The 144,179-nt window shown below is 35.9% G+C and overlaps 7 protein-coding genes, 1 long non-coding RNA gene and 2 pseudogenes across 18 annotated transcripts; 4 read left to right on the top strand and 6 right to left on the bottom strand.

Annotated features, from left to right (window-relative positions):
- Positions 1 to 13,584: 13,584 nt before the first annotated feature.
- Positions 13,585 to 25,682, bottom strand: LOC122294919 (disease resistance protein RPV1-like). Of its 6 annotated transcripts, XR_006237795.1 has the most exons (8): positions 24,844 to 25,681; positions 23,455 to 24,562; positions 23,082 to 23,372; positions 22,493 to 22,969; positions 21,387 to 22,319; positions 14,404 to 14,642; positions 14,265 to 14,309; positions 13,585 to 13,910 (listed from the first exon to the last, which is right to left on the bottom strand). XR_006237795.1 is itself a non-coding variant. In XM_043103912.1 (7 exons), exons 1-6 carry the CDS (start codon positions 25,368 to 25,370, stop codon positions 19,416 to 19,418), a joined length of 3,402 nt encoding a protein of 1,133 aa, XP_042959846.1. In that variant the 5' UTR covers positions 25,371 to 25,681; the 3' UTR covers positions 14,509 to 14,642; position 19,415. The 6 variants fall into 6 exon arrangements, 4 of the variants coding, with proteins under 4 accessions (XP_042959844.1, XP_042959846.1, XP_042959845.1 ...); XM_043103912.1 differs by lacking the exons at positions 13,585 to 13,910; positions 14,265 to 14,309 and adding an exon at positions 19,415 to 19,481 and having other exon boundaries at positions 14,509 to 14,642; XR_006237794.1 differs by lacking the exons at positions 13,585 to 13,910; positions 14,265 to 14,309 and adding an exon at positions 19,415 to 19,481 and having other exon boundaries at positions 14,567 to 14,642; positions 20,971 to 22,319.
- A 22,567-nt stretch (positions 25,683 to 48,249) lies between these two features.
- Positions 48,250 to 50,394, bottom strand: LOC122293834 (annotated as a pseudogene).
- Positions 50,395 to 52,859: 2,465 nt separating this feature from the next.
- Positions 52,860 to 58,655, bottom strand: LOC122293833 (disease resistance protein Roq1-like). Its single transcript, XM_043102285.1, has 8 exons — positions 57,775 to 58,655; positions 56,388 to 57,486; positions 56,015 to 56,305; positions 55,681 to 55,893; positions 55,344 to 55,556; positions 55,007 to 55,219; positions 53,179 to 53,233; positions 52,860 to 52,933 (listed from the first exon to the last, which is right to left on the bottom strand). The coding sequence occupies exons 1-8, from the start codon at positions 58,407 to 58,409 to the stop codon at positions 52,860 to 52,862; spliced, it is 2,793 nt and encodes a 930-aa protein (XP_042958219.1). The 5' UTR covers positions 58,410 to 58,655.
- Positions 58,656 to 63,490: 4,835 nt separating this feature from the next.
- Positions 63,491 to 67,333, top strand: LOC122294498. Of its 2 annotated transcripts, none has more exons than XR_006237661.1 (3): positions 63,491 to 63,886; positions 66,103 to 66,313; positions 66,755 to 66,962. It is a non-coding gene; the product is annotated as an uncharacterized LOC122294498 (long non-coding RNA). The 2 variants fall into 2 exon arrangements; XR_006237660.1 differs by lacking the exon at positions 66,755 to 66,962 and adding an exon at positions 66,971 to 67,333 and having other exon boundaries at positions 63,492 to 63,886.
- LOC122294496 (protein EMSY-LIKE 3-like) lies at positions 67,085 to 75,190 on the bottom strand. Of its 3 annotated transcripts, none has more exons than XM_043103278.1 (10): positions 74,863 to 75,190; positions 73,912 to 74,117; positions 73,730 to 73,839; positions 73,409 to 73,646; positions 73,109 to 73,294; positions 72,964 to 73,032; positions 69,112 to 69,354; positions 68,121 to 68,189; positions 67,978 to 68,041; positions 67,085 to 67,486 (listed from the first exon to the last, which is right to left on the bottom strand). In XM_043103278.1, the coding sequence occupies exons 1-10, from the start codon at positions 74,888 to 74,890 to the stop codon at positions 67,410 to 67,412; spliced, it is 1,290 nt and encodes a 429-aa protein (XP_042959212.1). In that variant the 5' UTR covers positions 74,891 to 75,190; the 3' UTR covers positions 67,085 to 67,409. The 3 variants fall into 3 exon arrangements, with proteins under 3 accessions (XP_042959212.1, XP_042959211.1, XP_042959213.1); XM_043103277.1 differs by having other exon boundaries at positions 73,109 to 73,303; positions 74,863 to 75,189; XM_043103279.1 differs by having other exon boundaries at positions 67,085 to 67,456; positions 73,109 to 73,303; positions 74,863 to 75,187.
- Positions 75,191 to 76,015: 825 nt separating this feature from the next.
- On the top strand, positions 76,016 to 82,753 carry LOC122294573 (protein adenylyltransferase SelO-like). Of its 2 annotated transcripts, none has more exons than XM_043103441.1 (8): positions 76,016 to 76,496; positions 76,859 to 76,968; positions 77,416 to 77,472; positions 77,567 to 77,866; positions 78,315 to 78,562; positions 79,667 to 79,973; positions 80,060 to 80,333; positions 82,212 to 82,400. In XM_043103441.1, the coding sequence occupies exons 1-8, from the start codon at positions 76,092 to 76,094 to the stop codon at positions 82,254 to 82,256; spliced, it is 1,746 nt and encodes a 581-aa protein (XP_042959375.1). In that variant the 5' UTR covers positions 76,016 to 76,091; the 3' UTR covers positions 82,257 to 82,400. The 2 variants fall into 2 exon arrangements, with proteins under 2 accessions (XP_042959375.1, XP_042959374.1); XM_043103440.1 differs by having other exon boundaries at positions 76,021 to 76,496; positions 82,231 to 82,753.
- An 11,286-nt stretch (positions 82,754 to 94,039) lies between these two features.
- On the top strand, positions 94,040 to 96,475 carry LOC122293832 (annotated as a pseudogene).
- A 2,018-nt stretch (positions 96,476 to 98,493) lies between these two features.
- LOC122295010 lies at positions 98,494 to 105,034 on the bottom strand. 2 transcript variants are annotated; one of them, XM_043104017.1, is made up of 9 exons: positions 104,752 to 105,034; positions 104,272 to 104,638; positions 101,574 to 101,694; positions 101,241 to 101,491; positions 100,935 to 101,141; positions 100,696 to 100,788; positions 100,491 to 100,595; positions 100,004 to 100,408; positions 98,494 to 99,283 (listed from the first exon to the last, which is right to left on the bottom strand). In XM_043104017.1, the coding sequence occupies exons 2-9, from the start codon at positions 104,617 to 104,619 to the stop codon at positions 99,266 to 99,268; spliced, it is 1,548 nt and encodes a 515-aa protein (XP_042959951.1). In that variant the 5' UTR covers positions 104,620 to 104,638; positions 104,752 to 105,034; the 3' UTR covers positions 98,494 to 99,265. The 2 variants fall into 2 exon arrangements, with proteins under 2 accessions (XP_042959951.1, XP_042959950.1); XM_043104016.1 differs by having other exon boundaries at positions 101,574 to 101,715; positions 104,752 to 105,033.
- A 20,420-nt stretch (positions 105,035 to 125,454) lies between these two features.
- LOC122293348 (G-type lectin S-receptor-like serine/threonine-protein kinase LECRK3) lies at positions 125,455 to 128,329 on the top strand. The gene has a single exon (XM_043101902.1). The coding sequence runs from the start codon at positions 125,714 to 125,716 to the stop codon at positions 128,126 to 128,128; it is 2,415 nt and encodes an 804-aa protein (XP_042957836.1). The 5' UTR covers positions 125,455 to 125,713; the 3' UTR covers positions 128,129 to 128,329.
- A 2,384-nt stretch (positions 128,330 to 130,713) lies between these two features.
- On the bottom strand, positions 130,714 to 131,304 carry LOC122293831 (uncharacterized mitochondrial protein AtMg00810-like). Its single transcript, XM_043102284.1, has one exon. The coding sequence runs from the start codon at positions 131,302 to 131,304 to the stop codon at positions 130,714 to 130,716; it is 591 nt and encodes a 196-aa protein (XP_042958218.1).
- Positions 131,305 to 144,179: the final 12,875 nt, after the last annotated feature.

Below are 144,179 nucleotides of genomic sequence, written 5' to 3'. Positions count from 1 at the left end.
AGGATGTACCCAAAATTGCTTTCAGGTCGAGATATGGGCATTATGAATTTAAGGTGATGCCGTTTGGGTTAGCCAATGCCCCTGCTGCTTTTATGGATTTAATGAATCGGGTATTTCGACCTTATTTGGATTCTTTTGTGATAGTATTCATTGATGATATTCTGATTTATTCCCGAGATGTTGAAGAGCATGTTTATCATCTTCGTCTAGTTCTTGGGAAATTAAGAGAACACCAGTTGTATGCCAAGCTCAGCAAGTGTGAATTCTGCTTGGAGGAAGTCAGATTTCTTGGGCATGCGATTTCCCGAGACGGGGTGGCTGTTGATCCTAGTAAGGTGGAAGCCATTTTGTCATGGCAGCGTCCAACGACAGTGTGTGAGATCCGGAGTTTCTTGGGACTTGCCGGATATTACCGAAGATTTGTGGAGGGATTTTCTCGCCTATTCGGACCTCTCACAGCTTTGACTAGAAAGAATGCAGAATTTAATTGGTCTGACAAGTGTGAGAGAAGCTTCCAAGAATTGAAGAACAGGTTGACAACTGCACCAGTGTTGGCGCTTCCAAAATCGCACAAGCCATTTGTAGTTTTCAGCGATGCGTCTAAATTTGGATTGGGTTGTGTCCTTATGCAGGAGGGACAGGTTGTTGCTTATGCATCCCGTCAACTAAAGGATCATGAGAAGAATTATCCGACGCACGATTTGGAATTGGCTGCGATTGTTTTTGCTCTTAAGATCTGGCGGCACTTTTTGTATGGGGAAGCTTGCGAAGTATACACTGATCACAAGAGCTTGAAGCACTTGTTTTCCCAGAAGAATCTGAACATGAGGCAGAGGCGATGGCTAGAGCTAATCAGTGACTACCAGTGCGAGATCAAGTATCATCCGGGGAAGGCAAATATAGTTGCTGATGCTTTGAGTCAAAAATTGCACTTAAAAGTTGAAGCCGAGTCATCAGAATTGGATTCTTTACTTTGCGGGATGAGAAGACTCCTTATTGAAAGTTCACAACAAGAGGAAATATTATCTTCAGTTCTTGATATTCGAATAACTGATTTTGAGGAATTGAAGACTCTTCAAAGGAAGGATCCGGAGCTGTTGGATATCAGAAAAAGAGTCAGAAAATCTCGAGAGCCGTTGCACTATAGTATGGATAAAGATGGAATTCTTCGGTTCCGAGATCGTAGAGTGGTCCCCAAAGATTCAGAATTCAAGGAGCGGATCATGGCAGAAGCTCATGCGGCCCCTTATTCAGTTCATCCTGGCAGTACGAAGATGTATTGGGACTTGAAGAAAAATTATTGGTGGGATGGAATGAAGAAGGATATTGCCTTGTATATCGAAAGATGCCACACATGTCGTCAAGTCAAGGACGAGTATCAAAGACCCGCTGGTATGCTCCAACCCCTCCCTATTCCTGAGTGGAAGTGGGACGACATCACGATGGATTTTGTAGTGGGCTTACCAAGGACCCCTAGTGGGAAGAACTCGGTTTGGGTGATTGTTGACCGGTTAATGAAGAGTGCTCATTTCTTGCCTGTTAATAACACTGATTCCTTGGGTAAGTTGACTCGATTGTACGTGAAAGAGTCGGATCGGGACCCAAGGTTCACATCTCAGTTTTGGAAGAGTTTGCAGGCAGTATTGAGTACTAAGTTGAAGTTCAGTACTGCATATCACCCTCAGACGGACAGCCAATCAGAGCGCACCATTCAGACCCTTGAAGATATGTTGCGAGCATGTGTCATGGAATTTCAAGGGAGTTGGGAAAATCACTTGCCGCTCATAGAATTTGCTTATAATAACAGCTTTCATGCGACCATCCAGATGGCTCCTTATGAAGCTCTTTATGGGAGGAAGTGCAGATCGCCTTTGTGTTGGGATGAAGTCGGGGAGAGTAAGATAATTGGGCCCGAAATAATTCAAGAGATGCAAAGCCAAGTTCGGATTATCAGGGATAAAATGGCGGCAGCTCAGAGTCGTCAGAAAAGCTACGCTAATACCAGGAGGAGAGAGTTATCTTTTGAAAAAGGTGATTGGGTTTATCTCAAAGTCTCTCCCATGAAAGGAGTTAAGCGTTTTGGTAAAAAGAGGAAACTGGATCCGAGGTATGTCGGCCCTTTTCAGATTTTGGAGAAGGTAGGGTCTGTCGCCTATAGAGTTGCTTTGCCAGAATATTTTGGGGATATTCATGATATCTTCCATGTATCATCCTTGAAGAAGAGTTTTGGTCAACAAGAGCCGCGCTTTGTCGACCCAGAATGTATTCAGTTGCAACTGGACCTTACTTATGAGGTTGTTCCTTCACAGATCATGGATTGGAAAGAGCAACAGTTGAGATCCAAGACGATACCTCTGGTAAAGGTGGCATGGGGGGATCCGTTAGCTCAAGATTTCTCTTGGGAGAGAGTAGCTGACATGAGGGAGCAATACCCCTACTTGTTTGAGTAAATGAAGGTACGTTTCTTGATCTTGGTCTCGGTGGAATTATGTGAATTGCTTCAAGATGGTGTTTGATCTTGCAAATTTCGAGGACGAAATTTGTTTTTAAGGGGGGGAGGATGTGATACCCCTTTTTACGTGTATTTTCACTGAAGGAGCTTTTTAATTTAATTAATATAGTAGTTCCTTTATTTTAAATTATTGTATTTTAAATTGGTTTTACTTTATCTGATGTGGTGTTTAATTTATTTTAGTCGTTTTATGTTTTTAAATATCGTTTTCATCGGGTCAGTTTTTGGACTCCGAAAGTGAGGATTGGATCTTATTTTCTTTCTCCCTCTTTTCTTTTCTTTTTCTTTTTTTTCTTTTTCTTCTTTTTCCTTTTCTTCTTTTCCTTCTTTCTTTCTTTTCTTCTTCTCTTTCCTTCTTCCCAGCGTACGCCCAGCCCTCTCTCCTCTCCCCTTCGCCGTTCAGCCCAGCCACCCCGACCCATCGCCGTCCAGCCGACGTGGCAGACACAGCCACCACCATTCGATCCCTCTCTGGCTGGCGCACCACCCCACCAAAAATCACCTCCATCCGAGCCGCCGATCACCACCTAGAGCACATCTAAGCCGCACAGCTTTTTATCGTTTCCGGGGCCGTCGCTCCACCTCCGGCCACCACCTCTTCACAACTTCTTCCTCTACCTCTTGCCGTCCTAACCCACCCAATTCTGGCCCCGATCCGTTGCCGGAGCAGCTCCCACGAGCTCAACTCCGATTTGGCCTTTTTTCGCTTCCACCGCCGTTTCCACCGCCACCCACGGCCAAAGCTCACTTCCTTTAGCTTCATAAACATCCCTAGGCCATTCCCTATCAATTTCGTGTCTTGGTTTGTCCCCGTTCGAAAGTGGGTAATTTACTACCCACAGCCACAGTGTAAAATACACTGTTACGTTGCTTTTTCTCCGCCGTTTGCAACTTCGTAAGCTTTCAAAAATACCTTATAGCGCTGTAAGTATTTTCCAAACTCTACTTTTAGATTTAAATATATTATGCTCTTACAATAATTATTTGACTGTTGGTTGGTTGATTCCGGACCGAGTCCGAGGAGTTTAGGGGTCGGATGGATTGAGGACGGAGTTGCTTGGTTTGTTGTTTTGTGATTGGTTGGTGGTTTTGTGCCTTGAGGTTGCATTTACATGGTGCATGCACATGCATTTTATTAAATTGAGAAAATCCTGTTTTATTGGCGTAAATGGATTTTTGGGTGCGTGTGTATCACAACCCCAATGCCGAGATGGGGTATTATCTCGGTGGAGCTCCTCTGTTCACTCGGGAGCGTAATATACTAAGTGATGTCCCCTGAGTTGTTGTTGGGCGACAACGGGAGCAGGCGGGATGGTAATGCTCTCATACCGACTCCGTGGCCCTTTGTTGGCGAGGGCTAGAGGATGCTTGGCTACGAATGCGCGGGGCGCGGAACTGGGCATTGCTCGTTTACGTGTCACACGCGTGGTCGTTACCTGCGGTGTGGCACAGGAGCCAGGGTGTGCAGATGACCCCTAGGGGAGGTCATGGTGCATTCGGATTAATTGGTTATTGGATTGAGTTGGAATTGGGCCAAATGAGACTTTTGGCATGAGTTGGAAAGTAATGCGTTTTGGGGCCAAATGGGATTTTTTGGCGTGCGTGGAAAAATATGGTTTTATGGGTCATGTGCATTTGCATTCGTTTATGCATATTGTTTGAGTTTTAATATGCTTTTATCTAGTGGTGTTTGGATCTTACTTACCTGCGGCATCATTTTTGGTACCATAGATTTTGGTGCAGAGATCGAGGAGGAGAATGAGGCTGAGCCCGAGGATGCAGCTCCGCCGAAGTTTTGAGTTGGAATTATGCCATGTTGTTGGATTTGAAACTATATTTATAGTTTGTAATATTTTATTATGTATGATTTGAACGGCTTTGTATTAAACAATAAAAAAATTCTGGTACTTAGTTATATGACTTTGCTATCCACTGCGTGTTTCTTCGTGCACATTTGTTGCTTATACACACATTTGGCACTTGGCGATAGGGTGGTGACCCGTGATATCACCATCCGGACGTCTCGATTTCCCCGTGTCCGTACGTGGGGATTTGGGGGCATCACATTTCTGACCGTTGCCACTGACGACGTCTTCTCGCCACCGTCTTCTCTTCGACGCCGGTCAGTTTCTCTCTCTCTCTCTCTATCTCTCTCTCTCTCTCTCTCTCACAGATTTGGGAGCTAATTTCTCTGTCACCGACGACCATTTCTCTCCCTTTTCTCTTTGATTTTCTTTCCGTTGGCTACCAAAAACTCTTGAGAGCAACATTTCCTTCGCACAAAAGCAAGCCACTCCAAATTTGGGACAGATTTATTTTATTGTGATTGTAATCAAGGGATTTTCAATTTTAGGGTTCATAATCAAGGGATTTTAGGGGTGAACCTATAGATATACAATAATATTGGTTTGTATTCTCTCAAGTGAATTTTAAGAGAGTTGTTTACTGATGTTTGGGTCATTTTCATATGGCATATTTAGCTGTTTGTTTAGAAGAATCACTTGTAAAAATGTTTAATATAGATTTGTTTCTGAAACTCTCGGGTCATCATCTTCGAGCTGATTTTGTGTGTATGATATGTTCTCCTAGTCATCTGTTAAGTTATTTTCTGATTACCTTTTTTTAGCTCTAGCACAAATATGAAAGTTATGGCTGACAATCAATGGTTAGGATCCTCTTGATTTAGGGTCTTCGACTTCAGTTTTAAGAAGATTATTCAGGTGTCGTGGGCCTGTGGCTTCTAATTTTAGGTTATTCCCATCTAACTAATTTTCCCTGCTTTTGAAGCTAAATGGAAATTTTGTGTTATTCCGACATTATCCTTTGAGCAACTAAAGCTAGTGCCTCTGTTTTTATGGTTTTTTTTAAAGTAATTTTCAGTTGTACATTAGTCAATGGTGCTTTTGTTATAGCTGGTATTGAATAGAGAGCTTGTTTGAAATGCCCTGACATATGATTGAGGAAGCTTGGGTTTTGGACTTGTTTGTGGAATTATGAAAAATGTATGTAGGGAATGACCTACCTGATCCTACATTTGAGCAATCAGAGAACATTCTATTATATATATATATATATATATATATATATTTATGCTGGCTGATCTATTTGTATGAATATGTTTTTATGTGGATTTTGGAGCTCTATTGTCAACAACTTAATGATTAGGTGGAAATAATTCTCACTTGTCATTAATGGCATTCAAATTTTGTGGATCACTTCCTGGCCCTTCCCCCTGCATACAAATTTCAGTCCAGCAATATGAGCAATGTCTCAAGTATGACAAAGTATGGTAAAGTTAACTGCAAGTACTGAAATTCTTTTTGTGGAGTACCCTGCCACTCTCTGTCATGTGAATTTAAACAGGCTGTTGTGTTTCATAGCACAAGAGCATAGGTAGGGCCTTTCTTACTCTCTCTCTCTTTTGACTTTCTATTACCTATGATGCTTGTCATAATTTATTTTAATTCTCTCAAGACATGTTTTATTCACGTAACATCTAAGATAAAAGTTATATTGTAACTGATATTTTAGGTTTCTGTGTTTTTGTACAGCTCTGGCTCATATGATGAGACTGATAGAATAATTGGGAAGACGAAGTAGATTTCTCATGTTCCTATCCATCTCAGTATCTATTCTCCAAATTGTGTGTTACTAATTTTAGTTTTGTTGTCAACTTTTTTGCCTTCTTGTTATTTGGGTTAATTTGTTATGATGTCCATGGAGTGCTACTATCAAACTTTGTGTATTTTGTTTGTGCTTTGTGGGAAGTTATGTTATTATGTTGTAATAATGACCAACCAAATAACTAGAACATATTATATTAGATCTAGCTGCAACAACTGGAAAGACCACTATGGAGAGCTCAAGGGAATTGGCAAAATCTTAGGGAATTGTTTGTAATATTTGTAGACAATGGTCTCCTTTAACGTCTGTTTTATTCTTCGATTTAATTCAATTATTTTTTTATATACAAAAAGAAGTATTTTTTAAATTTACGTAATTTGATATAGTATGTTAAAAGATTTGATGCATCATTTTTTATATGCAAAGAATTATTTCGTCGACAATACATGAGGCATGCTAAGAAAGCATGACTGATCTCGTTGGGATGTTGTTTTACCTTGTCAATAATCAACTTTCACCTTGAGTCGACGCATTTGACTCATTAATTTGACCGAGGTAGGCCGTTTAGATTTGGTCATATGGTTAGAATTAATTATATATCATCAAGCATAAACAATATAGCTACAGCTTGTTGATCATAATTTTTAATTAAATAATCTCCTGACAGTACTTCAATTTGCGAATAATAATTAGTGGTGAGACTAAGATTTTCTACCTGCAAGGAAAAATAGGGAAAAAATAAACAGAAAGACAAAGGAGATCATTCTCATTTAAACTCGTTTGTTGGAACACTTATAGGCACACTTATATATATATTGTCTCACAATATTTATAGATGATAGCAGAGAGCGTGTGATCCAAGCACCCGGCCCCTTACCTAAATTATAAGATATTTCGGTGATTTTTTTATTTTATATCTTAAAGTAGACCTTTGACCGCATTTCCAACTACTCAAACAGTAGTTTTCAAACATGAATCCTTATTTCCTTACCCTATATGCATGTTTGGCCTAATATTAGTGGAAGTACTGTACAAAAATCTCGTTCGTCTCTTTTCATGATTCTGTCTTTAAGTACTGTACAATTTATTGAGTTGATCATCACCATTATTCCTAGCTCAACAAAAATTAATTTCTTTTTCTCTATCTTTCTACGTACGTACGTACATATACAACCATGTTTATATATACAACCATGTTCATATAATCCTCTTGACACCTCTATTTTTCTCATTTATATCATGTCTCGTGTGAGTGCAGCGAATGCCTGAACGAAATAAATTTAATAAAGAAAAGTAACAAAATAATTATACAGCTGGACGAAAGTCATTTGTGCAACTAATGGAGATGAGGGTAAGTCTCCATTTTGGTTGAAAGATACCTTAAGATTTCCTATATATATTCAGTCTAAGTTGAATGTAATTTGCTTGTATTTGAAGTCTGGGAATGATGAAACTGTGGTCAATTTCTTTAAAGAAGTGAGGTGGTCAAAAAAGAATGACAAATTTGTAACTCCCATGATGGAAGAGCAATATGCGAGTATTAAATAAAATCAAGTGATTTTTAGAAAAAAATCGTCAAATAATTTTTAATTCTATAAGTACATATTATGAGCACTAATATGTGTGATTTTCTAATTGTTGATAGGATAAGATGGCTGCAAATATGTCTAAGTTGGAGCCTGAGAAGCGGACTAAGGAAGCTGCAATGACAATTTTCAAGGAAGTTTTAGGTCAAAGGTCAGGGTATGTAAGGGGGCTCGGCGAGATGGTTATTCCTGAGTCATCTAGACAAGCAACTGATGCCTGAATAGCAGAATTAACTGAACGTGCAGAAAGGCATGAGAAAGAGGCTGCAGATTATAAGAGACAGCTTGATGATTTACGAGAGAATGTCAAGTTACTACAAGCTAAGCACGACAAGTTTATAGAGAAATATGAGTCAGAGAGGCAGACTTAGGGAGAAACAAGTTGAGTACAATAAGTTTGAGTACTATAAATGTGAGTTTGCGACTTCTATAAAGCTTGGTGAGTTTATCATATTTAGATTTTTTTTTTAAATCTTTTAAGCATGATTTGATTATTGCATGGTCTATCAATGTTTTAAAGGGATCTCTGCTGGATCATATTTGATTGATGTTTCTCATTTGTAGTTTGTGGTCATGGTCGTGGAGCTGCTAGATTTTCCTGTACATGTGGGTCGTTTTTCAGCTCGGGACGAGAAGGAATTCATTAAACAAATTCATGAAAGGGCTGCTCAAGCCAAAGAAAATCTTTGCCAGCTTATGGTCTAGCAAAGGGGGAAATTGTGACATCAGCAAACTTTAATAGTAGTGCTTATCGTTAAATAAATTTGTAATTTCGTGAGTTCTTTTGAGTTATTTTCTTTTCTTAATGACATCAGTAAACTTTAACAATAGTGTTAATCGTTTATAAATTTTATAAACTTAAAAAAATGAAGTGCATATAGATTTTAGATAAGTAATTTTTGGACTTTATCTTGTTGAGAAATTTATTGTTGGACCAAAAAAATTTTTGTTACTGGAAATGAAAATTCTAGAGTATTTTTGAGAAAAATAAATATTTTATTTGCTATGAAGAAGGAAAAGAAGCTCATTTAATTTGAATGGACAAAAATCAATATAATTAAGGAAGAAAAAGAAGAGAAGATATTTAAAATTAAAAAATTTTTTAAAAAAAGTTGCCAGAAGTATTTACGGTGAAATAATGACTTTTGGCGACTAAATGTCACAAGAAATTGTGAAAATATTTCTGTCACTCCTTACCTAGTCGGAAAAATTTTTTCTTGGCTCAAAATTAGTGGCGAATTTCGGGCAACAATTTTTAGCCGGCAAAACCTATTTGCGGCGAAAAAAGTCTATTTGCGGCGAAAAACTAGTCGCCGCAAATAACCTTATTTGTTGTAGTGATATTTCTTCTTGCATGATCATAGAAAGAAATTCTTTTTGTAAGGAAGCTAGATCACGAGCAGTAGTATATTTTTCTCAAGAAATAAAACTGCTTCCTTCAAATAGACAATTACAAACTCTATCATAAATTATTTCGGCTAGCGTTGTCTTTCCTATGCCACCCATCCCATGAATTCCTATGAAGCGAACACCATTAGATTCCATATCCAATAACTTCATGATTGCCTCTACATGGGAGTCTATTGCAACAAGTTTATTGTAATCACGACGTGAGAATCTAGATCACAACTCATGAGATATACTACCACTGATTTTTTGTATAAATGTTGATTCGTACCTGTATATTCATAGGACGGTTAATATTGACGAGACCTAGATTGACAAGGGTGAAAAAAGAAAAAAAATAGTCAAGAAAAACGCTTTAGCTGATAATTAGCATTGTTTATTGGAGAAAGCAAAACACTTTAATTCATACTTCAGTATTTTCCATCTTGCCACACTCAAGCTGTCAGAGCAGATCACAATGTAAACATTTTAAAAATTATAAATGTCATAATTTAAGTAAATAGATAAATGTTAATTGCCTAATTGCTCGTTGTTAGTGGAAGAAGAAAATTGGACTAAGTTACTGTTTCAATATTTGTAATAATGAAATGAGATAAAATCAGATGAGATGAGAGCAATATTTATTATATCCAAACGGGAAGTAAAATGTTACTTGTCGTCTATGTGCTGTCCGGCGATACTGCAGACATTTCTCAAAGCATTTCTCCCCATTTTTATCTTCTTGTTGTCAATCTTGGTATCTTTTTCATGTGCAGCGAAAGGTTGTGCAAAAGATCCTTCCTGATTTGTCACGTCATCAGGATTCACATGATAAAAAACATGAACAATTGTGAGCTTATTTTTCTCGCATTCAACGATCTCAGCAACTTCACAAATACTTTGTTTGGAAGAAGCATAATTCGTTGAAATAATAAGTACGTTTCGTTGGAAATAGTGATCATTTTTATTGTAAAAAATACTCGTTTTTCTTGCAGTGAGACGAGAATGCCTTTCCATTTTAAATCAACATATAGATGATCTGCAAAACTCTTCGAGTGTCTTCGCCATAGAGACTAAGGAAAACATCATGTTTCCATCAAGGCGTCGAGGAAGAGGTTATGATTTTTTCATCTTCTTCTTGCCGACAAGATGATTTGTCTCTTTTGGATCTTTTCTTAGTATCTTCGGAAGTAGATGAAGAGGGCTTTTGAGAAGCTAGCCATGGAGAAGGAGTACTAGTACTAGTCGACCTGAGATGGGAAGTTCCAGTAGATGGAGCATTGACAACTTTCGGTTATGGAATGTATTGATTACAAGCGCGTATGTACGTACTTTCTGGGGTGGCTTAGACCCACTTTTAGAACTTTTTGACTAAAACACAAATTAATAACATTATCATAGAAGTTTATCAATCTTAAAGAATATTATATATACATAGCATAATCATGATACAGTCTACGTTGATAAAATGGAGCTATGACCAAATTTGCAGCTTCACTTCTCCTTAACGGGCTTGTTTGGAAAAAGTTCAGTTTAAAATTTTCATCTCATCTCATCCTATTACATCTCCAAATATCACTCAAATATAAATACTTTCAAACTAATTATTATAATTTTTTCAAACTAATCATCACAACTTTTCCAAACTTTCAAACAAAAAATAAAAAACAATTCAACTTTTTCAAATCTCCAAATAAAAATAATATTAAAAAACTATATTCTAACAATATTTTATTTTATAATATTTTTTATTAAACTTTTTCTCACTCATTTCTCTAAACCCTATAAAACATTAACTCAAATTATCTCACTATTATTCACAAACTATCTTACTACTATTCATAAAATTATCATCTCATCTCACTCTCCAAACTTGTCCTAATCATGACTTCAACCAACTTTATTTACCTTCGTTTTGGACCTGTCTATGTCTGATCTCATTTGTTTTCTCAATCATTCTTATCTCATCTAATCATTACTATTTTTTCAAATTCACATATAATATAAAATGAACAATTCTATTTTTTCAAATCTCAAAACGAAAATAATATTAAAAAAATATATTCTAACAATATTATATTCAACTTTCAACTTTTATCTCAACTCATCTCATCTCATCTATTGACACTTTTTAAACCTACATTTTAAATAATACAGTTTTTTTTTTAATTAAGTCTCTAATTATCTATTTAAAATATTATCACAGATATTTCAAGTACGTGAACAATATATAATTACATATTTTAATAACATATTTGTTAAAGAAACGTTACATATATAACAATTTTTTAAGTTAAAATGTTAACAAAAATTCACTTGTCAATTGCTTGATTTATTTATTAAAAATGTTGTTTAGATTGAGAAAGCTTTTTAAACTTGTTTTTATCAAAATTTGAAAAAGTGGGGAACTTATTAAGGCTACGATTGTATTATGAGATAAGTTGAGTTGATTTATGGATAGTAATATTTTGTGGGTGAGATGAATTTAACTTTTTTAGGTTAAGATGAGTTTAACTTTTTAGGTTGAAATAAATGAAATAGGTTGAGATGAGTTTAATGTTAGGTTTGGAAGTTTAATGTTAGATTGAGAAAGCTTTTTAAACTTGTTTTTATCAAAATTTGAAAAAGTGGGGAACTTATTAAGGCTACGATTGTATTATGAGATAAGTTAAGTTTATTTATGAATAGTAATATTTTGTGGGTGAGATGGATTTAACTTTTTTAGGTTGAGATGAGTTTAACTTTTTAGGTTGAAATAAATGAAATAGGTTGAGATGAGTTTAATGTTAGATTTGGAAGTTTAATGTTAGATTGAGAAAGCTTTTTAAACTTGTTTTTATCAAAATTTGAAAAAGTGGGGAACTTATTAAGGCTACGATTGTATTCTGAGATAAATTGAGTTGATTTATGAATAGTAATATTTTGTGGGTGAGATGGATTTAACTTTTATAGGTTAAGATGAGTTTAACTTTTTATGTTGAAATAAATGAAATAGGTTGAGATGAGTTTAATGTTAGGTTTGGAAGTATTTTCAAATTCATATTTCCACATAAAATATAATAAATAATTCAAATTTTTCAAATCTCAATTCAACTTTTTCAAATTTCAAAATAATAATAATATTAATAAATAATATTATCATCTTAACATCCAAACCTAACCTAACTTTTTTATGAAAAGTTGAAAAAGTAATAAATTTTATTAATAATTAATTTGAAATAAGTTGAGATGAATTTAACAACCAAACACAACTAAAACTTATTTTTAGGAAGAATATTTTGCTGGGACCAATATATACTCATGTCATGATAATTGATGAAATTGAAATTGGGTTTTCCACACATTAGGCTCGACCAGGAAAGCCTAGCCCAAAAGAAGCTGGGATTGGCTCAACCTTCACCAACTCGATATATAATAATAAAAAAGATGATGATAGATTTACTACCATTTACTACTCTATAGTATATTTGAAATTTTTATTTTATGATTATTTTCATTTAAGTAATTTTTTAACATTCTTAATCATTAAGAAAAAATTTTAAAAAAATACAACTTTACTAATAGTCACTTTTTTAACTATTAAATAAAAAAAATAAAAGAAATAGTAAAAGAGTGGTAGGAGGATAGTAAGACTATCTTTATTCAATAGGAAAAAACCATAAAGCCTAAATCCATATAATAGGTATTAACGCCGTGTTATTAAAAATTAGTTCTTACATAAAATAATTTTGGTAGCATTAACACTACAATAAATAAATGTTTTTCTCATGAGGGACTATGCATGAGAAACTAATCGATACTTCAATAAATACCTGTTTTAGTAGCATTAACACTACAATAGATACTTCTGTGAGAAAAAATCTTTACTCACCAATTTTAGTCGTGAGAGTCTCGTGGAATAAAATTGGTAAATTATGTCCCTTTTTCCACCAAAAGCCTAAGTCGAAAACCAACTTTTCTGGTTACTCTTAACAATGGAGAAAGGCTTATGAGCTCGCCGCAAATAAGCATGATTTTGGATTTCCTCGCGAGAAATAATACATTTTGCCATAAATAGTGCTAGTGGTTTATAATTTAACTAATGAACATTTTTTGTAAAAATAACTAGTTTCCCAACCAAACTCGGCCGTTCGTAAAGGTGAGGGAGGTACCTTTTCCCACAAGCCTACCCCATCGGTATATAGTCCATTTCCATGAACAATACCTACAGGAAATAGTTCTATTTCTAGAACAAATTACCTATTTTCTCACCGCATCATCCCGTCAAGAAAAGTTTTTTCACAAAAAATGTTTATAGAAAATACCTGTTTTTTAAACTTTTCCCATGAATTGTTAACATCAGTAATTGTCAATTATCCTTGTATTGAATTAATAAACAACTGTACAGTAGAAGCATGTCCGAAATAATTAGAAGTTTTCCCTGTTAGGCCATTTCTTGTGTCCAAAACACGGAAAAAAATGCATGTGAAAACCATGGGAAAAAACTCACATGATCCATATATATATATAACAGAATTTATATAACATAGAATTAGTTTCATTCCACTAGGTTAACCAGTCAAGCAAAGCCATGGAAATACATCAATGTTTGCAAAGTAGGAACTATAGGAAGGAAGCCTACATGCATACTATATTGTTCATAACATATATTTGAGCCTAACTACATGTATACATATTTTTGGCACTAGACACACATAACTTAAAACAACAATTCCATGCTGTTGAGACAAGCTCCAATCCATCTCCCATAAAACTCACCACATAGGCCTCTTCATCCACACATATTAGGGGCTGATAAGTACCTGAAAAAAATATTATAAACTGTATTAGCCAATAATGAGCATTTCTTACCAACTAGGACACTACAACAAATCAATCAAAGGCTAATACCCATAGAGAATCTATGACATTATCATGGCTTTATAAATCTGCCCCAAATCCAACTGGTGATTTCATACACCTTACTCAAGTTTGTCATAACATCCCACCTGTTTAAGACCCCCCAGGATACATTTAATTATAAAAGCCGATAGGTTTGTTGTGAGCATTGCGATGTGTTTTCCAAAGATGCTTAGGAGCCATTGAACAAGATTAATGGAAATCATGAAATCACTCTAGTTATATGCATTGTACCGATCGGCCAGATACGTTATTACCATTTCACGATGGTTGTCTTTTGTCCAATCTAACACAATGTCGGCCTGCAAATTCAACATATTGTCCATATTACTTGTCATTAAATGAAACGAGAACTTCATAAACTTCATCATAAATGCAAATGTAATAAACCCCTACTTTAACACGATCAATGAGCTTTTGTTTCTCCTCCTCAGTTATGACACTCCAGCTTGCATGCCTCATTTTGGTATACACTTTAACAATCCACGTCACTCGACCAGTAAAAATGGAGGCATTCTTGCATGATAGACCTTTATGCCCATCCTTGATAGCCAAAGGAATCTTACCCAGCTTCTGGAGGTGTTCAAATTGTGTGCTTCTCGCTGGCCCTTGGCCCCGTTTCTTAATGGATGGAACTATATAACAAAAAACAAGGCAAACCATTATAATTGCTCACAATAACAGGAGTATATGTTTCAAGCATAATCATATTTTCATGGAGAAAATTAATGTATAACATTTATTTTAATAGCTGTCAATATTTGCCTCTCCAGCATGTTCTACATCCATGGACTCTTGTAGGCCCACGTCTTCTACTGCTTGAGTCAAATCATTTGAAAGTGGGTCCTCCTCGTCTCGTAAATTCTTTCTCGGGGGCCCTTGTGCATCTAAGCCTTTACATGCAAATGATGGTGCTCTAGTGTCCACCTCATCCCTTCCTTCCTCCCTTTACAGATTGCCACATCCTTGTCTTTACTAGAATTACTTCTACTTTTGAACATGCATCCCACAAAATAAGAAAAAAAAAAAAGATTTATCTAACATCTAAATTTACATGAGTGCTATCTGACAATGCCTACTACCAATTCTCCACCAACAATTTCTTCTATATATACCTAGATGTTTTCTTCTTTCATTGTTATACAAACTTAATAAAACATGCAAACTCAAGTTACCATAACTCCATCATGACCAAAATAGAGTCACTATGACACATTTCACAAAAATACCAAATCAGATTTGAGTATGTGTAAAACCAATCAAAAATAGATGTTGAAAAGTTAGAGAAAAGTTACCTAAACAAACCTTTAATGGGAGATAAATACTTGGTCATGTTTGTGTGCTGCATGAGAGCTCAAAGTGGGGTAATACCAGTGACAAAATTTGGTTTTGTCACTCATCACAAGACTTATCACATGGCAAGTACAAAATAGCTTTAAAATAGAGTTGACATCTCATCACATTACATAATCGGAAAACCATGTGAAGGCTTAACCCTCATTGGATAAAAAATTTCTATTCCCTAGGTTACCCAGACTTACCAAGAATTTAGGACCATTTTATACTAATTCTTTGGGTATAAAATAACTCCCAAACTTATAAAATCTAGGAAATCCACACAAGAATAGCATCACTAAAACCATACAGAAATTCAACTAGCATGTGAGACAAATGTTTTTTTTTATAAAGCCATAGATATGAATTAAAAATATGTCATCTAGGAGGGTTGCGTGAGGGGCCTCCTATGTACAGAAATGAGGGAATCATGACATCAAGATGATGATAACACAGGTCATGCACTCCAATGACGAGTGTTAAGTGTGTGTACATGCAAAAAGTGTACAACAAAAGTCACAGCAGATAATTAAAAGTTAATCAACTAAGTACTAGAATTTTAAATACATATTTTCCAAAATAAAAATGCCTTCAAAAGTTATACAGTAATCCGATAAAAATATAATACAACCCAAAATACATAGCGAAAGTGGGAAACAAATCCCAAAACACGAAAAGCGACCTCAGGTAACTCCTCGTGTAGAGCCAATCTCTCAAGCTCAACGACCTTATCTGTATCAAAATTTACAATTCTATAAAACGAAACTATAAGGTAGGAATAGCATGTGAAATTGTGAATTTTAGTAAGTAACCAACCAAACAACCCACGAGATAAAAATACATTAATGTAACCAACATATATACGTGCACATGCTGAAATATGCATGAGACCCAAAATCATTGTTTCCCCAAATGAATATTTTTTCAACACACGCCAAAATTCTCATTTGGCCCAAAACCATTCCATTGAAATAAACCCCCATTTTTCTAGAAAATGGCCTGAGTATAAAACCACAATTTTCCTAGAAAATTGTCCACATATCTATTTATTAAGAACCTGCCATTTTCCCAAAAAATGACCCATTAGCCAAAATCTCATATGCACTATGATCTCCCCTAGGAACCATCCGCACACCCTAACTCTCTTCGTCACACCATGGGTAACGACCATGCGTGTAACTTCGTAATGAGCGATACTTAGCTTTGCACCCAGCATGTTCGTGATCAAGCATCCTCTAACCCCCGCCACTAGAGAGGCCACGAAGTCGGCATGAGAGCATTACCATCTGGTTCGATCTCGTTGTCGCCCAACTACAACCCAAGGGACGTCACTTAGTATATTACACTCTCGAATGACCAGAGGAGCTCCACCGAGATAATGTCTCGTATCGGCTTGGGGTTGTGATACGCACACCCCCATAAATCCTTTCTCAATATGAAAACCTATTTTTCATTTATAACACATAAAAATGCATGAACATAATGATGAATTTCATGAGACCAAACACAACATACAAACACACAACATAAACCAATTCCACAAATAGTCTCATCCTCCTATCCGACCCAACCTCCATACTCCTCAATCGGACACAATGCCTAGCATAACTAACTAGACTATAGATAATTTGTTAGTGTAAAAATATATTTAAATCTCAATAATTTCTTTAAAAAATTACTTACAGTGATGAAATAAAATTTTAGAGGATTAAAGATGGTGCTAACGGTGTCGGTGCAATACAGAACAATATTTTCGAATCAAGGCCGTCGGCCTCAAAAATGGCAAATTTCGAATGGGAACAAAAGAGGGCTTGGGCTGGCCATGGACGAGCTAAGGGAGGTTGGAAAAGCTAAAGGTGGTGGTTGGTGGCCATGGGTGGTGGCGTGAGCTTCGGTTGAAGGCCAAAAGAGACAAATCAGAGTGGGAGATAGGGAGGCTTCGAGGGGGACGGATCAAGGCTGAGGATGGGTGAGTTAGGTAGCTGGTGGTGAGGTGAAGAGATGGGGGTGAACGGAGGAGCCACGAAGGCACTTGAACTTAAGGAAACCGCGGCATTAAAGCAGGGCATGGGGAAGAATGGCAGCGCGGTTGGGGCTGGAAATGGAGGGGGTTGGTCGCCGACATGAGGGGAAGAGGATGGGCTGGGAAGTGAGGAAGAACAGCGGCGCACGGCTGGGCTGGGGGAGGAAGAGGAAGAGACTAAAGCACGAGGGAGAGAAGGGGAGGATGGGTAGCGTGCGGGAAGGGAGCAGGGGAGGAAAAAGAAAGAAGAAAAAGAGAAAAGGAAAAAAAGAAAAAGGGGAAAAATAAAAATGAAGGAAAAGAAATGAGGTCCAGTCTTTTCAACTTAGTGTCTCAAAACTGATTCAACGAAAAAGATTTCAAAACGGCTATTTAAATAAAATAATTTAAACGTAATGACTAAGTAAAATAAAATAATAAAACCCAACAATAAACTAATTTAAAATAAAGAGCATTTTAAATAATGAACAATAATTAATAACAATAAAATACATCGAATTAAATTTTACAATTAGAAATCGTAAATTAATATTACGTAAATCATCTAAAATTTATAACAAGGAATCCCATAATCTTAATAAATAAAATAATTATTTAATTAACATACACGTAAATACGGAATATGACACAATCTATTTTCGATATGCATCCAAACCTTATCCATCTAATTAGGTCAATGAGATTGGGTGTGCAATGATTCGCCAATTTTAAAAAAATAATATTAGTCTCCTAGTTGAAATCAAGTTTTGACTTAGAAAATCGCTTCTCTAATATAAACCGATTATTACTAATATCATCTTATAGTTTTTCTTATAAGGGGATAATCGTACTTTTTTCATCATTTTGAATTATTGATGGAAATCCAAACACTCAAAAACTTTATTTCGTTTTTTAGTATTTTTGTCTAAAACATGATCATGTTTTGAACTTTGGATATATATTTGTTGAATTCACATACTGTGATTTAAGTAGTGTTCTCTAATATTTGTAGGATGTCTTTTGATGATAACAAAGCAAACCAACTGTTTCTTGCTTGTGTCAAAGTCATTGTATGTATTTTAATTTTCAGGCTGAATTAGAACTTCTTTGAGATGTTGGTTATAGCCACCTTTATCAGATTTGTATTCCATTTTTTCCCTAGTCTATTTTATTAAAAAAAATATCAATGTAATAAAATTATTCTTTAGAAAACAACACATATATGATATAAGGAAACCTTTACTGCCCCTGCATGTTCCAGTAGGATACCATAGATTGATTCTGGTGGGCATAAGTGGGGGATTTGAAAGTACAACGGTAAACTTTTTAATTTTCTTCATGTTGACAAGGACTTTGGCTTAGTATGTAGAATTACTCTTGGTTAAGAGAGATTTTGAGCCTCGTTCTTTGACTTTATTTATTTTTTAAGTTGCATTGTTTACTGGAATTTGATAAATTAGTTATGCAAATTTAAAAAAAAAAAAAATTGAAATATGTTTTGCATTGAGGTTTGTGGGTACGGAGAGGTGAAAAGTTCATTGAACATAATTTGTTTTAGGGTAGATTTACTTTTTGTTTTGGATTAAAACTGCTAATGTTAGTCCCTATACAGGTTGTCTTTAGACTAGTTAAAACAGTGTTAGGTGATAATAAAGCCACCGATATAGAAATGAATAAGGTATTTGGATTTGAAAGGAAGGTCTGAAATGGGATAATTGTTCTACTTCGATTATGGTTTTGAAAGACGGGAGAATTAAGTAGGAAAATTACATTGAGTAATTCTGCTGATCTGCAATAGATTAATGGAAATAAAATTTTCAAGGACATCTGTTGACTCCTTAGTTGAGCACCAAATGTTTAACTTCTTTCAGTGTAATTGTTGCAAGACAATTCTATATGATGGTCTTCACATCCTACCCAAGAGCACCATATGAAATCATAAGAAACTGATATACAAGTGAAGCTCCTCTTGCATTAATTATGTATGAGTAAGATTTTAACTACAAGCATATAGAGTCAATGACCACAACCATGACCAATCAAAACTTCATCTAAGTTAATGGAACTTGCCTCATATCCACACAAGCTGCAAATGACTCCAATAAATTAACTCCTCATGGAACAACAGAATTTTCATCTGCATAACCAATAAGGATGTTTTGGTCAAAGTAAATCTAGTCAAGTACAACAATACTTTTTTTTTATAGGTAGTCAGTCAAGTACAACAATACTGGAATGGAACGAGCCTAAACGATTTGTATGCTACAATCAATAGCACGTAGTTTAGTAATTAGGCTCTTCTTCGTATATCTCTTATGTACTCGGGCTTTGCCGATTTACGTGGATCAATAAAATTTCTTTTACCTATCAAAAAAAAAAGTACAACAATACTAACACCAACATAGTAATATTAACGACAATGATGGTGATGATGATGCTTATGATGTTTAAGATTATACATCAAACTTCATCTCTAATTGGATCAAGGGGAGGGCAGTCACAATATACACACACACTTCACTACTAGTAGTGTAGGCATCAAGTCTCATCACTCCTATAATATATATTATTTATGAAATGAAATGAAATTGCATCTATAATGTATATTATTTATACTTATAAACAATAAAGTGTATAATACACACACATACGCATGTATACACGCATAGTCATCACTGTATGTATTACCTCACTGTTTTCGCCACTGCAAATATGAATAACCCACGTAAAGTTTAGTCAGTTATTAGGTAGTTGAGAGTTTATTAAGGTAACTCTATGTTTGTTCACTAAGAAAATGAGATCAACTTAATTTTACTTCCATTATTACACATTTTGGAAGCACATAACAGCACATAAAAACAGCATTTTACAGAGTCTTTGATTCAGTTTCACATGCCGATTTTCTACTCTAGGCAAAAGTTAACACAAAATATATTAAAACATAATGATTTCATGAAATCAGACTAGTTCTCAACGGCCAAACAGAGCATACTAACAGGGGAAAATAATACAATACATTTCTTTTATGAGAAAAATATATATATACATAACACAATTACCATTTTCAAAGTTCAAAAAAGAATTTTGACATATAAACAGGCCATAATAGATTAGCCACGCATACACAATCATAATCTAAACTTGAGTTTACTTTCATTGGACTTCAATACTCAATTAGATGTTCGCCTATGTTAAATCAAGTATGGTGTTGTTGTTTAAAGAACACAGAATACATGTAAGCCGAAGATAACTCGATTGAAGTGAAGGTAAATGGAAATGATTGTATTGGAAGAATGAAGTAGGTGCCTCATGTTTTGGATTTAGAACTTAAGACCATTTTCCACACATATAAGCAAGCATAAGGGCATGATGTGAGTTCATAAATCACCATCTGAGCATACATGGAAGAGAAAATTTAACAATACACAAGAATGAACTAACAATATTAATATGTGCACCCACCCACACAACTGCTTTGAAGAATACATGGTAATGCTTTTTCTAGTCCAAGATAACTGATTATTTAAATGAGGACACCTATACTAAGGAAATTGCATTGAGTGAATGTTAAATCTATCCTCCAATTAATCTATATACATACACCTTACTTTACGGAAATTTCTTACCTGTCATTCGTATGATAGCAGAAGCAAGATTGTCTCATTTCCTTTCTTTCTTTCCAGTGAAACGTATATTCATGAATGAAATATGGATTTAAATCATCTACAGATCCCGAACGGTCTAAAGGAACAAAGCCATGAAAGGACTCTACATTAGCACCATCATCTGGACATACTAAATGCACCCCGCATTCTTTCACTTCTATTATTTCAACAAAATCTCCCCTAGAAATCTCAAATGAAATCTTAATGAGCCTCCTCCGTATATCCAAAAACGGAAAAAACTGAAAAATTGCTGGTATATACGTCCATAATCCAATTGGCTTAGAGTATAAACAGCGAGGATTACTCATTGATGAATAGCATTGAAAACATTCAAACCAAGATTCTTCTTGTCGCTTAAAGAGTAATTTAAGACCCACCGTTGAAATTGAAGTAGCTTCATCATGGGGAAAGAATTTATCATAATCACAAACAGCAAAGAAAGCACACCCCATCTCCGGATTCGCAATACCATCCAAATCTATCGTTGTAGAGGAGCCACTACTTTTATACCGGACCCACTCCGGGATATTGAATCCCAACAACCACCCACCTTTAGTTATTTTTCTGTAATTTGATATATCTTCTGAACTTTTCCCAAGGGCTTCGTCAGTCAGGATGTATGAAGTGAGATGTTGACCCCATTGGCATAGCTTTATCTTGTCCTCTCTCACTTGGCCAATATTGAGATCTGCCCGTATCATTTCCTCTTTCTTTCTAATTTTAGAAATATATCGACGGTGGAAATCTGAATTTGAATCTGAAACTGAAGATCCCGAACGGCCAAAAGGAGCAATGCTATTAAAGAACTCTGAATTAGCACCATCATCTGGACATACTAAATGCACCCCACATTCTTTCACTTCTACTAATCCATGAATTACTCTGCTATACATCTCAAATGAGATGATCCAATTGAGCCTCCTCCTCCGTATATCTAAAAACCGCAAAAACTGCAAAGCTGCCGGTATATACAGCCAGAATCCAATTGGCTTAATTAAACAATCGTCCCAGATAGGAGTCATTACATAGTAGTCAAAAGAATATCTCTCCCAAAATTCTCCTTCACCCGTCTCAAACCATAAATCAAGCGTCACTTGTGAAAAATTATCAATCTGTTCCTTGAATAACGAAGAAATTGAAGTATCTTCATCAAGGGGAATGAATTGATCAGAATCACAAACAACAAAGAAAGCGAACCCCATCTTCGGATTCGTAATACCATCCAAATTTATCATTACACGGGAGCTATTACTTTTAAACCGGACCCACTCCGGGATATTGAATCCCAACGACCACCCACTTATCATCATCTGTAAAAACAACACCCAAAAAGAGATGTTAATTGCAACAAAAATTAAGCAATTGCAAGGCAATGATTAGTTTCTCTATTTATGAAATGAAACCCTTTTTTATTAAAGCATTTCTCTCACATGTTTTGTTTGTTTCTAAAGAAGAGAATGAGAGATCAGACACAATGACTTACTGCATCACCATATAATTTCCCAACAAATCCACCTGCCATGTCTAAAATTTTTTCTCCTTTGCTGTCAAAATCAATGCACACTACTTCTACCGAAGATTCTCCTTCCATCTGATATTCTATAAGTGATCCGATATCATAGGTGGGATCTCTCATCAACTTGTGTCCTTCAAGATTAAAGAAACGGATACTCTTGGGGAGTAGATTGACGGATGGTATTTGTGTTATTGCAGTTTTGCATGCCCAAACACTTGTTAGGCATTCCAACTTACTAAGGTCTGGCAGCTTCTCAAGGCTTGAACATTTGTTAAGTCCCAATTTTTTTAATCGTTTAAGCACTTTGATGGAATGATGGACCTCACACAAGCTTCTACAACCTTCCAGATTTATCATCTCAAGATTTGGGGCTTCTGTCAAATCTGGTGTTTCAATCAAGTTCTCAGAATAACTCAGATCTAATTCCTTCAAATTCTCTAAAACCTGTAATAAACAAGCATGGTTAATTGGATCAAAATATGAATATATTAACTTATTTGGAAAAGGAATGGGTATTATTAAGAAGAATACATATTTATACAAGTGAAAAACTTACAATCGACCCCTTCCATAGTTGTTTGATGCGGCTGTCACACATCCTTAGTACAGTAAGATTTTTTGGTTGGAAACTACTAGGCCAAGATTTCAAATGACATCCAGACCACTCTAGGAATTGCAACTCATTGGTTGGCATGTATTTTAAAGGTTTTCCAAGCCATTTTATAGTTCGAGAATGATGGAATATAAAAAATCTCAATTTTCTCATTTTTGACAATGCTTCAGCGTTGAGTCTCTGTTTCATTTCAGGACAAAAATCCACGACTATGCTTTTAATTGCATCAGTTCCCTAGTAAACAAGAACAAGAAGTTAGCAAGAATTAGGATGAAAATATACCTTTTTATATTAATATCTACACTAATCAACTTACAGTATCATTCTTCAGTACTTGATAGAGATCCTCCAAACGAAACAGTCTACTACGTAGTCCTGGTTCTTGAGGGCATTCACGGCGAACTATTTCCTGGCCCATTTCTTTTAGCAAATCATGCATGGACAACCATCCATATTCTGATTTGCTTATGAGGGACTTCTCAACGAGAACATCAATGTCGATGCGATAATGACCAAAACTTTCTAACATCTCATAAAATTTGTAATTCACCCTATGCTGTCCTTGGAACAAACACACCATGTCCAAAAATAACTCTTTTTGCAATTCCTGCAGCCCATCAAAACTTATTCGAAGTACATCCATAATTTTTGGATCAGGAATTGCTTTTAGCTTATCTTTCTCACTTTTCCATGCATCTAGTTTTCTCTCATGTAACAAGGAACCCAAAACTTTAAGAGCTAAAGGAAGGCCTTGAGCATAATTTACAAAATCCATAGATAGTTCCTTGTAATCCTCCATTGGATGGGTTTTCTTGAAGGCTGAGAAACTAAAGAGTTGCAAAGCTTTTGCTGTTTCAAGCTGCTCAACCTTATAGATATGATTCACTTCATGTGTTCTCAATGGATGAATATCTCTACATGTTATGATCACCCTACTCCCTGGACCAAACCATTTCCGATCCCCTGCTAATGCCATTAGTTGCTCGTCACTATCCACATCATCAAGGACAATAAAAACCTTTTTATTCTGCATTATCTTCTTTATCATCCTAATTCCCTGGTGATGATCCCATACATGTATTTCTTCTTGCATGATCGTAGAAAGAAGTTCTTTTTGTAAAGAAGCTATATCACGAGCAGTAGTAGATTTTTCTCTAACACAAGAAATAAAGCTGCTTCCTTCAAATCGACAATTAGAAGAAACTCTATCATAAATTATTTCGGCCAGCGTTGTCTTACCAATGCCACCCATCCCATGAATTCCTACAAAGCGAACATCATCCGATTCCATATCCAATAACTCCATCATTTTGCCTGCCTGGGAGTCTATTGCAAATAGTTTTTCATAATCATGACGCGAGAAACTAGAATTCAACTCACGAGATAAATGTGTACTGATTTTTTGTATAATTGTTGATTCGTACCTATAAATTGATAGAACAATTAATATTGACAAGACCTGAATCGATACAAACCAGGAAAAAAAAAGGCTAGCTTTAGCTGATAATTAGCATTGTTTATTAGACAAAGCGAAACACTTTAATCCATACTTCAATATTTTGTCTCTTGCAACACTTGAGCTGTCAGACCAGATCACAATGTAAACATTTTAAAAATTATAAATGTTGTAATTTAAGTAGATATATAGATGTTAATTGCTTGCTAGCTATCAATGGAAGAAGATCAAAAGAGGGCTAAATGTAACCTGTCGTGTATGTGCCATCCGGCGATACTACCGGCTTTTCTCAAAGCATTTTTCCACATATCCGTATCTTTCCTGTCTATCTGGGGATCTTTTTCATATGCAGTGAATGCTTTTGCAAAAGACCCACTCTGATTTCTCACATCAGAGGGATCCACATGATAGAAAATAGGAATAACTTTGAGCTTTTTCTTTTCCTCACATTCAACTATCTCAGCAAGTTCCATGAGACACCATTTGGAAAAAGCGTATTTTGCCGAAAAAATGACGATCGCGTATTGTGATTCTTGAATTGCTTTCAGAAGCGCTTGAGAAATGTATTCTCCTCGCTTGAGTGCATCATCATCCCTAAAGACGAGAATGCCTTTCCGTTTTAAATCAGCATGTAGATGATCCGTAAAACCCTTGCGAGTGTCTTTGCCATAGAAACTAAGGAAAACTTCATATTTCCATCGAGACGGATATGAATCATCTCTTTTTCTTTTCTTACTAACTTCAGAAGTAGATGAAGAGGGTCTTTGACTGGCCATGAATGCAATTCGAGAGATTTAGAAGCTTAAATGTGGAAAGGAATATTGGTAATTTGCGGGCTTAGACAATGAGAATAACACTGAAGATATGATCATGAGGTAATCTGTATGTATATTGATGGGGGTGGTGGGAGCAGCTCACAGGCGATGGCAGGGAGGAGAGGAAAATAAATGAAAATGAAAAACAGAGAAGAGAGAGGATAAAAAATGAAAATGAAAGAATGAGAGAAGGATAGGTCGTGCGGCCCAGGGAAGGGGGAGGGGAAAAGAAGATAGGAACTAGGGTTGTCTTTCAATATGGTGGGGTTTAGCCCTCTGGGCCCAGCCTTCATGTTGCCGAAGACTTCTCTTTTGATCTTATAAATAAATAAACTTAAAAAATATGTATGAATTTATTAATTTTACTATAGTTTTTTCTTTTCCTTTTTAAATAAATACCAAATGTTCATAAAAATCTGATAAAATAAAATCTTAACAAAATAAATCTTAATATTGTACAATATTTTATTTACTTATGTTTTAAGTTATTTATATATTCTTTTTTCCTTTTGATTTAATGATTTCTTTAAATATATAATTTCGAAATGTAAATATTTTTTTATTGTTGGATAAAATTAATCCTTTAATAATAATTAATTGAAACGTTATATTTTTAAAATTGAAATGTTATATTCTTATTCTATAACTACGTAATGTACAACATACATAACCGATTTTAACTATTAAAAGTAATAATAATAGGAGAGGTAGTATAATTAAAAATTTTCAGAATGAGTTTTTTTACATTGATAAAATTTTACCTATATTTAACTAAGATACTTTAGACTATATATTTCTTTTACTATCAATTTATTTTCCATCACATTGATATTTATTTTTCAGACATTCATTTTTTTGTTATACTTAATAATTATTTTAGGTAAATGCTATATAATAATTATATTTTCATAGGAGCATATGAAAATGTAAATGTTAATTATAATATATTTGTATTTTTCAATGTGCATGGCAACACGTGCACCTCTTACTAGTAATATTAAATATAGCCAAACAATCAAAATAAAAATTAGATATGAAAGTGTCATAATCAAATTAAAGTTACTTACTCTTTATAAACATTTGACTCAATAATTTTTTTGTAAACTTAAAGACATTGTTATACTAAATATTATTCTTTCGTCACCTTCTTATATATAAAGTAACAAAATATATTACTTAGACAAAATATCTAAAATAGTACATATAACGCATAAAATATATATAATAAAAAAATATATGTAATAATATATGTAAGAGTGTGTTTGTGTATATATATATATATATTACGAGTTTTGAGATGAGTCCAAAACGATTCGAGTCGAGTTTATATGAATATTGTTCACGAGTTTAAACCTAGTCGAATCGAGATTATACGAGTTTAGAAAATTTAATATTCGAATTAATATTAGTGATCACGAACAATACATTTATCAAATGAACCAAATCCGAATCGAATTCATATAAGTCGAGCTCAAACTGCTTACGAATATTTCTATTCATTTGTAGTTCTAATAATAGACGCTAGCCATGGAGTACTGGTAGTACTGGTCGACCTGAGATGGAAAGTTCCAGGTAGACAATAGTAGTAGTACTAGTAGATAGCATCAACTTTCAGTTTATTAGGGCCCTGTTTAGGGGAACCCGAACCCATCACCGGCCCTTATAATTTGAAATCGAATTTGGACAATGTTAAACGTTGTAACAGTGGGGTATAATAAATGTGGAGGGGGGGGGGGGGGAATCTTTTGATTTGATTAAAAAAATCCCCTTTTTTTCAAATCCAACTCGAGTATATATGGATTATGTTAGTGGTACGAGGACTATAACTATTAGGTTTGGCCATTAAAAATTTTTATTTTGAATTTAAAATTCTCATCATTTTAATTTTTTAAATTTTCATATAAAATATAATAAATAATTTAATTTTTTCTTAATTTTTTTAAATTTTAAAATAATAATATAATATTTTAATATTTTATCTTAAAATTCAAAATTCTTATATCAAAATTACTTACCAAACCAGACCTACAGTAGAAGAATTAATTCCTTTGAATGATACGGCCAGAAGACTTTATCAACTCTCCTTAGTCGTCCTTACAGTTCATTAATTAAAACGCGTACATACAGAGGGCGGGCCTACGAAAGCATACGAAGGTTCTGCGCAACTTTTCTCATCTTGTGTTTAGTAGGATAATGATAAAAATATAAATTAATTTGATAAAGTTGTTGACTGACTTAACTATCTTTCTTAGAGGTTGATCGAAAAAATTCATTTGATTATATAGTTATTGTAAATTATTAGCTACTTGATTTATTTTTTATTTTTTATTTATTTTGTTTCTAATTTTTCTAACCAACAAATATTTAGTGTTGCAGAGAATAAAAAAGATGAAGTACTCAAATTTTAGATAGAGAAATACTTTAGCACAAATAAATTACATAAAAATAATTTCATAAATTGATATGATTTCATATGGTTCATCAGAATGTAAAATTATTTTTATTATAAAATAGATTAAACAGATCAGATAAAATTATATTAGTTTATAAAATTATTTTTATATAATCTATTTATAATTATAATAGTCATCTCTTTTAGATATACACAAATTTAATTAAGAATACAAAAAGCTTTGCCTCAATAAAGCAAGAGATTATTATGCCCTTCTATCATTGCTTGCTTAAAATTAGCGATAGGAATTGAAACGTCATGCATCGACATAGCACGCGGTGTACTCAAAAGTCGACGTTGATCAGCTTTCTCCTTTCGCAGTCATCAACATTAATAATCCTCCAAACCTGCCCTTAGTCATGATCTAGAGGAAGTTCAAAATAAAACGCGTGGAATAATTAATTCCTTTGAATTACACGGCCAGAAGACTTTGTCAACTCTCCTTAATTGTCCTTACAATTCATTAATTAAAACGCATACGTACAGAGGGCGGGCCTACGAAGGCATACGAAGGTTATGCGCAATTTCTATTATCTTGTACTTAGCGATAGGAATTGAAACATCATGCATCGACATAGGTTGCGGTCTACTCAAAAGTCGGTGTTGGTCAGCTTTCTCCTAATTTCGTAGTCATCAACATTAATAATGCATTCAAAAAGAAATAAATTTAAAACGCGTGGGGCAATGAATTTGCAAACCAAGATTCTAGGTAGCTTCGCTTCTCCTTCTCAAGGAGGGTATATGATGATAGTTTTATTTCTCGATTATTACTATTTTACTATTCTACAGTATATTCAAAATTTTTATTTTTTCTATTATTTTCTATTAAGTATTTTTTTAACATCATTACTCATTAAGAAAAAATTAAAAAAATATATTTTTTCATTAATAATTACTTTTTTGACCATTAAATAAATAAAATCAAAAAATTAAATTAAAAAATATATAAAAAGTACCAGTACCGGTCAACCTGAGTGGAAAGTTCAAAGGAGATGCATACTGCAGCATCAACAATCGGGTATGGAATGATTACTTACAACTTACAAGCGCATATGTACGTAATTTCCAGGGTGGCTTCCAGCCACTTCAGAACATTTTAATTAAAACACAAATAATCATGTACACCGAGCGTGTTGGAGAATCAAATGACTTAACTCTGACTTAACTCATTTAAATAGTGAGATGAGATAATTTTATATGAGTTAAATAAAAAATTATTCTTTATAATTATTATTATTTTAATATCGATTTAAAAATATTAAATTATTTATGATATTTTATATGGAAGTTTAGACAAATTATCCAACCGAGCCTTTAAAGTTAACACAAAGTCATTTGAGTTTTTGTTTTCTAAGTATTTTTTAATATTCTTAAATAATTATTATCATACACGTTTATGTATCTTACAGAATATTAATATATGAGTGTTACTATACTTTAATTTGTTCACTCTAGTGTAAATTGTACTTTTTTTTTTTCTTTTTTTTTTCAAATATTTTTTAAACATTTTTTTTTTAAAAATACCAATATATTCATAGTACTCACTTAAAAAAAAATCAATATATGATGGTTAAAATGAAGGGACAAATTGAGAATTGTTGTAAAATAACATTGTTGTAAAATAAATTGTATGACCACCTTGAGCTAGCCGTCAAATGCATAGTACATAGTACTAGCATAGTGAGTTGGCCGACATATGTACAGTGCATAGTACCAGCATAGTACTAGCATAGTGAGCTAGCATAGTCCCCTTTGTACGCCTATATATATCGTTGAATCTTTTAAGGAATTCATAAGTTTGATAACAGATCAATAAGAGAATCTCCTCTCTCGCTCTCTCTCAATCTTGAAACTCTCTTTTTCATTAAATTCATAACACGTTATCAGCACGAGACTCTCCGTTCTCTCTCTCTTGCTCCCTCTTCTCTCTCTCGCCGACTCTGAAATCCACGCTGCCAAAGCTTTCGGTTCTTCTGGTTTGCTACCAAGAGCTCTAGGACGTTCAAGAAGGATCTCCTCGGTCGAACCTATAGTGAGGCGGCTACCAACGTTCTCGTGCACAGCATCGCCGAACGATTACGGAGGGAGAGAATCGCCGAGATTTTATACTCTTATGTTTTCGATTTTTGCTTATTATCACATGATCTGTAAAGCGATAATATTATCACTAACTTCATTCAATTTTCTGTCTTTTAATTACAAGCGAAACGATCCAACAAGCTGAACGATCCAACGATCCAACAGCCGAGAGAGACGCAGGTTTCCGTGTGAGCTTCATGCAAGATCTGCGCGGCAACCGAACAGAGTATCAGGATGGATCTAATGGGTCATGACCTGGAAGACTTCCCTTATGAGGAAAGAGTTGTAGAGCTCCTCCAACGATGGAGGCAAGAAGCACAGAAGGGTGTACAAGCACGCTGAGGAAAAGCTAATTTTTTTTTATCTCTAATTTTTTTTCTTTTAATCTGCAGAAGATATGAGGAAGAAAAAATCTACACAACCTCCCAACACCCCAACATCCCACCCTTTTTCAATTTTTTAATATTTTTTTAATATTTTTTTTTGAATTTATTCTTTTTAAATTAATTTAATTATTTTATTTATTATTTATATATTAAATATTTAATAAAAAATAAAATAATAAAAATTAAAAAAAGGATGGGGTGTTGGGGTGTTGGGTGGTTGTGTAGCAAAACCCTATGAGGAACTCGAAACAGGGACTTGCACAAGAACGATCTTCGATTGGCAGAGCAGCTGCGAAAGCCGATCGTGAAAGAGCAAGAGATCGATCACCTGATGAGAACAAGAATCTGCAGTTTAATCTCAAACTCTGCTTCTCTGACAAACTTCTATATCTGGACGGGGTCCTTTCGTTCGAGCTAGACAGAAAAACTCTGCTGCTCTACCCACTGGATCCTTCCTTATCAGTTTACCACGAAAATTCATATATTAATTAACTTCGGTTTAAAGATTTTACGTACGGTAAAGAAAGATCATGATTATCTATGATGTATTTTTTTTCAAATCTGACAATAGACCTGCAGGCATTGTACAACTTGCAAGGGTGGGACCCTTACTATTTCGGCTTTATGCAACAAAGTCAGCAAAGAGGGCGTTTGTGGATTTTAAATTATCAATTGAGCTATGCCATGCTAATGAACAAGGTTCTGTTGATTTTAAAATGCAAATGGCTAGCTTTCTGATAAGCACAGATCATAAAGCATGAAATTACCAGTTCCAGTACGCATCATTGATATTTGTTTCGTCCATTCGAGATCCAGAGGCTTGTCAATCATGGCTGTGAATGGTAGGTGAGTGGGAACTGTGAAAGGATGTGAAAGAAAATGGAAGAAAAGTCCGCTTTAATATCACGAAAGTTATGATGATATTGAAGATAGTAGTCTTCTATTTTAAGTAAATTTTTTTAATATATTATTTGAAATCTCTAAGATACAAATTTTATTTGTTCTTTTATACTTGTTATAAATTATTGATGATATGATTTATCTGAGAATGGAAATGGAGCATCCCTGAAGGATCGCCCTAAATCAATAATTTTATTGAGTATTTCATATGAGTAATACTTGTACCAAAAGCTCATTATGATTTATGTACCTGAAATTGCATAATTGAAATTGTGGAAAGAATATATATTTGAATGAACGTTTCGAATGTGCTCCTGAAGTAGCAATATCGAGTATGCTCCTGAAGTAGCAATATGAAATGCAAACGTTCACAATATATTTTAAATTTGTATCAGGTCTTTCAGTGACTGAGCAAAATAATGAGCTTTTGATAAGAATCATTAGTCACGTCTTACTAGATCTACATCATTCCCTGAAGTGAATGATAATGAATTTATATCATTCTATTCCCTGAAGTGAAAAGAATGATGCGTTTCATTCAAAGAAACTAAGAGATTGGACGTGATAATGAATATCTTTTTGGGCCAGAAGCTCGTATTGGAAAAGCTGTAAGCTTTCTCTTTGAGATGATATTATACAAATTATTGAATCAAATATTATGATGCATCAAAAGGTGATATGATTCAAACTATTTGTATCTTTTAATGGTTATCTTAATCATCCAAAATCAATTACGATAAGTCGAATGATTTTCATATGGACGTCCATAAAAGAACCAGAAGATTCTTTTACTATAAAGTTTTACCACCAGAAGTGGAAAGAAAAATTTGCTTGAAGCAAATAAGATGAAATTATTCGACGTTATTTTGATTATCATATGTGAACCAGAAGTTCAGATGATAATTAAATTTTGGATGCGATAAGATAAAAAGTTCTCATATTCTAGCTGCTAAAATCTCAGCGATGATTGAAGTCCCTGTAGGACAATTAAGAAATTCAACAGTCTAAAGACATGTTTAAAGGCATGTGAGACGTATTGATACAAAAGATAGAGCATCTCAAAAGAGAAAAGCACAAATAATTTGGTGCTCCTGAAGAGGCCATACCCACAAAACAAGCAATAAAGTCCATCCAAATTTTCTGTATAAAATTCTCCTATATAAACTCTTGAAGAGTATAAATCTCCTAAAGAGTGCCTCCTGAAGAGGTTTTTCATGAAAATGTCTTCCCTTGAAGAGGGACAGGTACCTGAAAATAACGAGATCTCGATACATTTCATGAATAATGGAGAAATTATGGATAGAAATAAAATCGTTGTCGACAACGTATTTCCATATGAGATGACAATTGACATTACCAGAAGTAATGATGAAAGTGAATCAAGAATCGTCGAAGAATACGACGTAAAATATTGGCCAAATTTGAAAGAAACAATTCTTGCAGAATTGATTCACTAGTAAAATATGATGCATCGGGACTTATAGTCCAAACACCTAAAGAGATGATGCTTGTTGAATGTCAGTGGGTATTTATAGAAAAGAAATAAAAGTGTGATATATAAATCACGAGTCAGTTTCTCAATTCCTGCAGAATTGATATCACTAAGTAAAATGTGATAAATATGGATTTAAAGTCCAAACACCTAAAGATGTGATTTTTGTTAAATATCAGTGGATATTTATATACATGATATAAAAAGCCTGAAACTTTTAAATGAAAATGTGATATAGAAATCACAAGTTAGTTTCTTGAAGAAACAATATTGATATGCTTTTAAAGTGGTTGAAATCATATTGAGATTTTTATTAGCTTGAAAGTTACCGAGAGTTTGGATATGCATGATTAACTGCATATTTATATGGATCATTGGATCATGATATATATATGAAAATCCCTGAAGGATAGAAAATGTCTGAAGCTTCTAATATGAATACATTTGGAAATATGTATTCTATCAAGTTTCAAAGATCCTTATATGATCTAAAACAATTCAAACGCAAATGGAAACAAGCTATTATTGCAGTTTATATATATGATTTAAATGTCATTGAGGCTCCAGAAGAGCTCATGAAAACTGCACATATTTGAAATATAAATCTGAAACCCTTGCGACTTCAAGGGGAACAAGTTATTATTGCAGTTTATATATATGATTTAAATGTCATTGAGGCTCCAGAAGAGCTCATGAAAACTGCACATATTTGAAATATAAATCTGAAACCCTTACGGCTTCAAGGGGAAGATGGATGATATTATTAGTTCTGAAATACCATCTTTTGAATACAATTAGTATTTCAGATTCATATTATGGGTTTAATATGAAGTGTGCATTATTAAAGAAGAAATAAAAATGCGTACACAGAAATCTACCAGAAGATAGAAACACAAATATGAATATTTGTGAAATATTATTTTATTATCTTGAAGTAAGAATTACAGAAATTTGAGGCACTTTGCCTCATTCTTCAAACGCTCTTGTTCTTCAAGAATCTGCATGGCATCCCTATCTAAAGGGGTGGGCAATCGAAAAGAAGATTTAAGCAAAGATTTTAAATTCCTATTCTCTTGCTTTATTGATTCTATCTTCATGTTGGACTCCAGCAGAAGTCGCTGAAGTATAGCAATATTCTCGTGGAGATTGTCAACTCCACAAGTTCTGAATTGCAGTCGCTGAGAAAATGCGACAATGGATGATGAGTATCGGGTACCGAGACTCACAAGCTCATAGATAGCTTCATTATCTGACCTATGAGTCAGATCATTATATTGCATGATAGCACCTGTGGTAGAAGCAGGTACAGCTGATGAACGAGGTGCAGAGTACCCATATGCTGGCCACGAGAAGATCACTGAGCCATTGTAGGATAAGAATGCAGAAGGAGATTGCAGAGTAAAAATGCAGTATGATTACAGAAAATTGAAGAAGATGGGATGCGAATGAAGATGAGTTGAATATCTCTTTTATAGAGAAAATTATGATACAACATCTCTCGTGAAGCAAGAGAAAAGAGACGAAATATAACTTCATAACTCTGCGGCACCTGACAGCTGCGGCGCCTGACAGCACGCCTGACACCTACAGAGGAGTTGAAAATTCGCGGTGCTTGTCTGATCTTAAAAGGCTGGCCACCATTTTTATTAAAAAATGAGGTTAGCAGTTTAATGTTGATGAATTCTCCACTAACTGTGTTATTTACAAGAACTCCAGAAGAGCACAACTCCAAAAGAGTAGTGATGAGCAGAAAGATCCAGTTGTGATTATTTTATCAACATGGTTCAAGTCCACAATTAGTTGGATATGCAGATGCATGTTATCTTTCAGATCCACACAGAGGCAAGTCGAGAATGCATTTGGCTAAGATCAATGATCCAACATATTCAAGAAAAGTGTGGTCTTCCAGTGATTAATGATAGTCCAACAACTACAACTGCAACATTTAAGAAAATTGTGCAGAACATTGGAATGCGGAGATTTGAAGACCTTTTATCATGCACTTTTCAGGGGGAGTAATGTCTTGAAGACTTATGCTGATTGTACTCTTTTTCCTTCGCTAAGGTTTTATCTCACTGGGTTTTCCTTTGCAAGGTTTTAATGAGGCAATCTTAAAGCATTTTACGGTACACATGAATATTGTACTCTTTTTCCTTCGCCATTGGTTTTTTTCCCACATGGTTTTTCCTTGGCAAGGTTTTAACGAGGCATATTCATTATATGTGGTCATCCAAAGGGGGAGTGTTGTAAAATAACATTGTTGTAAAATAAATTGTATGACCACCTTGAGCTAGCCGTCAAATGCATAATGCATAGTGCTAGCATAGTGAGTTAGCCGACATATGCACAATGCATAGTGCTAGCATAATACTAGCATAGTGAGCTAGCATAGTCCCCTTTGTACGCCTATATATATCGTTGAATCCTTTAAGGAATTCATAAGTTTGATAACAGATCAATAAGAGAATCTCCTCTCTCGCTCTCTCTCAATCTTGAAACTCTCTTTTTCATTGAATTCATAACAAGAATGCATATAATATTATTCTTAATATATATACAGTGTGTCCGTCTTCCAAGAAAATCATATAGGCATAATCACGTCATTTCATCCGCACATTCTAATTGATAATGAAAGAATTTATCATCAAACAACAATAAAAGAAAATATCTTCCAAACGGTGCCGTTCCATTAGCTCTTCCTCTCTCACGACATATCTTGATGTCCCTTACTTATTGAAAGCTTTAGATATTCCCGGATCCCCCTCCACGTGTATTCTGAACCCATAACCAAAATTGCTGATTCCATCCAATTTCACACGGGAAGTCAAAACGTAATCTGGGCTCTAGAGTCCACCAAAGTTAAACCCGCGATGAATCGAGCTCCACACGAGCCTTGAGGCTCTGCAGTGTGCACACCAGGAGAGGAAATATTGGTGGTTCTCGTTCACCCATGCTCAATCTTGGGTGGCTGTCAGGGCCTCTTGAAAAAAGTATCAGCTGGGCTGGGAGAGAAAGGTTACAAGGCCGTGACCTTTGACATGAGAGCCGCTGGGAGGTTAAAGTGGGAGGCCTTCTCTCACTGGGCTATCCAAAATCGAGATTGTTGTTCATGTCTTCAAGTGGGTCTGTGAGAATCTGTCTGTCGACAGGATTTAACGAGTGGGCTCTTCTGCAGGTATGATTTTTTTTTTTTTTTAAACAACATCACATTTCATTAAAATCAAGTCCTTACAATAGATTGTTTATCAAGCCAAACAGCTTGAGAAGCAAAAGAAGGACAATCAGCCCATAAAACCAAATCTGAAAAATTACAAGCAATTCTTGCCCAAAGATGAGTCACAGAATTCTCTTGCCTGCTAACATGCAGAAATTTCACCTCTTGGAAGCCCTACATTAATCTTTTAATATCCTCAATTATGAAAGCAAAGTCTGTTAAAATAATCTCATCTAAATTCAATATGTTCACAAGAAAGAGGCAATCTGTTTCCACCATCAGTTTTTGAATACCCCAACGAGAATAGAGTTGTAGACCCCTTAATACCGCAATGGCTTCAATAAATTCTAGAGAGGAGACCTCATTTTCAGATTTACTACAAGCAACAAGCACATCCCCGTGATTGTCCCTCACCACAACTCCAACACTAGCTTTCTGAAGATTAAAAAAGTTAGCGCCATCCACATTCATCTTAATATAACCTAGGGATGGAGAGGACCAACTTAAGACATTATGCATTGCCTGTCTAGGGCCCTCAAAAATCTGTACTTGTCTAAAATTAGAAATCATAGACAAAGCTCTATCAATCACATGACTAACACAAAGTGCATAATTTTTCATAAATAAAGTGGTTTCTTCTATACCACACTCCCCAAGCCATAGTAATAAAAGTAAGAAGACTTCCCCTCCCCCTTGTGCTTTAACCAATAATGCTAAATCCCAAAAAGACATATCAGGAGGTAAAGATTTCAGTACAGGCACATATTGTAAGCAAATACTTTGGATAGCTGAACAAAAGAATAAAGCATGAGTTGCATCTTCATTGGGCTTCTTACAAAAGACACAACAATCTGCCACATCTATACCTTTCTTGACCAGGTTATTAAAAGTAGGCAAATATTCATTACAAGCCCTCCAACCGAACACCTTCAATTTATGAGGGATTTTCAAATGCCAAAACTCCCTCCAGAAAGAGGAAATCTGAGAGGCACGAGACCTCTCACCTGCTAGTTGAGTTTTGACACTTTGAAGCTGCTTATATCCACTCCGCACAGTATAAAGCCCACTTTTTTCAGACATCCAATACCAAGAATCCGGTTGGGACACTAACACTTGCAATTTCAGAATTTGATTTACTAATTTTGGATTGAAGAGAGCTCTCAAAGCATCAATATTCCACCAGCCAATATCCATATCAATTAGAGTATTAACAGTTTGATGCAAAGAAGAGACACTAGGCATAGCTACTTGAAGTGCCTCCCTTTGAATACCCGGAATCCAAGGATCATGAAACACCCTTACCTTTTCCCCATTACCAACTCACCACATACATCCAGCTTTCAATAAGCCCATTGAGTTGAAAATACCTCTCCATACATAAGAGGAGTTAAAACCAATTCATTTTTTTTTTTAAATTTTATATATTGATTTTTATAATATATTATACATCAGCTTATCTATTTTTTTATATCATTTAAATATTATATTTTATAATATAATTTATTCATTTTCAATATTTTCTCTAACTATTAATAATATCCTTCTATCTTTTAATATTTATAATATCTCCTCATATTTATTTATCTTTCTCCTGACTTCTCTTTCTCCCAAAACCAGAAATCGCAAAAAAAATATTTTTTGTTCGGTGAGCAGTTTCTTTTTAATTCTTGTTGATATCCCCCTGGCAGGTTTGAAATGTAGACACCATCTTGGTTAGTGAAAGGGAAACAACTACAAGATGCTGCAAAATGCAAATATCCAGTGTGAATCTTCCCAAATTGCATCTATGGGGGGCATTTTTCTTGCTGAAATTGTAGAAAAAATCTGAAACTCAACCAAAATCACCTTGAAATCCGTAGCCAATCCACCAAAATCACCATCACCCACTTTGTTTTCAACCAAAGCAAATCCCATCCTCATCTTTGACTCCAAAACCCACCAACACAGCCCCACCAAAACCAGTTTCATCACCATTTCCAGCAATCCCTCAACTTCACAAACTCTCATTTTGCACCTCATAAGATGAACTTTGGATGCAGAGTAAAGATTACCAAGAGGGCCAAAACCCACTCAGAAGAGGAAGAGCAATGGGGACTTGCAAATTTGAAATGGATGATGGGATTCTTGAACTGAAATTTGAAGCAAATTGAATGCAAACTGTGATTGCTGGATTCAATGATAACTGAGGAAGGGAAGATGACGCCAAACACACGGAGGGGCTTTTGTGAAATAAAATGAACCATGGATGCAAAGGCCAAAAGACAGAAATTAATTAAAAAAATGTTTACATTCATGTACAGTGTCACGCTACGTGGTAACACTATCCCAAATTGAAAAATAGAGATGAAGTAGAGAATCAGTTGGAGGTGCATTTTAAGCTAAATTCTTCAAATTTTACATATAGATGGATTTTACGTAATCGATTGGGAGTGCTCTAAGGAGGTACCTGAAAATTAAATAATATGCACATGTCGATTCCGGTCGATTAAGTTGGGGCATGTCGGTTCAGGATTTTAAAGTTTAAGATCCTCAAAGTTTAAGCTCTCTAAATAGTCGCTAAAGTCAGTGCATTGAGTTCACTCAATCAGAAACGCTTAGGACCGGTCGGGCTGTAAATGAGTGAAAAACAGCCCTCCATTCATGTAGTGCCACGTAGGAAAAAGCAGGCTATAGACAAATGGGGTCAACCACAGGGAATCATTGTATTCATCACATGTAATCCGTCTGTCACTGCCTTCTCTCGGACGCCCCATGTCGCATAGCCCTCTCCCGGACGCCCTCCCTTCTCGCATAGCCCTTCTCAGTCGAACACAAAGTTAATCTCGCTCAGCACCTTCCCAGTCTGAAGGCGACGACGAGGCCGACGGACGCCTCAATTATCATGGACATCTAACCAATAAGTTAGCCAATATTTCAAAAGAATGTGTTCCGGTTTCCCCTTCTCCATGTATACGTGTTGAAACCAAAAGAATAGGAAAGAAAAACACCAATATCAGATTTTGTGTTCCATTACAATCTATTCTCTAAATCCATTGCAACAAAGATCAATAGATAAATAAATGAGGACAGATTTATTCGAAATCGCTTTAAAACCTTAACTTCGTGGAGAAATTGTCGATCGCCGATTTGAGGGCTTGGAGAAATCTCAGCCCGAAATAGCGAGCCACGGCTGGGAGAAATCGGAGAGGCTTAGCTTGGTGTAGAGATGCACGTTATTGGATAAAACACTACAGCTTGGTGTGAGAAAATCCAGCTTCGTCGAGAAATCGAGCCACGGCCGGGCCGACGTGAGCTTGGGTGGAGAAATCGAGCCACGGCCGACGTGAGGTTGGTGGAGAACTCGAGCCACGGCCGACGTGCGATTGGTGGAGAAAACACGACCCACGGATAAAATCGAGCTTGATGGAGGAATCGATTTACAGCCCGACATGATCTGGAATGTTAGGGCTTGAGGAGAGAAGACGCCTCCCGTTTCGTGTTTCTGATTTCAAGTGCATTAAATTATACTCACATGTAATGCAGGTCTACATCCGTCTCGGTGGAAGGCTTACGTGTTGGGTTTTTATTGGCTGGCTGCTTTTCACTCATTTACAGTCCGACCGGTCCTAAGGTTATCCCTCACTCAATTAATAACGACATCTCTCCTTTTTATTTCCTCTTTTTTTTCAATATTACAAGTATATAGACGATGGAAATCTGATAGTTAATATGCAATGCATCCTATAAGTGCAACTAGTAGAATGCACTATCCACAGTGACTTAAGTTTGAAAAAATAAAACTTATGCCAGAATAATTAAAAACATCACAATTCATTAATAACCATCATGAATTCAAAGAAAATAGTAGCAGAATCTTAGTAAAGCTAATTCTCATAAAAAGTCTCTAAAGCTAGATCAACTACTTTATGCATTCTAGAGCATGAAGGGTTGGTGCTATAAACATTAAGAAGAGATCCAGTCTTTTATCGAGGTCTGACTCCTACTTAATTAGTTGGATCCACCTGTCCATCCAATCCATCTAGTCCATCTGCATCGAGTCCGAACACAACTTCTATCATTCCAAGACAGTGGGTCCGCATGGGGTGAGATTTACTTGAAATATTAGTAAGTCAAACAACCAACGTGCATAAAGATAAATTATGCATGAAGAATGATAAATATGCGATACATGGAATGCAGAAAAAGAATTAGTGTATGTTTCCTATCTAGATTCTTCAACATTTTCAGAAAAACTGAAACACATTCACTGTCAAAAATATCATAATGTTTCATCATTATTAGCAATTTATACTTAATCGTAACATTATAACATGTGGTATTATCATAGTTTCCCATATGCACTATGAGTACCTACTGGTGACTATAGTACAACTCATGTTCAAACTATTTTGTCTGCAGACTTGTTCTCAATGCATTGGTAACATAACATAACATTATAACATGTACACTCACCAGCCTTAAGTTTTATAAAATTTGACTTCATTCTAGCGTTCTTTAAAAAGAACTCATTCGAAGCTCATTGGCTGTTCTTCGTCAATCCCAAGGTTACTACTCATTTTTAAACGCACTAGAGTGGATAAAGGAGTTCCATTAGGATAATTTCTCATCCTAACCTTTGGAGTTATGACAAAAATTATTTTTCATGCTATGTTTGAAAAATGTAGTTCATCAAATGTCCATGTGTAGCAAACTTTCGTGCGAAAATAACATTTATATGCAATATGTTAAAAATGGTGAAAATATTACATGTCATGTATTTATGTATTCAATGTATCATATAACATGATATTTTATGCTCAAAATGACAATTATGACATAAATATGACATTTATCAATGAATAATAAATAACTTATCAAGGTAGTTATAGGTCAACTTACAAACTTTCTGAGTTTGAAATATCGTAGTAGCTGAAATCAAATTCATGCTAAGTTAGGATTTATGCTACTATGGGAATATTTTCATAATCAAAAGGCTTCAAAAATGGGTATTTGCAAAAATAACCCTAAACTCTAAAAAATTGCCACTAATGCCCTAAATTTTTCACTATTTGTAAACAAATCTCAAATTTAACCAAATTTCATGGATCTCATATTTTTCATATTCTAAAACCATCTATACCCTTAAAATTTTAAATTCAAAGTGGAATTATCTCAAACACACCCAACTCGTGGCATGCACCTAGTTGACGCTTAAGTATGTTTTCAACTATTGATCCATACAAATGTATGCTTATGCAGCTTTCGTTAATTACAAATAATCATTATAGTCCTTAATGACATGATAAAAGCAAATTCTTGGGTGAGCAAGTTCATTCCAACACTTAATCATGGCTAAAAACCTTAATCCTCTTTAATCATCAATTAATCAGGCATGATGCTCTTAACCTAAATCACAAAGGCATGCTTTCATAATTCATCCAAAATATGTATTTTCATTCTTATGCCAATCACAAGGCTTTCTAAATGCTCATTGATCAACCCTAGGTGATGTAAATAAAAACTTCATGCCTCAATCATAAATTAATTAAAAACCATGCATGCTTGATGATCAACAGAAGGTATAATTAAAACCTATCATGCATGCTTCTAATCTCAAAATAAAACCTTCAATGATCATTCTAAGACATTAATAAATCATATAAAAATATGATAAGGCATGCCATAGTCAAAATTTTCACTTAAAATGATTCAAACACTTAATCCATTCTTAATTAACCTGGTTTTGAATCAAACATGGTAACCTTTTCTAAATTCAACTATAATTCATTCCAACACTTGAAAACAAAGCTTGAAATGTAAAATAAGATCTAGGTTAAGAAAAATTACAATCTTTGTGGCCCACTTAAGCTTCCAACACAAGAAAACAAAAAACACTCAAACAGTCACACCTTTCAGTTTCTCTCTAAACTTAGGAGAAAGAAGGCTCTCAATTCTCAAGAGGAGCTTGGAGATAAGGTATGGAGGAAATGAGGGAGTGGAGGGGATGTTTTTTAGGCAGAAATGGGGGAAGGGACGTTGGCCTAAGCTTAAGGGGATTGAGTGAAGTGGGCAGTGATGCAAGGAGGTGAGATTTTAGCTTGCATGCATCATCTTGTGTCACTTGTGCAAAGTGAATAGTACCATAAAACCACCATGATTTCATCAAGTAACGTGCTACAATGACACCAAGGGTGCTATTCAGGTCTTGATGCAGAAGGAAGAAGAAAAAAGAAAAGGAAAAAAAAAAAAAAACCCAAGCATGTAGCTGACAAGTTCAAGGGTGGCACCTTTGGACAGTTTTGATAATGTCCTTGACTCATCCTCTTATCCTCTCTTCATGGCTGATTTGTGTAGGTCATGAGTCACTCTTGGAAGGGTTTTCAGGTGAGGAAATGGTGCTTGATTGGCTGCCATGTGATCCTGAAGTGGCAGCTCAAAAGAAATGGGTGAAGGGAAGTGGGTTGCCGAGTGAGGGTGGCTTGATGCCATCTGCTTGGTGCCTTCTTTGTGTGGGAAAAACTGGTCAAATGCTCATGATGACCATGAGCGTGTCTTAGGGATTGGGTGGTGATGGAGGTGGTGGCTCAGCTATGGGCAGAAGTGGGGCTGAAATTAACTGACTTGGTTTCCATCCAACTAGTGCTTAGGGTGCAATCGGTTTGGGGTTTTGATTTGGTTCTTGAAACCAATTTAATATAAATCTTGGTCTGGTTCTAATGGGATCATATGAGGTAATTACAGATCATAGTTCCCTTGAGAAAAAGGCACAAAAAGATTGGGCTAGGGGTAATTCAGTCCATTGCACACAAACACACACATGAGTGCCGATTTTTGTAGTTTTTGGGTTTTGCTATGTCATTACTCTTAATAACATGTATGGAGGTTTATCTAGGGTTCTAATATGATCTAACAATGATGTAATTGAATAATGAAATAAGAAAATTTCATATCAGAAAGGCTAAAAAGATTAATAAAGAAAATTAAGCTCCAAAATATGGTTTAAATCACTAATCATGGGTAAATTGATTATTAGTCTTAACCCAATTTCAAAACCTAATTTGAGTCCTAATAATCACTTAGGATATAATATGGTTTGAGAAAACCCATGGTATAGTGTATTGGGCTTCAATTGAATAGTGAATAGAAGCAAAACCAGGCTTATGGACTTTGGGTTTGAGTGGATGGGAGGCCTTGTTCTCAGATTTTTAAGAGATTATGAGAGGCCTCAAGATCCACAAAGATGGGGCTTGAAAGGCTTACCTCAACATAATTGGGCCATGGGTCAATCCTAAACCAAGTTAGGCCAAAAAGGCATTATGCCTTCCTCATACTTGGGCCAATCCTTGCCAAGGCTATTGTACCAAGACTTGTATTGTTGTGAGGCTTGGTTTAAGGCTTCTAAGTCTTGACCTATTAACATTATAAAGTTCTAAGGGCCGTAATAGAATTACTAATGGGCTTACTTCTCTTAGCCTTCATGCTTAATAATTAATGACACTAAGTACCATAGTTTAAATAAATTTAACCATCTTCAATGAAATAAATAAATAAATAAAATAAAATAAAATAATAATATAGTAACAATAATTAAATATTTAAAGCCACAATCATAAGCTTAAGCTAAGGACATTTAAAGATTAATCCTAATGGTTAATTAGGCAAGGTGTTACATCCTCTCTTCCTTAAAACAAGATTTCGTCCTTGAAATTGGGGTAATAGTAAAAAGTAAGACCTACATCAAACAAAAGCTAAGTGTGACTTACCACTATGCTAGAGCTCAAGGCTTGATGGGGGTTTCTCATTGCCATCCTCTTAAATCTCGTCTTGAGTGTGATAATAAAACTCATTCTCCTCTGAATCGTAGAAAGTGTTAACTCTCTCCTCATGGAACCTCCACTGTCTAAACTCCTCGCTCTCAAGCTAGGGATCTCCCTCCTCACGGATACAAATGTGTCTCAAAGAAGAGTAAAAAAGATCTGATGTGTTGAGGGGAATAGGGTTAGGATATAGTGGCTACTGCTTGACTTGACGCTGCCTGGCTAGAGTCATGCTGATATAGCATTTGAGAGAGTCAATCTAATATGGCGTCTAAGCCATCTGGTCCTATCTCTCCCATCCATCGAATAGGTTCATAAGGCTGGCTCTCCTCATATGGCAGTGCTCTCCTCATATGGATGTTACCTCTCCCATCATGGTTGAGGATGTCAGTCTTATGGTACTTCAACCTCTCTTGTTGAGTCCAAGGTCTAGTCGTCTCCATCACTGCTCGGCTCTCAGTCTCTGAAGTCAACTGGGGGTCATATAAGTCTGACAGACGATCCTACCATTACTGGCCATGGTGCTACTAAAAACGATGAGAAAGTATGCGGGTCTGATGTCAAATAATTTACAAGCCAAACAAATAAGGGTATTTGTTTCTCATATCTACTTCCTTTTCCCACATAACCTCTTCAATATTGTGATTCCGCCATAAAACCTTAACTAATGGAATTTTTGGATCTCGTAGTTCCTTATCCTTCCAGTCTATAATCTAAATTGGGATTTCCTCTTAGGTCAAGTTGAGTTGTAGTAAAATATCCTTTGTGGCTACAACTACCAGTGTCTGTCCCTCGAAGCTCTTCTATAGGGATGATATGTGGAATATGTTGTGAATTTCTTGGAATATGTTGTGAATTTCTTGGAATTCAATGGGAAGATCTAGTCTATAGGCGACTGCTCCTACCCTTTCCAATATCTTATAGGGTCCCACGTATCTCATACTTAACTTCACCTTCTTCCTGAACCGAAAAACTCATTCCATGGGCGACACTTTGAGGTAGACCCAATCGCCAACTTTGAACTCGAAGTTCCTCCTTCGATGTTCGGCATATCTCTTTTGTCTGTCTTGGACAACAATCATCCTTGTCCTTATTATTTGGATTTGATCATTCATCTCTTGAAGAATCTCTATACCGTAAATTTTTCCTTCTCCTACTTCATCCCAATATAGGGGAGACCTGCGTTTCCTTTCGTATAAAGCTTCATAAGGCGCTATCTGAATGGTGGCCCGAAAGCTATTATTGTATGCAAACTCAATTAATGGCAAAAGTTTCTCCCAACCATCATTTTCTTGCAAGACACATGCCCTTAGCATGTCTTCTAAAGCCTGAATCGTTCTCTCAGTTTGTCCATCAGTCTGAGGGTGATAGGCACTATTGAGTCTCAACTTGGTGCCCAAAACATCTTGAAGGCCTTGCCCAAAACGAGAGGTAAAACGTGTATCTCTATCTGATAAGGTCATTTTTGGAACTTCGTGTAGTCATACCATTTCTAAAACAAACAACTGAGTTAACTTCTCCATAGGGTCGGTATTTTTCACCAGCAAAAAGTGAGCACTTTTTTGTTAGGTGATCGATCAGGACCCAAATAGAGTTGTTTCCTCTTGAAGTTTTTGGTAGTTTGACTACAAATTCCATGGATATGTCTTCCCATTTCCATTATGGAATTGGAAGTAGTTGTAATTCACCAATAGGACTCTTGTATTCTACCTTTACTACTTTGTAGACAGCGCACTTATTAACATATTCTGCCACATCCTTCTTCAAGCTTTCCCACCCAAAAATGTTGCTTTAGATCCCAATATATCCTAGTATAATGTCGATAGTTGGTTGAAGATGATCAAGTCGGCTTCCATCAATCTCTCTCCCAGGGTTAATGGTCAATTTTTCTATACATAGGTATAGGTGATCATGCTTCTATCAGGAATTGACACTACTAAAGCTTAAGGTAATGTCTGAGTTGGCAGGTTACACGTGCGTGCAAACTTAGAGGACACAAAAGACCTCATAGCGTTGGAGTCAAACAAAGTGCAAGCCGTGTATTCGTATAACATGATTTTACCTAAGGTGTAATAAACTACTAAGTACTAAGTAGCTAAAGCTAATTTCTAAAGAGGGATATTTAAGGAAAAATACCAATGATGATTTTTGTCTCCTCATCTTTGGTTTTCTCCTCGCTTATCTCTCTAGGGGTGATGGTGTACACACGAGCTTGGACAAGCAGCCTCTGATTGGGTTGGTTGTTAGGAGCATTTCTTCCACCTTGTGCATTTTGAGGGCCCTCCTGAATCATGTTTCCTGACAAACCGTATCGGAAACATACTCCTAAGCCTACCCGACATTCTTCATCGTGATTCTTTCCACACTTTTTAAGAGTAGCAGGTGGAGCGCCCTTGCAGGCTCCTTGTATAATCCTTCTCTTGGTATTATTTCCTCCTACAGAGAAGGAAGAAGTCCTCATTCGCTCAAGGTTAATCTGGGCTGCCACACTTCATTTTATCGCTTCTGTTATTGCAGCCACAGTAACCAACTCCTAGAAGTTGTTGATGTGGAACCCAGCCATGTAACTCTAAATTCAAGGTTGTAGGCCTCCTTAGAACTTATGGGCTTGCATCTTTTTAGTGGTGATGATCAAATGTGGAGCGAACCTTCCCAACTCTATGCGTTTCGCCGCTTATTGCTTGACTGAGAGATTACCTTGTATCAGAGTGGCAAGCTCTTGAGCTTTCTAGGTCTTCATTGACTTGGGGAAGAATCAGTTTTCAAAATCTATCTGGAACCTATCCTAGGTCAAATCAACAAATACACGTCGCAGCAACACAAAGAGCTTCCAATATTTGGATTACAACCAATGCATAATCAAAGGGCAGGTACCAATATCTATGAAGAAATTGTAGCCCAGCAATCACCCGCTTCTACATAGTACACAGCAGATTTCAGAATGGCACTTGAAGACATAGCAACCTGAAGACATCTTATCATATTGGTTGGTTCTTGTGTTGGCTTGAGAAATCAAAATGAATCGACATTCATTCATTGACAATGGAACTTGGGGTTTACCCTCTGTGGAAATTTTTTTGAAGGAATGCACAATAAAAGGTCTATCTTAAAAATATATTTAGAATCTAGCAGCTATAAGATCATCTGTCCCATTTTGCTTCCTTCTCAATTGATCGACGTCATGCAACAGCCTCACACGGTCGAGCAAATCACACATAAAAATGATAAGAAAGAGCTCAATGAAAACCATAAACTGAGAGACAAAGCTCAAACTTTTTTTTTCCCTTTCTTTGAACAAGAAATTCGATAAAAGTTTGATTAAATTGGTAATATTATAGAAAAACTCATGGAGTTGTATCGTTTAGAATCATGGAGTATTTCACTAAGTTGGATACTGTTACATCAATAAAGCATGACGTTTTTCATGAATTTGGTTTTCACGAGATAGTGAGAATCGCGTGGTAAACAACAAAATATGTTCGAGAACCCTTCTCCAAGTGTCTTCGTGTGTGTGTGTGTCTGTGTTATGTATCCATGGAAATTATACAAGTCATAAATAGGCATGCAATGCCAGCATTATAAAACAGATATGCCAACGTTTTCATTTCCGGGGGCCACAATTGGTTCTGATTACATATTCAACATCATATACTTAAACGCAATATAAAAGAAGAATAAGAATTAGAAATATACAACAAAAAAATATAGTAGCATTTGAACTCATTTAGGGGTGGGATTTGGCATGGTGGTAATAGGGAAAGGAGGCAATCGGAGAACATGCAGCTTCCTCTGTCTCCATTGGGTCTGATCTGAGTATCTACCAAAAAATTAAAATTAAAATCAATGAGAAGTTATCCATATATAAATTCCTCCATCTCCATCTGGTCTGATCCGAACTACTTAGGATATTGCTATAGTTGTTCCTGCTGGTGTTGGTCAGGGACAAAGCCAGGATTATAATTTTGGAGGGTCTAAATAATATTTGTAGGCTAGAATAAATATTTCTGTTGAAGATTTTTAGGAACACCATTAACAAGTTCAAAATTTCATTCTTCCAATAATTTTCAAAATTTAGTATAGACTTGTCATATGTTGCAATTGAAAGAAAGATGAGTCTATACTTTGGAAAGGAGTTATGTGTGAATTAATAAGAGAAATATAAGCGAAGAATAAACTAAGTTTTGAGTTTTCTAAATAATGTATAACAGTAAATTATATTAAAATATTTTAAGTAGTACATGAATTACGTACGTACATACTGTGTATGCACCAACCATTGATTTTTTTCTTAAATATATTTCATTTAGTTAATTATAGATTTTAAAAGAGATCTAATATATTATCAAATAAATATAGCTTAATAAATTGCTTGTTAATAAGACTAATTCCTTAGGTAAAGCTTGGAACCAAATGAAGCTAATTTCCGCCATCAATCAATTATTTTTGGACAATTATATATCTTTTATTGCTGATCATCGTCTGCTCGGCCCAACAAACACATTGCTAATGACACTATGTAAACTATGCAACTCTCCTATTAATACTATTAAAAAATAAAGGAATAGATACTCCCAAAAATCCTGTAATGAAGCCAAGCACCGTGCTAATATGAAGCAATCGAAATCCAAGTCCATCTTTGTCCTTTTGAATGTCGTTGTTGTTACTAATAATAGAGGCACCCTCATGGGGAAGAGGGGCACCACAAAGTTGAGGATTGCCTTCATATGCAGAGGCGTCAAAGCTCTGGAGTTGAGTGCCTAAAGGTATAGCTCCATGGAGATTATTGTTTGCAACACTAAACTGATGCAAGAAATGCAACCTTGATAGCGATGCTGGTATTTCGCCAAACAATTGGTTTCCAGATAGATCAAGTCTTTCTAAGTTTGTAAGCTCTGATATTTGGTCTGGAATGTTGCCTATGAAGTTGTTATGGCTAAAATTCAATCCATGAAGCTGCTTCAATCGACCGATCTCAATGGGAATGTTGCCACTAAGATTGTTGTTTGCAACGGATATCCATGGTCCCAAGTTGGAGAGGGAACTGAACTCAAGAAAGGTACCATTCACTGTGGCAAAAATGGATAAAATCAAAGAACTATCGTCTATGGGAGCCTGGTCTGATACTAACGTTGGCAATGCACAAATTTCTTTTGGGAATTCACCTGAAATCAGATTATCAGATAAGTTTAAACGAAAGAGCCTCGGAAGAGTCGACAACCAACCAGGAATTGAGCCTGTGATACGATTGAAGCTTAGACCCAAGACTCGTAAGTTCTTAAGCTTAGATAGCCATGTGGGTATTTGACCAGTCAACTTACAATGAGTAAGACCCAAATATTCGAGACTTTTGAATCCATCGAAACCAACTATGCTGTCATCTGTTGGAATGGCCTCGTTCAGAAAATTTCCAGTAAGGAGGAGTACGTTGAGAGTCTTGCAATGTGCCAGAATCTTGACTGCTCCTGTGATGTTGGTTAATGTGTTGTAACTGAGTGAAAGGAAAACTAAGAACTTCAATTGAACAATCTCTGGTCGAATTTGTCCTCCGAGTTTGTTACTAGCAAGTTGGATTGCTCTTAGGAACTTGCATGAAAAAAGGCTCACTGGCAAAGTGCCAGTAAACTCATTTTTCCAAAGGTCGAGTATAGTAAGTTGATGAAGAGTAGAAAAGTTTAGGGTGGAGATATCTCCACCAAAGAAATTGTGGCGTAAATTCAAGGTCACGAGATTTGTGCAATTCATTAGAGATGGCGGCAGAGCACCCGTTAAGAAGTTTGTATAGAGGAGTAGATGCTTCAATTTGGAGAGCTTTCCCATATCCATTGGTAGCTTTCCACTCAATTCATTGTCATATAACTCAAGGTTGATGAGTTTGGTAAGGTTCACAATGCTATTGCTGATGGATCCTGAAATGTTATTAGAAGGTAAGGAGATTTCTTCTAATTCTGATGCACCGTAGAGATCTTATGGAAGAAATCCTGAGTGAAAGTTAAAACCTGCTCTGAAAACCTCTAGTCTGGAACATTCCTCTAGTCCCTTGGGAATTTCTCCATTATGATTATTGGAAGAAAAATCAAGGAGTCGGACAAAGGGGGAGTTGATGCAAAGAGAGGAAGGAATAGGACCTGTGAAACTATTGTGGCTGACATTGAGCTTGGTCAAATTCCAAGCTTGTTGGAGGAGCCAAGATTGGATCAACCCATTGAAGTCATTGCTAGAAAGGTCAACTATTTGAATCGAGGAAGGCAACCCATTTGATGAACCATTCGATGCAAACTGGAGTGATATATCTCCATTTAGTTGGTTGTAGCTCAAATCAAGGACCTCAAGTTGATTTAAGGATGAAAAGATTCCAGTTGGGAGGGGACCTGAAAATGAATTGTGAGAGAGGTTGAAATGAGAGAGACGTGTGAGGTTTCCAAGAAGGGGAGACAGTCTCCCTCTGAGACCTTTAAAAGGTAACCAAATATGGGTGACTCGAGCTGAATGATCACAAGAAATACCTTCCCAATGACAGCAATCAAGGGAATTAGACCAATTTAAACGTGGAGATGATGTATCGAAGGGTAAGGACAAGAGACAGTCGCGGTCTATCTGGTTGCATGCATGATTAATACAGAAAATGCCAGTGAGAAACAAGTTGAAGAGGAGATCACGAGCAGCCATGGATTAATTGGTTCCTGTTTGATTTGTCACAACGAGAAGAAAGCCTGGTTCTTTTTAGCCTTTTCGTCGACCAAATTAAGGATTTATATAAAGAACAAAGTCCAAGAAGGAAGCATAGAAAAATGAATTTGGTCATGTGCATCTCTTTGTAACTACTCAGAAATTGGAAGTATCTCTACCCTAAAGTTCTGCTAGCTGGAGAAGTTGACTACGAATATAAACAAAGTCATTGAAGAAAGGATAGAAAAATGAATTACGTGATCATGTGCATGCTTTGCTCTCTCTCTCTCTCTCTCTCTCTCTCTCTCTCTCTCTCTCTCTCTCTCTCTCTCTCTCTCTCTCTCTCTCTCTCTCTCTCTCTCTCTCATATATAAATAGATCTTTGTCCTTATCTTTCATCGTCTTTCATATGACTTCATTAATAAATAAGTGGCTGATGAACAAGACTTCTGTGCAGAACGTCTTGTGAACGTTGTTCAATTTTTAGCGGATTTTCTATTGTGTTTAGTACGAACTTGAACCTTTACTTTAAACATGCTTACTTGTACAAGTTTCCTTAAATCAATTTCACCCCACCAACTCAGAACAAATTGGCATGTAAAGGTTTAAGGCAAGATTGTCTACGGAATACAATGAAGCCCAGAGAAGATTTTTCGTAATTTGCAGATTGCGTTATGCCTTAATAAAATCATATATATTGGAATACCAAGATTTTCACATTCTAGAAAATCTTAGGGGTGGCAAATCTTGTTTTCAAATTGTCTCAAGTCATAAACATTCGGCTATATAAATAAACTTGAACCCGATCCGTTAAACTAAATGTGTCAGACTTTCAAACCATAATCCAACTCATTTAGATAACGGGTCATGTTGTGTTACTCTTATTTTGACCTGTTTAATAATTAATTAGAAATAGGTCAACATGATATGATTCAATATTTAAACCGTTTAATGTAATTTGGTTGAACTAACAAACATAAACTATTTGACCTTATTAACATAATTTCATATAAAAGTTAAAATCAATATTTATTAGCAACCACGATATCTTAAAAAAATACGGCCACCTACTAACAAAAATATATCTATTTTGCAAATTTAACATATAATAAAAATAATATTACAAACTTTACACTAATAAATATGAGTATAAGTCTAAAATTACAATCTCAAGAATAAAACATAACCATACTAAAAAATACCAATACTATTACAACTCAACAATAAGAAAATTGTAATTTTGAAATAGTCCAACTCGTTTTGATCTAGATCCATTAACATTAAATCTAAACTTGTTAATTTTATATCATGTTCATCACGTTGGATTCACAGGTCGTGTCACATATTGTCACTTCTAGTATCTCAAGACCACTAATACAGAACATGCATGATAACAATGGAAGCACAACACTTCAAAGAAAGAAAAATGTATATTTATTTCCGATTGGGCATGTCCTTATCAGACATCGAAGCACCATTTCAAGCAAGATAGGGGACTTTTGAAAAACAGTCGAAGCACCATTTCAAATTTCAATCAAGATAGGAGACTTGAAAATTGTTAATGACCATTGGACAGTTTCAGGCAGTATACGTCCGTTACTAAACGTATTGATGATATAAATCGTCGGATCGTATAGGCAAATAACGGTCATTCAATATTGACACTTAGATTGGTCTTATTTCTCGTTGCATCGGGCGAGCTTATTGCACGGAATGAGTTAGTGACACGATTCGTTGGTCGCCCGATGTTAATGTGCGGGCAAGCCAATTGCTCACCATGCATGTCTGCTGCACGTATGCAAGATATATTGCTCGCCCGTATGTTGTTTTGAGTGCTCACCAGAAACTTTGCCCACGCGGTTGAGGCGAGCTAATTCATTGCACAAGAGCCTGATATTTTTCTGGCAATTTCACCTACTCTGCTTTCTTTTCTTTTCTTTTTTTCCTTTTTTTTAATATATATATATATATATATTTAACGTGGAAGTTTTCCAAAGGAAGATTAAACAATATTAAAATCGCATGTTTCAATTAAATAAACTCACTGAATATTAGAGAGTCACAGAAATAATTCCAAGTTCCAGAGTCTGTTTCAAACGAGCCCCTAAGATACGTATCTGAATAAATATTTTATGGTAGTGATTGTGGACGGGAAAGATAACGTATGGATCATTCCAATGAAATCTTTAACACAATTTATTCTTAAAAAAATTGCACAATGAGCTAATCCTACAAGGGTGAAAGCTGAGGGAGGTTAGACCACATAGATAATTATATATATAAAAAAGTTTTTGGAGATCATTTCATTACTTATTTTCAAGGTCGTCACAAATATATAAAAGTAGGCTAAATATGACTTTGTTGGATCAACATGACTTTGTCCGAGTCTGTTGTGTCCATTGTTTTCAGACTAAATACATCTCAACAAGTGTGGACTACACTTTTCCATCGGTTTGCCTCACAATCTATATCCTGAGTGTCTCGTTTAAAGAGATAACTTCAATGTCACTCTTAAGGTAGTAAATCTTGCTCTGAATATCTACAAGGAGATGTCCGGATGATGACAACAGGGGTCACCACCCTAACGCCAAGTGCCAAGTGTGTATAAGCAACAAGTATACAAAAGAAAACACGCAGCGGATAAACAGAGTCATATAACTAAGTACCAGGATTTTTCTTGGTTTAATACAAAGCCGTTCAAAACGTACATAATAAAATATTACAAACCACAAATATAGTTTCAAATCCAACAACATGGCATAAACTCCAACTCAATACTCCGGCGGAGCCGCCTCCTCGGGCTCAGCCTCCTCCTCCTTCTCGATCTCTGCATCAAAATCTACGGTACAAAAAATGGTGCCGCAGGTAAGTAAGATCCAAAAGCCACTAGATAAAAGCATATTAAAACTCAAACAATATGCATAAAGGAATGCAAATGCACATGACTCGTAAACCACATTTTTCCACGCACGCCAAAAATCCCATTTGGCTCCAAAAACATATTACTTTCCAACTCACGCCAAAAGTCTCATTTGGCCCAAATCCAACTCATATCAATAACCAATTAATCTGAATGCACCACGACCTCCCCTAGAGGTCATCCGCACACCCTGACTCTTGTGCCACACCGCAGGTAACGACCACGTGTGTGACACCTAAACGAGCGATGTCCAGTTCCGCGCCCCGCGCGTTCGTAGCCAAGCATCCTCTAGCCCTCGCCAGCGAAGGGCCACGGAGTCGGTACGAGAGCATTACCATCCCGCCCGCTTCCGTTGTCGCCCAGTGACAACTCAGGGGACGTCACTTAGTATATTACGCTCCCAAGTGACCAGATGAGCTCTACCGAGATAATACCTCATCCCGGCTTGGGGTCGTGATACACACGCACCCGAAAATCCATTTACGCAAATAAAACAGGATTTTCTCAATTTAAATAAAATGCACATGTATGCTCCATGTAATGCACGCCTCAAGGCACAAATAACCAACCAATCACAAATCAACAAACCAAGCAACTCCGTCCTCAATCCATCCGACCCCTGAACTCCTCGAACTCAGTCCGGAATCAACCAACCAATCCAATAAATAATTATTGTAAGAGCAAAATATATTTAAATCTAAAAGTAGAGTTTGGAAAATACTTACAGCGCTATAAGGTATTTTTTGAAGGATCACGACCTTGCAAACGGCGGAGAAAAAGTAACGTAATAGTGTATTTTACACTGTGGCCGTGGGTAGTAAATTACCCACTTTCGTACGGGGACAAACCAAGACACGAAATTGATAGAGAATGACCTAAAGATGTTTATGAAGCTAAAGGAAGTGAGCTTTGGCCGTGGGTGACGGTGGAAACGGCGGTGGAAGTGCAAAAAGGGGCTGATCGGAGTTGAGCTCGTGGGAGCTGTTCCGACAACGGATCGGGGCCAAAAATGGGTGGGTTAGGACGGCAAGAGGTAGGGAAAGAAGTGGTGAAGAGGTAGTGGCCAGAGGTGGAGCGACGGCACCGGAAACGGCAAAAATCCGTGCGACTTAGATGGGCTGTAGGGGGTGATCGGCGGCACGGATGGGGCTGGAAATTGGTGGGGTGGTGCGCCGGCCGGAGGGGAGTCGGACGGTGGTGGCTGTGTCGGCCACGTCGGCCGGCGGCGGTGGTTCTGGGCGGGGGGTGCTGGACGGCATTGGTGAGAAAGAGAGAGGGGTCGGGCGTGCCGGAAGAGAATGAAGAAGAAGAAGAAAAAAAAGAAAGATGAAGAAAAGAAGAAAAGGAAAAAGAAAAAGGAAAAAAGGGAAAAAAGGAAAAAAGAGAAAAGAAAAGATGGAGAAAGAAAATGAGGTCCAATCCTCACCTCCGGAAACCAAAAACTGATCCGACGAAAACGATTTTAAAACCATAAAACGACTAAAATAAATTAAACACCACATCAAATAAAATAAAACCAATTTAAAATATAATAATTTAAAATAAAAGAACTAATATATTAATTAAATTAAAAAACTCCTTCAGTGAAAATACACGTAAAAACGGGATATCACAATATTAACTTATTTGGAAAAGATATGAAGGGGGATTAGTAATAAGATCAATACGTATTTATACGAGTGAAAAACTTACCACCAACGTCCCCGTCCATATTTGCTTGATTCCAGTGCCAATCATCATTATTTTTTGTATTTGTTTGAGCACTTTGATGGATGGGTGGACCTCACACAAGTTTGTACAACCTGTAAGGTATATTTCCTCAAGATTTTGGGCTCCTGTCAAATCTGGTGTTTCGATCAAGTTCTTACAATAACTCAGTTCTAAGATCTTCAAATTGTGTAAAACCTGTTATAAACAGACAAGTAGTTATAAATTAGATCCAAATATGCATATATTAACTTATTTGGAAAAGATGTGAAGGGGGATTATTAAGAAGATTAATACGTATTTATATGAGTGAAAAACTTACCACCAACGTTCCCTTCCATAGTTGTTTGATTCCAATGCCAACCATTATTATTGTTTGTATTTGTTTGAGCACTTTGATGGATGGGTGGACCTCACACAAGCTTGTACAACCTGTAAAGTTTATTCCCTCTAGATTTTGAGCTCCTGTCAGATCTGGTATTTCAATCAAGTTCTTACAATAACTCAGATCTAAGATCTTCAAATTTTGTAAAACCTGTTTTAAACAAACAAGTAGTTATAAATTACATCAAAATATGAATATATTAACTTATTTGGAAAATATATGAATGGGGATTATTATGAAGATCAATACGTATTTATACGAGTGAAAAACTTACCACCAACGTCCCCTTCCATAGCTGTTTGATTCCGGTACCAGACATTCTTAAATCTTCTAATCGTTTGAGCTCATTGATGGATGGGTGGACCTCACACAAACTTCTACAATTTTTGAAGTATATTATCTCAAGATTTGGGGCTCCACTCAAATCTGGTGTTTCAATCAAGTTCTCAGAATCACTCAGATCTAATTCCTTCAAATTGTCTAAATCTTGTTATAAACAAACAAATAGTTGTAAATTAGATCAAAATATGAATATATTAAGTTATTTGGAAAATATATGAAGGGGCATTATTAAGAAGAATACGTATTTATAGAAGTGAAAAACTTACCATTGACCCCTTCCATAATTGTTTGATCTGGCTATTATACATCCTTAGTACAGTAAGATTTTTTGGTTGGAAATTGCTCGGCCATGATTTCAAATGATATCCAAACCACTCTATGAATCGCAACTCATTGGTTTGCATGTATTTTAAAGGTTTTCCATGCCATTTTATAGATGGAGACTGATGGAATTTAAAAAATCTCAATTTTCTCATTCTTGACAATGCTTTGGCATTGAGTCTCTGTTTCATTTCAAGACAAGAATACACAGCTATGCCTTTAATTGCATCAATTCCCTGGTAACCAAGAACAACAAGTTAGCAAGAATTAGGATGAAAATATACCTTTTTATATTAATATCTACACTAATCAACTTACAGCATCATTCTTCAATACTTGATAGAGATCCTCCAAAAGAAACATTCTACTACGTTTTCCTGGTTCTTGAGGGCATTCACGCTGAACTATTTCCTGGCCCATTTCTTTTAGCAAATCATGCATGGACAACAATCCGTATTCTGATTTGCTTAAGAGGGACTTCTCAATGAGAACGTCAACATCAATGCGATAATGACCAAAACTTTCTGCCATGTCATCATAAAATTTGTTATCCACCTTATGTTGTCCTCGGAACAAACACGCCAGATCCAGAAATAACTCTTTTTGCAATTCCTGCAGCCCATCAAAACTTATTTGAAGTACATCCATAATTTTTGGATCAGGAATTGCTTTTAGTTTATCTTTCTCACTTTTCCATGCATCTATTTTTCTCCCAAATAACAAGGAACCCAAAACTTTAAGAGCCAAAGGAAGGCCTTGAGCATAATTTACAAAATCCATAGATAGATCCATGTAATCCTCTATTGGATGGGTTTCCTTGAAGGCTGACAAACTAAAGAGTTGCAAAGCTTCTTCTATTTCAAGCTGCTCAACCTTATAGATAGGATTCACTTCATATGTTCTCAATAGATGACTATCTCTGCATGTTATGATCACCCGACTCCCTGGACCAAACCATTTCCGATCCCCTGCTAATGCCGTTAGTTGGTCGTCACTATCCACATCATCGAGGACAATAAAAACCTTTTTATTACGCAACATCTTCTTTCTCATCCGATCTCCGTGCTTTTGATCCCATATTTGTATTTCTTCTTCTATGCTCATAGAAAGAAGTTGTTTTTGTAAAGAAGCTAGACCACGATCTTTAGATTCTTCTCTAATACAAGAAATAGAGCTTCTTCTTTCAAATCGACAATTAGAAACTCTATCATAAATTATTCTAGACATGTTTCTCTTACCCATGCCGCCGATCCCAAAAATTCCTATAATGCGAACATCATCCGATTCCCTATACAATAACTCTATCATTCTGTGGGAGTCTATTGCAACAAGTTTATCGTAATCATGACGTGAGAATCTAGAATTCAACTCATGAGACATACGTCTACCGATTTCTTGTATAATTGTTGATTCGTACCTATAAATTGATAGAACAATTAATATTGACGAGACTTGAAACGATACGAACCAAAAAAAAATAAAAAAGGCTAGCTTTAGCTTATAATTAGCATTGTTTATTAGAGAAAGCGAAATACTTTAATTCATACTTCAATATTTTGCCTCTTGCAACGACACTCGAGCTGTCAGACCAAATAATAATGTAAACATTTTAAAAATTATAAATGTTATAATTTAAGTACATATACATATGTTAATTGCTTGCTAGCTATCGATGGAAGAAGATTGAAAGAGGGCTAAATGTTACCTGTCCCCCTTTATGTGCTCTCCGGCAAGATTACCGACTTTTATGCAAGCATTTCTCCACGTATCAATCTCTTTGATGTCTACCTTGGGATCTTTTTCATGTGCGGCAAAAGCTTCATTAAAAGTCCCTCTTTGATTTCTTACATCTGAAGGATCCACATGGTAGAAAATAGGAATAATTGTGAGATTCTTCTTTTCCTCCCATTCAACAATCTCAGCAAGTTCCCTAAGGCACCATTTGGAAGAAGCATAATTTGTTGAAAAAATGACTATGGCATATTGGGATTCTTGAATTGCTTGCGAAAGCTGTTGAGAAATGCATTTTCCTCGCTTGACTTCATCATCCCTAAAGACGAGAATACCTTTCCGTTTTAAATCAACATATAGATGATCCGTAAAGCTCATGCGAGTGTCTTTGCCATAGAAACTAAGGAAAACTTCATATTTCCATCTAGGCGTCGACTTCGAGGAAGAAGTTGGGGAAGAGGTTATGATTTTTTCATGCTCTTCCGAACAAGATGAATTGCCTCTTTTTCTCTTCTTAGTATGTTCGGAAGTAGATGAACAAGATGAATTGTCTCTTTTTCTCTTCTTAGTATGTTCGGAAGAAGATGAAGAGGGTGTTTGAGTAGCCATGAATGCAAATGCGAGAGATTTAGAAGCTTAATTGTGGAAGGAAATATTGGTAATTGCGGGCTTAGACAATGAGAAGAACAATGAGGATAGCCATGTATGGAGTACTAGTAGTAGTGGTCAACCTGAGATGGAAAGTTCAAGGTAGACAGCATCAACCTTCGGTTTGTGTAGTCAAAAGGTTATTGAAATGGGAAGAAGTGGAAGTGCACATGCAGAACCTTTTTTTTTGCTTTTTAATCTGGCGTGATTTGCGGTTGGAGTAAAGATGCCAAAAGGAGTCGGAGATGATGAGTATATACTTTGTTAAGAGAACTGCTACACAGCACCACCACACCTAACACATTATTATTTTTAAAGTGTAAAATAAAAGAGAGTAAAATAATAAATTCACATTTTTTAATAGTATAAAAAAGTTTAAAGTTGTTGCGTATATTTTCTGTTTTTTTAATAAAATAAAATAAAAAATAAAAAAATCATATATGATATGTAAAGTAGAGATGATGAGTATATATTTTTTTAATTATATAGTTGCAACAAACAATTGGCAAAGTTATATTTTATTGAAGGATACGCCAAGATGCGAGCTGGAAAAAGATATTTGTAATTAAGAAACAATGAAAAGCGTACGCATGCCTGCCTATTAATTGACTCCCTTATCGTAGATCACGAATGATTACATATTTTATTAGGTGGAAGGTTCGGCGAAGCTCCTCTTCCTCCCACTTTGGTTACTTTTCTGACTAAAGCACAAATTATCATTATCATTGTCGTTTATTAATATTAAATAATATATACGAGAAACGACGTCCATGATAATTATAAGAATTTTTTATTTTAAATAAAAGTTTAAAATATTATATTATAACATTATTATTATTTTAAAATTTGAAAATATTAAATGGAGATTTAAAAAAATTGAATTATTTATTATATTTTATATAAAAATTTAAAAAAGTTATAATAATAAGATGAGAATTTTTTGTTTGATATGAAAATTTTGAGTTACCAAGCTGTCTTGTTTAAATTTGAAAAACGTTTCATCTCAATTTATCTTATCTTATTATTATAATTTTTAAAAAATTTGTACACAAAATATAATAAACAATTCAATTTTTTCAAATTCTATCGTAATAATATTAAAAATAATATTATAATATTATTTTATTTAACTTTCAACTTTTATTTAAAATCATCTTATCTTATTATCCCTTTGTCCCTATACAGAGCCCGACTGGTCATCGATTTCATTATATAGAGGCTAGGGACAATGATATAGGAACAATGACGGATGGGGTTTGTATTAGTGTATTTTTTTTTTTAAATATTTAAATATATTTAAAAATGTGGAAAAAAATTGAAAAAAAAAATTAGACTAGGTGGCACGACCAACAGTAAGACCTGGGCAGCACAATAGCCCTGTCCTTTCTCATATATATTATTTAATTTTTATAAACGTCTATGAAAATGATAATTTGTGTTTTAGTCCGAAAGTAACCAAAGTGGAAGGAAGCAGAGATTCCCAGAACCTTCTTCGTGATAACAGTGCCAAAAAAATAAGTCCATACTAATCTATATATTAATATTGATTTATTTATATTCAAAATTTAAATTAATATTATTTTTAATAAAATATGTTTTTTGACCAATCACATTAGATTGGTGCATATATTAGTGCGCAATTATGCTTGCAACTAGATTTTTCATTATGTAATCATTCATGATCTACGATATTCTTTTTTTTTAATATGGCGTGATTAGCTATTGGAAGACTTCCAAGTCTACTCGCAGAATTATATGTAGAAAAATTATATTTGCAATGCTTATTTAGAGATTGCATATAGATGTCTTTATTAAATGATAAAAAAATATTATTATAAGAGAGATATTTTCGTAATTTTTTAAAAATTTTAAAGATAAAATTTTTTAAACATGCATTACAATTCCCATTTAAAGAATATACGTAACATTACTCTTATATATATTATCTCTCTTTTCCAAAAGCATGCCATTATATTGGATATGGGAGTCAATTACCTAGGCAAGCATGCATCCTTGGCGTATGCTTCGATAAAATATAATTCTTCGATAAAATATAATTATGCCAATTGTTTGTTGCAACTATATAATTAAGAAAAATTTTATTTATTATTTCTATATTATATATCGCACATAACGAATAGACATATAAATATAAATGAAAAAGCAAGACAAGACAAATAACTATATATCTTTAAAATTAGGTAAAACTACTCTGTCAAATTATTTTTATATAATTTATTTCTAATTATAGTAGTTTTTTTTTTAAATATACACAAATTTAATTAAGAATACAAAAACTTTGCCCCGCAAAGCAAGAGATTATTATGACCTTCTATCATTGATTGCTTATAAATATTAGCGATAGGAATTGAAACATCATGCATCGACATAGCACGCGGTCTACTCAAAAGTCGACGTTGGTCAGCTTTTTCAGTCATCAACATTAATAATGCATGCAAAAATAGAGAAATTTAAAACGCGTGGGGCCAATAAATTTGCAGTGCACACCAAGGTTCTATGTAGCTTCGCTTCTCCGTAATCATACTTGACTTAATAAAAAACCTCAAAGTCCGAATCCATACTTTTTGAATGACACGGTCAAAAGACTTTGTTAACTCTTCTTAGTCGTGCTTATAATTCATTAAAACGCGTATGTACATAGGGCGGGCCTACGAAGGTTCTGCGCAATTTCTCTCGTCCTCTACTTTGGTAAAAATGTAAATTAATTTAATAAAACTGTTTACTTGACTTGGCTACATTTTCTAAAGGATGATCGAAGAAATTCATTTGATTATATAGTGATTGTAAATTAGTAGCTACTCAATTTGTTTATTTTTCTTTTATTTCTAATTTTTCTAACCAACAAATATTTAGTGTTGCGGAGAATGAAGAAGATGAAGTACTCAAATTTTAGATAGAGAAATACTTTAGCATAAATGAATTACATAAAAATAATCTCACAAACTGATATGATTTTGTATAGTTCATCAGATTGTAAAGTTATTTTTATTGTAAAATAAATATAACAGATCAGATGAAACTACATTAATTTATAAAATTATTTTTATATAATGTATTTGTGACTATAACAGTGATCTCTTTTAGATATACACAAATTTAATTAAGAATACAAAAACTTTGCCTCAGTAAAGCAAGAGATTATGCCCTTCTATCATTGCTTGCTTAAAATTGGCGATAGGAATTGAGACATCATGCAACGACATAGCACGCGGTCTACTCAAAAGTCGACGTTGGTCAGCTTTCTCCTTTCGTAGTCATCAACATTAATAATGAATGCAAAAGGAAAGAGATTTAAAACGTGCACGTAGGGCCAATGAATTTGCACGCCAACGCCAAGGTTCTACGTAGCTTCGCTTCTCCTTCGAGGATAATGAGAGTCTTATTATAAAATCATTTTTTTACTATTTTATAATGTATTTAAAATTTTTATTTTTTTTATTATTTTCTTTTAAGTACTTTTTTAACATCATTAATCATTAAAGAAATTTTAAAAAATATACATTTTCACTAATAAGCACTTATTTAACCATTAAATAAATAATAATAATAATAATAATAAAAGTAATACTAGTACTGGTTAACCTGAGTGTAAAGTTCAAAGGAGATGCAGCATCAACTATCGGGTATGGAATGCATTGCTTACAAGCCCGTATTTACGTAATTTTCAGGGTGGCTTCCACCCACTTTAGAACATTTTAAATAGGGTAATGCTAGGGATTCAGCTGGGGATCCGTTCAAGCATCCCGCTCATTTTTTATTTTTAATTTTTTTACATAAAGATTAAGAAAATATTGTTTAATTATATTGTGAATTTTATTCATTTTTTTAAAATATTTAAAAGTGTTAAAAAATTATATGAAAAAAAAAATTCTTTTAAATATTTTTTTCAAATCATTTTTTAATATGTACTATTAAATATTTTTAAAAATTGAAAAAAAAAATTATAATATTATTAAACAATATTTTCTTAATCATTACATAAAAAAAACTAAAAAAAAAATGGAGTGAGACAAATGAATGGGATCCCCCCGCATGATCCCCTATCATTTCCCTTTTAACTAAAACACAAATAATCATGTACACTGTTAGACTCGACGAGCGTGTTGGACAATCAAATGACTAAACTCTGACTTAACTCGTTTGGACAGTGAGATGAGATAAAATGTGATGAGATAATTTTATATGAGTTAAATAAAATATTATTTTTTAAAATTATTATTAATTTAATATCAATTTAAAAATATTACATTGTTTATGATATTTTATATGGGAGTTTAGACAAATTATCCAACCGAGCCTTAAAGTTAACACGAAGTCATTTGAGTTTTTTTTTTCTAAGTATTTTTTAATATTCTTAAATAATTATTATCATACACGTTTATCAATCTTACAGAATATTAATATATGAGTGTTGTTATACTTCCTTAATTTGTTCACTCTAGTGTAAATTCTACTTTTCTCTTTTTCTTTTTATTTTTTATTTTTTATTTTTATTTCAAATATTTTTTAAAAATAAAAAATACCAATATATTCATAGTACTCACTTAAAAATAAATAAATATATGAATAGTTAAAATGAAGGGACAAATTGAGAATGCATATAATATTATTCTTAATATATATACAGAGTGTGTCCTTCTTTCAAGAAGATCATATAAGGATAATCACGTCATTTTATCTGCACATTCTAATTGATAATAAAAGAACTTCCTCATCAAACAACAATAAAAGAAAATATCTTCCAAACGGTGCCATTCCATTAGCTCTTCCTCTCTCACGACATATCTTGATGGAGTTTTGCTACATACAAACAAAATCATATATTAATCTGCGTACTAATACTGATTTTTTCATATGTAAAATTTAAATTAATATTATTTTTAATAAAAATTACTTTTTAACCAATCATATTAAATTAATATATAAATTAACACATAACTATACTTACAACTAGATTTTAAACGTCCCTTACTTATTGAAAGCTTTAGATATTCCCCGATCCCCCTCCACGTGTATTCTGAATCCATAACCAAAATTGCTGATTCCATCCAATTTCACACGGGAAGTCAAAACGTAATCTGGGCTCTAGAGTCCACCAAAGTTAAACCCGCGATGAATCGAGCTCCACACGAGCCTTGAGGCTCTGCAGTGTGCACACCAGGAGAGAAAATATTGGTGGTTCTCGTTCACCCATGCTCAATCTTGGGTGGTTGTCAGGGCCTCTTGAAAAAAGTATCTGCTGGGCTGGGAGAGAAAGGTTACAAGGCCGTGACCCTTGACATGAGAGCCGCTGGGATGTTAAAGTGGGAGGCCTTCTCTCACTGGGTTATACAAAATCGAGATTGTTGTACATGTCTTCAAGTGGGTCTGTGAGAATCTGTCTGTCGACAGGATTTAACGAGTGGGCTCTTCTGCAGGTATGATTTTTCTTTTGCTTGTTTTGCAACAAATTTCAGAGATCGACTTTTTTCTTTTCCCTTCTTGTTTTGCAGTAAATAGATTGTTCCTTTTGTTTGTTTGATGGATTACTTTACAGATCTATGGAATGAACATTCGATTTTAAAAGCTTTCTTGCTTTATATTGTAATTTAATAAAACCACGTTTAATTTACTTATCCAGAAAAATGCACCCTTCGTGAAAAATGATTGTTTTTAATGGGTCTTTTATACTTTGTTCGGTCATTTATAAGAATTATAGTTTTCTTATTGTTTAGTACAATACTGAACGTGCAGATTTAGTAGTAGATGGTATCTCGTTGACGGGAAATTCGGTTGATAAGCGTATGGAAGTTTTTAATCCAAAATGTAGATGGCAAACTATTAATCTAATGAAAATGTTTTGATTATTAATAGTTATACCAGTGTGTAACTAGAACCCAACAAAGGACTGGTTCGGGAAGCGAGATGAGAGGAGAATTTTGTAAATAGTAGTAAGATAGTTTGTGAATGGTATTGAAAAAGTTTAGAGTTTAGTATTTTTTAGGTTTTGAGAAAAGATAGAGAAAAAATTGAATAAAAAATATTATAAAGTTAAAATATTGTAAAAATATAGTTTTATAATATCATTTTTGTTTGGGAATTTGAAAAAGTTGATTTTTTTAAAATCTTTTATTTAAAAGTTTGAAAAAGTTGTAGTGATTAATTTAAAAATTTTATATTTGAATTATTTTTTAAAATAATATATGATGACATGAAAATGAGATCAGATGAGAATTTTATGTCTCATTTGAAGCCTCAAACCTGCCCAAAGAGACCGTGTATGTGAGTAAGATTGTAAGTCCATCTGATGAGTGATAATCTTGGGTGCTAGTTTTTTCTAAACGTCGGCTTGTCTATATGGTTACTTTTATTTATTTTTTTTATGACTAAAGCATTTCTCAAATTATTAATGGGCGACATTATATTTTGTTTAGGGACTGGTTTATGTTCTGGTAAGACACTTTTCAGATTACGGGCTGGCACGTGCTTAATAATTGATTATAAATTTGTGTGATTAAGCATGGGAGTCCTGAGTTCTTTTTGGACCTTTACCGTTTCGCTTTTGATATGAAAGCTCCAACCTTTTACTGGTATTTATCTTCCAGCAATTCCTGGAGTCTGTCTAATGTATATGTGAATCACATAGGTTATTTCACATGGGATATCTAAAAAGGTGTTGGGGATAAGTTGAAGTAGGTGGATGAATACATGTCTTTCTGGATTTGTTTGGTTACACAGATGAGATGAGATAAGATAAAAATTGAAAGTTGAATAAAATATTGTTAGAATATAATTTTTTAATATTGTTTTTGTTTTGTGATTTGAAAAAGTTGAATTGTTTATCGTATTTTGTGTGAGAATTTGGTAAAGTTGTAATGATTAGATAAAATGAATGAGATGAGTTGAATTGGTTTGTGTTATATTATTGGGTGGAAGGCAATTTTATTGATTGAACAGATTTCACTACTTTTGGTACTTGTATTAAAGTTCAGAAAGCATTAAATTACCATAAGATTTTAATAGGCATGATTTCATCTGTCAAACAGAAGTCTTGCTCTTGTAATTAGGTGTTCACTGTTGTATACTTTCTTAGTATTTGGGCTATGCCTATTTACTAGTTTCAAGAAAATTTTTTATTACTCATAAAAAAAAGTAAAATAAAATAAAAAAAGAAGAAGTCTTGCTCTTGCTGGCCTTGGTAGTTCTTACTTGCTACTTCATTATCATGTTTCTTTGCACCTAATCTGGAGTGTTGTATTTCTCTTTAATAAATTTATGGCCTAAATACACTTTTCACCCTGAAATTTCTAGGTGTTTTACACTTCACATTCCAAACTACGAAAACCAACTTGTTGGACCTACCGACTATTGCTGACTATCAAATGGCATCCTCTATTAAGATCCAAATGTCAATATTGTCCTTCAGAACTTATTTTTCATTATCGTAATGATCAAATTTGGATGTATAGTGATATTAGTCAGTCCCCAATAGTTTGAAGGTGTAATATGTTCAATTTGGTATCTTGGGATGCAGAGTCTAAAACAAGTGGTAGCTTAGGGGTAATAGCACATTAACCTGAATTTATTTGTTGGTTAATGTTAGATGCTCCAGTTTGACAATGCGCAACTCTCATTCTTCTTTTTTCTGTCACAGGTACTCCAATTGCCGGTAAGGCGGGGGGTAGCGGGTCTCTACTACTTGGCCTGTCCGTGCTGCAAGGGTCTAGGCGAGAAAATCTGCCCTTCAACCTGGGCGCGTTCGGGTGGACTCAGTACTATTGTTTGGCTCAATGACGTTGGACATCAATATTGTCTATAGACGATGGGATAGCTTTGTTACACAGATTCACAGCATCTTTCATGAGGTAATGTCTCTTTCCTCTCGTGTTTTATCTTTGCAATTTTTGGTATCGTATTTGGATTTTGGGATTGTGTAGTGTGAAAATTTGGGTCAAAATCTGTGTTTTCTGTGTGGTGTAATGTCTTTTGCGTTCACGGGCAAGAACTGCCCCTGCATGCCTTCCCCATAGGGCAGGTGATTGTGAATCCATTGGGTGCGAGGGCACTATTGAAACCATATCCCTGTTTGGGATGGGGTGAGGGACGTGAGGTGGGATCTGCTCGAATAGGGCAGGAATCACCTCTAATTGCAGGATTTGATCAGATTGAACAAGTTCTGGGCTGTGACTCTACGGTATCCTTTTAGCATGATCGCCTCAATCCTTATCGACACAACTCCAGCCTATGTTCCCCAAAAGCTGTCTTTCTTATGGGAACTCTGAATGGCTTTTATTGGTGTGAAGCAGATGAACAAGCTGAGTTATGCTGCCAGACGGGTTGAAACTTGAAACACATTTGATGGAAGGGCTAAGCCACTGCTTATGATGCACAAATGGATCATCTTATCCTTGAATTTGCTTCTTCGTTGTAGCTATATTACCAGTTCACGGGGTTCTGATTGGGGTTTTGTCCCTGCATTGTGTGCATATGCATCCTGATCTTTCACCTTTGTTCATTTGCAGGATCAGATTGTTCTTTTGGATTCTCTGTGCCATCACGGTAAAAAAAACTGGCCAGCTGTCCAAAGAACTTGGCTTGTTAACCAAGTATTACAGCCCAATAATGTGAGAGAGAGAGAGAGAGAGAGAGCATGCATTATCAAAATAATATTTACATGGTCAAGTCATCTTACACAAGCATTTTCCCAGCTAAGTTAAACTAACAAAATAACCAAGCCTAATTTTCTAACCAACAGACCACAAGCCAAGCATAAAACTTGGTGATTTTTACATTACACGGCATGCTACATGTATATACATACATAGGTGTTGAAGTAAACTGTATGTCATGGCCTTATTCTTGTGCATCGTAGATGCGACTCTACCCACTCTATCCAATTTTATCCCCATTAGGACTTTCAACTACACTACTCTCACCAGTTGCATCATGTTGCGGTTTTCCTCATCCTTTTTCTGTCGACTGCCCCTGCAAGAAACGATGTTCTCCATCTGCTTGGAAGCCAAAGGAGAACGTAAAAGCTATTGTTTCCATCATTAATACAACTATTAAAAGCTTTTCTTCCTTCCCAGCAGGAGGGAATAACACTATAATTGATGAATGCCAATTCTACGGGTTTATCGGCCTAGAGATGTATGCGCCTATAAGCTAAAAATAGCAACAGGATCTTTTACCACCTCAAAATTCAAAACATTAGAAAACCAACATGAACTCCAAATGTTTGGATTGTGACGAATTTTAAATGGTTTTCTATTTAAGTGATTGAAACAAGGAGCTCCCTAACCTATGGAATCAATGACAAATTCAGACATAGGATAGCAATGGACTCAAACTTGGTCCCATTTTCTTAGACAAGTGCTGGTGAATTAAAGGGCTGAAAATTAATTAACAAATCACACAAGCAGAACCGTTGAATCTGAATATACAAAAACTAAAACAAATTGATACAAAAGAAGCCAAAACTACTTTATTTAACACCATCTAACAGGGTTATTTGTCAATTAGTGATTACCGCTTTCACCGTCAGATGCATCTTCAAGCCTTTCAATTGCATCCACAAGGGCTTGCTCGTGCTCCTGCGATTCAAAGGACATATCACAATTGTTGTAATGAAAGAACATGCAAGATAAGCTGCAGAAGATGCATGGTTCTTACTTTCAGCACTGCTTTAGCTTTCTCTATCTCCAAGGGATCGGGTTGATTAACACCAAAAACTTTTTCTACCTGTTAATTTTCACCCAAATGTCACAAATTAGGGAAACGCAAGTCACCATACTGACAGTTTCTTCTAGGGGTGTGCAACCAAACCGGATCTCTTTCCAATCCGGAATCCGGATATCCAGGTGAATCCGGGTGGTTATTTGTCCAGATTGGACCTAGGCGGGTAATATAAAACTAGATCCAATTAAGTAACCTGTTATTTGTAACAGGTCTTATCTAAAAAATATACAAAAAATAATTTAACCTTTTCAAATCTCAAAACAAAAATAATATTCTAATAACATTTTAAATTTACAATATTTTTATTCATTTTTTTTTTTATCTCTCCTCTCTGAAAACTCTATAAAACATATTACCTCAAATCATTTATTTTTTTATCTCTCCTCTCTGAAAACTCTATAAAACATATTACCTCAAATCATTTATTACCATTTACAAATTATCTCATCTCATTTTAACAAGTTAAGTTATGTAGTATGCATGCATTGTGTGTGTTGATGCATTATTATTCATTTTGTATAAAAAAAACAAAAACATAAAGGCCTATAAAAAAAAGCATTTTCAATTGTTAAAAAGATTTTTTAATATATTATAAAACCTTTTAAAAAGTGTTTAAAATAATTTTTTAAAAGAATCGAGGTATTAAACATGATATCCGAATTAAAATAATAATATAAAAACATTTTTAAAAGTTTTATATAGTCTTTTAAAAAAAAACATAAAAAAGTAATAAACTCGGATATCCGATTACAACCAGGATATCTAGGTTTACATCCGGTTATTGCTAGGAATTTTTCAGGGTTTATTCGGGCAGATTACCGCCCGGTTTTTAAAACCCGGATCCAGTTATGGCCAGATATCTGGATCTGGATCCAGAGTTACACCCCTAGTTTCTTCTAATAATCAAATGCCTTAATTATCATACCTCCTTGATAAGTGTATCCGTGTGAACTATTTCAATTTCACCCATTGCCTTCTTCCCAATTCCATTCTGTGATAAGGGAAAGTGGTTTTGGGACCGGCCCTTTGATCCTCTACCTCTGCCTGCACCGGAAACTGCACTACCACGTGGAATTGATTTCTTTAGGCCCCGGCCTGGTCCAGGATGGCCACTCTTACTTGAAACTCCAGGATTATCACCTTCCCACCTGATATCTCCAGGGGATATCTAGCAATTGAGAGTTAATAGTTATAAGCAAGGATGATATCAGTTTCAATGTAACCGCAGTATTATTTCACCGTAAGTAAGAGATTAATAAAAGTTACAGAGGTGCCGAAAAAACTGACAGGTTCAAATGATAGATTATCACAAGAGATGCAGAACAGAATAAAGGACAAACAAAAAGACAAATCATAAACAACTGCAGGATTAGCCAAAGGGCGTCAGGTAATTTTATTCCTGTCAAAATTTATTAACCAATAATTTTTTTTTTTTTGATAGGTAAGAGAAAATATTATTGATATGAATGAAAAAGGCATGAGCCATGTACACCGGAAGTGTACAGAAAAACACCTAAATACATTCTAGTTATGCTGAATCAAAGACAAAAAATCATGAGCATTATCCCCATTTAGTACAATAGCCGAAAACCAAGACAATAGAGTATGCAGAAAAAAAATTCTTCAGCTCCACTCTTGTTCGTTCCTTATCCTCAAAACACCGGGCATTCCTTTCTAACCAAAGACACCACATGATACATAACGGAATCATCTTCCACGCCGCAGCCACCTGATGACAACCTTGCAACTTCCTCCAGCAACCCAACAGGTCCACAATCCTCAGGGGCATCACCCAAGGAACATCAATCCTTCGAAAGATCTCATCCCACAACCCCCTAGCTACCTCACAATGCAATAGCAGGTGATCCACAGATTCACCATTCTCTTTGCACATATAGCACCAATCTACCATGACACAATCCCTCTTCCTCAAATTATCCGTAGTCAAGATCTTCCCAAGAGCAGCACTCCATATGAAAAAGGCAACTTTGGAAGGCACCCGGGACCTCCATATATTTTTCCAGGGAAACGGAATATGGTCCTGTGTTGTCAAGATATTGTAATACGCCTTAACCGTGCATTTCTTATTATTAACCCTCCACTTCACTCTGTCCCCCTGTGTCGTTGGCAAACCCTTAGAATATAGCAGGCTGAGAAGATCTGATACATAAGGTAGTTCCCAATCATGAAAGTTCCTATTAAAAAGAATAAAGAATATTCCATTGATGTGAGCCATGCGAAAAGAAACGCATATCCGCCACTGAAGCCTCCCTATTAGCTGCAATACTATAAAGGGCCAGAAACGCCCTTTTCAACGCCTGGTCTCCGCACCATACATCTCGCCAAAAACTGATACGGTTGCAATCACCTGCTACAAAACAAATATTTTGTTCAAAACATGGCCACCCTTTCCTTATATACTTCCATAAACCCACACCATACCCCCCTCTCACCTCATTCGAACACCATCCACCCCAAGCCGCTCCATATTTAACATCGATAATTGTCTTCCACAAAGCACCCCCTTCCGATTGATATCTCCACAACCATTTCCCCAATAAAGCTTTATTAAAAGTTCTCAAGTCACACACTCCCAACCCCCCCTGCTCGACTGGGGCACATACTGTCTTCCATTTAACCAAATGGAATTTCTTCTCCTCCCCTAAACCCCCCCAAAGGAACGCCTTAAAAAGTTTCTCAATCCTATTCACCACCCCTACAGGCATAGGAAACAGGGAAAGATAATAAGTGGGCAGATTAGAAAGGGTACTCTTAATGAGAGTGAGACGACCACCTTTCGATAAATACATCCGTTTCCACCCAGCCAACCTTTTCTCGATCTTCTCCACTACCCCATCCCAAATAGCTCTAGCCTTGAATGTTGCGCCCAATGGTAGGCCCAGATATGTCATCGGCAAAGCAGACACCTTACAATCCAAAAAGCTTGCTAAGCTGGGGGTATTAGAAACCGCCCCCACTGGAACCATCTCAGACTTCCCAAGATTCACCTTGAGACCCGATACTGCTTCAAAACAACGTAGCAATGCTCGTATGGTTTGAATCTGACCAATATCCGCATCACAGAAAAGAAGAGTATCATCTGCGAATAAAAGATGTGAAATGACAATAGAGTCACCCGTGCTATTGCCCACCTGATAACCCGATAAGAGACTACCCTCCACAGCCGCCTTTACCATCTGACTAAGGGCCTCCATGACTATAGCAAACAGCAGCGGAGATAATGGATCTCCTTGTCGCAAACCCCGAGAACTATTGAAGAACCCAACAGGTGATCCATTAACAAGCACTGAGAACCTTGCAGAAGAAATACAATGACTCATCCACGAAATCCACCTCTCACCAAATCCACACCTCCGTAGCAAATATAATAAGAAATCCCAGTTCACATGATCATACGCCTTTTCCATGTCTAATTTACAAAGAATACCTGGAACTCCCTCCCTCAACCTGTGATCTAAGCACTCATTAGCAATGAGCACTGAGTCCAGAATTTGTCTCCCACGAATAAAAGCATTTTGTGGCTTGGAGATAATCTGTTCCATCACAGGGCTTAACCTGTTGGCCAGCACTTTCGAAATTATTTTGTATATTCCACTAACCAGACTTATAGGACGAAAATCCTCAATGATCGATGCCCCTTGCTTCTTAGGAATGAGCGCAATAAAAGTTGCATTAAGAGATCTTTCAAACTTTTGAAAAGAATGAAATTCACTGAAGACCTGCATAACATCACCTTTCACTATGTCCCAGCAAGATTGAAAGAAACCCATAGAGAAGCCATCTGGACCAGGTGCTTTATCCTTCGCCATCCCAGAAATGACCTTGTACACCTCCTCTTCATCAAAAGGTCTCTCCATCACATACACACTCTGGGTGTCAATAGACTCAAACCGCAGTCCATCCAGCTTCGGCCTCCATACTACTGATTCGGTAAGTAGGGACTCATAAAAATGCACAATATGATTCTCTATCTCAGTCTTCGAAGATATTACCTCGGTACCTGAATGAAGAGCCTCAATGGCATTACTCCGTCGATGAGAGTTTGCCACTTTATGAAAAAATTTCGTGCACCTATCCCCTTCTTTCAACCAGAGTGCTCTAACCAATAAATTACCTATAGAGCAGCCTAGAACAGGTCAAAGATCCCTTTAGGGAGTGAATTGAAACAATGAGAGTGGCCCTTTAAAAAGATAGGAGAATCAACCGATAAGGACTAGAATACATTCCAAACATGATAACGTTCAAACCCAATTGTCTTCTGGCCCTTTTAAGACCCTTCCACACACATCAATTGTCCAAAACTTGAAGCAATAATCTTTCAAAATGCATCATAAATAGATGATTAATTGTGTTGCAACCAGGCGGGATGTTAAGTGATGAATGCCTCCCATAAATTGCATTAGAAGATTTTCAGAGTCGTCATTCTCAAGTCTTTCATATGTTAAGTGAAAAATACCCCATACTCATCATAGATTGTACCTTAGTTGACACTAAAGGCCTCATACTTTGATAGTAATAAATAAAGTAACTGAACCTACAAACACTACAGCTTAGCTTCGTAATGTTTGTGAACAGAATAAGAACAAGATGCACTACGTAATTGACACAAGATAATAAATAAAGATAATCATCAGTATTCAACAATTTTCAAAATTCAACACATCTATGATGCATATTGCACGGTAAAAAATCAATGAATAAATATATACTGTGTTGAAAATTGATGGAAACTCTATGAACATGGCAATGCATTTACCTCTTTGAGATTGACCCACTCCCAAGTTTCATCTGCAGTATTCATATCATACACCAGAGCATGTCGGCCCTATAAAACAATTGGAAAGTAGTAAGTGTAACAAAGACCCATTAATTGTTTAAATGTGGTCAACAGTACAACACACCTCAACACGATTGCAATCAGTTATAACTGCCTCATAAAAGTGGTTGTCTTCGGGCCACCTTGTCCATACTTTTCTACCAATCAATGGATCATAGGTTGCAGTCTCAGTAGGTCCATTTCTCTCAAGGGCACCTGAAGAACCACGATTACCAACCTGGGCTCTTCCTGTAAGACCAGTAGAAGGATACTGCATGGACTTCATTGAAGATGCAGCATGCAATGTTCCCCATCAAAACAAACTAGAGGACAGTGAAAAAAGAGCAAAAAAGAAAAAAATAGAGAACACTGAAAACTATCTTACTGATTTTGGCTTCTTATTCCTTGCTCCTGGAGGAGGACCTCGTCTCAAGGCCGATAAAGATGGTTGCACAGATTGATGCATTGCAGGAGATGGCCCACCGAGGGACAAGGGAGCTGCAGATTGTGATGTTTTTGGTTTCTTGCGTGATGCTGAAACCGTAGGACTAGGTGTGGGATCGTGAACAGGCTGAGTAGCATTGAGCATGCCAGGTTGGAGCCCTCTTGCCTTCCTCCATTCCCTACAGAACAATTCATTACACTTCCGTTAAAAAGCAGACCTCAGTACAAGCTAATGAGTAGCATATGACCAGCATATTCAGACCTTATCTTCCGGATTATGTCATCAGCATTAACTTGGGATAGAAGCTCTCTGTGTTCCTCATCTGATACTCTGAGCTCCTTTCTAAGTTCCGTAATCAAACTTTCCTTGTCCTAAATGATAGATAATACAAAAACTTTCAGACGCCCACCATTACAATGTTGACTAAATAAATAAATATATACCCAAGTGATTGCATCAGATTGAGCTTTGAAGGCCCGAAGGACTGAAGAATATGCTTCTTGTTCAATGTGGTGGATCAGGGTTTCCATATCAGCATGCATCCTAGGTAAAGGAGCAGAACCACCAACTGCAGATCTTCCATTTCCAGCAGCGTGGCCTGCTCTTTGAAATCTATTTTGACGTGGAGGAGGAAGGTCATCATCTGTTCCTGCAGTTGTTTCAGATAAAGACCGTTCATTAGATGAGCAAGTTTCTGGGACATGGCCACTAAATATTATCAAAATTTACAATAGGAAAGAGAAGATATCCTTCCATTGGGTTACGTATGAAAAAATTTCAGAAGACTGGCGCATAATTTGGCATCTGATGCACCAACAGAAAACAATAACAACAATAATAAGGCCACTTCTTGTTTCTGTACATAAGGTCATTACCAAAAAAAAAAAAAAAAAATCTGTTTCACATCATCCTCTGAAAAGCCAAATAGGAAACAAGAAAAAAAAAAAAAGGCCATCACCCAATCTAAACCAGTAAATTAAAGTTAAACTCATCAAAAGCCCAACACAAACCTTGAATTAAACTCGTAAAAATCCTTGAACCACTAAAAACTCTTACTTAAGAAGCCCCACGTCCAATTGGAGAGTTTATTATCCATCACATTTCCCCAACATCCACCTCAAAGAGACATGGAAACTTAATAATCATTGATTCCTTCATTAACTTCAAATTGCATCGAACTTCAACCACAAAACGGTAACGGAAGTTTTAAAAAAACAGTCAATTCTTTTTCTATGCTTACGACTACAGCTAAAACACCCATAAAAACCATTAATTTCTCAGAGAACACAAAAAGTACTAAAATTTATAAACACCCAACTCTGGTTCACCAAATTTTAAGCTATCCAAAACCCCACAAAACACAGTGATAAACATAGTCATTGAATTAAGCTCACCACTACTGTCAGAAATTCCGAATTCCATGACTTCACCGAATCCAATTTCAATACAAATACCCAAACGAATCCTTAGTCAAAACCAGCATCGAGAGCTCGAGTGCCGCCAATCGTTCCTAGCTGATAGATATCGTATGGAGGGAACTGAGTCAAATTGGTGGAAACTTGGCTCAATTTTGAAGCAGAATTCAGTCCCGGAAGGTGCAAAGAAGTTGAATTTGCTGTGCAGAGAGTGGTAAAACGTAATCGAATCGTTTAACAGGAAGTAGGGTTCGGCTGGGTAATTCTCTTTGAGTTTTGAGGCTAAACTAAAATTTCGTGATATTTTGGGGCTAAATTGGGTTGAAATAACTTTATTCCCTATTTTATTTCGATTTCAAAAATTTTATTTATAGTCATGTATTTTTTATATATTCTATTAATATAAAATAATTACTATAACTAATTACATAAATTAGTCATATTATTTTTTTAATATAAAATAATTACTATAACTAATTACATAAATTAGATGTAAAAAAATTTAAAAAAATTAATTATATAGGTTAGTTTTTCATAAACTATTTGAATCTGCTTGTCTTATACAAATGATTAAAAATAGTAGGGTCTTAAATATATGGAATTTGAGCATTTAAATGACACGTGTCATAGTCACAACAAATTTTCAGATGAATAAATTTATAAATTAATAATAGTGCTATATGCTGTTCAGGTTTGACCACTGGATGCCCTTAGTCCAAATTTCATATTTTTTTTATTTTTTTATTTTTTCTTTCCAACATTTTTAACCATTTTTAAATAGTTAAAAAAATATTAATATAATAATAATTACTTCTTTAATTATTAAACAAAAAATTTTTAAAAATAAATAAAATATATAAACAGTTAAATTGAGAAGATAAATTCAGACGATATAGTATTATTTTCTTATAAATTAATATATTATACATTAAATTTATTTTATAATAAAATAATTTTATAATTATTTTATTATAAAATTTACAAGGGGCAACGTAGGAGAAGAGAATAGAGATAGCGAGGAGGTGAACGTGGTGAGTTGGTCGGTCACGTATGTAGCAACTATCTTATCGTAGATTGTTTGACTCTTTAGGTCCTAACTCCGAGCTCTCTCTCTCTCTCTCTCTCTCTCTCTCTCTCTCATTTTGGATTTTTAACGCAATTATTATTATTATTTTTAGTACACAATTCTAAAACCAAAAGAAAAGAAAATGAAGTTGCTTTCCCATTTTTCTCCCAAGAATTCTTCTCTTTCTCCGCTCTCAGCTCCATTTTTCTCCGCTCTCAGCTTCCGCCTCCGCCGTTCTACCGGATTCCCGGTTACTTCTCCTCCTCCTCCTCCTCCTCCATATATCTCCGTATCGCCCTCACTTTCCTGCCACGTTAGCTCCCGAACAGGTGGTGGTGCTGGTGGTGTTGTTTCCATGGACTCCCCTTCACTGGACCTTGCCGTGTCCGTCGACTCCGTGGCGCGCGATTTGAAGAACCAGAGCCTCGGGAGCGATGCTGGGGATTATAGTAAGAGGCTTGGGTTGAAGCTTGAGGATATCAATTGGGACCACTCCTTTGTCAGAGAGTTGCCTGGTGATCCTAGAACCGATACCATCCCACGAGAGGTCTACTTTCTTTATTCTTTTTGTTTATTTTTTGGATTTGCTTTTGTTATGTTCTGTTTGGTCACTGAATAGAGAAAGGAAAAGAAAATCCCCAGATACTTGTATTATACTCTTTAGACTGGTGGTTTTTTCCCCGTTTGTATATGTTTACCTAGGAAAATAAAAAGTAAGTGAAAATAGGACCTTTTGAGATGATTTCGAATGATTTCTAAATTAAGAATGATCCTGTAAAGAACAGGTGTCAGAAAGTTGTTATATTTAATTGAAATTTAGTGGTATGTTATTGTGGAGAAGATTAATTTGATGGATGTGATTTTGATAGACCTTTTCAATTCAATGGGACGTATGCTTTGCGATTTTAGGTTTTGCATGCTTGTTATACCAAAGTGTTGCCGTCGGCAGAAGTGGAGAATCCTCAGCTCGTTGCGTGGTCAGAGTCGGTTGCAGAGTTGCTTGGTTTGGATCCTCAAGAGTGAGTTTTCTTCTTCTTCTTTCTGTTTGGCACCTTTGCACGTCAGATTGTGTGGTGCTGTGTTTTGTGACACCATATGTAGATCTATCTGAAACTCAGAATATCTTTGGAAGCATCTTTTAGGAAGAAAGGCTTTGATGGCCATTTCCAAATTGATGAGTTACTCTTGCTAACTTTCAATGCCCGGTTCTTCTCTGCACAAGAAGAACATGGTACTTGTATACATTAAAAATGACTTGCATGAGGTAATAATGTGACACAATGGTTGGAAACCCGCATCTGGGGAACTTGGTTGATTTATTACTTATCATGGTCAAATATCATTCTCTGAAGTCTTGTGGTAAACAGACCCTTGTTAGTTCTACTTTTAGGTGTGCTACATATTGCAAATGTGGTAGTCAGATCCACTCCATTGGCCTAACTGTGAAATTTGTTCTGGAGTTTCAGATTTGAAAGGCCAGATTTTTCCCTTTTATTTTCTGGGGCATCAACATTGGTGGGAGCGTAAGTATTTTTTTCATTAAGTTTTTATCACAAGTATTACAATCAGAGCCTTGGAACTTTTCATCAAGATCCAATTTAATCTTTGATTGTGTAGCTTGCCCTATGCTCAGTGCTATGGAGGACATCAGTTTGGCATGTGGGCTGGACAGTTGGGTGATGGTCGGGCAATAACGCTAGGAGAGATAATCAATTCTAAGTCTGAAAGGTGGGAACTTCAGCTTAAAGGTGCTGGGAAGACTCCTTACAGTCGCTTTGCAGATGGCCTTGCCGTGCTCCGCAGTAGCATCAGGGAGTTCCTTTGCAGTGAAGCTATGCATAGTCTAGGAATTCCAACAACTCGTGCACTCTGCCTTGTCACAACAGGAAAATATGTGACTCGAGACATGTTTTATGAGTAAGTTCAAACATTATATGAGTTATGATGCATATGTTTATGTATACGTTGGTTTTACACCTTACCATATTCTAGTTTCTTGTATTTTAATGTGTAACCCTGTTTGAAGGTTATTAATTTTTTGAGAATGGGGCAGAGATTTCTTTTGCTATGGAAAATCTATGGATCCAGAATCCATATATGAATGTAACTATTATATGAAAAAATGATTTAACTTCAAGATTTGATTATTATATGAATGTAATTTTTTTTACTTGTCAAAAAAATGTTGAATATGAAAATTTTAAATTCTTTGTTCCCTGTTTCTTCTAATTCTTTTGGTTTTTTGGAATTTCTTTCAATCTTTATAATTTTGCCATTAGATAGGCAGATTCTAGGGCTCTTGGTTTTGTATTCATATAAACTGCATGCTAAGCATATGGATCCTAATTTATGTCTTGATTTGCAGTGGAAATCCAAAGGAAGAGCCTGGGGCAATTGTCTGCAGAGTTTCCCAATCTTTTCTGCGGTTTGGATCTTACCAGATACATGCCTCTAGAGGGAAAGAGGACCTTGGCATTGTTCGTGCTCTGGCAGACTATGCCATTAGGAATCATTTTCCACATATAGATAACATGAGTAGAAGTGAGAGTTTATCTTTTACTACAGGCGACGAGGATCATTCGGTTGTGGATCTAACTTCAAACAAGTATGCAGGTAATCAACTTTCATTTTAGAGTGCTGGCAAGGGTGCAAGTGGCATAGATGATAAAGCTAGTGCACATGAAAATCCCATGACAAAATTTTCATATCATGGTTTGATGATTAGTTAACTCCATGTCTAGAACATTTTCAAGTGATTACTTAGGCCCCGATTGGATACAGAAACGGTTTCATATCAATCTTATCTCATCTCATCATTACAACTTTCCTAAATTCCCACACAAAATATAATTAACAATTCAATTTTTTCAAATCCCAAAACAATAATAATATTAACAAATAATATTCTAACAATATTTTATTTAATTGTTAACTTTCATTTAAAACCATCTCATCTCATCTCACTATCCAAACTACACCTTAATGGTCTCCTAAACCATTGTCACCTTATCTAACAGCTGTAATAAGAAGAGTTCACTTTGACTTTTTGCTTGTAGATCCCTGTCGATTGGTTTTTCATTTAGTACCTTTTTGGGACAGTTGTGGGTGTTGGAGTAGGGGATACCCAGCTTGGCGACTAGCTTGCCTGATCCTGTCAATGGCGTTGTAGCTTAAATCATGCCTAGAAAGTGATTAGGCAGGGCTAACATCATCCTAGATGATGTCCAACTGAACTGACCTCTTCAACGTGCATATTTTTTATTTTTCAATGGATTTCAGTAATGGAATTTTCTTGCTGCATGAAATCTAGCTTTGGTTGTTCAGTGTTCAAGAATCTATCTATTATGTACTTATGATTCTGACCTTTCGATCTGTTTGTGAAGTCCACATATGTCTGATTTCTTCAGTCAAATAATTCATCTGCTCCAGATAATGTAGTTAATGTTGCTGTACATGGAGAGTAGGATTCAATTCATTGACACTCCTATATGTTATACACATTTTTTAGTGATAGATGGATAGTTTTGGTGTAGTTGTGGCTTCTAATAATGAAGGAAGATGAATTTTACTACGTGTTGACAAATAGTTTTATTTTCATCTATCGCTAATTTGTTGTTCATTGTATAGTCAATGCCATCATGGTTGAAGAAGAGCTAAATTACTGTAGGCAATAATCTTGACTCTGTCTCTTTGTTTTTCAATGTTGGATTTAATCAGCTTGGGTGGTGGAGGTGGCTGAGCGTACCGCTACCTTGATTGCAAACTGGCAGGGGGTTGGTTTTACTCATGGTGTGCTGAATACTGACAATATGAGCATTTTGGGTCTCACTATTGATTATGGTCCATTTGGATTTCTGGATGCTTTTGATCCAAGTTACACACCGAATACAACGGATCTTCCTGGTAGAAGATACTGTTTTGCAAATCAACCTGATATTGGACTCTGGAATATTGCACAGTTCGCATCAACTCTGTCAGCTGCCCAGTTGATAAATGACAGAGAGGCAAACTATGCCATGGAAAGGTGTGTGTATCTTTTAAACCTCTCTTCTAAATAAAAGTAAGTGTACTTGATGGCTAATGGATGATTTTGTATTTTGACTTTTACAGATATGGAACCAAATTTATGGATGAGTATCAAGCAATAATGACTAAGAAACTTGGCCTCCCAAAGTACAATAAACAGTTGATCAGTAAACTTCTAAATAATATGGCGGTTGACAAAGTAGATTACACAAATTTCTTTCGGTTGCTTTCAAATATTAAAGCCGATCCCAGCATTCCTGAAGAGGAGTTGTTGGTGCCACTTAAGGCTGTTTTGTTAGATATTGGCAAGGAGCGGAAGGAGGCATGGATCAGCTGGGCAAAATCTTACATTGAGGAGGTAGATGATGACTATGATTTTTTTCTATTTTTGGATTTTTGGCTCTGAATATATTTGTTTCTCATGAAAATTGCAATTATTTCATTACCCCTGCATGGTACAGCCATAGACAGATCCCCTCTCTCCAATTCTCCATTTCACTTCCATGGCTTTCTATATATTATTTTCTGTTGGGGCATGTTGGCATTCTGACACAAGTCAGTTAGAGATTTTGAAATATGCATCCTATAATTTTCATGACATGGATAGATGCAATTTACTTGTGTATGTGCATATTTATGTGAATACATTGATAAAATATATACACTTGGAAGTTGGATCATCTAGAAAGCTTTTGATCCTTCTCCAGGAACCAATCAAAGTAAATCTTCCAGCATTACCTTGAGATGACTTTACAGTTATAGTGAATGTAATTTCAAGAGAAGTACTTCTTAGAATAGAGAATGGCACTACTTATATGGTCTACAAAAAAGTTTAATAGACTACAATGCCTTGTGTATCCTATCTGTTGCAAATTCTGAAACACTTAAGCTTCATGAGTGTTAAATATCTTTGAATTTGATTCAACAACATATAAACTTAAGTTACACCTTTATTTCCCTAGAATTATTTGATACTGAGAGAAGGCACCCTGGGTGAGTGTCTAGCAGGTTTATGAGTCCTTTGCTTTAGTTATCTACTTTTTGAGTTGGGGCAAGGATGCAGCCATTGGTTATTTTTCTGAAGATTCGTTACAGAAAAATTCTCCAAAACCTCCTAAGAGGCCATTATAATAGTTGGTCAGCCATCTTGGCAATTCTTGCTTTAGGAGAGATCAGTTATCAAAAAACTCCTAGGTGAGCCATTTAAACTAGGTTGTATCTCCCCCAAGAATGCAGATAGCTTCCCCTCATCAGAGAGTTTCTTCAACCAAGTAGATAAGGACCATTGTGTTTGTCCTGCAATCAAACTCCTGGTAGTTCCTTGTGAAGTGGTCAATTGTCTCAATGTCTGATCTGCTGCTTATTCCTGGTGAGTTGCACCACACAGTGGCTCCTTTAATAGAACCCTGGGCTTCTTGACTAATGAATCACTCTGAACCATCAGAATTAAGTTTAGAACCTTCTGGAGTAGAAATAATTTCTAGAAGATAGTGGACAAGGTCTTAAATGAGAAATGCCCAATCTTTGGTTGTTATGTTACAACCATTTTTTAGAACTTCATTTAATTGAAGTTAGGAGATTCAGTCCTGTGGCTTCAACCCTTGTTACTTTTATAATTCTTTTGTTAGCTTTTTTTAGTGTTTCACGTAGGATTTAAGTATATATCACAAAGCATTTAAGTATATATGATTCATTCTTGACTTCAACTCTCTCTCTCTCTCTCTCTCTCTCTCTCTCTCTCTCTCTCTCTCTCTCTCTCTCTCTCTCTCTCGCTTATGCTTTTTTTTTTTTGGGCTCCATTAGATGTTCTTTTCTTCCAAAATTATTTTTGGACATGATCCAATCTTGTTTTTTGATTCACTTCAAAGTTTGTCATGAATGAACCACGTATATTCAGATCTTTTGGGAAAATATATATCATTGTATAACAAACTTAAAAAGTGTTTTGTTAACCGCAATATCGATAATATACCAAGCACATCATGATCTTCTTAACCGTGTGAGTTTTCCATGAAGGTGGAAGAACATAGTAGAAAATGCGAAGCTATATGACTACCATTTCAATTTCGATCATTACCTAGATATCTTTGGAACCGTTTAAATGGTATTATGGTTTACTAACCATAGGATGTAGTTTACGGATAATCAATTTCTGTCTTGGAAACAATTCCTGTTGAACAGCAGACAGGGAAGAGTGTGTGTCTGTACTGTAGGGTTAATTCCATTGTTCTCACAGAGCTCTCAAACTTTTACAGCTGGCCAGTGGTGGCATCTCAGATGAGGAAAGGAAGGTGTCGATGAATGCAGTGAACCCGAAATATGTACTCAGGAACTATCTATGCCAGAGCGCCATTGATGCTGCCGAACTTGGTGATTTTGGAGAAGTCAGGAGGCTGCTTAAAATAATGGAGCGGCCATATGATGAGCAACCGGGAATGGAAAAATATGCTCGCTTACCTCCTGCTTGGGCTTATAGGCCTGGTGTTTGCATGCTTTCGTGTTCCTCATGAGTTGCCTGTTTGCTCATAATATTATACAGCTACCAAAAGGAGATTTTTCATGTTTTCAACTTCGTTTTTGCTCTAGACTGATTGGTGTATATAATAGTAAAAAATCAGTTATCCCACGGTAGATTTAGGAAGTTGTATGCCCTTCATGGTTTCTTTGCGCAGGCAGGTATAACACTTTTCTTACGGGAGAGAGATTCTTTATTTGTTTTCTTTGTAGTAATAATTCCATCAGAATGTTGCGTTTTAATTTTAACAATTAAATTCATCACTTTCATTTGTGAAAAAATATATTTCGCAAATGGATCAGAATCTTTTAGATTTGTTAGGATAATTCTATAGTATGGATTTTTTTAAAGCTTATTTTTTAAAAAATTTTATTTTTTCTAAAATTCCGTTGCGAAGTTACCCAGAGAAATCAAAAGGATAACAAAAGAAATTGCATGAGAGAAAATAATTGAAAAAAAAAATCATTAAAAAGATAAAATAAAATGCATGCTTGGAAGCATACCTATAGATACGGTGTGTCCGGATATGAGGTGTGTCCGACATGAGGACTAAAAGATAAGGAAAATAAAATAAATAGTAAGTAAATATCATCATTAAAAACTTACTGTTCATGATATGTAACCGGTTGACTAGCAGAAACCAAAATCAGACGTGAGAAGGTTTCGTGCATGGAGAAGGAATAAAGAGATTCTGGGAGGGAAGTACTTCGATCGTGAGAGGTTGTACTTGCTGTTGGAAAGGTGTTTTACGAAAAAGAGTTCTGCTAGTTGAGGGTTTTGACCAACGGTCTCTTGATTGGCTCAACATTTTTAGTTTCTTTTGCATGTAATGTTTTCTTTAGTATTGACGTCTGTAATGAGTTTAGGGCCACAGTCTGATATTTATTTTAGCCCTTCTTTTAATTTAAACTTTAGTTAGGCCCAGTTTGAGAACCTCAATAAGAAAGAGCCATGTTGCTCAGTTATCAGATCATCGAAAAAGATTAAAAACTTCTGTTTTTGTCTCGCATTTTCTTTTGGAGGTACTCACCCTCAAAGTGAGATTTGTAATTTCTACTACTTTATTTATCAGATCTATTATAATTTTAGTATTAGAGAGATACGATTTCTGTGCAAATCAAAGTTTTAAAATCCGTTCCTTTCCAACCTTAATAGCAGGAATTTTTCAAACCAGAACAGTAACCGACATGGGGTAGGTCACTGTTCCATACCAAATCAAATTCTGGTTGATTTCGGTCCATTGTGGATGGATTTCGATATTCTAGCCAGAATGATGATTTCAGTCTAAAATTAATGCAAACGGATGAATAATGTTAAATTAATGGTCTTTTTGTAAATCAACTGAAAAATAAAGACAAAATGATATTTTTATGGCCCAACTACTCCACTGCCATGCGAAATCTCTTGGTCCTTCCAGAAACCCCCAAAAGGCTAAAAGCCTATTAGCTCTCTCTCTCTCTCTCTCTCTCTCTCTTTAAAAAGAAAAAGAAAAAGCCTATTAGCCTAAAAGCAATGCAATCATGCCTCTTGCTTTTTATTTGCTCTCCTTATATATATATATATATATATATATATAAACTCTTTTGTGTAAATTTCTGACATTCTATTTCGTGCAAGTTTATGACCTTTTGTTGTATATGACATTATGTTATGATGTTTCATTCTAAAAGAGCTGCAAGAAGGCTTGGTAGTTTTAAAGAAATCTATAGATGTGCAGTACATCAAGGTGGAAAACCAGTATCATGGGTTGGAGACTCAGTATCACCATTTAGAAAGTAAAATGATAACCCTGAAAAGACAAGGAGACACTATCATGCAACAGTTAGCAGCTTAAATCCTAGAAATGCAGAAAAAATCATAGCCCATATCAAGGAGAGTCCTCATCGGGGCTCCACCATTGAGACGACAGCAACAATTCACTAGGTGAAGTGCAAACTAGATCTGTCCACTTGGATTTCCCAACCTTTGAGGGCAAGAATCCAGCTGGATGGTTATGTAAGGCAAATCAATTTTTTGCTTTCCACAACACACTACCCCACCATCATATCAGATCGATCTATTTTCATATGGAGGGCCAAGCCTTGGTCTGGTTTCAAAGTCAATTAACAGATTGGGATGTTTTTCTAAGGGCATTGTTAGTCAGATTTGGCCCTAATACGTATAACGACCCATTGGAAGCTTTAACTAAGATGAGACAAGTGAGGTGTCACTTTGAAACTTTATCCAATAGATTAAGGGGGCTATCTGCCACCTATACGCTCAGTTGTTTTTTAAGTGGATTAAAGGATAAAATTAGGCTTCGAGTGAGAATGTTTAGTCCCTCAAATCTAACTACTACCTATAGCTTATCCAAACTACAAGAAGAAAACCTCAATTTGTCCAAAAAATCCAATATGCCAATCCTATCCCACATACCAGGTTCCAGCCATCCACCACCACAAAAGACCCCAACCCAACATAAGTCATCAATATTCATCCACAAAATAAACCAGATCCAAGTGAAAGAAAATGGACTATGTTACGTTAAGTGAAGCCCAGGCCATAGGTGCCTCAACCCTAAGCTGTACATCCTTGAAGAAGCTTTGCAAGAGTTTGAGATTGATAATAGTTAGAACATGGGTCCACCCGAGAATGAGGGGGACATGGAGGTGCTAAAGATAGACATCACACAAGCTCTAAAACCCAAGAATGAGGGGGACATGGAGGTGCTGAAGATAGACAATCCAAAAATTTCACTAAATGCTCTCATAGGTTCACAAAGCCCTAAAACCATGAGAGTTAAAGTAAAAATAAGAAATACATGGATTACCATCTTGATTCACACAGGGCTGACCCATAACTTTTTAGATCCAGCAATAGCCAAAAGAAATCAGTTACCTATAAACATAGAAGAAACTGTCAAAGTGAAGGTGGCCAATGGAGCATTCTTGTCCAGTGAGGGCAAAATTGAAGGATTGGAGGTATGGATACAGATTGTGAAGTTCTCGTTGGATGTGCATATTCTAACCCTTACAGGTTGTGATATGGTTATGGGGGTTCAATGGCTAAGGGACCTAGGACTAATACTGTGGAACTTCAAGGTGCTATCAATGAAACTTATCTTTGAAGGAAGGCCTGTGGATCTAAAAGGACTAGCTGCTACTCATCTCATTGAAGAAGGCTCATTGCACCAAGATATAAGTTTTAAAAAATGGGCATACTACTACAAATTTTACCAGGGATAGAACTAAATGAAATGGATGGCAAAGAGGAACTAGCACTTTAAATACAACTTGTACTTGAGGCCTTTGCTTATGTGTTTGGTGAACCAAGGGGCTTACCCCTTTCAAGGGCATAAGATCATGCAATTAATTTAGTCTCAGGGGCTACACCTATCTTTATTCGACCCTATAGATATCCTTATTTTTAAAAGGATGAGATAGAAAAGATTGTGAAGGAACTCTTAGCTTCATGAGTCATACAACCCAACCAAAGTACCTTTTCATCCCCTATCTTATTGTTAAAGAAAGTCGATGGCACTTGGAGGTTTTGTATGGATTATAGGAGATTCAACAAGGTCACAATTAGAGATAAGTGTCCTATTCCCATAGTAGAAGAGTTAATGGATGGAATACATGAGTTGACAATATTCTCTAAGCAGGATTTAAGGTCTAGGTATCATCAAATTCGGGTTAAACCCAAAGATGTGGAAAAAACAGCACTTAGAACTCATGAGAGCCATTATGAGTTCCTAGTGATGCCCTTTGGGTTCACTAATGCCCCTTACACCTTCCAAAGACTGATGAAAGACATTTTCAGGCCTTATTTAAGGAGATTTATATTGGTGTTTTTTTACGACATCCTAGTGTACAAAAAAAAATGAGAATGAGCACTTGGATCACTTAAAAGTAACCCTAGAAGTCTTAAGGCAGCACCAACTTTTTGCTAAGAAAACTAAATGTAAGTTTGGGAGTCCTGAAGTGGCCTACTTAGGTCACATAATTTTTGCCAATGGAGTACACGCTGACCTAGAAAAATTACAGGCCATGAAGGATTGGCCATTTCCCAACTCCCTTAAGGCTTTAAAAAGGGTTTTTGTGACTCACTGGTTATTATAGGAGATTCATCAAGGGCTATGGGGGCATTGCTACCCCACTTACATAAATGTTGAAGAAAGATAAATTTAAGTGGAATGATGAGTCCAGGGAAGCTTTCCAGAAGTTGAAGGAAGCAGTAATGCAACCTCTAGTCTTGGCACTACCTGATTTTTCCTTAGCCTTTTACAATAGAATGTGATGTCTCGGGTACATCTATTGGTGCAATCCTAATGCAAATGTAGAGACCCTTAGCCTTTCTTAGTCAAGTTCTGAAGGGGAGAGCTTGGGATATGTCAACTTATAAAAATGAATTTTTTTGCATTAGTTTCAGTGGTGCAAAAATGGAGGCCTTATTTAGTAGGGCAGCATTCTGTGATCAAAACTAACTAACAGAGTTTAAAATACTTGTTGGACTAGAAGGTGGGCACCCCTAGTAAGTTAAAGTGGCTTACTAAGCTATTGGGCTATGACTTTGTTGTAGGATATAAAAAGGGTATTGAAAACAAGGTAGCCGATACCGTGTCAAGGAAAGATAGTGAAGAAGAAGTCTCATTGGACTTAATACCATTTCCCTCCATAGATTGGCTAGAAGAGTTGAAGGGTTCAGACACTAATTTCACAGTGCAAGACAGACCCAACAATTAGCTTCTGATTTCTCTACGAAAGGAGAGTTGCTCATCTACAAGAACAGGTTGTACATTCCTAGCCAAGAAAACCTTAAAAACAAGCTACTAGGACTCATGCACAACAGCCCCTGGGGAGGCCATGTGGGGTTTGAGAAGACTATTCATAAACTTAGGAGGGAATTTTTTTGGCTAGGTTTAAAGCATGATGTCAAACAATTCATCAGGAACTGTGATGTTTGCTAGAGGGTGAAGATGGACAACACCCTACCTAGTGGACTCCTACAACCCCTGCCTATACCCAACCAACCCTAGACACACATCACTACGAACTTCATGGAGAGGCTTCCTAATTCTCATGGCTTCAACAGTTTATGGGTTGTGGTAGATAGGCTCACCAAGTATAGCCACTTCACCCCCTTACGACACCCTTACACAACAAAAATAGTGGCAGAGTTATTTTTGAAGCACATCTTTAAACACCATAGGTTACCCCTATCAATTATCTCAGATCGTGACAGCACATCCACCAGCAAATTTCGGCAAGAATTGTTCACCTTACAAGGAGTCTAGATGAACATTAGCACGGCTTACCATCCCCAAACAGATGGACAAACTGAGTTTGTTAACAAGACTCTTGAGCATTATTTGAGGTGTTTCACCAATGATTGCCCCAAAGACTAGTCCCAGTGGATTCTCCTTGGAGTGGTGGTATAACACCACTCAACACCTATCTACCAAACTTACCCCATTTGAAGCATTGTATGGGTACCCACCACCGAGGATCATTAACTATGTACTGGGAACCGCCCAGTTAGAGGCAGTAGAAACCTCCTTGAAGACACGAGACCAGATATCAATGTTACTGAGGCACAACTTACAACGTGCACATGAAAGAATGAAGAAGTATTATGATCTAAGGATGAAGGAATAGTGTGACGCCCCCAAATTCCGTTTGGGATTGGACGGACATTTGAAGCGTCGAGACATGCAACACAAGGTTACCTGCCCCCGTTCATGACATATAAGATGCAATGTTCCTAACATGCATCTAACATTATGCAATATTCGCAGCGGATAATTTTTTTCTTTAGCAATACTATGCACCAAATTGAAAATATCCCAAATGCTTAAAACATACTTCATACATAAAGATCCATTGAATAACTAAGATCACAGCATTAGTCCAAAATAGTTATGATCCAAAAGTACTGGAGATGCAACTCTATCGTACAAGTAGTAATTTAACTACTATATTAACATTAACGACGCACCGTCGTTCAGTCGACTGTGTCTAGTTGGTCAGCTCCTGATCCTCCTTCAGGTCCTGTATCAAGATCTACCATTCGGGGGGAATGGTAGTTGGGACTACCACAGTGAGATTTGATTACAAATCTCAGCAAGTTAACAAAAAACTTCCACACAGGCTAATGATGCATGGATGACAGTAAAAGCATAAATGCATAATCAAATTCATAAGTAGTTAAAACATAACTTAGCGTACAACATAGCATAATTGACATAACTTAAATTGAAATATGAACTGAACTTGACTTGACATGAACTTGATCTGAAACTTGACTTAGCATGAACTTGCTCTGAAACTTGAATTAACATGAAAAATACATACTCCACAGTTGTTGTGGCCCCATGTATTCTACACAAACTTAACTTAACATGAAAAATACATACTCCACAGTTGTTGTGGCCCCATGTATTCTATGTGTAAATACATACTCCACAGTTGTTGTGGCCCCATGCATTCTACACATCACAATGCAGTTAAATACATACTCCACAGTTGTTGTGGCCCCATGTATTCTACATAAACTTGACTTAACATGAAAAATACATACTCCACAGTTGTTGTGGCCCCATGTATTCTATGTGTAAATACATACTCCACAGTTGTTGTGGCCCCATGTATTCTACATAAACTTGACTTAACATGAAAAATACATACTCCACAGTTGTTGTGGCCCCATGTATTTTACGTGTAAATACATACTCCACAGTTGTTGTGGCCCCATGTATTCTACACAAACTCAATGCAGTTAAATACATACTCCACAGTTGTTGTGACCCCATGTATTCCACATAAAGTTGACTTAGCATGACTTGAAAGACATGACCAACTTGAGATAGAAACATTTCGTAACATGACATAACATATAATAAACAACATATTTAACATGACATACTTGCAACAGTGAATATTACATGACTTGACATACATGTAATAGATGACATACTTAGCATGATGTACTTGTAACGTACAATAATATATGACAGAATATATTATGTAACAGATAAAAACTGATGACAGAATAAATTCTGTATAACAGACAATTACGTGATAACTTAGCATGGCATGACATATATAATAACACATATACATACACTGTAGTTCATTTACTTAGCACACATACACAGTAGACTGCTAGTAAGTTAAAAGCTAACTTACCTCGATCTCCGCGTTTCTTATAAAACCTCAAGCGTGATCACGAGGAACTGTAATTAGTGATTCTAAAAGTTAGCACTAAATCATTAATAACTTGAAATATGGAAAATACTAACTTGAAGAGTAAAATTTCCATTTTACTCTCTACATGTAGGAAAATGACCGTTTTACCCATAACTTAAGGATTTTGCATACTAACTCCAAAAGTCACCAAAATTTACATGCCTCATGTAAATTTTATCCTCAACTCAAATATCACTTTAGAGAAATTTAAAATTAATCACAACTATTAAAACTCCATAGGGCCGAAATTCCCATATGCTATTTCCATTGATTTCTGTTTCTAACTTGTTTTGATTAACCTTTTGATCTATGACTTATAAGTATGTGATCTTCAAACCAAACCATCACATGGTTTAAAAAGATGTCCTAAAACATATATAAGCTTCTAATTCAAGATCACATGATTAAAAATTAACCAAAACATAAATTTAGCCAAGAACATCCACACTTTGGCTTATTTGAATATCTCTTTACATAAAATTTCATATCTTTAAAACTAACATCAAATATCTTCAAAATAATAATATAACATGTATATAAGATGCTTAGGATCCTCCAATAAAATTATCAAAGTCATTAGAATAGGTTTAGACCACCAAAGAGTTAAACTTTCTCAAAACAGAAACTGGTTTTTCCTCTTCCAGTTTCTAAGTTTCTAAATCTAAGAAAATCTTTCATCAAAACCTTTAATCATGCAAAAATACTCAACCAATAGTCATATATACATGTTAACAATACTCCATAAAAATTTCGGACCAATATCTATCCATTAGCTTGGTCAAAAATTTCAAACTATAACATATTCTCCAGTTTATCTCCCAGAATGACCTTTCTATAGTTTACACAATATTTGACTGACCAAATGATTTTCAAATGGGGCAAATAAGATATCCATATAAACTAGACTCAAAAAGGAACAACTTATATGAAGGAGACTTTATGATAAAACACTTACAACAGCTTCGAAAGGGGCGTGCAAAAGAACTCCTAAAAGCTGTCCGAGAGAAAGTGTTTGATATTCTTTTAAAGAAACGTGTAAATGAAGATAATTTCGTGGGGAGGGGTGGCTGGAGAGATGCTTATGGATGAGATAAGGGAGATGATAAGGCTGGAGTTGAGAGTTGAGTGTGATTTTCTCCTACCCAAAATATCTATAAAAGATTATCTCAAAATATTCTATCCAATAATATCTATAAAACTCAGCTCAATATATTTTCCAAATGTGGAGTAGACTTGGAAGAGTAAGGTGGCTAAAATATTTCCATGTGTATTTTAAATCTCTATTCTTAAGATATTTTCCAAATGTGTATTTTGCTTAGGTGTCATGATCTCACACCTTGATTTCCTTCACAATTCCATCTAATGGTTTCTCTTTGTGCCAAGTATCTAATACTATTTATTATGTGTGGTTAAGATCTTGCCAAGTGTCCAAATAAAATATCGCTAACCTAATTTAGACATTTCACACTGTGATTTTGAAAACACTACGCTTAGTACGTTTACCGAGGTTACTATTCACTCCAAAAATAAACGTAATAAACTTAGTACTGAAAAATTCTAAATATTCAATTAAGCCTAGTGGTGTAGACTATAATGTATTCTGACACTTCTAACTACCTTAAATAATTAAAATCGCATTTCTGGCACCATAGTGAGTGATAACACTAACTATGTTGACATGCTAAAATCTATGCGATTAGTCGATTCGTGTAAACTTACGGAGTTTTCACGAGGTTCCTAAAATCAATAGAAATTTCTTAATTGAATTTCTAGCGGGCTGTTACAAATAGAGTTACGAGGTTGGAGACTGGGTGTACCTCAAACTCTAGCCGTATCGGTAGTCCTCAATTGGACACAGACGAAACCTTAAGTTGGCTTCAAGATATTTTGGGCCATATATGCCAGATCCTACAAAAACTCAGTTCAGTGGGCTACAGGTTAGACCTGCCATCAACCTCACGGATCCACCCTACGTTTCCTGTGTCAATGAAAAAAGAAATTGGGATCCAAGGTTACCATAGTTCCAACACTATCGCCAGTAGATCCATTAGGTATCTTGAAGCCTGAACCTCAACAAGTGCTTAAACGACAACTGCTGAAGCTCCATAATCGCCCAAAGGTTGAGGTTTTAGTTCATTGGCAAGGACATAGTGAAGAAGAAGCCTCTTGGGAGGAATTTTCTAAGTTAAGAGAAGCCTATCCTCACCTTGTGGACAAGGTGCTCTAAAAGAGGGGGGGGGGGGGGACATGTAAACAGTTGATCAGTGAAGACCAAGAACAGATCTGAGAAGGGTTTGTGCATGGAGAAGGAAGAAAGGCATTATGGGAAGGTTGTACTTGCTATTGGGAAGGTGTTTTACTAAAGGGAGTTCTGCTAGTTGAGGGCTTTGATCACCAACGACCTCCTGATGGGCTCAACCTTTTTAGTTTCTTTTGCATGTAGTGTTTTCTTTAGTCTTTACGTCTGTAATGAGTATTGGGCCATGGCCTGATATTTATTTTAGCTCTTCTTTTAATTCAGACTTTAGTTAGGCCCAGTTTGGGAACCTCAGTATGTAAGAGCCATGTTGCTCAATTATCAATCATCAAAATAGATTGGAAACTTTTTTTTTCCCCTCTCATTTTCTTAAAAAGTAAAAAGTGCCAGTCCTTGTTCGGAAATAGGGATTGAATATTGCTAAAACGATGCATTAATTACTCGAATTGTCTTGTATTACAACAAAGTTTTATTTCCTTGTTTTGCTTTTTCTTTGCATAATCAGGACATTAATCTTTGATGAGATACTCGAGAGTTTCCAGATTTTTAGAGCATAAAATGCACTGGTCGGTCTAACTCATGTCCGGCTTACTGTGATTGAACCGTTCATTTAAAAAATATATATATAATTGGTGGATAAATATATATATATATATATGTAAGGTTTATATGCGCATAAGTGTTATATACCCGAAAATTGAATGTTTGGACGGAAAGAATGTAATGGAAAATAAAAGGAAATTATCAACTAATTAGTTCGATCGAGTGTGATCTACCTTCATGCAAATTAACCTTTTGGCTGTAGTCCATGGTGGGTACGTAATTACAGGACACTGTTTATTACGAATAAGTTAATGTTATTTCACCATTTGATTATGTAAACAAATTACAGTAAAATAAATAGGATGATGCTACAGCCAGTACCACTGGTGGCTCCGCTAGGCTTAATTTTTTTTTTTTTCCAAAACATTTTTAATATTTTTAAATATTTTAAAAAGTATAAAAAATTCTTAATAATATTAAAAAAAAAATTCTTAATCATTAAGGAAAAAAAAATAAAAGGCCAGCAGTGGCCAAAGCATTTTCCAAATAAATTATATAAAAAAGTACGAGGACTGAGTAGCAATATCATGCATGTCATCCGGCCCGGTGCTTGCGACAAATTAGCTAGACAGAAGAATGAATTAATGGGCAATCAAAGACTTTTTTCTAATAAAAATATATTGTTTGAACACATCATATCGACCTAAAATGATACTGAAATTTCTGGGTGTTTACACTAACATATATGCAGATCATACTTCAATTAATATATCCTATATATATACACACAGTAGTACTCTTGAGTCCCATTTTCCTAAGATGCATGCTTCTCATTAATATCATGACTCTCAAAACTTTATATATATATATATGATTAAGTAGCCCTAGATCTAGTATTCTAAACTTGATGATCATGACATATATATATATATCCATGAGTTTGAATTATGGAACCTCACTCTTGGCCGGTTATGATTGATGATCAGTACTTTTTGTCCTTTCCAATTGTCACAATATAGTATTTAATTATATTCTCCCGACCTCCATTCGGCTTGAGAGCGGCCTGCATGCGTGCAGGCCGGCACAATTAAGATCAATAGGCCATTAAAATTTTTTGCATTGTAAGACCCTCCAAATTAGATAATAAAGGCCTCCTTCGAAAGGTGATTAATGCATCTATATATGTTTGCTTTCCTTATTTAATGCATGATAGAAATCATGTTGCAAGAAATCATATCGTCAATATATAGATCAATATATATATATATATATATCCGTCATAGATAGGTTGTAGATAGCTTATAGTGACTCGATCAATTGGTCAAATTAAAGGTCTTGGCCAACCAGCTCCGCATGCACATTAATAATTCTATTAGTAAGTACAGCCTGCCACATGTAATTAAGTAAGTAATTTGTAATTCTGTTATGTAGAGTCTTGGACCTTCTCAAGTTTAATCAGGCCGATCTCAACTTATTTTTAGTAGCAATTAATATTTGAATCCATGCATGCAAGTTTTCTTTCCGCTATGGCTATTCCTCAAGCTCATGGTTTCTTTTGCATGACCTTACTAGTACTAATTCTGCTGCCAACTTCTCATGATGTCTTTGCTCAGACTAAAACTAGTACTAGAATAGCTGTGGGCGGTTCTCTCTATGCAATGGATAACTCTTCATGGATCTCTCCTTCTGGTGATTTTGCCTATGGATTTTGACAGCTCACCAACAGTACAGATTTCATACTTTCTATTTGGTATGACAAAATACCGGACAGAACCGTAGTTTGGCATGCTAAAGGAGAAAAGCTTGCTCCTTTGGGGTCAAAAGTGGAGCTAACTTCTGATCGTGGGCTTTTGCTTACTGACCCTCAAGGCGAAGTGTTATGGAAATCTCCGATCATGACTCTTGTTGTTGCCTATGGAGTAATGGAGGACACAGGCAACTTTATTCTCGAAGATGGCAGCTTTAATAAGGTATGGGAAAGCCTCAATAACCCTACTGATACGATCTTGCCTACACAAACTATGGAAAGGGGAGGAGTGATTTCTTCTCGAAAATCAGAGACCAACTTTTCCGAAGGAAGGTTCAGGCTGCGTTTTCCTCGAGAAGGGAATGAACAAGGTAAACTTGCGCTCAACACTGCAAACCTGCCCTCAACACAAGCAAATGAGGCATATTATATCAAAGGCGATACTGTTGGTAGACTATTGGTGTTCAATGAGTCTGGCTACTTGTATATCCTAGAAGAGAATGAAGAAAATACCTCTCTCACAAAAGGAACACTCCCACCTGGGAATTTCTAGAGTGACTCTCAACTTTGTTGGAGTTTTCACTCAGTACTATCACCCAAGGATTTCCATAGGCAATGAAAGCTGGATACCCGTTTGGTCTATACCAGATAATATTTGCATCGCTTTTCTTAGGACTTCAACAGGTATCGGTGTTTGTGGGTTAAATGGTGTCTGCAAACTCAACCAAGCTACGAGGCCAAGGTGTGAATGCCTAAAAGGATTCTCTTTAATCGATCCAAATGATCCGTATGGAGGCTGCAAACAAGACTACGTACCCCGATGCGAAGAAGATGATCTTAGTTCCAAGAACGATCGATCTATATAACATGGAAGAACTGATGAATACTTCTTGGTCGTCTGCAGCATACACCAGGCTGTCGCCTTTTACGGAAGGCAATTGCAAAAATTCTTGCTTGCAATATTGTATGTGTGTTGTTGCCCTGTTTGAAGGTGACGATACCTGTCGCAAGATGATGCTGCCACTTGTAAGAGGGACATCTGACAGTACAGTAAACGAAATTAAGACTCTAAGTTAGAAAAGATAATTTGACCATACCTGATCGTTCTTTCCCCATTCCAGGGAATGAGACGGTCGCAAAGAACCAAGATCACAGTTTGATACTTTCTGGATCAGTGCTTCTGGGTTGCTCTCTGTTGGTCAACTTTACATTGGTTGGCGCCATTTTCCTTGCTTTCTACCGGAAGAAAGTTGACAAAACTAAGCGAAATGGTAATGTCTTGGAAATGAATTTGCGTTTTTTCACATACCAATTAAGAGCTTGTGGATGCTACGAATGGGTTCGAGGAAGAGTTGGGGAGGGGATCTTTCGGTATTGTTTACAAAGGAGCAATAAAGGAAAGTTCTGATCATGTCCTTGTGGCCGTCAAGAAGTTAAACAGTTAGGCACAAGAGAGTGAGAAGGAATTCAAAGCTGAAGTTAACATAATTGGCAAGACACACCACAAGAATTTGGCGAGACTCATTGGATTCTGTGACGAGAGTCAGCAACGATTACTCGTGTACGAGTTCTTGAGCGGTGGCACCTTAGCAGGTTTCCTTTTCAGAGACTCAAAACCAAACTGGGAAAGAAGAATCCAAGTTGCTTTCGGAATTGCAAGAGGACTGTTGTATTTACATGAAGAGTGCAGCACTCAGATTATCCATTGTGATATAAAGCCTCAGAACATACTTCTTGATGAATATTTCAATGCACGTATATCTGACTTCGGACTAGCAAAGCTTTTGAAGATGGATCAAAGCCAAACTCAGACCGCCATAAGAGGAACAAGAGGTTATGCTGCACCAGAATGGTTTATGAACATGCCAATTATCACTGCTAAAATAGATGTGTACAGCTTTGGAGTGGTGCTGCTAGAGATCATTTGTTGCCGGAGAAACGTAAAGTTAGATCATTGTGACGAGAAGAAGACAAAAGAATTTTAACTGATTGGGGTTACGACTGTTTTCAAGGAGGAGAATTAGATGCTCTTGTGGAAAATGACAGGGAGGCCATGCATGACATAAGGAAGCTAGAAAGGTTTGTCAAGGTTGCCATTTGGTGCATACAAGAAGACCCATCTCTTAGACCCTCTGTGGGGAAGGTCGTGCAGATGGTTGAAGGAGTTGTTCATGTACCTTGTCCATCTCCATTTACTATAACTACAAGAAGTTGAAGCTAGAATTTATCATTTCAGAGGAGAGATTTTTAGACACATTGTATTTAGTACTAGTTATAGAGCCATGCTATGCGCAGGGAAAGCATAGAAGCTAAGGAAAATCAATTGAGACGCATTTGTATATGCAAATAAGCTTTTTCATTGGTCTAGTACCAATGAATTTGGCAATGTTTTTATTGAATTTTGTGAATGTTTTGAGAATTAATGTTTGAGCAACAAAGCAGAGGGCTTTTCAACATCTTTTCGAATATATCAATTCTCAAGCTAATCAACTATCTCACAAAAGAAAATGAGCCTCCAATTACATGAAAAATGCCCTAAGCATACTGGTTGCACCAAATAAAAGCTGTTGAATGTTTTGAGAATTAATGTTTGAGCAACAAAGCAGAGGTCTTTTCAACATCTTTTCGAATATATTACCACCCAATTCTCAAGCTAATCAACTATCTCACAAAAGAAAATGAGCCTCCAATTACATGAAAAATGCCCTAAGCATACTATAATTTCATGAATAGTTTACATTCAACAGCTTTTATCTGGTGCAACCCAAACTTATTTCCTCAAGATGCATGTTGATATATTTGCTAATTTCCACAATGCGTCCATGGAAGCGTAGTCTTGCTTGCATTGAACATTCCTGCATGTTTGCCTGCATGGCATCGTCAACCTCTGATCAATTGCCACTTTTCCAATTAATTTTCAGAGCATATGCTCGTCAAAGTCTTGCTTGCGTTACCTTTCTAATTACGTTTTGATGACTGAGTACCATAATTTCAACAACCATTCAAACAACAAAAATGTTTAACATCCAATACTTGGACTTAAGTGAAAAGGTTATTTTCTAGCAATGATGACAAATCAGTACATGGCGCATATATTTTCCACTCATCCAAAGAATCCATTATTATTATTATTTTTTTTTAATGTCGGGGAACCTCTCCAAGGCAGGGCCCTTTGGACTCACACTTGCAGAATAAACCCCGGTCCCGTGCACCGCACCCTCGGAAGTTTCCCTACACGGAACTGGTTAAATCGCTGACTTTTCACTAGAGGGTGTGGCCCCAAAGGATTGTTTGCACCCATGAGGTGTTGAACCTTGGACCTTAAGGGGAATGAGACCCCAAGACCAAGGCCTTCACCACTTAGGCCAACCCCTTGGGTTCAAAGAATCCATTATTGTAAAAGACTGAAATCATTTTACGCGTTGACACATTACTACAGTAAAACTCATTTTGACATGGCCGTTCTGTCTGAATCATTTCTCCCATTTTTTTCACAGTAGCATACATGTCCTCCAAATTCCCCAAACTTCTCTTCCTCAGCTACCATGGACAACATGAGGAAGACGAGAGAGAAACTCTAACCTGCTAAAGAATCAATTAGAAGGGTGGGTCTGAATGCTGAGACTATTTCCACTATCCCCTCCTCCTCCCATTCATTTTCCCACAACTATAAAAATTGTCTTCACCTGCTAGGAACTGATCATCCCATATTGAAAGGTACACGACCGCAAATATAGCCATGAAATAAAAATTCAGCCATGATTACTGCATGACTGCCCGTGAGAGGATTGGACCACACCTTCACCTTTTACCCTTCATTTCAAATACAGCCATGGAGTTATGAATTCTACGTACTTTTTCAACGAAATGGGAAAGATGAAATATATTCTGTGAGACTTTGGAAAAATAAGTCGACAAAACAAAGAAGAGAAGAAATAAAGATGAAAGAAATATCAAAGCTAAACGCTTCCATTAGTTCCATCTTTCCTCTACATTTTAGATCGCCGGAAATTTATTCTTTTTTGACAAAATACAAAAATACTGAAGCCATGTCGTGGCATCATGTGAATGCGCCACATCAGCACGTAAAAGGAGCCAATGTAACTGCCGGTTGCTCTGGCATTGATATTGTGCCCCCTGCTCCTTAGAACCATGGGGCTCTAGGCCGGGAGGTTCTAATACCTCTCAAACTTCATAGCTTAAAAACTAAATAAATAAATAAACTGATAGACCTTGCGAAAAGTAAGAGTATAATCAACTAAAGAAGTAAAAGATATATCGTATCAACAATCCCCTGTGGAACCGAGAGGACAATGCTTCAGTAAGAGTTAATTGAGGCATCGGAACATTGCCACGGTTGTGTTAACTTGTTCAAACAATTTAGTTCATCACATCTATCAATACTGCCTTTTTTGCAAATTTCCACCCTAGCAAATCCAGAACTGCCTCAAGCACATATACATTCTTAGCTCAATTGTTAATGCAACAATCCCAGATACTAGATAGAGTCCATTTAAGAGATCAATTTCTTTCTTTTCTTTTCTTTATTTTAATGCATTTGTGACTATACAGTCGGCTCGCTGTATCCTGTTCATCATACTATTTCAAGGTACGACCTACCTCAAGATTAACGTGCCTTCTTCAACTGAAAACTTTTCAATCCATCCTAAATGCTCAGCCAGCCTGCAACCAACCAAGCGTGGATTTCATCCAATACCAGAGGATTGCAATAATAAACTTCGGATCTGCTCAAAGTTCACTCGATTTATGCTGCATTAATTGAACTTTAGCCAGAAGCCTACACATGAAGTGGCTGAATGTTATGTCAGGGAGGCTCACATCAATGATTGGACTACCAGGAAATAGCATCAGTAGGGAAATCACTATCTGCCTTGCGCTGAGAGAGGGGGGAAGGGCAAGGGTTTCACTTCCACAGAGCCCAAATTCAGATGAAGCAAAGAGAAATCCCTCTGGGAGTAGAAATTGACACAGGAGCTCTCTTTCTTCACTGCTGATGCTGCTTCTGAGGAGACGAAAAAGACAAATTGATTAATTTATATCGATTAAAATTTAGCTTCCAAAGCCCCCAACAGAACTACAATGAAGCTTCACGATGTGAACCTCCCTGACCAAGCAAATCACTATAGTTGCTTCAGAATACACTTAAGAGGAAACCTTAGAGACAATGAAGATAAAGATGGTCTTTTCCTATTATAATGTTCTAAAATTCAATAAATCACACAATTTCACTCAATCGAAAATTAAATTATATGAGAAACCAATCAAACATTAAATGAAATGGACTGGAAGCCGATGCAGCATGCTTGCTGATTGAATCAACCATCTACCTAAAAGTATTTGAGGAAAGCAAATTGCTGCTGAATGATCCATCTAGTATGTAACAGAATCTGATAAAAAAACCATATGAAGCATGATCAAGCTAATAATTATGAATCAGAATGACCTCATTGGTGATTTAAAATGGAAGAAGAAATCGTTAAACTCTAACACACTCTAGTTTCATGAACATGTTTTACCTTCAATAAGACATGGTGCAGTCAGCTTCTGTCTCTCACAAATCCATCTGAGGCCCATGGCCTACCCAAGGTTTAGGCAGCCCATTTTAGGCCTCCACCGACTTGAAAACATGTATTTCTATTGAATTATGCTAAATTTACTAGTACTATGCTATAATATATCATGTTAACTAACCATCAAAATAAAATATCAACTTAGAACTTACACTGCTAGAAGAGGTTTGAGATCGTAGGCCATCAAGGGCAACCATAAACTCAGCCCGCAGTCGTGCCTCCATTGCAGTCCGTGCAGCACTCTCTGCCTGCAGTCGTGCCTCCATCTCAGCACGTGCTGCACTTTCTGCCTGTAGTTGTGCCTGTATCACGGTCCGTGCAGCACTTTCCTCCTGCAACTTCTGCTTCATCTCACCAAGCTCCTCTTCAAGTGCATCACGCTCCTTTTGAACATCAACAGTCACCTGTTTTGGTGCCTGATTAGACCCACGTTTCTGGCCTCGTAGGTAGCCTGGTCTGGAACCAATCACCGACAGAAACAATTCATCCTCAGTTAGTGGCGAGAGTGGCACCCCCTCTTGCTGTGACCGCTGGCAAATTAAGTCGGAAACTTGTTCCTGCATTAAGAGTATTGAACAGACATCAAGCAAAGCACATACATATATGAGAGAAATGAGCAAAGCATAAAACTGGTAATACATAAATCTGTCGTGCAGTTTCGTCACTCCATGTGCCATCAGGATGACGATGGCACAGAACCCATGTCCTGAATTCACTAGGCTGCTGACCAGTCACGGGGTCACGCTGTAAGGAAGTTAAAAATTACAAATTACGTAAAATCTTGAACGCCAATGTAAAACACAACCAATTACTTTTTACTTTTTTCATTAATCTTTCTACTCACCGCATCATAACTCACGGCAGCAAAAGACTTACTGCCTGTGATTTTACCTGTCTTTTGCTTTGCTCGGTTTTCTTTGTTTCTATCACTAATAGCCTACGTAGGATGAACATACAAGTAGTTAATGCGAGGTACATATTAAAAGCTACAGGAGGAAAATAAAGTAATTAGCATATAAGAGATGCAGTAAATTATACCTGAAATTTAAATTTACTTGAGTATGTAACAAAATAACATTTTACCTTAAATTCATCAGTACCAAAGTATGTAATAAGAGACTCCCATTGCTGCTCTGTGACCTCCTTAGGCCGATTCTGTCTGCGATCTTCATCATTATCATACTTACTAAAGTCCTTGGAGAGTTTTGCTCGCCAACCCCGGTATCTCCGATTTGCTAACTTTAATATACTGGCTCTTCGCATGGGTGTGTCCTGGATTCTCCACCTGCACTGAAACCATATAAGGAAACATATTAGACACTGATATCAAGTAAAAATATGAAAAATAAAAAATAAATAAGATAAAAATAATATATTTATCCTATTTACCAACACAGCTGACACAATATTATCCTTTGCCTCCTGCGGTACATCCGCCCACTTCTTAACGTTAAGCGGTGCATGAATCCTCATCTGTTGGACCACTTCATCCACAAACATTCGCTGATTTGGCCCCACTGCTGAATCAGACATGTCAGAGAACTCAATATCCAACTTTCCATCCCTGCTTTCGTGTGCTCTCTTAGCCAACTTCAAGCCTTTTGCAGGTCCTCGCCCTTTCTTTCTGATCGAAGTGCAAGCTGAATATATATGCAAAACACATGACCCAGCAAATATAAAAGCACTAACAAAAGCAAGCAAACAATAATCAGTAACATATACCATCTGATGGTGTTAGCGTGTCCACTGAAAGCTCTGATGGCTCTGATGACTTCCCAAGAAGGGGCATATGCATGGACGAGTCACTGAGTAGCTGATCAGATGGAGTGTCCATATTGCCTGGCTGTGCTGCATCCACAATGTTCTATATAAAAGAGTAACAAATGGCAACATCAATTGCCTGTTTGTGTGGCCTGTGCACATGCACAATGTAACTAAACAAAACATGTGTAATGCTTCACATGCCACAATGCAATCAGTAGTTATTCTCCCTTTTGTTTGAGCAGATAAAATTCCAGAATCTTCCATCTGCTCTAAACAAACCTAAATAGAAAGGGCTATCACCAAGCTACATTTTACTTTCACGATCCATTCATTTATTTTTCATACAAGTTCATGGTTACTCTTTTTCTTTTTTAGTTCGAGATTATTCTTGAGTTACAATTCATTATTTTCTTAAATTAAAAAACAATTATCACTGAAACTTATACATTTTTCATAATTTTGCATTCAATATTAGTTACTTAATTATTTTTGATAAGATATTAGTTACTTAATTATGTTAAGATTATTTACATAATCTAAGTTATAATGTAAACTATATATATGAACTTATGAAATTTAAATTGACAAAACTTGAATTTGTAATCAATATAAATAACTGTTTGTCACAAAAATAGATATTCAATATTATATATCATGACTTCACCTAAAAATTTTGACAAACAAATTTTGTATTTATATTAACATCTTTATAAAAGTTATATACATTCCTACAATATCTATATCCAGACTTAGATTCGTAAGGATGTAAACATCCTCACATTAGCAATATGATTCCCTCTTGTAAATAAATTATGTAAAAATAATAAATATGAAATTCAATGAGTTTTCACAATCGTATGCAAATTAAGTGAAGTTTATACGAGCTTGGATAATATTATAAATGAGTCTAGTATTTGTTAAGTTTGGTCCATTTATTAAATGAACCAAACTCGAAATTGAATTTATGTGAGTAGAACTTGAGCTGTTCATTAACAGCTCCGATCATTTACAGTCAGATATCGGCAGAGAACAAAGAAAATATCTTAAGAAACATCTCCTCAACAAAACAATGCAACTAAATAACTACAGCCCTTGTTGGACAATTCAGGAACCATTTGTAGTGTATAAATAAGATCTATTTTTTTATTATCATTGTGCAAAGACAACCATTGATGGGTATGATTATGGACAAGTATGCATGTTTGTATCCGTGAGTTAAATGATGCAAACAAGTTAAGGAACTGCATTATCACATCCCTATACCATTCTCTACACCTACTACTGTGATGGCCACCAACTCACATCATCATCAACGTTGACATCAACATCCCATTATTAAATTATGGGATGTATATATCCATTTGATAGATACACTTTCATTCAGCTTTTAGAAAAGAAAAAAAAAATGCATATTTCTAAAAGGTAGACCAAGACTAGGATAACTTCAAAACCAGAGTGAAGGTAGGGAAAGGCCAAGGCTGGCAAGGACAAGTGAAACACACTGCTTCTGTAGAGTTTAAAGTCAAAATAAAATAAAATAAAGAATGGAAAAACACGTTCTGACACTTCCTAAGTATTACCAAGGGAAGGCCCAAATAACCTTATCAATGGACTGGCAGAAAGAAATTACGGGGCATGTTTGGGTAATGCCAAAATTCCCAAGTATTTCACAACTTCATTCCCAAATATCACTCGAATACAAAATACTTCTCTATTTCAAATTTTAAACTTTTCATTTAATCATTATCTAATCATTACTCAAACACAAAAATCATACAACTTTTACAAACTTTAAAACAAAAATTATATTCAAACAACTTTGTAACTTTATCTATTCACTTTCACAAACTACAATACAATACATATTTTAAGAAATATTTTTTGTCAACTTTTTTTCTCTCATTTTCCAAAATCCAATAAAACATTTTCACTCAAATCATTTCACTACTATTTACAAAATACTTGAGATACTTTAAGCATCCCAACATGACCTTAGTGTTTTGAGTTGCCAATACCACAAATACTTCCCTTTGCAGATACACAATGATGAACAAATAATCACACAGTTACAGCAGCAAGTATTTAAATCATCTGCTGATTTGTCTTTCAATCAATTTAGCCAGACAAAAGAAAAGATAATATAGGTTAGAACATCCAAACTGTACAAATTATAATAGACGCCAAATCTATATTATAGTAACCAAAGTGACCAACTGCAATAACAGTCATCCTTTACTTACAAACCAAGAAACCCCTAACGCATCCAGCTGATATAACGTATCTCCCTGTTTTGGTTGATTACACGAATACGTGATAGATTTTAAAATCATGATCTGACTCTCCATTCTGTTTTCAGAAGAAACGTTACATTTGAACAAGAGCTCATTCATCCAGGTGATACCTTTCATAACAATCCACCGCTTTTATACATACTATACAACAAAGCATATTTAAATGAAAGCCCCCGTCCCCCAAACAAAAAAAAAAAAAAAACACAACAACAAAAAACAAAAATGTAAACGATGTGCAAATGATATATTGTTTCAAATTAAAGCCAGCAAAGCAAAAAAATGTAAAGAGAAACTCCTATTTCATTTTATTAATTTATTTTGTCACAACATAAAAATAAAGCAATTTGGAAGAATAAAAGAGAGACCTGTTGAAATGGGGAAGCAACGAAAGTAACGGCCACGTCTTCAAGTATTTCTTCTTCAACAGCGGGTGCGTCTGCCGCTGCTTCCGTCGAACTTGGCCTTTGCTCCTCCTCCTCCTCATGCTCTCCATGGTCCTCGTGCTGCTCGTCGTCCTCCTGGTCCTCTTGCTGAGAATCCTGAGAAGCCTCAACCATGGATTTGGATTTGGATTTTGGTTTGGGCTGGGGTTTGTCCTCCTGTTGGTCCTTGCCGTCGTTGTGCTTCTTCTTCTTCTCCTTCTCTCCCTCCAATTCCAATATCCGGGCACTCCTCCTCTTCTTCGTCCCTACTCCTTCTCCCTCCTCGAACATTTTCAATCTTTTCCGTTACCTAAACATTCACACATCCAAGAAATTTAAAAGAAAGAAAATCTGAAAAAATGGAAAATTGAATAAATTAGGAATTGGGTTTTAGGGAAAATGGTCAAAGGTATAGAAATTTACCTTCAATCGGAGTCAGTGAGATCGGAATTGGGGTTTTAGGGTTCTTTTGGGAGCTCACAGGATTGGGGATTTGTAGCTATTAAGGCGAAATCGAAACAGACGAAAATGTAATCGAAATTTTTTAAACGCTAAAAGATGGTTGTCGGGGCCACGCTGTATAATCGCCACGATAAGTTGAACGAGGGATCGCCCAAAGTTATCGCGCTGAAAAGCAACGCATCGCTGCCATAATACGGGAGGTTCCAACTTTATCACGTCGAGATTGACGAAGGTGACAAGTGGCAATAACTCCTGGTTTCCAACATAAACTATAAATTGTTAAGACGAGCATGAAAACTTTGAACAATACACAATAGTTAATAATATTTACCGTATTAACAAATACAAGTTTTGAATACTTATTTTGAAAAAACTGATGGGAAATATTCTAATTATAAAGAAATTATATAAAATTAATATCACAAATTGATATGGTTTAAAGTGGTTCATTATATTATAAAGTTATTTTTATTATAAAACAGATCTAACAGATCAGATGAAACTACATCAATTTATGAGATTGATAAATTTTACATCTAGTACTTTTTTTTTTATATCTTAAACGGAATTTATTTAATAATTTTAAATGTTAACCGATCTCAAAATTTAAAATGTTGACCATTTGATTAATTTCTACTCAAATTTTATTTATTTTTTCTTTGACCCTTTATTTAGCATGACCCTATTTGACACGCTACTTTAAGAATAATGATATAGAGAATAATTTTATAATATTAAAACATTTAAATTAAGAAAACGATTAATAATGAGGTGGCCGCACAGTCACATTGGTTAGATGTAAAAGAATTATAAAAAATAATTAGAGGTCTATCATTTTTTGTTATTTAAGAAGTTATATTAATCACCATTAATATCCTTATAGTGAGTTGATGATAATTAAATTACCATGTGTATTGCTGGGTTGTTTTCTTAGTTTCAATCGCCCATGTAGAGGGTGATATGTGATCTGCTTGCTAAAACATTGAAATTGCAGATAATAAATAACAGTCTTAACCATAAAGAGATTACACAAAAGTAATCTTACAAACTGATCACATAATTTTATGTTATCTGTTAGATCTATTTTACAATAAAAATAACTTTACAATCTAACAAATTATATCAAGCTAACTCAGTTTGTCGAATTACATTTTTGTAAATTTTTTACGATTAAAGTATTTCCATTAGATAAAATAATAAGATTTTTTCAATGTTTAGTACAAGCTCCCAATATCAGTTATGGTGAGAAAAGACAAAAAGAAGTTGAGGAAGAAGATGTCAGCTGCTCAAATCATTTCTTCTCCTATTTTCTGTTAGTTTTTTCTTTTTGTTTGCCTTTCCTTTTTTTTTTTTTTTTGATGGTCTTGTCCCATTAATGCTTTTACAAAGCTTCTATTCATGTCTTTACTAAATAAAAATCATGCCAAGTTTTGTCCCTAGCGACTATCATGGGAGATTGCCCAAAGTTAGTGTGGAAGATATTTCAACCAATTAGGAAAAGTTGCCTTGGTCCGTAAGGAGTTGGGCTTACATAAGTGATTCATCTCGATTGATGATCTTCATGTTCATTCATCTACATAACATGCTACATCCAGTTAGTTTTTTCACTAGATATAAGCCAAACTAATTCTAGAGAAAGATTTCATAGGAGACTATAAACAAGAACTTGATGCATTGGTTTTAAAACCCGGTCGATTTGGATGTTAGCTAGGATCGGTAGGAGATCATACTTTTGATGGGTTTTAATTTTTCTATTTATTTTCTTTTTTCAAAATTTCTCTTCCTGCAACATTGGTGGGGCCAGAGGTCATCTCTTTCATGCAAAAAGTTGTGGCAAGTAAGACACCACTGCCAAACCCAAAATCTGAATCTGCTGTTTTTGTGTCCACTTTCTTTGCATCTCTTGTAGTTTTGACTCTCAGTTCTTTTAATCTAGGTAAGATGATGGCTCATCTCTCTCTTTTCTCGCTTTGTGTACAAATTAACAAATATGTTGAGCTTTTCATGATTATGAGAGAGGTAGAAGAATATAATAGAATTAAGAGAATTGATATTTGCAGTCGTGGTTGTATAAGCGTCGCGCAGTCTTTTTGAAAAAAGTGAATTAATACGGGACCTACATGAAAAAAAGCTAACTTTTTAATCATGGATCTCACTCTTTTTCAAAGTGATTGTGCGGCGTTTGCATACTCTACGACTGTATGTAGCATTAATCTAGAATTAAAAACCTAATAGCTTCCCATTCCTCACTCAGGTGGATGACTAGTTATGTAGAAATGATAGTTTATAAGGCAGTGAGTGTTTATTCAAATGAGGCTCATGTTACATGAAATTATAACAAATACTATGCTACACAAAGATTAATCCACCAAACATGTAATTTCAAATGCATTAAGGGATACCATAAGTCCATGATGGAGTTTATATGCATCTTATGCTCTTGAAATTTAGAAGAATGACAATCATCTTTGGATTTGATCCTAAAATTTAGGCACAACATATGCATAAATTCTCCTTTCGGTATTTCTTACGTAATGATTTACAAGTATTGAAACTAACCAAAACACAAGCAAAAGTGAAAGACATGAATCCTTGTACAAATAACTGATACAAAGGTATGAAAAGCAAGCATATAAAAACATTCAACATTCAGAAACTTTTGAAATTGCTCACACACCTCTACATTTAACCATCCTTTATTGAGATAAGAATACAGAAATAGGGCACCATTTTTTCAAACCAAACAATCACTTGTAAAGTCCACATTTGCTTAATCAAATCAAAAGCCATGAGCAGAGGGATCCTTGACGACAAAAACAAAGCAATTTGCATTCTCCACAACATGACTAGTCACACTACCCAAGAGTACCCTATATTCAAACATTTGAAAAGATCATTAAGTATAGTACTATTGGTAGTAATATATGCATCTATTCATCGTCCTATTAACTATCTATTATATCAGTTTTTTTCATCATGGAAAAGCATCAAGCCTCGTAGGATATGTAAGTTTCTATTCTACATTGGATCTTTGTTCTTAGCTTTTGTCTAAGATGAACACTTCAAATATGTTCAAAATGTAACTTCGACATTTCTTATTCCTCATTTTTTTCCAGGCATGGGAAATGTAGACAAAAGGAAAATGCTTAGAGATTGCAGATCCAGCCTTGGGTAATTCCTATGTAGTTTTTGGATTTTTCACATTTGTTCTTTGAAAAATTGATGTTTTGTATTGTGATGTAAACAACAATGTAATATGCAGTGGTGTCAAAGTGCCGCCTGTGGTGCCATCTATGAGAGAGGTTTTGTTGGAGGCATTTAAGCAACGTAGTCATGGGGCTTTTCTACCTTAAGAGGTGGTAATGTGTTGCCCAAATGACTAACACAAGAGGGGAGTGAATTGAGTTGTATTTAAAAAAATAACAATTATAAATCAAATATACAATAAAAAATATAAACAAAATACGAAATAACAATAAATATAAAGAGTAAGTGTAAGAGAGAAGCAAACTTAGTATGTTAACGAGGTTCGACCCCACTGCCTACGTCCTCGCCTCAAGCTACCCGTTAAGAATCTCCAAATTCACTATTCAACCTCCTTCAGTTGGAGATAGAAACGTATTACACCTTTGAACAACACCGCTACAAAAGATCCGTGTAGAACACCCTCTACACTTGCAATCACCTTACACGTAGTGATTCAACTATTTCCTATGTAGAACACCTTTTACACACACAAGAGTTATACACATCCTTTTACTGATACAAGAGCTAATAGTGGGTAAGTTATCAGAAAATACTCCTCAATGAGTGAAATAAGAACAATACAGCGCAAACTATATCTCTCTCAAAATGAACAAGGTTTAAGGCTCAATACTTAGAGAAGAGAAAATGAAAACTTTGAATGAATGTTGTATGCTCTTGGTGTTGTGAATGTGAAGCTCTCAAATGATCTATTTATAGGCATATGAGACTTCATATTCAAATTTAAAAAGATTTACATGTCAAAGACAACATCATTCATTTTTCAAAAGTTTCAAACCTAATCTTTTTACTTTTTGCATATGACAAAAGGCGCACACTTTACTTTTCAAAAATTTCAAACCTAATATTTTTACTTTTTGCATATGACAAAAGGATCACATTTTACTTTTCAAATTTTTCAAACAAATCATCTACATTTTGCATAAGTAAAAAAAAAACATCAATCACTTTTGAAAATATTCAAATAAATCATGCACATATAAAAGATGACAATCAATCATCTTTAATATTTTCAAAGTTCAAACCTTTAATCATGTCATGCACATGTGAAAGATGAAATAAATCATCTTTCAAAATTTTCAAATTTAATTTTCAAAATATTCATGCACATGTTGAAAATGTATTTTAATGATCTATGATAAAATATTAATTTTGAGCCTTAATTCTAATTTTGAATTTTTAAGAGATTTACAACATTACTCTATGACTTTAATGTGAATTTGTTCCCTTCTTGCTCATGCTTGGTTCCTTGATGTGCTTGACTCCATTGTGTAGACAACTTGAGGTTGAGACTCCTTTATTCTTTGAATTCATTTGTTATCATCAAAATTCATGTGTAGATATATAATTACACGAAACTTGAAACATTGGGTTCAACATAATATTTGTGGATAGATCTGGAAGGGTTTGTGAGCATGTTCAACCTCATGTTGTCTTCACTTCGAGTGAGAATTTAATTGCGGATGGATTGAAACAAAATGTTGAAGATGGTGTGCCGAATGACCCTGTTATGAAAGTGGGTGTGCCGAATGCTGAAGTTGATGGGCCTGAGCAGCTTAATGTTGATACAAGGGCTAGTTGGTCTGAATTGGGTTCTGAGAATGAGGATCGGGAGGCTCACGACGTTGCCTCTTTGTCTCCTTGTAGCTCGCTTAAAATTATAGATGAGGCTATGGAATTTGAGTTGTGTCACTTGGCCGAAAGGGGGGTTTTTGATCAAGGTGGGGAGATGGGTTATACTGAAGTTTTGGAGCATTCCTTTTCTGAGGAGGAAATGGGGTAGGACTGTGAGGTTTTGATTCGAAAGTGCTATGAGTCTGATCTAGAATTGAATGCCCCTTTGAGGAAACTTAGAAGGTTAAGGAAAAAAAATAAGCCTATTATTACCTTTGACAGGGTGACATGGTTTAGTAAATTTTATTGATGACTTTGAATTTTTTGGTGTGGAATATTAGGGGAGTTCTTTCGTCAAAAAGTAGGCTTCAGCATATTTTAAATAGACATCGCCCTTCAGTGGTGGCTATTTTAAAACCTTTTCTTTTGGCTAATAAGTGTGGTAGATGGGCTAAAAGGTTGCATCTCCCGAATTTTTCTAATAATGCTGAGTTTGGTGGTAAATTTTGGTTGTTTTGGGAGGATGGGTTGGATTTTGAGGTAGTGTCGTGTTCGGCTCAGTCTCTTTCAGGTTGGTTTGTTAGTGGTGATATGCGGGTTCTGGTGATAGTGGTTTATGCGAGCTGTTTTTAGATCACTAGATAGGACTTATGGAACTCTTTGAGAGGTCTAGATCCTGGTTTAAGGTCATGGTTGGTGCCTGGAGATTTTAACATGATAAGAAGTGATGATGAAAAAATTGGAGGAAGGGTTTGTGCTCCTCGTGCCAAGGTTGATTTTAATAGTTGCATTCATGGTTTAGTTTGGTAGAGCTACCTTTTGTTGACTAGAAAATGTCATGGTGTAATGGAAGGTTGGGTGGTCGACGTATTTGGGCAAGATTGGATAGAGTTTTAGTGAATACAGATTTTTTAAGTCTTTTTGTAGATGCTCGGTTTGAATATTTACCTCAAACTTTTTCCGACCATGAGCCAATGTTAATTTCTCTGATGCGTGAGAGGAGAAGTGGTTTTAGACTGTTCAGGTTTCAACATATGTGGGGAACACATGATGGTTTTTTGGAGGTGGTTCGGCAAGCTTGGAACTTGCAAGTGAGTAAAAATTTGAAGTTGCTGAAAAAAGAAGAGGAGTTGCTTCGCTGTAAGCAACGTCATGTCCAATATCTTCTTAGGGAGAAAATTATGGGATGTCAGAAATATTGTATTAAATAGCTCACGGAAGGGGACTCAAATTTAACATTTTTTCATGTTGCTTTGCATGTTAAGAAAAAATAATAATAAACTTATTGATCGAATGTTGATGGCTAATGGGTTGGTGTTGGATTCAGTGGATGAAGTTCATCAAGGGGCTGTCGATTTTTTTCTGAGTTGTTAACAGTAATTCCTATTGAATGGGTTGATATTGATATGGAGTTGATTACTCCAATAATTTCTGAGCTTGTAAATGACAGGTTGGTGGAGGCGCCGACAATGGAGGAGTTAAAGGCTGCTCTTTGGTCCATTCCATAGGATAGTAATCCAGGTCCAGACAGTTTCTCGGCCAATTTTTTTTTTATCCTGGCTTGGGATATTATTCAGGAGGACTTGCTAGCATTGGCACAGGATGTTTTTGAAGGCATGCCTTTATCTTCATATTTTGGGGCTACTAATATTGTTTTGATCCCAAAGATGGAAGTACCTGGGTCTTTTGCACAGTTTCGTTCTATTAGTTTATGCTCAGTCGTGTATAAAATTTTTATCAAAAGTGTTGGTGAATCATTTGGCCCTGATTTTAGTGGGGATTATCTTACCTGAGCAAGCTGCTTTTGTTCGTGGAAGAAGCATCTTTGATAATATGTCACTTGCACAAGAAATGGTTCATAGTTTGAATCGAAAATCTAGAGGGGGTTAAGTGATGATTAAAATAGATATGGTTAAAGCATTTGACTGGGTGAGTTGGAGATTTTTATGGAAGTTTTGAAAAGGTTGGGGTTTTCTGAAAAATTCAGGTCCATTATATATAATTGTATATCTTATCCTGTTTTTTCCATAACGCTGAATGGATGTTTGAAGGGTTTTTTCCGAACTTCCTGGGGGCTTTGGCAAGGTGATCCATTATCTCCCTACTTATTTATTTTGTCGGAAGAGATTTTGTCTCGTATGTCGCACCGTGATTTTTTTATTGGGGAGGGTTAAACCATTTGAGATAGTTAGAGGCAGTGATTGTTGCACCGTGATATTTTATTGGGGAGGATTAAACCGTTTGAGATAGTTGGAGGCAGAGTGATTGGCCATCTGCTATATGCTGATGATCTACTAGTTTTTTTGAATGGAGGAAGAGCTTCAGCTAGAAGCATTATGTGCCTTTTGCATGTATATGAGCAAATGTCTGGACAAGAGGTTAGCCCGAATAAATCTTCTATATTTTTTTCTTCAAGATTTCCTTTGGCCTGTAAACATGATGTGTTGAACATAACTGGGTTTAAGGAAGGTTCTTGGCCTTGCACCTATTTGGGAGTGCCGTTGTATGTGGGGTGCCTGACTCTTCGAATCTTTGAGCCATTATTTGTAAAGGTGGAAAAAAAACTTGTAGGATGGAAAGGCAAGTTATTATCTTTTGGTGGAAAGATAGTTCTCGAAACATGTTTTAAGTAGCTTACCGATTCATATGCCTTCTGTGCTTAATTTGCCGAAAGGAGTGATAAAGGGCCTTAAGGTGACTTTTGCAAATTTTTTATAGGGGTCGAGGGGGGATGTGAAAAAACGAAAATGGATGTCTTGGAGTAAAATATGTTTGCCGATGGAGGAAGGGGGATTGGGCATTCAGGATCTATCTGATATTCAAGTTTCTTTGCTTATGAAGTTTGCTTGGAAATTGTTAAAGGGAGATTCATTGTGGGCTGATTTTTTTAAGGTGAAATACCTTGGGAATGATCATTTGTTTTCATTGACTTCATCCTTAAAAGGTTCGAGATTTTGGAGAGGTATTTTACGAGTGCTACCCATGGTCATTAATAACTCGAGATGTTTAATTCATGGAGGGGGTTCAAGTTTTTGGTTTGATAAAATTGGTTGGGGGATGGTGTGGTTGCTAATTCAGAAATGGTAGACGGTAGCCAAGATTTGAGAATACGGGATGTTGTTGGTGATGGCTGGGATCTTCCTATTCTTAGGAATTTAGTTGGGGACGAGATGGTTGAGAAAATTGCTAGTTTTCCGTTGCTTCTTTGTGATGGTCTAAATGTATATGTTTGGAAGTCATCGGATGATGGGGAATTCACCACTAAATCTCCTTGGGAATTGGCTCGTAATAGGGGATCTATTTATTTATGGAAGAAATGGCTTTGGCAAAAGGCTGTTCCTAAGAAGATGTCGTTTGTGTGTTGGCGTGCAAGGCTTCATGCTCTTTCGGTGGATGAGAACATTTACAAACTTGGTATTCCTATAGTGTCAAAGTGTAATTGTTGTGATGTTGCACAAGTGGAAACTCTAGATCATATGTTGTGTGCTGGTGCATGAGCTAGATGTGTTTGGAATTTTATTGTAGGGGTGTTTGGGGTTGTTCTTCCACAACATAGAACTTGACAAGGGGTGGTAAATGTATGGTCGCTTTAGGGTTCTACCTCATCTCAAGTGGGGTGATTGTGCGGGGTTGCACCTACTATTATTACGTGGGCTATTTGGAGGGCGAGATGTGCTATGCGAATGGAGGGGACCCGTTATGATTGGAAGCTGACTGTTAGAGCAGTGAAGAGTTTATTTGGGGAACTTTCGGTTTCTTTAACTAAATTGATGCCGTTTTCTAGAAGAGATACTCTTATTTTGCAGGAACTAAATTGCCTAGTGATGCCAGTGAGAGTAAAGCCGATGAAGGAAATAGCTTGGTCTAGGCCTGTTGTGGGGCTGTAAAATTAAATGTTGACGGTGGATCTGCAGGTAATCTAGGTTTGTCGGGAGGGAGAGGGGTAATTCATGATGATCAAGGCAAATTTATTGCAGGATTTGCTCATTCGTGTGGTTATGCCACTAATACCACTGCGGAGTGTCGGGCGTTTCTTGATGGTTTAAAATTGTGTCACCAACTTAGTTTTAAAGACTTTTTTATTGAATCGGATTCAACGGTTATTGTTGGTTGGTTTAGGTCGAGAGTGTGTAAGTTTTAATATTTATAGGATTATTTGGAAGAAGCTCATCGTTTGTTTCGGCTGATGAATGCGAGAGTTTGTCATATCTTCTATGAAGCTAATATGGTTGCAAACTTCCTCTCCAAGAAAGGTGCAAATGGTTGGAATTTAGATTTTATGGGTGAGGAGTTTAGGGAGAGACAGTTTTGTGGCCTTGTTCGAAAAGATAAATGGGGTCTTCCCTATATTAGGTGTTAAAAAATGGATACATGTATACATTGTTTTTTTAGGTGTTTTCCTGGTTGTTTTAATACCTAGGTTGGTTCTTTTTTTGAGTATTTGTTAACCCCAGATATCGAGTTGTTTCTACGGCATTCCTCCATTATAAGTGAGGGTTATTTTAATAAAATTGGAGTGGGGTCACTCGTGGACATATGACCTTCCATTTTCATAAAAAAATAAATAAATAAATGCGGTGTATTATGTGTGTATATTGATGTCTATTATTATTTAGTTTGTTTTAAAACAATTTCAACGGGCAATAAAAAGTTTAAAATGCTTATAAAGATATTAATTAAATAAAAAGTGTTAATTTTTTCTTTGGAAAAACCTTTTAAAAGTTCTTCAGTGATATCTATTTTTTTCTTAACAACTAAAAGGCGTTTTAAAAAGTGTTAAAAAGGTTTTTTTCTTTTCAATTTATTAAAAAAATTTAAAAAGTGTTAAAAATATAATTTTTTAAAAATGTAAAAAAAAAATATTAAATCTAGATATTCGGTTACAATTTGGGTATCTGGATCCAAATCCAATATTTGCCCGGAATGATAATCGGGCTTATCCGGGTGGATATCCGCTCAGTTTTATAAAGCCGAATCTAGATCCGGATGTTCATTTCCGGATATCTAGAAAATCCGGATCCGGATTCAGTTGCACAATCCTATTAGAAGTAGGAGATCATACTTTTGATGGGTTTGTGAGGTAATCTTGTTACGAATCACATTTAGATAATAGTACATCTACAGCTCGATATTAGGAGTAGGAGGTACTTTTGATGGGTTTGTGAGGTAATGTTGTTGCCAATCACATTTGGATAATGATACATGCATCTGCAACTCGCTTACAACTCATTTCACATTTAATCAATATAAGCACTACACGTCATTAATCCTTAACTTTAATTTTACAAAACTACCATTCATTTAATATAGAGTTGTAAAAAAGTCAAAAGAATTGAAACTTAATTATCTCTTATTACTCATAAACAGTAGCCCTAGATCACATATACTAGGGCCATGCATATCCATGCCCCGTAGCATATGGTTGTAAAAAAAAAAAAAAAAAAAAAAAAAAAAAAAAAAAAAAAAACCAAAAAGACAATATCAAGGTGAGAAAAACCTCCTTTGGAAGACCATGGAAGCTGAAATATCTTACACAGCTTCTCTCTGGAAATCCCATTTATCTCCTGAGGGAATACCTCTTCTAAGAGGAATCCTCACTAACAAAGGTCTGATTTTTGTAACTACAAGTACAGTACTCTTGATGAACCACCAGTGAGTTCCTTTTGTTTTTTTGTAATAAATTAACCTAAAGTGGTAACATCTAAGCAAGTTATAATTTTAACGTCTCCGTTCTCTCTCTCTATGCTTAAATGCTCTCACCCTCCTTGATACCCATCGCTAGAGCTCTGCTTCATTCACCGCCGGGGGGAGGAGGGCTAGAGCTTCGGCTCCACCAACCTCCCTACTCCGCCAGCCTCAATCTCCACTTAGGGCATTTTTCTTCCGTTTTATTTTTTAGGTCTTCCCTTAGTCTATTTCCGTTAGCTACGAAACTGGGTGATCTACTGTCTTACAACGTTTTTCGTCTGTCATGCACCCCGCCATTAGCCTCCCCGGGCACCGATCTTCAAGTCGACAAAAGAAGTTTGTCATTTCAAGCCGCGCATTCGTCTCACGCGTGGCTTATGCTGCGAGTTTCATGTGCCATCGCATCTGGAGACGTTTTCTATCGCCAAGCGCGGCACAGTCAGATATAACGACGCTGATTAGCGTCGTTATTTCTTCATGGTTTGACCATCCCGTCCTCTCCAGTTGCGGCGCGTGTGCTTCACTCGCCATCACCGACAATGGTGGTCCCTCGCCAGTGATTTGTCTCAATTCCCCGTTGTTTTTCTATATTTTTGCTTTTCCTAACCAAAGATCAAGTGAAAGTGGTAGTCGCAGTTCTTTCTAGCCAGTTCAGACCAACACATTGCAGCACACCCTTCTTTATTGTAGCTTTTAGATGTAGTCTTATAGTCTATTCATCAGACTATTTCAAAACCGTCACCAAGCAGTCTCCCTTTGTGGGATTTATGTGGAAGCTAATATTTTGATTTTGATTATCCATTTTTTTTTTTTTTTTTATGTTTCCTTTTGTGTTGTAATGTGTGTTGGTTTTGGAAAAACTGTAGGAGACTCCCACCCCATTAAACTTGTATCTGGTATCTGTTAGTTTATCTATAAAATATCCTATTTGTTTGCTAAGAAGAAGAAGAATGAAATTAAAAAAAAAAAAAGAAAAAAATTGGGTGCTTGTTTAAGATGATCATCTTCAAAGCAGATGGAGCGCCAGATGGAGATTCGTGAACTCTTGGCTGCTATAGCTAGTAAAAACTAGGAGGTCTTGCTTGGTAATTTTCGTCCAAAAATCTCTTAAAAGTGTTTACATTATTAAGATGACGTCTTGGTCATCCTTAATCACGCAACGGTACCGGTGACCAAACTAATTAATGCATGAAGAAAATCAGCCCTCTCGAAAAGGATATATATATATATATATATAGAAAATCAGCCCTCTCGAAAAGGATATATATATATATATATTGTTGTAAATCAATGAAAATAAAAAGAGAATTTCAAGAGATTGAGAGAGAGCGAGAGAGGAGAGATTCTCTTATTGATCTGTTATATCAAACTTATATCTTTCTTAAAGAATTTAACGATATATATAGGCGTACAAAGGGGGACTATGCTAGCTCACTATGCTAGCACTATGCATTTGACGACTAGATAAATGTGGTCATACAATTCAACATGGTTTACAACACTTCCCCTTTGGATGACTATATTTAAAGAATATGCCTCGTTAAAACCTTGCCAAGGAAAAACCCTGTGGGAAAAAAATCAATGGCGAAGGAAAAAGAGTACAGTATTCATGTGTATCGCCGAGTGCTTTAGGATTGTCTCATTAAAACCTTGCAAAGGAAAACCCAGTGGGATAAAACCTTAGCGAAGGAAAAAGAGTACAATCAGCACAAGTCTTCAAGACATTACTTCCCCTGAAAAGTGCATGATAACAGGTCTTCAAACCTCCGCATTCCAATGTTCTGCATAATCTTCTTAAATGTTGCAGTTGGTAATGCTTTAGTGAATAAATCTACCAGATTTTTACTTGACCGTACCTTCTTGATATCAATTTCAACTTTCTTCTCATGAATTGCAATGATCTTCTTGTGTGTATCTGAAAGATAACTCGCATCTGTACATCCAACTAACTGTGGACTTGATCCATGTTGATAAATTAATCACAACTGGATCTTTCTGCTCATCACTACTCTTCTGGAGTTGTACTCTTCTGGAGTTCTTGTAAATAATACAGTTAATGGAGAATTCATCAACATTAAACCGCTAACCTCATAAAAACGGTGGCCAGCCTTTTTAGATCAGACAAGCATCGCAGGCTTTTTCAACTCTTCTGTAGGTGTCAGGCGTGTTGTCAGGGGCCGCAGCTGTCAGGCGTGCTATCAGGCGTGCTGTCAGGTGCCTCAGCTGTCAGGCGTGCTGTCAGGCGCCGCAGAGCTATGAAGCTATATTTCGTCTCTTTTCTCTTGTTTCACGAGAGATAATTTTCTCTATAAAAGAGATATTCAGCTCATCTTCATTCGCATCTCATCTTCTTCACTTTTCTGTAATCATACTGCATTTTACTCTGCAATCTCTTTCTGCATTTTTACTCTGCAATGGCTCAGCGATCTTCTCGTGGCTAATATATGAGGTACTCTACACCTAGTTCATCAGCTGTACCTGCTACTACCACAGGTGCTATCATGCAATGTAATGATCTGACTCGTAGGGCAGATAATGAAGCTATGTATGAGCTTGTGAGTCTCGGTACCCGATACTCATCATCCATTGTCGCATTTTCTCAGCGACTGCAATCCAGAACTTGTGGAGTTGACTATCTCCACGAGAATATTGCTATACTTCAGCGACTTCTTCTGGAGTCCAACATGAAGATAGAATCAATAAAGAAAGAGAATAGGAATTTAAAATCTTTGCTTAAATCTTCTTTTCGATTGCCCACCGCTTTAGATAGGGATGACATGCAGATTCTTGAAGAACAAGAGCATTTGAAGAATGAGGCAAAGTGTCTTAAATTTCTGTAATTCTTGCTTCAAGATAATAAAATAATATTTCACAAATATTCATATTTGTGTTTCTATCTTCTGGTAGATTTCTGTGTGCTCATTTTTTATTTCTTCTTTAATAATGCACACTTCATATTAAACCCATAATATGAATCTGAAATACTAATTGTATTAAAAGATGGTATTTCATGACTAATAACATCATCCATCTTCCCCTTGAAGCCGCAAGGGTTTCAGATTTATATTTCAAATATGTGCAGTTTTCATGAGCTCTTCTGGAGCCTTAATGACATTTAAAACATAAACTGCAATAATAGCTTGTTTCCATTTGCGTTTGGATTGCTTTAGATCATATAAGGATCTTTGAAACTTGATAGAATACATATTTCTTGATGCATTCAGATTAGAGGTTTCAGGCATTTTCTATCCTTCAGGGATTTTCATATATATATATATATATCATGATCCAATGATCCATATAAATATGCAGTTAATCATGCATATCCAAACTCTCGATAACTTTCAAGTTAATAAAAATCTTAATATGATTTCAACCACTTTAAAATCATATCAATATTGTTTCTTCGAGAAACTAACTTGTGATTTCTATATCACATTTTCATATTAAAAGCTTCAGGCTTTTTATATCATGTATATAAATATCCACTGATATTTAACAAAAATCACCTCTTTAGGTGTTTGGACTTCAAGTCCATATTTATCACATTTCACTTAGTGATATCAATTCTGCAGGAATTGAGAAACTGACTCGTGATTTATATATCACATTTTTATTTCTTTTATATAAATACCCACTGATATTCAACAAGCATCACCTCTTTTAGGTGTTTGGACTATAAGTCCCGATGCATCATATTTTACTAGTGAATCAATTCTGCAGGAATTGTTTCTTTCAAATTTCGCCAATATTTTACGTCGTATTCTTCGACGATTCTTGATTTACTTTCATCATTACTTCTGGTAATGTCAATTGCCATCTCATATGGAAATACGTTGTCGACAACGATTTTATTTATATCCATAATTTCTCCATTACTCATGAAATGTAACGAGATTTCGTTATTTTCAAGTACCTGTCCCTCTTCAAGGGAAGACATTTTCATGAAAAACCTCTTCAGGAGGCACTCTTCAGGAGATTTATACTCTTCAAGAGTTTATATAGGAGAATTTTATACAGAAAATTTAGATGGACTTTATTGTTTGTTCTGTGGGTATGGTCTCTTCAGGAGCACCAAATTATTTGTGCTTTTCTCTTTTGAGATGCTCTATCTTTTGTATCAATACGTCTCACATGCCTTTAAACATGTCTTTAGACTGCTGAATTTCTTAATTGTCCTACAGGGACTTCAATCCTCGCTGGGATTTTAGCAGCTAGAATATGAGACATTTTTATCATCTAAAATTTAATTATCATCTGAACTTCTGGTTCACATATGATAATCAAGATAACGTCGAATTATTTCATCTTATTTGCTTCTGGCAAATTTTTCTTTCCACTTATGGTGGTAAGACTTTATAGTAAAAGAATCTTCTGGTTCTTTTATGGACGTCCATATGAAAATCATTCGACTTATCGTAATTGATTTTGGATAATCAAGATAACGATTAAAAGATACAAATATTTTGAATCATATCACCTTTTGATGCATCATAATATTTGATTTAATAATTTGTATAATATCATCTCAAAGAGAAAGCTTACAGCTTTTCCAATACGAGCTTCTGGCTCGAAAAGATATTCATTATCACGTCCAATCTCTTAGTTTCTTTGAATAAACCGCATCATTCTTTTCACTTCAGGGAATAGAATGATATAAATTCATTATCATTCACTTCAGGGAATGATATAGATCTAGTAAGACGTGACTAAGGATTCTTATCAAAAACTCATTATTTTGCTCAGTCACTGAAAGACCTGATACAAATTTAGAATATATTGTGAACGTTTGCATTTCATATTGCTACTTCAGGAGCATACTCGATATTGCTACTTCAAGAGTACATTCGAGACGTTCATTCAAATATATATTCTTTCCATAATTTCAATTATGCAACTTCAGGTGCATAAATCATAATGAGCTTTTGAGTTATTGATTTAGGGCGATCCTTCAGGGATGCTCCATTTCCATTCTCAGATAAATCATATCATCAATAATTTATAACAAGTATAAATAAATAAATAAAACTTGTATATAAATTATGTGAATAAAAATTTACCACATATATAACTGAAATGTAAATTATCTACTATAGATATAACTGATATGTAAATTTAATATTATCATCACGTCTAAACATTTGTCTGTACCTTCAATAAATTCTACCTTGAATTTGTAGTGGTGGAACCATTGTTGCCACTTAAGCAATTTTCCTTGCTTATAATCTCCTGAAATGTTAGTTCTAAAAAAAATAACTGAAATTACAATTATCATATCAAACTGAGGTGTACCTTCATACTCCTTTGGTTTCTTCATCTCCTCGAGGACAAAGTGGATCCAAGGTCTTATTTGGTGTACAGAAGAAGGCACCATTTTCAAACTTTTCTAAAGAGACGTTTCCCACTTTTTTTTTTTTTTTTCAAAGGCTGCTGACAAGCCCACACCTTTTGACTTTTGTAAAGAAAACTAAAATAGATCATTGTATAATTTCCATGTCGATTCCGTATTAGAGTAATACTTCAACCGATGTCGGCTTTAGCCACAAAATTCCAGAGTCCATTCTATGAGAGATCAACGCGTGTCAAATGGCCAAGTGAGTCGGTGTACAGTGGTAAAGCTGCGACAGGCTTGCTTTGGAGTATGATGCTCGGAATTCACAGAATACAGAAGGAGACTTTTTCTTCTTCAAGCCGACACCACCTCACACGACATCATCTCCTTCACAGTAGCTCCTGTGGACGACGTAACCTCCACATCACCACAGCTCATGGTCGCGCAACCCCTATCACTGAAATCGGACGCTTGGCGACCAGCTTTGCATCAGATTGCTTACGCCCATCTGCACGCCGACGATCTTGAAGGTCGATGTTGCAATCAATATCTTCAATCACAAGTATGGACCTCCAGGTACCGGAAAATCCAGCTTGATTGCAGCCATGGCTAATCACCTGAGGTTTGACGTCTATGATCTGCAACTAGCGAATATACTGCGGGATGGTGTTCCGAGATCAGTTTATCTTCGCCGACAGCACTCTCGTCTATTTGATTGATATATTCGATAAAGCTCTAATTAAAAGATGCTTCTAGTGGTTTTTGACGAGGACAACAGCTGGTACGTGGTCCCGCTCAGATCTGTGCTTGAGGTCCGGTTCTTCGAAAAGCAACGACAGCCCACCCACCTGTCGATCATCCAGGGGGATCCGGCGACGGCTCCTGAAGCCCACGCTCCCGTTGCTCTCCACAGAGGCGGGTGCAGTCCACTTCCCCTGCGAATTGTTGCTGCCGTAAAGGACGTAGTCCTCCCGGTCAGTCATGCCTTCAACCATTGACCAGACATCTTCTTCTCCGAGCTCCGACGAGTCCGTTCCGTTCGACCCATGACCGTGGCCGTTGCCGTAGCTGAAGGTCCCCAGTAACCTTTCGCTTCGGCTCGTCGTCAATTTCCGACCCTTCGCCATTAGAGCATGGTCAGAGCTCGGCCACGGAATAGGTTTTTCCCAGAGACCCAATATAAAATAAACGAAAGTTTTTAGACCAAATTAAGCTAATAACTACTACGACTCCATTGGTGGAGGCTCTCGCATAAGCTCGCTTTTCAAATCCTCATGATCTGAAGGACTTGCAATCTTGCAAAGGGTAGTGGGTATTTGATTTCTGAAGAAGACGGAATGGCAGGCAGCGTGCTAGTGGCTCGAGCTCGTGCTGATAACGTGTTGTAAATCAATGAAAATAAAAAGAGAATTTCAAGAGATTGAGAGAGAGCGAGAGAGGAAAGATTCTCTTATTGATCTGTTATATCAAACTTATATCTTTCTTAAAGAATTTAACGATATATATAGGCGTACAAAGGGGGACTATGCTAGCTCACTATGATAGCACTATGCATTTGACGACTAGATAAATGTGGTCATACAATTCAACATGGTTTACAACATATATATATATATATATATATATATATATATATAGCTTGTTCATATTTTCACATCCATAAATGCTGATATGGACTCGTAATAATAATTCAAAAGCGAAAGTTCATTACATTCATGGACCATTCAAGTTGTGGGATCCTGCTATGCTTAAGAGACTTTGACTTATTCCACTTTTAGTTTTTTGGTTTACATGACTTTGACTTTATCTTTGATTTTCATCTCTAATGACATCAATTGATGTAATGCAGATCAAATTACAACTTAAATTTCAGTGGAGACTATAATAAAGAACTAGATGCATTGATTTTATAGTAGTGCTACATACAGTTACTTTTACATACTCTTTATATGCTCTATTGATGTGATTAGTTGTGTCAAATTTTTTTTAATACACATCCAACCACATTAGTTAAATACGTAAAAGAATATGTAAAAATAACTACAAATAGAATTCTTGTCGGTATTAAGACCCAGTCAAATTGGATATTAGGAGTATGAGGTACTTTTGATGGGATTGTGAGGTCATGTTGTCACCAATCACATTTGGATGATAACGCAAGATCTACAACTCAATATTAGGAGTAGAAGGCACTTTTGATGGGTTTGTCAAATTTCTTACAACTCATTTCACATTTAATCAATATAAGCATGACACTTCATTAACCCTAAATTTCAATTTCACAAAACTACTCTCATTTAATATAGAGTTATAAAAGATCAAGAATTGTAAGTTATCATTTCCCATTAGATTTATCTCTTGTTACTCATAAACAGTAGCCCTTATATCAGACATAACTAGGCAACACATATCCATGCCCCGTAGCATATTGTTGTAAAAAAACAAGAAAGGACAATACCAAGCCGTTAAAGACCTCCTGACTTTGGATGTCCATGGAAACTATATGCATGGAAGCTAAGGCCATTCTGTATAGCGAAAGTATTTCATCTAATCTTATTTTATCTCATCATTACAATTTTTTTTAAAATTTCTATATAAAATATAATAAACAATTCAATTTTTTTCAAATTTTAAAAAAATAAGAATATTAAAAAAATAATATATTATTCAACGTTCAATTTTTATCTCAAATCACTATTCAAACTTTACCTAAATCTTACGCTTATCTCTGTAGATCATCCCAACTATTTTGAAAGGGAATACCTCTTCTAAGTGGAATCTTCAAAGAATTTTTACAATTTTTTGAATTTTCAAGATGAAAAGCAAATGAGAGAAGTTTCTGCAACTTTTCCTAATCAAAGACGAGTGAGAGAGAAATATTACGACTGAGTTGTTTTGATAATGCACGTTAATGAGTTAATAGACCTTTGGAGTACCATGTAGTGCATGTGGTCCACTTCTTGAGAAAATTCTTCAATCTTGAATGCCCCAAAATGCACGCATGCTTACATGGATAAATGTTTTTCTCTCTCTCATTTTTGTTTTTAAAGGAAATATGCACTATGAAGGCCAACATTGATATAAAATTTGCCGTGTGGTGTCTAAACTATTAGAAATGAGATATTCCACATTTTTAATTTTTTCTCATCCTAGTTATAACATTGTCTACATTATGTTATTTAAAAAAATGGTGGCATTACAGTTACTGAGAATTTCTACCGAGAGATGCTCCCGACAAGGCAAATTGCCTCTTTATCATTTTCCTTTTATGAGAGTATCACTTTCCTTTTATCCATCTTTCTTTATTTTTTCTTTCTTTCTTTCTTTTAGGATAAAATGAAGAACCCTTTGTTCAAAAACAGTGCACATGTAAAATTAATGCCCGGTTTCAATGCATGGTACTTTATATTTCATCTTTTTCACGCTACATGCACGGTAAGAAAATGGACAACCCTTTTTTGTTTATTTTCCTTTTCATCTCATCTGTGATGTGTATAAGTTTTTTCTATCCAAACATATTATATTTTATCTCAAAATTTTAAAAATATTTACTTAAATAAATAGTAATGAACAGAAAAAACTGACAGTAAACCGTGTATAAACAGTGCAAAACTGACATGAACAGTAAACAAACAATGTGTGAATAGCATAAAAGTGCATAAACAGTATACAATTTGGCTAAAAATTAAAATAGTAGGATTCACACTATTTTCAAATCTCAAAAATTAAACACTATATCATCTCATCTCATCTTATTATCTAAACAGACACTTGTTTTACGAACTATTTCATCTTATCTTAATTAAAAAATTTTATTACTATTTAAAATATATTATCTCATCTCATTTAATCTATATATTCAAATTAACAAGGCCTAAATGCAAGTATATTATCATCGCAACTACCTGGACCATTCATATCCATACACCCAATTATTATTTTATTCAATCGGCACATTTATGTTCACACATTACTTGCTAGACTTCTTCCAAACAATTCTTTGAGTTTTGAAAATGCACGTAATTGAGTTAATAGACCTTTGGAGTACCATATATGCAGTGCCTGTGGTCCACTTCTTGCGAAAATTCTTGAATCTTGAATGCCCCAAAATGCACGCATGCTTACATGGACAAATGTTTTTTCTTTTTCTATTTTTCTTTTTTTTTTTTTTAATTTTTAATTTATTTTTAAAGAAGATGCAAAAGCGAGCATTGATATAAAATTTGCCATGTGGTGTCTAAACTATTAGAATTGAGATATTTAACATTTTCAATTTTTTTTTTCATCTTAATTATAACATTGTTCACGTTATGTATGTTAATTTTTTTATTTTTTAAAAGTAGCACTACAGTCACTGAGAATTCCTATCAGAGTCTCAATATTTTTCTAAAAAACAAAAATGATAGTGGGCATGTGTAATATTTTAATTACCGAGAGACCACTAAAATCTACCTATTCGACCCAACGTTTCTAATAATCGCATCAATATACTACTTTTAAGGAAATGGTTTTCATATCCCATTCTTATGGTTATGTTCTTACTAATATTGCAATTTAATGATATCTATCTCTTCACACCACAATTTTGAAAAAATAAAATAAAAGGATTTAAAAAAAATAAATCTAAAAAATTAATGTAAATATATGCGATACCTTAATTTTATTTTATAAGTTGATATAATATTATAACAAATTACTATCAATTTATAATAATTCATTTTCGAGCATATATACCTTTCTTGTCATGCATTTCTCAGGAACTTTTGTTAAAATACAGAACAAATTGTCAACAAGTGGGCGTTGGAAACAACATGTCTTGCCAGGTCGCTAGTCAAATCTTTGAATAGACTCCTAAAAACATTGAAACATTCAAACGAAATTTCCCGACATGGTATCGTGTTTGAGTTTGAGTTCTTTCTATGGTTGGAACTTGGAAGGGAACTAACGAATTGTCCAGTATATCTTTCAATTGTTATTAATCCGTCTAACTAATCATCTCTTGAAAAATACACACTTGATCATACCATGGCTTTTGCATTGCCAAATCCTCTCCCCAGCTCGTTGCTGCTTCTTCTGTTGATGATGGCATGTTCTACCTCAGCTCAAACTTACAGAAACCACTCCTTAGGCTCATCCTTGACAGCTCAGGACGACGATTCTTCCTGGGCATCGCCTAACGGTCTCTTTTCTTTTGGCTTCCGACGGATTGAAAATGGAGGTTATCTACTAGCCATCTGGTTCAGCAAAATACCAGAACTAACCATTGTCTGGTCAGCCAATGGAGATGATCTAGCGCCAAGAGGATCCAAAGTTGAGCTTACTACAGACGGCCAATTTGAGCTCAAGGACCCAGAAGGAAAAAAGATATGGGGAGCTGATGGAGCGCTTTCAGGTGTTGCCTATGCAGCCATGCTTGACAGCGGAAACTTGGTGCTGGCAACCCAGAATTCTGTGAATTTGTGGGAGAGTTTTAATCTTCCAACTGATACAATATTACCCACAAACACTATTGGTCCAAACGGAAAACTTGTTGCACGTTACTCGGAAACGAATTACTCAGTCGGAAGATTCCAGTTCTCAGTGCAAGCGGATGGAAATCTTGTGCTTCAAGCTAGAGATTTAGCAGCGGACTCTTCTTATCCTGTTTATTGGTCAAGCGGAACTGTGGGCACAGCTTCGGAGGTTTTCTTCAACGAGTCTGGTTCTATATACGTTAAAGCATTAAACGGAAGCATACTTAAGATGATATCAGAGAGCAATAGCGAATCTACGCAAGAATTTTATCAGAGAGCAATTCTTGAATATGATGGAGTTTTTAGGCATTATATATACCCAAAACGCCCTAATATTTCGAATTCCAAGAGTTGGCCTTCGGCTTGGACCCTTTTGTTGCCCATCATACCTTCTAATATCTGCACAGCCGTAATGGAACTTATAGGCAGTGGAGCGTGTGGTTTCAACAGCTACTGCGAATTAGGAGAAGATCAAAGACCTCAGTGCAAATGCCCAAAAGGATATGATTACATTGATCCAAATGATGTATGGAAAGGATGTAAAGCAAACTTTATCCAACAAAGTTGTAATGAATCATCGTCGGAAAAGGATCTTTTTTACCTTCATCCTATGCTAAATACAAATTGGCCCCAATCTGATTATGAACATACTAATGGCAAAACTGAGGATTGGTGCAGGAATAGTTGCTTGGGTGATTGTTTTTGCGCTGCTGCCATTTATGGATTCGGACAGTGCTGGAAGAAGAAATCTCCACTCTCGAATGGAATGGTGGACTCCACAATTGGAGGAAAGGCCCTGATCAAAATACGGAAAGATGATTCAACTTTTACGCCTTCATATGCAGATTGTAAGAAGAAAGATCGTTCAACTCTGATCCTTATTGGATCTGTGCTATTAAGCAGCTCGGTATTTTTCAACCTACTATTGTTGTTGGTGGCCTTTCTGGCTGTCTTTCGCTTCGATTATTTTAAGCCAAAGGTCGTTCAAAGATATCCAGTGATGCCAGGCATGAACTTGCGAAGTTTCACCTATGAAGAACTGAAAAACGCCACAGATGGATTCACAGAAGAGCTGGGGCATGGGGCTTTCGCAACAGTTTATAAAGGGGCCCTAGAATCTAATCGTGGTAAGCTTGTTGCAGTTAAAAAGTTGAACAATATTGTGACACAAGGCGATTTGGAGTTCAAAGCAGAAGTGAGTGCTATTGGCAGAACGAATCACAAAAATTTGGTACAATTGCTTGGTTTCAGTAATGAGGGGCAGCACAGGCTTATTGTATATGAATTCATGAGCCGTGGTTCTCTAGCAAACTTCCTCTTTGGAGGATCACGGCCTAACTGGTACCAAAGAATACAAATTGCATTAGGAACTGCAAGAGGGCTCTTGTACTTGCATGAAGAGTGCAGCACCCAAATCATACATTGCGATATCAAGCCACAGAACATCCTTTTGGATGACTCTTTGACAGCAAAAATTTCTGACTTTGGATTGGCCAAGCTTTTGAAGACAGACCAGACTCGGACTACGACCGGAATCAGAGGAACCAAAGGGTATGTAGCCCCTGAATGGTTCAGAAACATGCCCGTTACAGTCAAGGTGGATGTTTACAGCTTTGGAATATTGCTGCTAGAGATCATCTACTGCCGAAAGAGTTTTGAAGCAGATATACAGAATGAGGATCAGATGATACTTACTGATTGGGTGTATGACTGCTATAAAGAGAGGAAACTGGATCTCTCATTGGGGAAAGATGAGGAAGCGATGTCTGACATGAAGAGAGTGGAGAGATATGTGATGATTGCAATATGGTGCATTCAGGAGGATCCATCGCTAAGGCCAGCAATGAAGAAAGTCATACAGATGATGGAAGGAGCTGTTGAAGTGCCAGTTCCTCCAGATCCATCCTCATTTATTAGTTCAATCTAGATTTATTCGAACATAAATTACTTACCCAGTTGTTCAATTCTCTATGCATATTTAGTTGTCAGTACTATCAGTGTGGCAAGTTGAATAATATTAAGAAACGGTGTACTCTGTATGATAGTTGTATGCAATAGGAAAAAAGATGTACTATGTAAAATTTTTCTCAGTTAATAATATTAGCACACTAATATGTTCATCGTAAAACACTGAGTGATCAAAGAAGAGTGGAGATACCAAAGGAGTGTTTACCCTTTTTCTAGAATAACTAGAAAAGGGTTGGATCCTGTTTTAGTTCCTGATTTGGGATATGTTGGTTTGGAGATTAAACCAAATCATGTGACTACCGCTGAACTTTTCCCTGCATGGGAATGAGCATTAATTGAATACATGAGTGCCCTCTCCTTTTTGCTTTGATGTATATGTTCTCTGAGTAGTATATTCCTCTTAAGATGGACGTATCTTCAAGAGTTTAGCTGTAGAAAGTCAGCTGGGTTTTCTCATTGCGGCATGGGATAACTCTTTTATGAAACCTAGGGGATTTTTCACAAAGTTCTTGATCTTATAAATCATTCAAAGTGCAGAAGAACAATGGATGCTTCAATGCTCATATCTCATGTGATGCAAATTCTTCTTGGTAGAATATCTGACATGCATGATTTCAATATCTATTGATATGATCCTATGTTGCTCATTTGTGTGACATTTCAACACAAATGATGCAGATTCTCCATCTTTTTGACTTCCAGCACATATTGATGCCTTCTTCTTTTGTTGTCTTTTGTCCATTTTTTTAGAAATCTTAGGTTTTCTGGTCCTTTGGGCCATTGTTTTCTGTGTGCTTGAGTAGTGAGAAGTATTGAGAAGAGTTATGAATAGTAGTAAAAAATAGGTAAAAAGTAATAATAAAGTAATGAATAGTAATAAAAAGTAGGTAAAAAGTTTTGAATAGTAAAAAAAGTAGGTGAAAAGTAATAATAAAGTAATGAATAGCAGTGAGAGGTACTCTCAGTAACCAAACGACCGGCTCACCCTATGTTGAACTCTGGAGTTTCTAGCAGTAATCTTGGCCTCCCAATATTTTAAAGAATAATTCTACTTATCATCTTCACACATCACGTTTATTTTAATTTATTTTTTATTTTTTCTATAACAAGTATGTAGTGTATGGATGATAAGTAGAACAACTCAATTAGTTCAACAAGAATAAAATAAAAAAAAATTAATATATAAAATATATTATGTGAGATGATGAGTAACATCCCTTTATTTTAAATAAATATTATCAAGAAATTGAGATACAATTTTTGGATGTACAATGCGTGAAGACTACACGTTTGATTTTGACCCGCGTATGCTTGTCACGTCTTGCATGTCGTTGGGGGAGACCCAGTCGCCATTACGTAGAAGTAATCTTGCCCTTAAAATGGGTGAAGTCTGGTCTTGTACGTGAGCAGTGGGGAAAGAAGTTTCATGAGTTAAATATTCAAAAATTCACAAGGTTTGGCCAATTATTAGACCATTCCAACCATAAAATTTTCTATTAATTTGTTGAGGTGTGGATTAATGAATCCACCACAATTTATTTCTATTCTCGATCTATTACTTCAATTAAAAAGAACTTTAGACCCTTCATTTACAAACATAAAATAAACACATAAACTTGATGTATGGGTCGGATGTACTTTATATAATATGTCAGATATATTTTACAATAATAAAAAATTTATAATCTAACAAGTTATATTAAATTATGTCAATTTTTAAATTTATATAAAAAATTTATATATCAAACACTCTTGTTTGTGTACTTTTTTAGATAACTTTCCGTTATGGTCAATTGGTCTAATATGTAAAAGTTTTCTAAAATAATATATTAAAAATAGCCGATCTATTATTTCAATTAAAAAATAAAATAAAAACATAAACTTGACGTACGGGCTGGATGTTATTTAAACAATCCGCATCCACATGATAGTGATCTAATGACAACTATGTGTTAGACGCAACATGAATGAATGGAATTTACCTCCATGATTTTACTGTATTGATGTACGGGTATATATACAAGAGAAAGAGAATAAAAAAGGAATGAAGTTTCCTACTCTATGGTTCCTTTCGAATTTGCTCCTGCACGGTATGTGTTTGTGATAAGGTCTCCTCATGTGTAGCAGAGTCTGAAACAGAGGTGGTATATATTGTAATACGCCCCTTCGAATCCAAAGGTGTATCTAAAACATTGAGACTCGACTTGAACCGAAGAAACTTGTTAGCCACCAATGGTTTTGCTAAGACATCCTCAATTTGATCATTGGAGCTAATGAAAGAAACATTGAGTTTTTGGCAGCCACCCTATCTCAAACAAAATGAAAATCAATATCCATGTGTTTTGTTCTTGAGTGATAGATAGGGTTAGCTGAAAGGTAAGTCGCCCCTAGGTTGTCACACCATAAAGTGGGGGCTTGAGGAAGCTTGATGCCAAGTTCACACAACACAGTCTATAACCAAATGAGTTCAGCTGCTGAGGAAGCTATCGACTTGTATTCAACTTCCGTTGACGACCTAGCAACAGTTTCTTGTTTTTTTGAGCACTAAGAGATGAGATGTTTGCCAAGGTAGATGCAAAACCCTCCTATAGAGCGGCGATCATCTGGACAGCCCTCCCAATCAGCATCCGAGTAGGCTTGAAGTGTAAGACTTGAGTTTGAAGCAAAAAACAGACCATTATTGATGGTGGCTTTTAAGTATCTGAGAATGCGCTTCACAGCACTCCAATGAGAGGCTTTGGGGGAGTGCATAAATTGGCAAACCTTGTTGATAGAGTAAGAGATGTTTGGTCTTGTTATCGAGAAGTATTGCAAACCTCCCACAATGCTACAATATAGTGTAACATCCTCAAAGTCTGGGGTATCAAATTTTGACAGTTTGAGAGAGACAGCCATTGGTGAGGTCATGGGTTTAGCATGAAGCATATTGCTTCTGCTGAGAAGGTGTTTGATGTATTTTCTTTGAGATAAAACAAGTCCACCAGCAGTGTAATCAACTTCAATACCCAAGAAGAAAGACAAAGAGCCTAGATCTTTTACTGGAAAGGCAAGTCCTAAATCAGAAATGAGATTAGTGATGGCTGACTGTTTTGAGGATGTTATGACTATATCATCCACATATATGAGCAAATACATATGAATATCATTATAATTGAGAATAAGTAGTGAGAGGTCTGCTTTAGAGGCAATAAAACTATAGTTAAGGAGCCAGGAACTTAACTGAGCAAATCACGCTCGTGGTGCTTGCTTAAGCCCATAGATAGCTTTCTGAAGCTTGCAAACGTGGGTAGGCTGAGAGGGATCCACAAATCCTTGTGGTTGCTGCATATAGACATCATCATTAAGCACACCATGTAAAAAAGCATTTTCAATGTTTATTTGATGTAAGGACCAGCCACGAGAGACAGTTATGGATAGAATTAACCGAATGGTTGAAGGCTTCACTACTGGGCTGAAGGTGTCATGAAAATTAACACCTGGTTGTTGGTGAAAACCTTTAGCAACGAGACGTATTTTCCATCTCTCAAAAGAACCATCAGCAAGGGTCTTGGTGCGAAAAACCCAACGGCAGCCCAGTACGTTGGTGTGAGGTACAGGAGGTGCCAAGGTCCATGTGTGATTTCGAATGAGAGCATCATGTTCCTTGACCATGGCTTCCATCCATTCTTTGTGTTTAACAGCTTCAGAGAAACTTGATGGATCACCCGGTACACCTGCAGAGACAATGAAACAATTTCGAGTAGGATATAGCATGGTTCCATCATTAAAACTTAGAGGACGTGAGGAATTTGTATGGGATTGAGTGATGATAGGTGAGCATGGTGGGATAAGGCACTGATTGGGATTGTGTGAAATAGGGGAGGGTTTGGGAGAAGGGTTAGAGGAAGGAGATGAAGATTGTGGGTTTAATGGGCTAGAGATAGAAGGGGAATGAGCTGGATCATTGTTGAAGACAGCAAGTGGGCTTTGCGTGCTCAGATGTGGGCCTAAAATGGAGGGAGAAAGAATGGGTAAGGCGATTGGCTGGGAGGGGGATAGTGCAGATGGTGATTTGGGTCGTGTTTTGGATAGGGGAAAAGAATTTTCATTGAATATTACATCATGGGAAATGTACATGCGATTATTTTTTAAATCAAGACACTTGTAGCCTTTATGGACTGGGCTATAACCTACGAAAAGGCATGATGTAGACCGGAAATTTAATTTGTGAGAAGAATATGGTCGGAGATTGGGCCAATATTCACACCCAAAACTTTAAGGAATTTGTAGTCGGGTTCTTCATGATAGACCAAAGAATAGAAAGATTTGTTATGTAAAACCGAAGTGGATAAGAGATTAATTAGGAATACCACAGTTTCAAAGGCTTCGACCTAATAAGAGAATGGAAGTGAGGAGTGGGCTAGGAGTGCAAGGCCCGTTTCTACAATATGACGATACTTTCGTTCAACGAGGCCGTTTTGTTGGTGCGTGTGAGGACATGAAAATCTGTGAGTGATGCCGAGTTGATTGCATAAAGGGGTGAGATGTTTAAATTCACATCCCCCATCGGTTTGTAAGCTAATGAGTTTTGTATTTATTAGATTGTAATATTACTTATTTACATTCTTTACATGTGTAGTGTATGTTTATTTTATTCTTTTGTATACAGTACCTTAGTGAAATATAAAATGTATAAATAGGAGACTTCAAGTCTTGTACAGATACGGATATTATTTTTCTAATGCAATGAATGACATTCAGTGGAAAGAAGAGACTTTAATATGGTATCAGTAGAATTTTTTTCCGCAATTACCCTTACTTTCCCTTTCGTGTTTCCAGCTTGTTTCCCTTTCGTGTTTCCAGCGTGTTTGCAGTCTTTCTTTTCTTCTGCGATTTTCTCTGTTTCTCACGTCCTTCCTATGCGATTTCATCTCTTGATTTCGTTCGATTTTTTTTTTGTTTGGCTCCTGATCTTGTTGCTGTGTGAATTTGATTTCAATTTCATTTCCTTGATTTTGATTTTTTTTTTCCTCAATCATAAACCCTAGAATCATGCCTGAGACAGATTCATCCTCTTTTTCCCCTCCCGTTCTCAATGTAGAAGCCGATCCTCGCAATCCTTTCTATCTAATGACTGCAGATCATCCTAGTGTGCTTCTCGTCAGTGAGAAACTCCACACAAGCAATTACCATTCCTGGAGCCGATCTACGTTTCTTTCCTTGAAAGCGAGAAACAAGTTAGGTTTTATTGATGGATCTCTTCATCCTCCTGCTCAAAATGATTCATTGTTTTCTTCGTGGAGCAAATGTGACACTATTGTCCTCTCCTGGCTCCTAAATTCGTTGTCCCCTAAAATTGCTCAAAGTGTCATTTATATTGATACTTCTCGTGCGATGTGGCTGGAATTGAAGAAGCATTTTTCTCAAGGGAACGGACCTCGTGTATTTGAGTTGCAGACTGCCATCTCTGCCCTACGACAGAATCAAAGCGATGTAAGTACTTACTTCACTGAATTGAAAGTGCTTTGGGATGAACTGTTGAATTATCAACCTCTACCAATGTGCATCTGTCGAGGCTGTACATGTAATTCATCCAAGACCTTTGCTGCATATCAAAACCAGAGTTATGTGATGACATTTCTCATGGGGCTTACTGATGTATTTGATGCTGTGAGAGGTCAGATTTTAATGATGGAACATCTGCCATCTATTAACAAAGTTTTTAGTCTTGTTATACAAGAAGAACGCCAAAGGCTTCTTAGTCAGAGGCATACTCCTTCTGTATCTGTTGAGTCTGTTGCTTTAGCTGCTAAGCCAGACACTGTAGTTAGGAATTTTAAACTTCCTACACGTAGCAAGGTCACCTGTAGTCACTGTGGCATTTCTGGCCATACAGTTGACCGGTGCTACAAAATCCATGGATATCCTCCTAACTATAAATTTCGAGATAAGACTAAAGGTGTTAATGCCACTGCCAATGCTGTTCATAACACTGATTTGACTTCCTTGTCGCTTATTGCGGATCAGTGTCAACAATTACTAGCCTTACTCAAACCAGCTGCTTCCTCTCCACCTTCTTCAGTAAACATGGCTTTAATTCCCAATTTTTCAGGTAAATCTAATTCTGTTTGTGCCTCTGTTGATTCATTTCACTTGAATTCTTGGATAATTGACAGTGGTGCATCAGACCACATGATTCATTCTCCTTGTTTCTATACCAGCAAGCCTGTTATTGTCTCTCATTCTATCAAGTTACCTAATGGTACATTTGCTCAGGTCACACATATTGGTGATGTTGCCTTAAGTTCCTCTCTTATTCTCACCAATGTTTTATGTGTACCTAGTTTTACGTTCAATCTTCTGTCAGTTAGTAAAATTACTCAAACATCACAATGTTGTTTGATCCTTAAATCTCATCGTTGTTTCTAACAGGACCTAGTAACCTCGAAGATGATTGGGATGGGTGAAATGCAAGATGGCCTCTACAGATTGACTTTTCCTCAGTCATCTATCATTTCCAGGGAATCTTCTACTCCTACATCTTGTTTTTCCATTCAATCTAATGTAGCCTTGTGGCACTTTAGATTAGGTCATCCATCTTCTTCTAGATTGCAATCTTTACGGCAGTTTATTCCTGTTTTGCATTCTAAATTTGATATTTGTACCACTTGTCCAATTGCAAAACAGAAACGTTTATCTTTTCCTATTGGTCATCATAAATGTAATGCATCATTTGATTTGATACATTGTGATATTTGGGGACCAATGGCCTCTTCTACTTATGATGGTTTTAGATATTTTCTCACCATAGTAGATGATTACTCTCGGGCTATGTGGGTATATCTAATGAAATCTAAGTCTGAAGTTGCATCTTTACTACAATCTTTCTTTCTTCATGTTGAAACACAATTCAATCTCAAAATCAAAGCACTTAGGTTTGATAATGGTCTTGAATTTGCTTTAAAATCTTTTTTTGCTTCCAAGGGAGTGTTTCACCAACTGAGTTGTGTTGCAACTCCACAACAAAATTCTGTTGTGGAGCGTAAACACCAACATATTCTTAATGTGGCAAGATCCCTTATTTTTCATGCTAAACTCCCTCTTTGTTATTGGGGAGATAACATCCTTACTTCTGTTTATTTGATTAACAGAATTCCGAGTCCTATTCTTTTGAATAAGACTCCTTATGAGCTTTTGTATCACAAATCACCATCTTATACTCATCTTAGGGTGTTTGGCTATTTATGTTTTGGCTCAACACTCTCTCATGCTCGTTCTAAATTCTCTCCTAGAGCTATAAAGTCTGTTTTTCTAGGTTATCCTTTTGGTGTTAAGGGTTACAAGTTGTTAAACTTAGAAACTCAAACTTGCTATGTCTCTAGAGATGTAGTATTCCATGAAGAAGTATTTCCTTTCGAATCTTCTTCATCAACACCATCCTGTGCTACAGATTATTCTCTTGGTCCTCTATCCAATCCTGCTCCTAATTCTGATTTTAATATTACTGCTCCTTCACAAACTGAGATCAGTAATATTAATTCAAATTCTTCATTAATTTCTCTTAGAAGGTCATCTAGGACTCGACATCCTCCTTCGTACCTTCATTCCTATCACTGTCAACAGGTTGCTGCTTTGCATTCACCTTCTTCCACTGATCACAAGGTTGCTGGTCTTCCTTCCTCCCACATTTCTCACCCAATCAGTAGGCATTTGACATATGATAAACTCTCTCCATCTCATAAATCCTTTGGTCTCTCTACGTCTATTCTTGTTGTGCCTAAATCTTATTGTCAAGCTGTCAAATATCCTGAATGGAGGGAAGCTATGCAAGCTGAAATTTCAGCTTTAGAGCAGAATGGCACTTGGGATTTAGTCCCTTTAGCCCTTGGTAAACGCCCAGTTGGATGTAAATGGATGCACAAGTTGAAGCTGAAGTCTGACGGGAGTGTAGAAAGATATAAGGCTAGGTTAGTAGCCAAGGGTTACACCCAACTAGAAGGACATGACTACTATGAGACTTTTAGTCCAATAGCCAAACTCACTACTGTGAGAATTTTTCTTTCAATCACTGCTGCCAAATAGTGGCCAATTTTCCAGCTAGATGTAAACAATGCCTTCTTGAATGGTGAGCTTCAAGAAGAGGTTTACATGTCATTGCCATCTGGTTTTGACAGCAAGGGGGAGTCAACACTTGTATGCAAACTTAAGAAATCCTTGTATGGCTTGAAACAAGCATCAAGGCAATGGTTTGCAAAATTCTCATCGACTTTGTTGCTTAATGGGTTTACTCAATCAAGATCAGACTACTCTTTTTTCAGCAAGCAAGAGGGTACTTCAGTTATCTTTCTTCTTGTGTATGTAGATGACATTTTAGCCTCAAGTAATGATACTGCTGCTGTAGAAGCCTTGAAGTCATATCTAAACAGTCATTTTAAGATGAAAGACCTAGGTCCTTTGAAATATTTCTTAGGCCTTGAAGCAGCCAGATCTGCTAAGGGAATTCATCTGTGTCAGAGAAAGTATTCTCTGGAAATTATTGAAGATTGTGGCTTGACTGGTTGTAAACCAGCATCTTCACCCATGGAACAAAATTTGATTTTGAATGCAGAAAGTGGGGATGAGTTAGAAGATCCTTCTCAATTTAGGAGATTAATTGGTAGGTTGATTTACCTAATCATTACAAGACCCGATATTGCTTTTTCAGTGCAAAGATTAAGCCAGTTCATGCATAGGCCTCGGGTACCACATATGGCAGCAGCAAATAGGGTGGTTCAATATGTCAAAGCCACAGTTGGCTTAGGATTATTTTTCTCATCTGCTTCCACTGATTTCCAGCTCAAAGTGTACACAGATTCAGATTGGGCAGCATGCCCAGATACCAAGAAATCTGTCACTGGTTACACTGTGTTTTTGAGGGATAATTTGGTCAGTTGGAAGTCAAAGAAGCAACAAACAATTTCCAGATCTTCGGCTGAGTCAGAATATAGGGCAATGGCAGCTGGGGTTTGTGAAATACTTTGGCTGAAAAATTTGTTAGCAGATTTTGGGATTTCACGCTCACAGCCAGCTTTAATGTACTGTGATTCACAAGCTGCTATTCACATAGTTTCTAATCCGGTATACCATGAAAGAACAAAACATATTGAGATAGATTGTCATCTTGTGAGGGAGCAGATGCAAGCTGGCGTGATCAAGCTATTTCATGTCAAAACAGGTTGTCAAATTGCTGATGTCTTGACAAAGTCTCTAGGCTTGAATCAGTTTAATCATCTCATTGGCAAGATGGGACTATTAAATATATATAGTCCATCTTGAGGGGGAGTATTAGATTGTAATATTACTTATTTACATTCTTTACACTTGTAGTGTATGTTTATTTTATTCTTTTGTATACAGTACCTTAGTGAAATATAAAATGTATAAATAGGAGACTTTAAGTCTTGTACAGATACGGATATTATTTTTCTAATGCAATGAATGACATTCAGTGGAAAGAAGAGACTTTAATAGTATTAAATAATCTTTCAATGAATAGTAAAAAATTGGAGAAAATTTGGAGGACTTCCGATTTTAACTTGATAGGAAAAATTCATGTAAAGCGTGTAAAGGAGTCCACAAATGAAACATAATATCTATAGCCACTTCTTGAAACAGAGTGGGCTGGACCACATAGGTCAGCGCATAACAATTGTAAAGGTTGAATGTAATGGGCCCATTTCGAAGGAAAAGGAAACTGATGGCATTTTGCTAAGGGACATTTAGAACATTGGAAAACAGAATCTGTGAGAGATATTGGCAAACGCTTGGGGTGCAGTACACTAGAGACCAAGGATAAGGAGGGATGCCCAAGTGTTCGGTGCCATTGATCCATGGAGGTTCGTTCACCAATGTGAGTTGATGGAGGTGGCAAGGTGGTTGCAGCAGAAGGAAAATGGTAGAGACCATCACAAGTTGGGCCAATGAGAAGGATTTTCCCTGTTACTTTGTCCTTTACACAGAAATGAGTAGAGTGAAATTCAAAATAATATGAGTTATCAACACATAATTGAAGAACGGATACTAAATTTTTTTGTGATTGACGGAACATGAAAATATTTTTGAGAAGGAAGTTGGATGAATTTAAGGAAAGAGAAGCATCACTAGAGCTTTCGATGGGAAGGCCATTGCCATCACCTACTCTAATGGTTTCACTGCATGCATAGGCTTCAGATGACATATTCAAGTTAGAAAAATCATTTGTCAGATGATGTGTGCCTGCAGAATCGGAGTACTACAATGAGTCTGAGGGCTGAGTCTGAGCTATGTAATTTGCAGAGAAATTACTAGGAGCTTCATATTGGTACGAGTGGTTGAATCGATGTCGGCATTGAAGTGCGATGTGTCCAGCCTTGTTGCACACTTGACAGGTTGGACGTTGAGCATTGTATTCATGCTGAGATGAATTTGAGGGAGGTCTGTCACCACGACCATTGTAAGGGTAACGTCCTCTACTACGCCCTTGTCTTCCTCCTCGATTTTGTCCATGACCACGCTGATCTTGTGTAGAAGAGGTGTAGTGAGATGATGGTTCTAGAGAAGAAGAAATGAGTCGATTGGTATGATTTGCTCTAGATTCATGGATTAGAAGAAGTTGGTAGAGTTCATGAGAGGAGATCAGGGTGGGTCTGGTGGTGATTGAGATAACAAACAGCTCATAAGATGGACCAAGTCCATTTAACATATAGGTAATTAGGTCCTTATCTGATAATGGATTGCCAATAGCGGCAAGAGAGTTGGCAAGGAGACGAACTTTGCCAAAATAATAGGATATGGACTGGTCACCTCGAGACAGATTTGTGAATTGAAAACGAGTTTGAAAATCTTTGGCATGGGATTGAGATGAGTACATGGACGAGAGAGAAGTCCATAGTTGATGAGTGGCTTTGGATGAGAGAACGTGACCTAAAACAGAGTCCGCAAGAGAGGAGAAAAGGATACTAGGAACAAGTTGGTGGGTGTGCCTCCAAGAGTGAAAATCTGGGTTGGGTTTTGGGTTAGATTGAGAGAAATCGGGAAGAAATTCTGAAGGAGGTTTGGAAGAACCATCAATGAAAGAGAAGAGATCCTGTCCACGTAGGTAGGTAGAAACTTGAGCATTCCATAAGAAAAAACTATCAGTGGAAAGTTTTGTGGATACAATGTGAGAAAATGGAGTAGCGGAAGAGTGAAGGGAAGGGGAGGGAGGTGGATTGTTTGCCATTGATGCAAAATCAAAAGGACTATGGGTCTGTTGGCTTTGATGCCATTTTAGACGCAGCATGAATGAATGGAATTTACCTCCATGATTTTACTATATTGATGTACGGGTATATATATATATACAAGAGAAAGAGAATAAAAAGGGAATAAAGTTTGTTACATGTAACCGTAGAGAGTAATAGAAATTTCCTACTCTATGGTTCCTTTCTAATCTGCTCCTGCACAGTATGTGTTTGTGGTAAGGTCTACTCATGTGTAGCATAGTCCGAAACAGAGGTGGTATATATCTTAATACTAAGTCTTTATAGTTTTCCATCAGTCATATTGATTTTGTGTTTTGATAAGTGTTTGAGTCTACATGAATAAATATTATAAAAATAAGTTTATATATTGACGTGATCAAATATAATATATCATATTTATTTTACAATAATAAAAAAATTTATAATATAATAAATTACATTAATTTATGTCCGTTTATAAATTTATATAAAAAAAATCTATAGATAAACATTCTTCTTTGTGTATTTTTTTAATTTTTTTCAGATTGTTTTCAGTTATGGTCAATTGGTCCAATATGTAAAAGTTTTCTAAAATAATATATAAAAAATAGCCTATCGATCACTCCAACCATTGCGTAGGGTACGTAAAAGGCGAACGATTGCCCTTTTATTGAAGATATTTGAAAAGAAAGAAAAATATAAAGAGGGGCAGTGGTCCGACCACCCACCCACGTCCCGAACTTAGGCATCCTAGTCCCCCCTCAGTAGGTCATGCTTATGGAATGCAGTTAGCTCAAAATAATATTTTAACTATAAAAAAATTATACAAAAATAAAAGAATTTATTTCTTATCTGAATTAGATAGGTTAAACTTGGCCGTTGAGGCTGAAGACTCTTACCCAACTTTCTAGAATTGGATTAACGTTGGATTGTCAAGTGGAACAAAGCAAAGGAAATGTATCGTGGGTTTTTTTCGCTCATTTGAAAATATAAGAGAAATGATATTTGTAATTATTAATTACATAAGTGCTGTGCAATCATTTTGAAAAATAATTAATAAATATGAGACTTATATGAAAAAAAAAATTAATTTTTTAATAATAGGCTCCATTTTTTTTTCAAAACAATTACGCGACACTTACGCACCCTACGACTGTACATAACATTACCCTAATATAATTCTTCTAAATATTAAAAGTCATCTTCCTATGATTGATGAATTGCTAAAACTAAAAATATGTTACTATCTTTTAATATTTATAAATTGTAACCTTTTTTTTAAATATAGGATTAAGTAACGCTAGATATTCCATTAAAAGAAAAAAGTAATATTAGATATTGTCTTAAAGTGTACAAGTTTGCACACTCAATTAAAAAAAGTGAGATTCATTATTAAGAAATAATTTTTTAATTTACTTATTGGATTCTAGATTTAATAACAATTTAAAAAAAATATAAATTTACATATTTTAAAACTGTAAATATTATTTCTGATATAACATTACGATGACATTTGAAATTCATTTATTAAGATTGGATAGTTCGTTTACATGCTTCAATCATCAAATTTATAAGCGGTTTGTTTCTTTTTGATTCGGCTTAATTTAGTGATTTTTTAATCAACTTTAATTATTAGTGGCTGTTTAAATTCTGTTTATTGTCCATTGCCGATTCTTTTGTTTTAAACGCTCACTATACGATTAAATCATATATTATTTACTCTATTTAAGACTTAGGAGCCATAAACTTCTTTATTAGTTTATTACCCAACGTTTAAATTATTTTTACCGGATGTCTTTAAGGTTATTTTTTCTACTCTTTTGCTTCTCGATTTTTACTACTATCCCGAACAGAGAGAGAGTTAAAGATTAAAAAAAAAAAAAAAAAAAAGTGTGGATACTCTTGTGAAGTCTTTTTCAAACAAGAAAAAATAGAGATGCTTGTTTTAGTGGAGGTTTGGCTCAACCTCTTGTGCAGAATTAATTTCAAATATATGACGATTAGTTGAGCTGTTATATTCTAAAAGAAACAAGTTAAGAGAGAGTCTGTTGCACTAATTCATTTGAAACTTTATCTACCGTAAAGGGCTTGAATCACCCAAAAGAGAGCAAGATTTATATACTTCAGATCAAATTGATTTCATTTTTTTTTTTTTTATGATTATTGTCTATTAAAGTAACACTATCCAAGCACCACAAGAGAACCCATACTAGCCTCTCTTTCCATACATGGCTCTACCTGCACCACCGTGCCCAGCCAACCTCACCAACCCAAATGTAATCACTGCCCACAACCTTGTCCTAGTCCAAGTGCTCCCCTGTTTTAGTCACTAAAAATAGTGCTGCAAGCATGCACTCGTGACCCGCATAGCTGCAGCCATCCCCCTCCACTCAACCACCTCACATGCCGCCGAGCACCTCTCGTCACCTCGGTCTGTAGCTCCTCTCTCTCAGTAAGTCACGAAGAGTATTCCCCATGTCTCCACCTCCGCTCCCCCTCTTTCCCTCAGCTCTCTCTCTCTCTCTCTCTCTCTCTCTCTCTCTCTCTCTCTCTCTCCCTTTCTTTATTTTCCCTCTCATCACCCTCTCTCCACATGCGCAGCCTCTCAAGATCTCTAGCGTATTCACCTTTGTTGCCCAACTCTGTCGCAGCGCCTTCCCCCACGGTGAGCATGCTTAGGCCCCATGGTTTGACCTGGAAGTTGAAAACTTCCGGGTTCCTTTTGTTTTCGTGTTTCTCCTAAGGGCCATGCACTGTATGTTTTTTATGCTAAATAGTTTTGTATTAAATCTAGTTTTGTTTTGTGAAGCTTTATTTTAACTATTTATTTGTGAAGAAGAAAATAAATAGAGATTTGGAATATATTATTAGTAATATTATTTTTCTAAAATATGAATTTTTGAAGTGATCAGTAAGTACAAAATTTCATTTTGAAAGAATATTTTTGATTTAACCAAAATTATGTTTTTCTACTATTACTGATTTTTGATATAATTATGTTATCTAGTTTTATATTATATAGTTAGACCTTAATAGTAAATAAGTTAGAATTTAATGTGTTAATTGGAGATTTTAAGTGAATATTGAGGAATTTGGAAAATGATGATACTTTAGTATTATGAAAGTTTAGGTCTCTAAGGAATTCAAATAGGTTAAGGTTGGCATTTCGGGTTTAAATATCGATATATACATTTGACTGGGATTTAAGAAAGTTAAGCTTGACTATTTTATCGGTGATGATCGAATTTCTGTTGGTAGTGTTATGAGGAAGATTTAGAAAAGGTAAGAAGTACAGGTAAGTGGGATTCCTATGCTAGACTTTGTATAAAAGGAAAAGTGAACTGAGGTTGGTTTCGAAAATGTGCACGATATCTTTTGAAAAGAAAATGTAAAAAACAACCTCAGTTATGTATTTCTGCATTACTTATAAAATCTATATGAATGACGAAAATGTTTTCTGACATGACTGGTGTAGACATGAGCAATATTTGACATTATTCTGAAATGTGCAAAAGAGCGAATATGATATCTGAGAATTTTGTACATATTATATGAAAATGTTTTGGATCTGTTTTAATCATATAGAAAATATATGAATATGTTCAACACATGGTTTGATATGATATGCATTTGAAAAACCTTTGGCATGTCTTATCTATTTTGATTTTGATTTTGATTCAGGTTCTGATATGAAATGATATGGCCTTGCCATGGGAAAGAATAGTGGTAATATGATATGATACGATATGAAATTATATGATATGATACAATATGATAAGATAAAGAAAGATGAGTAGTTTTGAATATGAATAAAAAGTCTTTGATATGATATGAACAGTTGGTATTAGTGTAAAGTCAGTGATGGTGGTAAGCAGGGGCGGTGGTAGAGTTCCGTTTGCGATTCCCACCTAAATTCCCTCCTGATGATTCTTGGTGCCTAGGAGTTGTAGGGATGGTGGTAAGTAGGGATGGTGGTAGAGTTCCGCCTGTGATTCCCGCCTACAGTGATCTAATAGGTACTCTCTGTAGTCGGTCTTTGAATATGAACAAAGGGTTTTGAATATGAATAGTTGGTTTTTATTATGAAAAGATTGAAAAGTAGCTCTGATTTTTCTGATAATACATTTTGAGATGTGTATATGAAGATGAAATATTTTGTTTCTTCATACTGAATTTTCTGAAAAGTTTCATTTTTACACACTAGTATATGTGATGTGTTTACTGAGTTGTTGATAACTCACATTTTATCTCCACAATATTTTTTAGATGATTTTGGATATTTCAGTTGAAGATCAGATTATGAAGCATTGGGTAAGATGATTTAAGAATAGTGGTTTAAGCTTAGAGAGTTTCTATGTGTATTGGCAAAGTTTATTAAGAAATTTTATTGTGTTCTGATGACTTAGAATTTTAGGAAATTTATTATATTGAGGAAATTAGTTTGAATCAAACTTTTTTTATGATATTGGGAATTTGGAGTCTATAATTACATTTTATGTGGGTTTAAGTGATAGGAAGTAACTCTCCGACCCCTGCGGGACCGGGGCGTTACAAATAATGTCAAAGTTTTGGTGATAGGCAGCAACGCTTTTTTTAGGTATGATAGGTGGCTAGATTTGGGGCCACTTTGTGTGTAGGTGGAGGAAATTGCCAACACAAAGCTCTGGATCAATGAATGTTGGCTTGATGACTATTGGGACGTGGGACGTTTGACCAAACTAGTTGGGGTGGAGGCCACATTGAAAATAATTCATAACTCACATGCGGGGAAAACAAGGCCTGATCTATTTG

The sequence above is a fragment of the Carya illinoinensis genome, chromosome 14 (genome assembly GCF_018687715.1).
Source record: "Carya illinoinensis cultivar Pawnee chromosome 14, C.illinoinensisPawnee_v1, whole genome shotgun sequence".
NCBI classification, from domain to species: domain Eukaryota; kingdom Viridiplantae; phylum Streptophyta; class Magnoliopsida; order Fagales; family Juglandaceae; genus Carya; species Carya illinoinensis.
Note: the sequence above shows the minus strand (reverse complement) of the source record. Positions and strands in the feature narration are given on the sequence as shown.

Bases quoted from the DNA above. Each gene is read 5' to 3' on its own strand.
- LOC122294919 (XM_043103910.1), bottom strand. From the start codon at position 25,370: ATGGCCAGTCAAAGACCCTCTTCATCTACTTCTGAAGTTAGTAAGAAA. The intron at 24,563-24,843 runs GTTACATTTAGC...ATCAATTTATAG, and splicing joins GGATGGCACATACACGACAG to GTACGAATCAACAATTATAC. The intron at 22,320-22,492 runs GTAAGTCATTGT...TTGTTTTTACAG, and splicing joins GGAAATTATATGGTGATGCA to ATGATGATAAGTGGGTGGTC.
- LOC122293833 (XM_043102285.1), bottom strand. From the start codon at position 58,409: ATGGCTACTCAAACACCCTCTTCATCTTCTTCCGAACATACTAAGAAG. The intron at 55,894-56,014 runs GTAAGTTTTTCA...TGTTTATAACAA, and splicing joins AATTATGGAAGGGGTCAATG to GATTTAGACAATTTGAAGGA. The intron at 55,557-55,680 runs GTAAGTTTTTCA...TGTTTAAAACAG, and splicing joins TATGGAAGGGGACGTTGGTG to GTTTTACAAAATTTGAAGAT.
- LOC122294496 (XM_043103277.1), bottom strand. From the start codon at position 74,890: ATGGAATTCGGAATTTCTGACAGTAGTG. The intron at 73,840-73,911 runs GTATATATTTAT...TCTATCATTTAG, and splicing joins AATCTGATGCAATCACTTGG to GACAAGGAAAGTTTGATTAC. The intron at 67,487-67,977 runs GTAATCACTAAT...TGGAAACAATAG, and splicing joins TGCATCTGACGGTGAAAGCG to CTTTTACGTTCTCCTTTGGC.
- LOC122294573 (XM_043103440.1), top strand. From the start codon at position 76,092: ATGAAGTTGCTTTCCCATTTTTCTCCCAAGAATTCTTCTCTTTCTCCG. The intron at 76,969-77,415 runs GTGAGTTTTCTT...CTGGAGTTTCAG, and splicing joins CTTGGTTTGGATCCTCAAGA to ATTTGAAAGGCCAGATTTTT. The intron at 77,867-78,314 runs GTAAGTTCAAAC...CTTGATTTGCAG, and splicing joins ACTCGAGACATGTTTTATGA to TGGAAATCCAAAGGAAGAGC.
- LOC122295010 (XM_043104016.1), bottom strand. From the start codon at position 104,619: ATGTTCGAGGAGGGAGAAGGAGTAGGGACGAAGAAGAGGAGGAGTGCC. The intron at 101,142-101,240 runs GTAAATAGGATA...ATATGGTTTCAG, and splicing joins ATATTGTGTCAGCTGTGTTG to TGCAGGTGGAGAATCCAGGA. The intron at 100,596-100,695 runs GTGAGTAGAAAG...ACTTCCTTACAG, and splicing joins CTGCCGTGAGTTATGATGCG to CGTGACCCCGTGACTGGTCA.
- LOC122293348 (XM_043101902.1), top strand. From the start codon at position 125,714: ATGGCTTTTGCATTGCCAAATCCTCTCCCCAGCTCGTTGCTGCTTCTT.
- LOC122293831 (XM_043102284.1), bottom strand. From the start codon at position 131,304: ATGTATTTGCTCATATATGTGGATGATATAGTCATAACATCCTCAAAA.